Source organism: Cavia porcellus, unplaced genomic scaffold (assembly GCF_034190915.1).
Source record: "Cavia porcellus strain 051 isolate PalLab524CR breed Dunkin Hartley unplaced genomic scaffold, mCavPor4.1 scaffold_9, whole genome shotgun sequence".
NCBI classification, from domain to species: domain Eukaryota; kingdom Metazoa; phylum Chordata; class Mammalia; order Rodentia; family Caviidae; genus Cavia; species Cavia porcellus.
The window spans coordinates 78,942,518-79,086,123 of record NW_026947492.1 but is presented as its reverse complement, the minus strand read 5'-3'; the positions used below and the strand labels follow the sequence as shown (position 1 = coordinate 79,086,123).

Genomic DNA, 143,606 nt, shown 5'->3' with positions numbered 1-143,606 from the left:
CCCTCTCTGTCTTGTGTCTCTGTCAGCAGGTTGACAGATTACATGTGAGCATGCATACACACACATAGGAAACACACAGGAAATACACAGAAAAAACACACAAAACACAGATGCAAGAAACACACAGGAAACACACGAAACAGACACAGGAAACATACACATGAAACACGCATACATGCATGAAATACACACAAAACACATATACACACAAGAAACACACATGAAACACACAAAATACACATGCATGAAACATACACAGGAAGCACACACACACATGAAACATACACACAGAAAATACACACAAGGAAACACACAAAACACACACAACTTGCTTATTTAACCTTTGGGAACACGGTATAGGATATCATTAAATAATCTGTATGATTTTTTTTATTGGCCTGTCGCACCCCAAAGTATGGCTATGCCATAAATTATTAACCAGTCTCCTAGTTTGGGGCACTAACTTCCTACACATTGGATATTAAAGGTAATTCTGCAGTGTGAATCTTTTTTCCTTAAACACACACACACACACACACACACACACACACACACACACATAAGTGAAGAGTTATTGCATCTGCTCTAGCAGAGTGGAGTAATATTCTCCAGCCCAGCAGCAGGCCAGGGTGAAGCACTGGTGTGGATCTAGGAAAAAAAAAACACAACAAGCCACAGAATTCAAGGATTCAGGATACTTGTCCTGCCAAGAGCACTTAACATCATAAGATTCAAAGGTTCCTCCCACCTCCTGTTAGCGTCTCTAAAAGAGACTTTAAACTAACTGTAGATTTCCAAAACAGAGGCAAAGATTCCTTCCATCACTTATCCTGAATCCCTGTAAGATGTTGTGTAACATCTTACATGACCATAATATAAAGATCTAGACCAGGATGCTAATGTTGGTACAGTGCAGGGAAACCAAATTTACACCTGCTGTGAAGTCACCAGTTTTCCATTAGTAGTCCTTCTCTACCAGCAGGCCATCTGCACTCCCACACTGCATTTAACGGTTATTTCCCCTTATCCCTTTCCAGTCTGAACAGTTCCTCAGTCTTTCCTTATCTTTTGTGATATTCATGCCAGTTACTTTCACTTGGATTTGTTTTGTTTTGTTTCATCTTTTTGAGACAGGGTTTCACTGTGCAGCTCAGGCTGGCCTTGAGCTCACTTTGTAGCCCAGGCTAGCCTTAAACTCACAGGTATTCCCCTGCCTCAGCCTCCCTGAGGCTGGGATTATAGGCCTGTGCCACCACACCCAGCTTTTTGTTTGGTTTTCTTGGGATTAGACAGAAGCACTGTGCTTTGGATGAGCATATTATAAAAGTCCTCTTGTAAACTTCTCAGTGTATCAGATGGGGCTCATGGTGTCAGCGAGTGGTGGTGACCACCTTGGTCAGTCGGTGTCTGACCAGTTCCTCACTACGAGGTTGTTTCTCTCCCCTGTGTCATTGATAAGTGTCTTGAGGGAGATGTCTCCAGACTATGGAAAACTGACACCTTTATAATGTTGACTTACCTGAAGCAAGGATGAGAGAGGGCTTTTCATGTAATCAGGCCTTTTTAAAAAAAAGTTTTTCAAGAGATTTACAATTTCTCATGGAATATTTTGAATGACTTAGGAAAAACTGCCCTAGACCATAAAGGAGAGATGATAAAGAAAAGACTAGAGAGTATAACAAGGACCCATAATATCTACCAACACTGTGTCACTGGTCCTCCTGTTGACACTGTGATGTGGGTTTGCTATCACAGGTTGTTATAGACAGCAGCAGGTAAGGAGGCCAGAAGGTGATGGTCAGCGGGGGAGGACGAACGCCTGTCTGGAACCTCTGTGTCCTTGTTTGCAAGCTTGCACTGGGCAGTGGAGCCGCTAGGTGATGGTGTGCAATACCCAGAAGGCAGCCAAGGGCCTGGCAGTCTCCCCCAGCACTGAGACCAGGGCTGGCGCCTGGTCACTAGCCCTGTGCACTTTGCTTTTAGAGGAATGTCCCTGGGCTGGGACGGCAAAACCCTTTCCGCCTCACGCTGACACCAGCCGGCCATCACAGCTGTCTGTGTTGAGGTGGCCTCGAAGGCTTTGTCCGGGGACAGAAACAAAGCGTATAAAGTCTACCAGCAGCGTCTGCCGTGAGCGTGGAGACGGAGGTGGTCATGCGGACTTCTGGGCCACGAGCTTGGGCTTTCCAGCGTGTCCAGGAGGCAGGCAGGTGTGTTCACCGGGTGCGGTGCTTGAAATACAGGGCTGGGAAGGGTCGTTAGCTGTTTCTAAACACTGGGGGCTGTGTGTGTGTGTGTGTGTGTTCAACAATGTTTTGTGTGAGATTCCAACAGGCAGAGTGACGATTTTACCTATAGAGTCAACTCAAGTTCTGTGAAGGGAGAACTTTTAAATAATCGTCACTGTCTCACTGTGGAAAGTGTGTCCAGCCGTAACCATGCGGCAGTGGACTGTCCAGTGTGCCTGGATGCAGAGAGCTGGCATTTGGGAGTTAGATGCAGGCTACTTGTGTTTAATACATCAGACAAGGCAGACCTTCCCATTATAAGCAGGGCACTGGGGATAGACTTCCTGCCCGGTGATTTTATGTTTATCTGTGTGATTCTTGGTGCGAAATATGTCTTCCAACCACATGTGCAGGGTTGAGTGGCAGTGGCTATTTTGCTTACAAAACCCGGGACAGGAGAAACCCACCCTAAATATTTGCTAAGTGAACGAATGGGTGAATGAATGAATGATTTCAGGCTTGTCACTGTCACTGTCCCCTCTGGGAGACACTACCAGTCTTGTGCCCAGGTCACCCGTCCTTCTTGCTGTGAGGCGCTGACTTGCATTAACCAGTAGAAAGGCCTGAGAGCCCCAGAAGTCACACACTGCAGCACTCAAAGATTGAGTCACTAGTGCCAGTTCCTTTCCTGGAGTCAGGGAGCAGCGCAGGAGGAGGCGTGGCCTCCATTCATGGAGATATTGCACTTCCTTAGTCACCTCCGCCCCTCATTATCTTGTTCCCTACCAGTTTTCTGGTTGTACAGTGTGCCCCAAGAGGATAGGAAATGCCTGTTCCTTATGTACCTGGAACAGTGCCTGCTATACGGTAGGTACTCAGTAAGTATTTGGTACTCAGTAAGTATTTGTCAAATGAAAAAGTGGTTGACACGCTGTTAATCATTACGTGTCAGTCTGAGTGGATAATGAACCGCTGAGCAGATTAGCAAAGATCCATTCCCAGTGTGTCTGTGTATGATGGACAGGTAGACCAGCCAATTGAGAGAGGAAGACCCGCCCCAGCTGTGGGTGGAACCAATCAATAGGCTTGTAGCATGGACAGGATAAAAAACAGAAGAAAAAGGAAGCTTGCTTTTTTTTTTTTTTGGACTGGGGATCACACTCGTGAGCTCATGCTTGCCAGGCAGACACTTATACCACTGAGCTAAATCCCTGGCCCCGTTTGGAGGAGCTTCAGTCTGCACTATCACCTATGGACATCCGTCTGCAGTTTCTTCGCTCTCGCCACCAATGATGGGCTGGCAGGTGACCCGTGCTTCCCTAACCAGCAAACACTGCCCTGACCCTTTTGGTGATGTATAAAATGCACAAGTCCCAGCTCTGCTTCTGTCATTTCCTAGTGGCAAGAGGACATAGAAGCGAGATGCAGAAACCCTGGATGCGGTCTCGGGTGCGAATGAGGCTGGGTGCTGGGCAGAAGTTCATGAGGGCCTTTCTAGAAGTCATCTTGCTCTTACACAATCTAAATTGCAAAGTGAACATGAAAGGGGGTGGCTGTACCGCCACCTTCAACCCAAACCTGCTTTGAAAACATCGAGTCATTATAAAGGCCAGGAAAATGGACCTTATTTCATCCCAAGCTGGATGACCCCTGACCTCGGAATATGTCAGATGAGTGTGACAATTTTTTTCATGCGATACAAAACATGACTCTGAGTAGCCAGCGCACAGTATCTTGGCTAAGGACACATTCCATGTCAGCTGAGCTTGAATGCTCAGGAATTCAGAATTGATTACAGTGGTGCACAAAGAGGACTTGTGGACCACCCCAGGCTGCCTGCACTCACAGACTGTTGTATTTGGAACCAGGAGAAGTACATGTGAGCAGCTGGGGCGCTGTCACACCCAGGAGTGAGTAATAGGTCAGTGCAGCCGAATGGAGCAGACAGTGCTGCACCTTTGATTAAGCTGGAAGGATGGACAGGGGACCCGGTACCAGCAGTGCAGTGAGGTTGTCAGAGTGTATCGTGCATTAGTAGACACTGGCCAGATCCATTGAGAGGCTGCCACCAAGACTTGTCGTATGTCCTTTTGTGACATTACTGTCCCCGCCCTGCCTGCCCTTTTCTCTTGGGCAGCCCAGTCCCCCATGGCTCAGCTATTGCAGTAGCCAAGCTACTGGAAACCCTGGCTTCCCCGGTCAGGGTGACAGCACCCAAAGGCATCTCTCTGGTGTCTTGATTCTCTGTTGCTCTTCTCTCTGTGCCCACAGCCGTGTCCTGGAGCCACACATTTGCACTGTGTGTGACACTGCAGAGAGAGCCTTGTGCCTGTTCCTCCTCAGCCACTGGCTTTTGGAATCCAGCATGATGCCGAGGCCTGGTCAGTGTCCAGTGAATATTTGTTGATTGAATGAACACAGTGAGGCAGCCATGGCTGCTGGGAAATGGAATTTGAGGATGAAAGACTGGGTTCTGGGCCCCCAAGTCTCTTATAAATCACTAGCTCCTTCCATATCTGCTTATTATGTTGACATTTCCTAGAAGGTTTGGTTTGCAGGAGTCCTATTACTTTTAAATGTTCAAAACCCAGTGAACTAGATGAAGGTGGTTAGTCTCTAACAGCAGATTGCTGGAGCGTGGCTCAAGGGTAAAGCACACATACACAAGCCCTGGGTTTAGTCTCCAGCACTGCAAAAAATAAGACAAATCTATAAATAAGGCTGCACATTAATCTTCAAAAGGCAGAGCTGCTTCCCTACATGCATGCAGAGGGTATCACTTTGTTTTGCTTATCAGTGCCACGGGCTGCCACTTTGGTCTCCTGGGATTCCTCTCCTGAGAGCCCACCGAGCCCAGAATGGCTCGGTCCAGGTGTTCGCACTTTACCCCAGCCCTGCTCTCTGGAGTCTCTCATTCTTGGGAGCCAAACACTTTTTATCTGGAACCAAGCAATAACCACGGGCCATTTCTGTGGCTGAAGGAACCCAGGCTCTTCACACACAGGTTCCACAGTCCTTAGAGAAAGGCAATCAGAGTGGCGGAGGTGGGCAGAGATGGGAGAGGGCAGTAGCCGAGTTTCTTCTTCCCCCTTGTTTCTTGGGCAATCAAAGGTCCAGGTCTGTGGAAGCAGACCCTAAGATGGAGTTTGGGGTGCAGAACACTGGTGGGGGGGTGGATTCCACTGTCTTTTAGAAATGTTTTCCATTCTGGTGGCTGTTGGCAGTGTGTAGTGATTTCACACATCGTGTGCAGTTGGTTCGTGTGCACGATGCCCCTCAGTCCTTTCTTGTTCCTTCTCCTGCTCTCCTTCCCGCTCCCCCACCTCAAGATCCCCTTCCCATTTGCCAGTGTTCCACCCCTCTGTTTCCCAGCATCTCTCTCTTCTTTCGCTCTTTAAAAGTTTCATACTTTGGGTTTCTCATATAAGAGAAGTTACGCGATAGCTAAGCTTGTGGGTCTCGTTTATGTTACTCACCATTCTGGGCTCAAGGGGCATGCACCCCTCTTTACGGCAGAGCAGTGCCCCGTCCATGCAGATACCTCATCCATTGTCTGTTGGCGGCGGTGACATACACAGAGGAGGAGAAAGTAGGGCTCTGTGAGAGGAACCCTGTGCGGACAGCACCTTGGTCAGCCCCACGAGAGCTCTGGGTGTACGTGACAGATGTGTAAAATTCCGTGTCATGATCTGTTACCTCCTGGTCACTGTGACAGAGGGCCTCTTTTCATCTGTTTCACTGGGCTTAGCTCAGAATGCGCGCTGACCGCCTTGGGGCTGGCACACATGTTCTGGCTTCCTCCGACACGCCCTGTCCCTGCGTAAACACCATGTGTGACTTCTCACGCGTGTGTCTGCAGTCGTCCTGTGCTTGTCTGAGCTCTGTGGCTTATATTTCAAATGAAAATTAGCGTTTTACTTATGCACATATCAAAATACTATTGTTTTAGCACTTAGCTTGTAAATTAGTGTATAAAGAGAACTAATGAGATGCTTTATACTTTATGAAACTTTTGAAGTCTGGTGTCTTTGTTACTGTGGTAAAGTACACATAACACAAACCTGACCATTTTAACCTCATGTGTGTGTGTGTGCGCGCGTGTGTACGTGCATTTGTGTGTGTGGTACTTGGAACTGTGGGCCTCATGCGTGCTGCAGTCCCAGCTCTTTAGAAAGCTCTTTTTGGGGACAGAGTCTCAAGGTATTGGCCAGGCTGGCCTTGGATTTGCCGCCCTCCTGCCTCAGCCTCCTGCAGAGCGGGGGTGCAGGGCTGTGCTGCAGAACCTGACCACCGCTGGAGAGTACACTAAGTGGCACTGACTGGGCTCCCCTTGCTGTGTCACGCTCCCCACTACCCATATGGAGGTTCTCAACTTGCCCAGCTCAAGCTTTGCACCCACTAAATAATAACTCTGCCCTCCTTGCCAGGCCACGGCGACCACTCTTCTACTTTCTATCTCTACAAATCTAACTGCGACTGGCACCCGACAGCTATGTAATCAGCACATTCGCCCTTTGTGACTGGCTGATTTCACCCTGCACAGTGTGCTCAGGTTTCCTCCAGGGAGCAGCATGTGGCAGAATTCTCTTCCTATTCAGGGCTGAGTACTATTCCTTTGTATGTGTGCCCCACCTTATCCTTCCTTTCGCTCTGCAAATGGCCCTTAATTATACCTGAGCACGGCACAGCAGAAAAGCTCGATTCACATTTTTCATCTTGGGTAAGACCAGGGCTCCTCGAGGGCAGTGTGCAGAACATGCCTGCCCAAAGGAAGGGCGCAGGTAACACTGGCATTGAGGAAGATCCAAGGAGTGGCCCGGGGTGATGGGTGACCTGGCAGTGCCAGCTGTGCGGTCCATGTGTCCTGGGGCCCTGCACCACGCTGCACCCCTTTCTGGTGGCCCTAGGAGCAGCCCTTTGTACCCTGAAGCATGTTCCATCTTAGTGCATGTAGGCTTGGGTTGAGACTGAGGCCTCACTATCTCTCCTGTTCCCATCGCTGCCCCTGCCATGCTTGGGGTGCACAAAGTTTCCCCGTGCTCAGACTCACTGGAAATGCCTTTGAGCCTTTAAGAACAGAGGTGCAATCCGGTGCTTTTAGGAAAATCCTTTAAGTGCTCTGAAAAGAGACGCCTTGAAAAGAAAGAAAAATCAGATGCATTTGCAGCAGGAAGCAAGGTTACAGGGCTCAATGGCTCCCTCTTGGGTCTAATCAGGGGTGCTGGGGACGTTCCCTGTCCAGCAAGCCCAGGGTTGCCCTGGTGCAGTCACAGGCTCTTGGGAAAGAGGATCAGGACAGATGGACAATGACAGAGACCGAGGACTCGGAAGTGGGGTCTGAGTGTGGGTCCCACACTGTGAGGGAGCCTGCCTTTCCCTTATCTCAGCAGCCCACTGGTCCTAGACAGCCTTGCTTTGAGGAGGGCAGGGTTTTATTGAGACCAAGACTTCATTATGTATAATGATCACCTTTGGCTTATGAGTTTTTTCTTTTGTTGCTACTAGCAATTGAACGGAGTTCAATTGAGTTACATCCCTGACCCTTTTAATTTTTTATATTGAGACAGAATTTCCTGACAGAGTCTAAGTTGCCCAGGCTGGGCTTGAACTGCCAGGGGTTACAGGTGTGCCTGTCTTGCCCACTCAAGCATTGGTTCATGACTTGCTGGACCCTCCTGTGCCTAACTCACATTTTCAGCCAGCACCTGTGAGCCAGGACTGGTACTGAGAGGCCTGAAAACAAGATCGAATGATTTTCATCTGTGTATGGAGGTGCATGAGAGAAGCAAGTAATACACGTGTGGCTTCACTAAGGAATTATCAGGCGGGTTTACAGAGGCAGAAGTGGGAGGTTCTACTGGCCTCTGCACAGTGTGCTCTGTGCTGGACCGCAGAGGAGCCAACCAAGGTTGAAGGCCTGGAACTCACTGTAGAGTCCCATGTGAGCTGTGTCAGAGAGCCGAAGAGTCTGGGCTGGAAGCCTGGAGGAAGTGGAGAGCACATCCAGAGGCCGTGGAGAAGGCCAGAGCTCCTCTGAAGAAGCCAAGGGCACGCTTCCTTCTTTCTCTTTTTATTCCATGCAGGCCATAATCCTATTGGTAGTTGCCACCCACATTGGGGTGGACTTTCTCTCATTTGGTGGCCTTCCTGTCAATCATCCACAGACACACCCAGAGTTTAGAAATGTGCTTGGGAAGTGCTTGCTCAGGTCAAGCTGATACCTCACAGTTAACTACTCTGGCAGGGTGGTTCCAGGAGACCAGTCCAGGTGAAGGTGCCAGTAGAGGTGGGGAGGGAGAGTGAAGGAAGGCAGAGGGACTCAGTTGACCAGAAGGCAGCTGACCAGTACCAAGAGGGCTGAGGAAAGGCAGGCCACTAAAGAGTTGTGGGGCCACTACTGTGTAGCTTCCAACCCTATCCCCTGTGGTGGGTCCTGTCCTAACTTGAGTATTGGAATTCACTAAGCTCTGTGCCTACAGTGAAGCAGTCTTAAATCTCATCCTGGTCTATGTCTGCCTGGTTCTGTCTTCTGTAGAATGTTATTCAAGCTCTTTTTACTCAGTTTCCTCATCTATAAAGTTGAGTTAAGGAGTCGTGTCCCATACCACAGGGCTGTGTTGAAGATCAAGAGAGCTAATGTATTAGGGACCCCTGCAATGGAACCCAGTCTCCTGCTTGGTGTTACAACCAGCAGCATATGGTGGAAAGAAAGAGCACAAGACAAAATGGCGGTGCAGCAGGGACCTGGGGTGACCAGTTGTCTATGGGGAACAAATGCTACAAGGGAGCTAGAACCTCCACATTTATTGATTGAGAAAAATGGTAAGGGGATTATCTGATGACTCAGAAGACGATGGGAGTCATACTCTAGTCAGATCTTTGGGTTGATGAGGACTTGGGGAGAGATGGTAGGTGACCAGGGTCCTTCCCCCAAGGTGAAACCTTTTTCTTATTAGATATATTTTTAAAGTTTATTTTCAAGAGAATACAACACAAAACAATAAAATAGAACAAAAAACAGTGAGAGCAGTACTGGATTTCAAAAACAAGACAGAAGGAAATTCCCCAGAGTTGCTATATTACATATTGTTATCCTCTAAATAGATGCTCAGACTACTGGCTTTAGGCCTGCAAAGTCAGTCAAACAATATAAGCATTGAATTTTTTTTTTACTTCAGTTGCTATCATCCCAGCCTGTGTTCCTCCAAATCAGCCAGTTGCTTAGCCGGGGGCAGGGCAGTGACCACACTTTTTTCCTCCCAGCCCAGCCCATGTACTGACTGGCTCACAGAAAGGGCATGGGTTGGCTTCTTGGTTTTCCTTCCAGCCTACATGGCTGCCTCTGGCTCACAAGAGGGTGTGGGTTGGCTTCTTGGGTCTCCTCCCAGCCCATGACTCCTTTTTTTTTATTACTACTGGATCCTCAAGGAATCAGGGTGTGTTCAGCTGATATAATCTTTCCCTGGGGTGTCACAGCATCAAAGGACCATTGAGGACTCAACGATGATTAGAGGCACGTGGAGTGGTTATGTTCCCACATATCACAGCTGGCTCCCATGGCAAGATACCAGGCCTCAGACGAGCCCTCATCACCAAAGTCATATCGAATGGTCCTCTGGTAAGACAGGAGAGGTGCTCTGGAAGTAAGCGCTCTCTCACTTCCATTTTCCTTTCCTGCTGATTTTCTTTGCATTCTGTGGAAACTTTTTTGTAAACTTCTGCATAATGTTAAATCATTTGCATTTTTTAAGGTGCCTCCTGTTGTTCGTGAAATATGGTGTGGCCTAAATGTTAATATTCACAAAACCAACATCTAATAGATTGTCGTGATTACTATAGTCTAGGGGGAATATATTAGGGGAATGATATACAGAATATATTCCAGGGAAAGTATACAAGAAAATATGTAGAAATAAATCTCTTATTTTATGTAGAAAATAAATCTCAGGCTGTGTATGAGCTAGTACTTTAACAGTGCTTTCTCCACTAAGCAGGAAGGTGTTCCATCTTGGGATACATCTTGAGGAAAGTGCTCATGACTGCTGGAAATGTCAGTATTTGTAGGACGCACAGTCATCCTCCTGGGGCACCCCCAGGGGTTTGATTGGTGCTGCAGTGAGGGATGTGGATGAGGGGGGATGTGTGGCTTCCCTTCATTCTCCTGCCTTCCAGTTGTCAGGTGAGAGCCCCCTGCAATTCATGGCTGTGTCCCCTCTTGTGACAAGGTCAGTGTAAGGCAGGGCTGCCTGCTCCTGCTCTGGGATAGTTCAGTGCCACATGGGGGACAGGGCAGGTGGTTGCTGAGACACTATACATTCAGCAAATGTGGCTCCACCAAGTGGCAGGGTCCACACTGTCTGGTTGGCCTTGAGTCACCAATCCAGTCTGTCTGCCACTCTGTTTCCCCATCTATGAAGTGTGGGCAGCACTGGCAGCTACAGAGCTGAGTGTGACGGTGAACTGCTTATAGCTTTCAGTGACACAGACGGCTGGCGGTGGCAGGGTGTTGCAGGTTTGCTGCCAGCGGCTGTGATAACAGTGCATGAATTAAGTCACTCAGCTCGAAGCGTCAAGCTCAACTCCCTCAATTGCTGTCCATAAACTCATCTCCACATCAGAGTAGAGCTGTGGCCCAAGCTTTGCTCAAGAGAAAGTATTTAGTTCCATGGGAAAAGAGGGAATCAAAAAATACCCTTCCCCTGGAACACCTGGAGTCTGTCTTCTTAATCTAGATAGCAAATAATTTCATGGACTTAGCAAGTAAGCAAACACACAACTAAGTCATACCAAGCTGGACACCTTCTGGCATCCAGCCTTACAAAGCTGTTGGGCCGGACTACTTAGTGCTCATTCTAATCAAACTTGGATCAGCTTGCAAGTGCCTGGGCCCAGCTGTGAGCAAGCTGGGGTTCAGTATTATTAATCTACCTCGTGTTAAGGAGATTCTCCCTGTTGCAGGGACCACAAAGGGATAGATGCACACTTGTGCCTGGTTTGGGTCCTTGTTGTGCCCTTCATGACATTTATGCTGTCCCCCAATCCTGCTGGGTGGAAGTAGCTGTCACAGTTTCCATCCAGATGACCTTAAGAGCCTCATGTACTTGCACACAGGTTTTCGAAGGCTGATTGGATTATGGGGGCATCAGGCTGATTTGCTGTTAGAGGGCGGTCTCTGGCTGGAAGAAGGAGTCACTGGGGGTTTGGCTCCCTTCCTGGATCCTCGCTTCACTCTCTCTCTGCTCTGGGGTGAGCACTCTTCCTCCATCAGCCCCCTCTGCTGGGCCATCCTGCCTTGGAGGAGTCAAAAAACCATGGACCGGACCCTATAAACCCTAAGCCGAAATAAACCTCTCCTCCTTTAAGTTGCAAGTGTTGGGTATCTTGTCCCAGCAGTGAGGGAGTTGACTTCTTCGATAGACAAAGATTCACTTTACAGGAGACACAGGAGAGAAGGCAGACTGTACCAGAAGGGGTGCTATCGAATATATCCCCCCAGAGGTGTCACACATGCCTATGGCACAGTTCTGGAAGCTACATCAGGGTTTCTGAGCTTTGGATCCAGCAGTACTGGGTCTCCAAAGACAGAGAAATGCAAACTTCATGCACTGTGCCTAATGTGTCCTTGTGCTTATTTGTACATGTCTGGCCTGCCCTGTACCAGGGTCCTCCACGACCCCTCCCACCTCTCCTGCCTGTCTGCCCTGGCCGTCACCTCCCTGTTCATGGAACAAGCCCAGCTGGTCTGTCTCGGGATCTTTGCCCTCTGAGTGTTCTTCCTTCCATTACACAGGCCTCAGCCAAAATGCTGCTAGAGAGGCATTTCCTGTCATCCCCTGGAATAGCATCCTGGTGTACTCAAGTGACAGTGACCAGATGGACAAGTTGATGCCACCAAAACAAGTATTTATAAACCCATGTTCCCAAGGGATGGAGACATACCACACCACACCACACCACACACCATACCACATCACACCACGCCACGCAGGGCCACACAGGAAGCTCTAGGTTTTTATAGGAGACAAGCAGGGATGCAAGGATGTCTAGACCAAAGTATTGTTGGTGATTTCTTGGGAGAGGTAGGGTGGGGCGGGATGCACACCTCAAGAGTGGGTAGTTCCAGGGGCTTCTGCAGGTTTTGTGCGCTTGATGATGGTCTCACGTTATCTGGTACTTGGGTGACTGAAAGCAGGAGAAACATAGATTTGGCCATGAGAATTAGATAAAAAGGATGCTTGGTTGGGTGGCATGTGACAGGTGCACTCCTGAGCTCTTCACTGTCATAAGACTTGGGTGGCCTTGGGGCGGTGGTTTCCTTCCAGCCAAAGAGACTATTAAGGTGTCAAAGCAACACCAGGTACCGAAAATCAAAAGCGTGATGAATATGCACTATCTGTAATACACTCATTTATGTATTTTTGTGTGTTTACTCCAGCAGAAAGTAAGGCCCATGCAGATAGAGACCTGGTATTTACCATTCCTCATTACCTGCTCAGCACTTAACATAAGCATAGCCTTAGTGGGTTTTCATTGATATCTGTTACATAAATGAAGAAACAGGAACTCCATGACCTTCACATTTGTGTATCTATATCTCACCCCATCCTTATACTTCAGCCAGTATGGTGCAGAGTACACAGTAGCTGTCATTTTTGAAAGGATTGTCAATTCCATTTGAACTTGAGTGATTGTATACTATCTGATTTTGTGGACTTTATAGTAGTTTTAGTAAATTTATGCACTGGTTACTGGTAAGGTGGGTGGTACAAATGTCATGAATTTTTGTGGGAAGAAATAAGATGAAATGATTTCAAAACTTACCCTCGCCTTCCTCAGAGATCAACAATGGCACCTCTAGTAGGAAGGATACTACATCATGGGTCCCAAGGACCTGAGTACTGCTCTTAGGAGAGGTTGAAAAGAACGCTTTCCAACAGGAATCTAATCCATCAACACGTTGCATGCATTCATCTCTAGATAGCAAGCCAGAAGCATCTTTGTATTTTCCACATTTTCTATATTTTCTACATTGTGCATGCATTAAAGAAAAGAATCATTCACAAAGAAATTAGCATTGAGGTTGTATTTTACTTGGGATCCTGCATTAGAATATGCCGTTAGATTAATAGAACTAACAAACCAGCTAAATTTTGCAGAATTATTTCTAGTGCCTTCTTTATTCATGGCTTAGAAGACATGCAGATTCCTAAATTATCCGTTCTAAAGTCCTTTGAGAATTTTGGTTAACTGTCACTGGCGATGTAGCTCAGTACCTGTCACGCAAGAAGAAGAAATAACCTGACCTATCCCCGGACCCCTCCAGCGGTGTCAGCCCTGCCAACGCTCTCTCCTGACGTCCCCAGTGCTGACGCAACCTTTTCACTGATGTCACCGAATCAGGAAGCCGAAAAGCTGTGGCAAAATGACTGTTGCTATCGCAAAGGTTTAAAACTTTAGAGATTGAAAGGTTAAAGTTAAAAATATGTATTTTAATTTGAACAACAGATGGCCTTGGAGTGACTACACGGCTGAATTAACTCTCAAGGCTCTCTGGCTGTTTGTGGAAGGAAAAAAAAAAATTGAAACGACAACCGAAACCCTTTAAAAAGCCCACACTGCAACACACAGCCCAAGCGCCAGTGACATCAGCAGAATCTCTCTGTGGAATTAGAATCCCAGATTTGGCTTCAGCGAATCTGTTGGCCTCAGAGGGAAGAATCTTCTACGAAATTATATTGCACAGCCTTATAATAAATATCCCAGTGATCAGGGCCTTGGCTTTAGACCTGTCCTTTCTACTGGAGCCTCCACAGCTCCTGGGGTCCCCTGAGATTCCCAGAGGGCTCCTGCTTCTTAAAGCCCATGGCGGATCTGGCCTTGGACAAGCGGTCCCGTCTGTGGCTGGGTTCGTGCCATGGAAAGGGCTGTAACAGAGAGGTGTTTGCAGGAGGTCTGTGAGGAGGTGCTCATGGGAAGTCCATGCTTAGTCAGTGACCCACAGTAGTTACACCGTGACCTACCGTAGAGCTCCAGCTCAGGCTCCAGCCCTTCTTGGGGACCACCGTCACTGAGAACATTCTTCTGAGCCCGCCCGCACCTCTGAATCCTAACCTTGGCTGCCTTTGCACACTGGCTGCTCCTTGGGAGGACGGGCTGCTGAGGGGCCAGCCAGGTCCCTGCCAGCTGGGGCCTGAGCTTGTGGATCCTGGTAAGAGGATAGACAAGGTATTCTGGTCCCTGGAATGAACTCCTTGCGGCCCTTTCTCAGCCTCTTTCTCAGCTGTGTCAGTCAGGCTTTACTAGAGAAACAGAAGTAGCACAAGGTATACAAATGGATAAGAGATTACGAGATTGCCTTACAGTGGTCAGCCCCAGTCAGATGAGGGAGGGTCCAGAGGGAGTCTGCACGCTGGAGGCTGAAGGGCCCAGCCCAAGGGCTGGAGCTGGCTGCAGTGTTCCCTGCTAATCCCTATCAGGAGGCTAATGGGTCTGTGACAAAGCCTTGAAGAACCTACTATGGAAGGCTGAAGCATCCCAGGCTGAAGCCGACACAGGAGCTGAGGTCCAAGCTGAAGGCTCAGACTGGAGATCCTCCAGGGAACCAGTGACGGGTCCCCCTCCTTTGCCTCTTATTGTATGCAGGCTGCTCCCCTAGGGTGGGTACGGCACTCACACCCTCTGCCTGCCCTCCTCTTGCACAGGCTGAGGAAGTTACAGACTAGGGACCCTGGCTCCCGCTGAGTCACCCAGTTACACTTCTGACCTTCTCAAATTGACACAGTGAACAATATCCCTAAGGACTTGTCCTCTAAACCCAGGGTGTAGGCTGCTGAGACACTCAGTTAGGCTTCAAGACTTCTCAAGTTGACACAAGGTATAAATCCTAACACCAACCTTGGCCAGACTTTTGCCCAGCATGGTGGCTTCTTCCAGGTAAACCTAAGCGGCCTGGATCCTCAGGAGCTCATCCAGTTACAGATGCTTTGAGCGCTACCACTGACTTGCTGAGGCTAAGTCCCCTGTTGCAGCAAATAAAGTGGTAGGGAAGGTAACCAGAAAGTCAGAGCGAGAGGGAGAACAAGAGAGGGAAAATGGGTTCAGAGAACCTGGAAATGGCAGGTAGCACAGGACAGGAAAGAGCAAGAAGGAGCAGAGGAGGCTTTGACTCCAACAACGCTCGCTGGGGCCCTGGCTCCGGTCACCCTGCTGTGCTCCTGTTGCTGAAGCGCAGCACCCTTGGCCTCTTCTTCCATTCAGACCCCCACAGACAGTGTGCAGTTAAATCTTATTAGCTCTGCCACACACAACCTATGACCCCTTCTTATCATGTCCTCTGTCCACGCGCTGGCCCAAGGCGCCGTGGTTCTTGTCTGGATTGCTAAAAGAGATGGCTTGTTGGTGTCTGCCCTTGCCCTGTGCCAGTTAGTCTGTTCTCTATAACCACCAGAGTGATTGCAGCATATATCAGGTGAACACAGAGAGAAGCTGAGTCCTCACTTTAATCTATAAAACCTGCCTACTGGTCCCTCCCTTTCTCCCCTGGCCTATATCCTGCCTTTTCTCTCTGCTCCAGAGAGAGGCTGCTGATCCTCTGAACAATACCCAGCACCACAACTATAAGGAGGACAGGTTATCTTGGTTCACAGTTCGTAGAGGTTTCAGTCCTTAGTTGGCTGGCTCCACGGCAGCACATCATGGCAGAGGAGAAACAGTCCCTAGCAAGGCAGCAGAAAGCAGATAGAGATCAAGAGACAAAACGGGGAGACAACACACGCCCCCAGTGACCCACTTCCTCCTACCAGGCTTCACCTCCCAAATCACATTTAGCTGTGAACTTGTGAGTGGACTCATCTACCAATGAGAATAGCACCCCACGACCCAATCACCTCCCCCAAGTCTCACATAGGAACACATGAGGCTTTGGAGACAGAACTGTAATAAGACTATAGCCCAAAAGCCACCTTCCTGCTGAGGTAGGCGCACTGTCTAAGGCGCACTGTTCATCCCTGGCCTCTGTGCTTCGTGGTCACTCTCCTTGTTTGAGCTTTCTCCCCAGCATTCTGTATTATGCTTACCCTAGGGTACACTTAATTTATCCAGTGCCCACCCCTCTATGCCCTCCATGAGAGTGAGTTTCATAAAAAACAGGACTTTTGGCCTTGGCACCCAGACCAGTGTCTGGCAGACAGTAGATGCCAAGACATTATTAGATGAATGAGTAGGGAGGCTTTGCCAGTGGGGGTCTGGATGGTTTACTTGCAGAGAGGAAGGCTTCCTTACTAAGCAGGAAATCTCTTCGTTCTAAAAATTGAGTGTGTTCCGAGGACAGATTTCTGAAATGGATTATACCATTATCTGAATTTTTAAATAAATACAATTAGTTCTGTGTACTAAAATAGGGAGGCTTTCAGAAGCTCTGAGGTGGCTCCCCAGGGCTACATAGCCTCTGCATTTCTGTCTTCTTCCTGTGTTTTATAGTTTCTTCTTGTCTGTTCACTTCCTAACGGTCTTCCAGCTCTCAGGGAGCCTGGCTTTCTCAATGAAGCCGGTTCAATATGAGCTGAAGACGTGGGCCTCACATATCACAGCGACAAAAGGCAAACAGTTCTCTGGTCAGCTAGCAAGAGGAGAGGACCAGAAGTCAGAAGGCATGAATTGTAGCACAGCCAATAATTAGCTGAGTATTTTGTTTTTGGGGGAAGGGGAAGCTGCATAAACCATGGAGCTGTTATTTGATTTGATTTGCAAAATTACCGGATGTGTCTGTATCAATTTCATTTCACAGATAAGCAAACCAGTCCATGTGAAATCAATCTGCCCGAGTTCAGGAGGTCTTGCCCATAATAGACCTAAGATCAATCTATACTATACTCTCTCCACCACACTGAGGGAGAATTCTAATCCTACTTTTTTCACAAGAAATGGCAAATCCACTCACAGCATGATTACGACCAGAATGAGAGACCTATATATATCACAGGTTGATTTGTCTTCAAGGGTCATAGTTCAGACTTGGTACGTGCCAAATAAACTCAGGCTGAGTTTTTGGATCGTATAAATCACCTAAACTTTCTGCACCTTAATTTCTGTAAATGGGGGCAGTAGTAACAGTGTCCAGTCAAAGGGCTGTTGTGAGCCCTTCTGAGAAACAAATATAAAAAATAAGCACTTAGTAAATGACAGCTTTATTATTATTATTGTGGTTTTTGTTGTTGTTTGCTGTGAACTAAATGTTTGTGTCCACCCTGAAATTCCTATGATGAAATCACACCCCTGTGAGGGGTGCTATTCAGAAATGGGGTCTTAAGAGGCTGATTCAGAAACTGGATTAGCTCTGCCATCAGGGATTAAAATAACTCAGGTCTCGTCTTTCTCTGGATGAAGACATGCAGGTAATTACCACCTATGAGCTGGAAAGCAGACCCCAAACCTCCCTGATCTTGGACTTTGTCACCACTGACTCCCAGGTAAATTTCTGTGTTTGTGAATTATTCAGTCTATGATGGTCTGTTATAGCTGCCTGAGTGGACTAAGCCATTAGGGCTATGTTATTCCCAGGGTTAAAGGGTCCTTTCCCTTGGCACCAGGAAGGAAGCTCTGGGGGCACACAGGTGGCTACCAAGGCTCCCAGGCTGTGAATCTGAGATCGTCCCACATTGAAATCAACGGAGGTGGGGGTTGAGGATGTGAACACACATGCACAGAGGATCCAAATGTGGGGAGAAGCAGCCATCCGCCCAGCAAGGACAGATCTCCCAAGTGACTGGGCATCCTGCTGCTTCCACCGGAAAGCCATCAGCCAGGGCTGCTGCCAGATGGGGACTCGGGGCCCTTTGAGGCAGAGCATTGTCTGGTTTGGATTACTTGGTTGTAAACTGATCAGCACATTTCATGTGCTGTCAAGCATCTGAGTTCAAACAATTGCACTCTTTTAATGAGATTAGCAACTGAGCCCCATCCTATAATTTTCTCTTTGCAGGATTCCACCCAGAATCCCTTGGAGAAAAGTGGCTTTAGGAAGTAGCAGTATTTCAAGATGTCTTGCATTGTCTTTCCTGAGGCAGACACAACCAAAAAAAATCTGCCTGTTTGACAGTCAGACACCCAACAATGTGCCCAAGCACATGATCTTGGCCAAAAGAGTAGTGGTGTGGACTGGAGGCTTGCCATGGGCTGTCCATCCTCGAATGGTGACCCTTATCCTCAGCCACTGCTGGTGGGTGTGTTCTGCCTATTGAGGTGCCAGTGTAACAAGTGGCCCTGTGTCCAGTTTCATGGGACAGAGTCTCAAAATTACAGTGGCAAAGGGACTGGAATCACAGTTGCAGAACTGCATCAGAGCTGCCTTCCAAATCCCAGATCTCCTATTGTAATCCCAATATTGAATATTGTAATTCCTTACAATATTATAACCCCATATGTCTCCTCCTCATGGTCCAGAAAGTTTATATTTGTAATCCCAGTGAATGTTATTGGAATCCTGGCAAGTTAATGCCAACATATCACCTTTACTACAACCCACGGAGAGAATAAAGATACTAAGATATATTTAGAGTTATGGGCAGCTAAGAGGTCCTGAGTCCAGTCCAGGTGAGGCTACATGAAACAAAGGCCTTGATCCAAGGCCTCTCCCAGAATTTATCATCTTATGAAGGAGTGGCTCTTGGATGAGTGACAGTCAGGATGGGGGAACTACATGAGCAAGGTGAGCTGAGCTGGCCAAGTAGAGAGCATGTATCTCCGCAACATGCAGGAGAAAGATATGCAGAAATACCAGTCTACATAACCTAATTAGGGCAGCATTTGAATAGCTTTAGGAGGCTGTTGCTTCAGATTCTGATATGTAAATTTTGTACCCTGGGAAATCATAGCCCTTAATGTTGTGGCTCAACCCAGTTGACATTCCTGGAGTTATGTGGCTCTGCCATCCCACCGTGCTCAACTGTTTATAGGGAACATGGCTTGAGGAAACAGGAAGCTGTCAGCTGGCCTCAAGGATTATATATCAGTATCTTAGCAAGCCTCATTTTCATTGCTTAAATCAACTGAAGGGAGAAGGAAATGGCACAGCCAGCTGTGTACAGATCAGTACATGGAGACAGGGTTTGGTTTAACTAATGCTGAAGTAATTGTTCTTATTCAAGGGGAACTGCCCAGGTCATCTCTTACTTAGTAACTTTGAGAACTTGATAAAGTGCCTTAATACTTCTAAACCTTATTAATTTTTCTCTCTTTTATCATATAGTTTTTCTTCATAATCAAAATCTTAACTCTATAATTCAGCTGAGCAAAATATGGGCCCCAAAGAAATACAGTGAGTGTATCAGGACTACCGGGTACTGTGGACAGATGGGGAGGAAGGTGCTCACTCGAGTTCCAGAAAGAGCCGTCTGGTGGTTCAGATGCTCTCAGGTCAAGTGCATTCAAATCCTCTGCAGTAGCATTTGTGATCTTCTGGCTACTCTTGTCATTCGAGGACTCTATGGCCTCCACGATGTTCATGGCCTCTTCCACCTTCCTTAGATGACATTTCTCTCACTAATCATTCAGTCTTGACAGTGCAGATGAAAAATTAGGAAGCCTTTGTGTTTGGTCCAGCATTTGCTATGGACAAGACTCCAGGACCTGCATGTTTCAGGATGAAGTTCTCGTCATCAGATTTCTCCCCATACAAAGCCGTTTAGCCTATTGAGTCTTTCTACAAAAATGTAAGGATCAAAATGTTAATTTTTATAAAAAATGATGCTGGCATTTTGATAAGGGATTATGTTTTCTGATCTTTATTATTATCTTTTATCTGTTTTTGGTTTCATTCTTTTATTTCTAATTTCTTAAGGAAAGATACGAGGGTATATCATAACTTTCTTTTTTTTCTAATAAATGCACTTGGTGTTAAAAAATTAAAAAAAAAAATTCTCTCCATGGATGGATTTGCCACCAGTGCGATTACGACGTGTGAAGTCACATGAATACTGAAGGCAGAGATGCTCTTAACCAAATTCTTTCCCTCCTGTGCTCAGACTATGAAAGTTTTGTGCTGCCTCTGGAACTCGGGCTGCAAACAGTCTGAAGGAGACACAGTTTAAGGGCACATTACTGGTGGTGATGACCAAGAAAATGGTGGGGTTGTCCATGGTGGCGCTGACGGTTGGGAGGGGCATGTCAGTTTCCTCCTTTTAAACTGGAATAGTAATGCCCACATGTGAGTTCGCCTCCCGTGAGTGTAAGCCAATTTGCTTATCCACAGATATTAGGTTCTCTAATATCTAGAGAAAGATTCTAGGATACTTACTCCCAAATCTCTCCATTGGCTGCTACTTTGCAATGAAAGCTACTCTAAGGTCAAACTCTAAATTCTGCCTCAGAGATGGGGACCCACAAAGCCACTGAGCCCACTGTGTCAGTGTGACAAAGTCCCAGCTCTGTCACTCATGAATGAATGAAGGCACATTTGAAGAATAAAGGAGGAAAAGTTCCCCAAACGTTCCTATCCTAGGAAATCAGACAATTCTTCATGGAAGCCTATCATTTATATTTACAGTGGCACCAAGGGCAGTCTTTTAGGTAAGATGGTGTGAATGTATTGGCTTAGGGCCACATGACTGTTCCCACTGAAGGAAGACAGGCGGAGACCCGCCGTGGCCCGAGGAGAGGGCTTCTGGTCACCATCAGAAGGCTCACTTTTAAGCTCATCATAATTTCTGCTTAGAAATTGTTGATTTCCTTTATATATATATATTTTTTGATGAATAGTTCTTAATTTTAATTATCAAATTTATCATTGTCTTCCTTTTCAATTTGAACATTTTATATTTGTTTAAGAAATTCTTCTCTAAATCAAAGTCAAATATATAGGAGATGTGGTCAAACAATATCATATCATGAATGTTGAAATTAAAAAAATTATTACGACAAAACAGACATTTGCTATAATTCTCCTCAAAATACTCCCCCCTTACCTTCAAACACACTTTGCGCCTTTCCTGCCCTTCTGAAGCAGGTCTGGACGCCCTCCTCCCCGAATGTCTTTTCAGGGCTGCCTCAGTGTCCTGAACCAACTAAGGAGCGTGCACCTTTCGGGGCCCTGGGGAGGAGCCAGAAGTCCCGAGCTGCCAGATCCAGTGAGTGAGGCGGGTGGAGACACCCTGGCATGTTTTCCTTGACAGAAATTGCCGTGAGTGCTTTGAAATGATTTGGCACATTGAGATGGCCATGAAGAGACACTCATGAGAGGGTGTTTCCAGAACTGCTTCAGAAAGTGGCTTTGAAGCGGGGTGGGGGATTCTTAAGGGAGACTGATGGCAACATGTCTTTTACTGTTCTAATGTTTATTTTTATTTAAGTCAGTTTTACTTCTTTGATCCAGATTTTTGGCCAGAGGTAGTTTGGGGTGGGCGTGCACAAGCAGTGTTCATTTTATCCCCCAAATGAGTGGGAGTGGGAGTCCATGGCTGAGCAATCGGAGGGGAGAAACCATTCGTTCCACTTTTCTGCCTCCTCAGTTCTATCCAGGAAAAAGCCTGAGACAGACACAAGGTTTCTTCTTATTTTAAGTTCCTTTGTCATTTGATGAGAATGCTAATCTTAAGGGTGCAGGGTCCCCATTTTATTCTAGAGTCTATCTTTTCATTCTGCTTTGATTCCTACAAAGCCGTCCTTGTGTGTAGCTTGATAAAGCTAAGTCTTGCGATATCTGGAATAAGGTGTTTCAGTTGTCAGCTGGTTTGTCCTTATTGTTGATTCTGGCTGAAAAGATTTTGCAAGTTCCCTTTCCTAGGAAGGTTAAATTCGATTCATGCATTAAAAGTACATTTTAAAGGTTTAACTCAAACGTTTCAGTGTTTTGTACCATGCAGAAATCTCCAAAAACCTTAGTCTCTCATATTATTGAAATATCTGCCTATAATTTTGTTGTTTATGTTTAAATCTTTAATCTATGTAGAATTAATTTTGATATATTAAAGGGTGTAGTGGAAATCCTGCTTCATTTTGTCTAATATTTTCTTGGTTACTTTTCTCTTGTTGCTGGGATAAAATATCTGATACCCAAAATGAAGGAAGGAAAGGTTTATTTAGCTCACAGTGTGTGGTGGTTTCGACCACAATCAGCTGGCTCCAAGGCACAGGGGTGTGGCACAGGGCAACCCTTCAAGGCAGCAGCTTGAGCAAAAGGTGAAGGAGAACAAGCCCCCCCCCCCCAACACACACTCCAGGGCGCTTGCAGCACTCACAAAATCTCCTTGCCCTCCTCTTGCACAAGATGAGGATGTTTATAAAATAAGAAGCATGGTTCCCTGGGGAGTCTCTCAGTTAAACTAATCTTCAAGTTGACACAAAGTATCAAACTTAACAAATTCAGTTAGCAAAGTGCTATTTGTGGACTAATTCATAGTGCGTTTTAGAATACAAATATGCAATGTATGTGACATTAATTCAAACATGTATTAGTTGTAATATCTGCCTTGAAAGAATTTACAGTCCCGTGGACAAAGGAGTATTATTACTGTTTTGCCCATGTGATCACCTTCTTGTACTGATAGGGGTATTCATACTGGAAGATATCTCTACCTCTTTCTAGTTCAAAGTATTTACAGAAATATATATAATATATATAATATATATGTATGCACACATACACACACACATATATATATAAGTACTATAGACAGTATATCACTTTAAAAATATTTATTGTTGTGAACATAGATGAATTTTAGAAAATTTGTATTAAATGTAAAAATGTAAATCAGGTGTTTAGTTCCCTTGGCAAGTTTCCTAATTAAAAGGATTTTACTTTGAATTGTTTTTAGCAGTGATTCTGATAAGTAAATAATGACTCCCTAGTTTTCCTGTGAATCCAACTAGGTTTCTTTCTTTTTTTTTTTTTTTTTTTTTTGGTACCGGGGATTGAACCCATGACCTTGTGCTCACCAGGCAGGCTCTTGTGCTGCTGAGCTAAACCCTGGCCCAAACTAGATTCCTTAACGCAGGATTCCTTAATTCAGGCTCCTTGGTAATAGAAGAAAAGCTATGGAGAGGCTTGCCTTTTCGACGCAAGTCAGTGTGTTCTTTCTAAAATGCAGTTGTGGGATACTGACGTAAAGACATTTCTTAAGGATCATTTACATGAATCTGATTTGCGTGGCTGTACAGGAGAGGCAACATTCTGAGTGTTTTTTTTTTTCCCCAGAAGCTAATTTTTAAGCTTTGTGGAGTAGGTGCCAAATGGTATTTTAAAAACACACATTTAAAAAAAGCAGAACGTGCAGCTCTGCCTGAGCACAGATGGAGCCGGTATCAATCGCAGGCACTTTGCCTGAGGACACAGAGAAAATCACTCTCCCGGCAAGGCAGAAATGGCACTCTCTCCTGCCCCTCTTAGTTTTCGGAAGGCGTTCAAGCACCGGCTGCTGAGCAATCTCCTTGCTCAAGGTTTATACCGATCATGCTACAAAATGATCACATTATTAGTATAATTTGTATTTGAAGGAATATGATCATTTCTGGTTACCTGTTATTATTTTTATTGATAGAGAGACCAATTGTGTTCTAGCATATCTACCTCTAAGACGTATTTCCTATGTTGCTCACTGTGGCTCCAGCAGCATCAGCATCTGAATCATATTAAAAGATGATGATACTAACTCTCCTTACCTGTGCTGGCTTTGTAGAGCGTCCATTGTGAAATGGAAAGGAGGGGACAGAGAACACCAGACTGGCCACAGGTCAAGCCAAGATCCGAGTGTGCGTTTTGGGTTTGACCCCATTACCTTTGCCACCTAGAGACGTGCTTTATAAACACATGTGTGTGCAACTGCTAGTAAGAAGATGTCCACTACCAACCCGGGAATAGGTCTAGTCGGTGTGGCGTGTGAAACGCAGGTTCTCACATGGTCTATGCACCAGGCTTCCACTGGGAGAGGTGATATATGGGCGTGCCGAGCTGCCTGGAAAGACTGACTCTCAGTCTGAACGGGAGGGCTGATGGCTTTTAAATAGATTCTTTTAATTTTCGAATTATATTTTGTGGGGAGCAAGTTTTAGTCTTGGTTCTTTACTGAGAGCAGCAACTCTGGTAACAAAAATAAACTTCGGCCATGGCTGGAAGCGGGGTGGTGAGGTTTTACACCCTGACCTGCTGCAGCCCTATAGATGCTAAAACTTCCTGTCCTCCTCATTTTCCCCCTGATGCTCCAGGTTATCAAGCCACTCTTGAGCTTGTCAAATAGTTGAGACAAAATGAGTCCTGCCTGGCAAGGATTTCGCATTGGTTTCTTGTTTTCTAGGATTAGCTTGTTCTGGTCTGTCCTTGCTGTGTCACTGAGGGGGATCATGGTGGCACTGAGCTGGAGACACCCCTCAGCTTAGCCTCCACAAACACGGGCAACTTTAGAGGTTACGTGACCAGAGAGCACAAAGCCACGTGGGACGGAGGTGACCTGCATCCTGGCCCTGCTGCGATGGTCCCTTCCACTCCTGGCTGCTCCTCCTCACCTGGAACCGTGGGGCTCCTTCAGCAGGCAGCTCACTTGGGGGAGAAGACACCCTGCCAGTTGCTCTAGGGAGGCGGGCTGCTTCCTGGAGCAGATACTGTTTCTGATTGGCCCAGCAGAACAACCCAAATATCCCCAAAACAAATTTTTTTAAAAAAATTTTTTTTCCGGTACCAGGGATTGAACTCACGACTGCCTGCTTGCAAGGCAGGTGCTTATGCTGCTGAGCTAAATCCCCAGCCCCGTCCCTAAACAATTATTAAATGCTTAATCAGTCACTAGACGGCAAGTTAATTAGTAAGGGCCATGCAGCTGAGGCCGTGCTGCTGGGGCACAGGATGGCAGGAGTCTGGGTCCCACTGAGAGTCTCTCTTTGGCCCCCCATGGCCACACCCCCAAAGTCACCCTTCCTCCCCAGCCTTCCTCCCTTCATGGTGGCCAGAGCTTTATTCCTCCTCCTTCCTGGGTCATTACTGTTTTTATGCCCGTCTTCAGGGTCCAGCTCAATGTGCTTTGTTCACAACGGCGAATCCAAGCTACTGGGTTGATTTCATTTTCTTTCCCCGAGCATCACCACCACCTGGGCAGTCATCCTTGTAGAGTCTGTGTTTCCTGGTGAAAGGTCAGTTTACCTGCTGTCCCAGGGGGACGTTCACTCACCTGATTCTGCAGAATTTCAACCATCTGGTCTCAGAAGCAGTTCAACTCCCACCCTGTCCTTCCTCTATTTCTAGAAAATGCTGTATTTTTCTCATCTCCACAACTCTGAGATGCTACCTCTTTCCATCTGGAGAGCTTTCTTTGCCTGGATCTGGATAACAAACGAACACTCTAGACCGTGACATCTGCTGCCATGTTCCTCTGGGAGTTATTACTATCCATTAAGACACAAGCTAGCGGTGTTTATACCCGGGCAGACCTCGTGCGTTTGCTTCTCCTCCAGCACCCTCTGCCCACACTGCATCTCCTGTCCTTCCCGGGAATCAACTGCACGTAATTCAGAGGCCTCTGTGCATCTGAAGAACATGCAGTCCTGAAGGTCATTGCTTCAGGAAACCTTCTCTGGCTCTTAAAAGATTGGGTTCTTTTCTTTTATGCTCTTACAGGACCCTTTGCTTTTTGTACTATAACACTTCATTTATTACTAATTATCCACTTGGTTATCTCTTAATGTCTTTTTCTCTCAACAAATTTTAACCTAACAACCTGGTACAGATGGGGGCACCTTTTGATTCTGAATAAACAATGGTGGACATTTTCCCTGAATTTGTGCTGTATTTTGATGAAGCCCTCCTGATTCACAGGCATATGTAGTGAAACACTGTTTTTCTCTGTGGATAAAGCAATGCACCTAAGTCATCTCACCAGGCTTCAAAATTTTCCTGGAAATAAATTGCCATCTCTGGAGCGGGGACAGTAACTTTACCTCTGCCCTTTCGTCATCTTCTCCAGTGCTTGACCTTCAGTCCCATCCAACAAGTAGCTTCCTCCTGGCAGGTGACATTTAAAAGGAATTGCACTTGGCCCTTTCTGTCTTGTGCTGTGGTCAGATGTCTTTTCCTCACGGATGACACACAGGATGAAAAGTCACGAGCGTGTCTTCACCCCATCTGGGGGTTCTCACTCAGCACGCAGAGAATCCACTTGTGTACCATGATGTCACCTCAGCCTGCAGTGGTTTCTTAAGATCGTACATATCCTGGGTGACATTCTAGCCACCTTCGTTTGTGTGCATGCTGTGGGGCTCGTAGCGTGATACAATCACCTACCGAAGTATTTCTCAGGATGCATGCAGTGTGCCAGAAAACCATGGTGAATATTTAAAAGCTTTTTATGGCAACCAAAGCCATGTTGCCATGAATTCCCTCCACAACTCTCCCTTCGAGTACACTTTCCCAGCATTCTTTCCTCTTTCAGAAGCTGTGGAGTCCACTTTCCAGAGCGTCTTTAGCTGTGCTGTCGTGGTGGCCAGATGTCCCAAACAGATTCGAGACACTCATCTTCCACAATCATTTGCAGTTTCAGGAAGAGACAGAAATCGAGTGGTGTAGGATCCAGCAAGTCAGGAGGCCAGGATGCCCCGTGACGTGCTTGTGAGTCCACCTTTCTGTCGGGTGGCACTTGTCACCGGCACTCCCCGCATCTCTGATCACATCTCCTAAAGACCCTCATAAAAAAGTTCTCCCAAAAGTGCTCCAGAAAGTGGGGAGAATAATGAATATGTGCTGGAGGGGAGGAGGCGGGGGTGAGGCAGTGTATGTTTCACTGTGATAAATTTCCAGAACCATAAACATTCATTAAATATTTGGATCACACCAGCATCATTAAGCCACCTAATATAAATTTCTAAACTGCCATTGGCCTAGTTTCAAATGAGATCCAATCCAGCACTAGTCTGTAACAAACATCAAAAATCCAATTTGCTATTAAGTGGGCTCCAAAATTCTTGGCCATTCTTGCTGAATATTTCAAGATCTCTTTACTCGGAATCTGACACCATTTAAACTGAGATGACAGTTTCAGAATGAGTTTTAGAGAAATTAAATTCAGGTATATTCTCATGGGTCCTATAAAACCTTTCTGTCAGGCTAAAAAGACAAGTATTGTTCTACTTTTACAAAAACGGGAAAGTGAATCACACCAGTGACACACTCTTAGGAGAGAAGAAAATATTCTCGACCTCAGTTGTGTGATACAGTGGTGCTAAGCACGGGACCACAGAGCACTTGGAATATGATTGGTGTTACCAAAAACTCAATTTTTAAATCTAATTTAAATTAAATTTACACAGTCTCATTGAGGCAATCAACAACTGTGTTTCACAGTTCAGCTTTAGGTGCTCAAAGCGCTAGTCCACTGAAAAGCAGATCCTCGACTCTCCCTGAAGGCCACCTGCGTGGGACATTCCACAGGCTTGGAACCACTGCTCCCTCATCCTAATCACTTAAAGACAAACTGGCACAAAGCTAAGTGGTCACTCATGTCATGGAGATGCTGTCCCTCCACCCAGCCCCTCACAGCGCTGTTGGCTGGTAGGAATGCGGTGACCGACTGTCATTTCATCCATGGGGATGTGGTTCCGTGTGTGGGTTCCGTGCTGGGTGTTCAGCCCTCAGCTTCTCGGTCTGAGATGCAGCTTTCTGGTTAGAAGCAGGCTGGGCTCTGCTCACGAGCTTTCCTCCTTATCTGCCTTTGGAGAGGTATCAGTAATTTCATGTTTGTTCTATAAATCGATTCCAGGAGAATATGTGTTGATATTATTTTTTTTTCTATTCCCTCGAAGTTCGAGAAGCAAAACTAGGCCGGCACTGTTTGAGGCCAGCTCTGTGGTGTCTGCAAGGTCCAGATCCTTTCGAGTTCCCAGAGTGGCAGAGGCGGGTGGTTGGCCCTGACCTCCTGAGAGCCTCCTCTCCTTCAGGTTCCCCAGCAGGCTGTGTGTACCCCAGGCCAAGCCAGCCAGCTGGGCTGCACGGAGAGCCCCACTGCGAAGGCCCTCCTCACTCACCTTTAAGACCTTCTCTATGTGAATATTGATCAGAATTCACACCAAAGACAGTCTTGAAGGCAGAGAGCGCTTGAATGCCGGGGAAGAAAGGTTTCCTGCCTGGGGCTTTGCTCTGGGATTGTGAGGAGCAGCAAGAACATGCAGGCTCCCCCAGTCCACACGCCAAAGCTGGAAATTCACCCCCCACTCCCCAAGCATCCCTGTGAATAAGGAGCTGGCCTGTGAAATGGTAGGATCTGTTTTCAGTCTGCTTGGTTTTGAAAGCAATTTTGAAAATGAGTTTTGCAGAAAAAAATGTTCAATCGCACAAGAAAGCGGAAAGTCCAATAACCCTCTCTTTGTCACCCGGCTGGAAGCCAGCAGATATCTGCCACACTCACTTTCCTTATCCATTTCCGTGGCGGTTATTGTCACTAAGAGTTTTTAAGCAAATCCCAGACTTCAAGTCAGCTCCTCACACCTCTGCACAGCCTGCTCCTTCTGCCACAGTGGTGGCATTGTCACACCCTAGAAAGTGGTGTCCTCCGATCCCCAGTCCATATTAAAATTTCTCTACTTATGAACACATATCCCTTTAAAATCACTTTGCTCACACGGGCGTGGTGGTGCACGCCTATAATCCCAGCACTCAGGAGGCTGAGGCAGGAAGATCCTTGCAAATTTGAGATCAACCTGAGCTACAAAGTGAGCCCACAGACAGCCTGAACTGCATAGTGAGAACCCTAAACATGTCTCAAAAAGACAAAATGTTTTGCTCAAACAAGGAACCAAACAAAGCCCAGAACTGCATCTGATCCAAAGTCATTTCCCATTATATTTAAATATTAAAATTTATACAAATGTAGGTGACCTATTGAGGAAATCAGGTCTTTTGTCTGTAGTCGCCTACATGGTAAGATTCTAAGTTTTCTTTTACGTCTTACTGTTCTCATTTATCTTGGTCTTATATACTCCATTTATCATACTCGAGGTATAGAGATTTAACCAGATTTACAGTCCACTACTTTTGGGGGACAAGGGTACATTATAAATGATGTCCTGTGCTGTATGCCACAGCCTGTCTGGAGGGACATGGTGTCGGCCTACCAATCTCTAAGCATCCTTCCTTCCTCCCTCCAAAAACTAAGGGTGACTTTGGGGGAAGCCACTGAACCCAGCGGAGCCTCAGCTGTCTCTCCTCCACCATGGGGACTGTCACACGCTCTTCCAAAGCTGCTTCTAAATATCACACGGTGTCTCCGGAAGGACTGCGGGCTGGCATCTGTGGTCCGGAAACACTGATCATACGTAAGGCCCACAGAAGGCTCCGGACGGTGTGTTGGCCTAGGAATCTCTTGGTCGAGTTGGCTGTTACTGTTTCCCTCACCCTCTGTTTTGCCTGAGTAGCACCTACATTTCACTAAGTGATGTACTCTGAAGGATGACATCCAGAGGCATGGACCCCAGCACAGTCAGGCTCTGAATCTCTCTAGCCCATCTCTTTTTAGGGCTAGGTTTTTTTTTAAAATATTTGTTTTTATTAGTCTACGTTCGCAGTCCTGGTCCATTTACACAGCATGTCTTCACCCCTGTCATCTCTCCCCTCTCCCCTCCTGCTGTCTTCCCATTTGCAGGAGATCTATCTCCCTGCTTCCTGTCTTCTGTCTTGTGTTTGCTCTTTAATGTATTTATTGGGTTTCTCACATCAGCAGCATCACGAGCTGTCTAAGTTCGTGTGCAGGACTAGATCACCAACTTGGCAAAGGGGGGAGTTTGTTAATTCTTCCATTTGTGTGCAGCCTAGGGTGTGGCCTCAGTAACAGAAAGCTGCATTGGCCAGCTTTTTACCTGCTGGGACCACATATGCAACTTAAAAGGAGGAGGATTTCTTTTTTTTTGTTCGTTCGTTTGGCTTTTTTTCTTAATTTTAATGAGAAGATAACAATAAGACAGTTTAAAAACAGATTGGTAGGACAGTTGTACTAATCAATACACTGTGTATTGTTGTCTTCATAGTAGTTATTCCGAGGACAGATATAGGCATGACATCTTATCCAACAGTATTAGCACAAACCTGTCTTTCCAATGAACCAAGAGGAAGGAACTCTGTAACTATCTTAATTTCAACTACTTTTTAAGTAGACCTTTTCTTTTTCTCTTTCTTCCTTTCCCCTTTCCCCCACTGCAGTTTATTTCTGCTGTGAGTCTCAGAGTTCCATTTGAGGTGGCACTGTCCTGGCAGGAGGGCGGGAGGGCATGGTGGGACAGAGCTGATCCTGTGGTGGTGCCACGGAAGCAGAGAGAGACCACACAAGAGGGGAAGGGACCTGGACCTAAGACCGCCCCAAAGCCACACCCCATGCCCCAGCAGACACACCCAAAAGTGTGATTTCCTCACCCTGGGTGGCTCCCAGTCCAATCCTGCTGGCAAATTTAACCCGTACGAGCCTGCTCAAAAATCGGTTTCAGCCTCTGACTGTAGTCCTCACGTCCACCTCTGTGACAGACATAAAATAATACCCCACTGCCAGGTCCAGACATTTCTGCCTCATCCCCCCTGCTCAGATGACTTAGGCGCTTTGCTTTTACCCCTGTGAGCTGGGTCAGTGCTTCCAGTCCCCCCTCCTTTTCAGGGACCATCCCACCCCACGCCACTGTTCACCTTGCCTGGGTCTTCTGCTCATTCACACAACGTGGTGCTCATACTTCACAAGGGTGTAGGCTGTCTTGATTTCTGATCACTTCTCACACTTTTATTTCTCCCAGTTAAGTTGTGAATTCTTTGATGGCTGACACGGTACCATCTTCCTTTCCGATGTTTCCTTTCTCCTCTTTCCCAATACCCACCCTCCACCCAGGCACCCAGGATGGAAGCAGACACACATTAGAACTTCTTAGAAATACCATCTACTGATCTAAATGTCTTCATTATGCTTTTTCAATGTCCTTGGAAACCCAAGGATGTAGCCCTCAGTGCACCTCCAGGGTGAGCTCAGTTGTGATCTACCCAAAAGGATATGGAAGACTTTGGGTGTTTACCCCTGTTAATCCTAGAGTGACTCTAGGGTTTGACCCATAACAGATACTAATCAATGACCAACTGAAGAAATGTCAGATCTACTAATTTGATGAAATATACTTTTGTTCAAAATAGATTTTGGCTAATTCAACATATTAAGATGTTTGAACCATTTACATTGGTATGATCCACCATATTCTGAGGAAACGTTCAGCAGATGCAATTCAGCCTAAAATGGAAAAAATTAAAGCGAGCCATTGACTACTACCGTCTTTTTTGTTGTACTCAGGAGCATTAGAGTGTTTTTAAGGTTTCAAACCTTAAAAAACCCCAACAGTAGAATTCGAGTCAGGAGAGAGAGCTATTTGGAGATTTCTTGGTATTGACTAATTCACACTCAGGAGCAGCCCTGTCTCCCTGCTGGAGGCACTGCTCTTCCTGCTACTTCCTCTCTGCCCAGCAACCAACACAAGGCAGCTGTATGCTCTACAAGGAAAGAAGAGTCCGTGAGATGTGAGGCCCTGCTAGAGATGGGTGTCTCCCCCTGAGGATGGGCGAGGGGGACCTCAGCCTGGTCTAGGCCATTGTCTGCAGCCCTCTGTAGAGTCTGGAGCTCAGGTATGATTGGATACCTCCAGATGGCTTCAAGAGAAGAGTCTCCATTTCAGGGTTCTCTCGTTGACACCTTCCAGTTCAATGGCCCTGCCAAAGTCAGGAAAGTGTTGTTTGATTATCTTTAACCTTTGAGCCAAAATGCTTGTGTTTCTTTGCATTTTATTCTACCTGACTGTGGCCCCACTTACTAAAAAAAAAAAAATCATTTCTTTAAAAATCACCTCTTTAAGTGCTGGGAAAGTTGGCATTGGTGAATTGACATGATTTAGTTAAGGTTCATTCTCCCTTCCCGTGAGGCTCACATGATTTATCCAAGAATTCTCACCACTCACTGCTCATGGAGGTCTGTGTTTCTGAATTTCTACCAATGGAGCGCGATGTGTTATGAGGAAAAATATTATGATTTTAATTGCAGTTTGGCACCTTGGACCGTTTCGCACATCTGCAGGCGACAGGTGTGTAAGTGCAGCTCCCTCCTTGACTGAAACTTGGCAGAGCCGTCCTTGCTGGAACAATTTAAAATGCTAAGTAGACTTCTAGGAATGGCTGCCGGCAGCTGAGTACCGCTGGTGTGTGCTTCATCTTTACTGTGAAAGTGTCACACGGCAGATCCCTCTGGGGGCGTCCGGGCTCAGGAAAGGGTGGGAGCTTCCCAGAGACTGCTCAGTCCCCCACACCAGAAGGCCTCGAGCCTGGCTGTGTGTGGTCACTCTCGCTTCTGGCGGGGACCCGCTGTGCACCAGAGCCAGGTGAAGCCGAGCTCCAGGCCGGCGGCTGTCTTTTCTGCTCCCCTTTCAGCACCCTGAGTTCCTTTGTCTCAGACCTCTGGGAGCCTCTGTGAAGACAGATTTGAAAATTAATACCTCAGGTTGACTTCAGATTCATTCATCAACCTCCGGTGAGCTGAGGCAAAGATCCACTGGCTTCACCCTGTGTCTGTCTGTCCCTCTTAGGGGCAAGTAGGGCAGTCCCAGCTCTGGCCCCCTTGGTTCTGATGATGTCCTGTGACAAGTGCCAGCTCAGGGCTTAGTACCACATGGCTTCCCATCACCACCTCAGACCAGTGGGAGCCCCATCTCCACCAGGGGGCTGGAGCAGGAGAAGTGGGAATCTCATGTTTCCAGCCCTGGAGAGCTGAATGCTGACCATCACGGGATCTGTAAAGTATTTGAGATTCTGCTTCTTAGATGAAGGCTTTTGGCAGGCAGCTCTCTGCCTAGGTTCATTATGTCCCCTGCCCTCCAGTAGCTCAAATCCCAGTGAGAAGAGAGGATGCAAGCACGGAGAATGGCGGAGTAATGTGACCAGTGGGATTGCGGATTTAATGCCTCTGCTTGGCTGAGGTGTGAAGCCCCACCTCCTCTGTAGACTTCAAATAAAGCTGATTACTCTCTATATCATGTGGGCTGTGTGCAGTCATAGCTAACAGCCTTAAAGAAACAAACAAACAAAAATGGAGGTTTCCAACATGAGGAGGAATTCAGACTCAAACCCGCATAATAGAAATCCTGCCTGATTTCCATCCTGGCCTGGTCTGAGGCTTTTAAATTCAAGACTGACCACAGCACGACCTCTTATCTGAGTCCAGACTTACTGACTCTGACAGTTACTTGGGAAATCTTTGAATTCTCTCTCCCTCCCATGCCTCTCTCTGTCACACACATGCCCACTATATGAGTTTGCTTTGCCTCTCGGACACAGTCCCAGCTTAAAACAGGAAAAGCGTATTTGGTTCACAGTTCCCAAGGGTTCAGTCCATGGTTGGCCTGCTCCAAGCAAGGCAGAAATGTCATGGTGGAAAGCCATGAGAGAGGACTGCTGCTGACCTTAGGGCAACCAGGGAGTGAACAGCAGGGGAAGAAGCCAAAAGGAAGGGACCAGGGCCCTGGTAGAGGTCCCACAACTGCACTACCAGGACTCACTTCCTTTCACTAGGCCCTCCTTCCTAAGTCTTCATTACCTCCCAGGAATCCATCAATGAATCATTCATTGATAACGACAGTCCTGCGCTGAACCAATTACCTCCCTAAGCCCCATCTCTGGACACAGGAGCCTTGGGAGGATTTCTTAAAGTCTTGGATTGCAGCCGTAATACTGTCTGTCTCTGTCTCTGTCTCCTGGAGAATCCTGACACATACGAGGAGGTGTGAGTAACATCTGCCTCACAGCAGGAGACTGTGAGCAGCAGAAATAAGTCAGGTTTCATGGAGAAGAAAGGTTACACTTTGTGGAGAGATAAGTAGGGTGAGAGGCTGAGGTGAGCTGTTCCACGACTCATTCAGAAGGAAAATCAAAGCTCTAGAGACCAGGTTTGGGTGTCTGAGAGTGCAGGGAGTCCGGGCCTGGAGGCTGGGAGGCTGTGTGTCAGGCACCGTGGTCACTAAGATTGGATAACCCGCAGGGCCCCAGGCTCTGTTTCTTTATCCTCCATGCAGGAAGCTTGGACACCCCAGCTGTGTCTTGCCCAGGGGAGCACTCCCTCCTGCAGCGCACTGAAACAGGGTTCACTTAGGTTGTTTGCTAACGGCTCTGGCTGTGACCACTCTGTCCTTCCTGCTGTTCCTGCAGGCACTGGTCCTCCCTAGCAAGGCTGCTGGGCCAGGAAACTCAGTCAGCATCTCAGAGAGACAGAGGGTGGCCACATGCTGTCAGTGCTGAGGGGAGGAGAGGTTCCTTCCTAGAGAGTGGAGAATTTCAGTGGCTGGGGGACGTGGAATCTGGGAGGTGGAGGACTTCCTGTTCTATGACACCACAGACCCCAGAGTGTAGGATCTCTCTGGGGATGCCTAGATGGGCGAGCCATACCCGGTCTAGGGCTCAGATTTGCTGGGGGAGGGAAGGGGGAGGATAAATGCAAGAACATTGAAGCCCATAGTTCGAAAAACAGCAGGAGGTGGGGGAAAGAAAAATCAGAGCGATCTATAACTCTAGCCCCTAAAGCCACACAGAGGAACAAGTGCCCTTCTCCCCCCTGGATCTCCAGACCCTTGACTCACAAGGACCATGCATCTCAGTCCATGAACACAGGTCAGCACAAAATAGCATTTTATTCTCTAAGTAAAGTCAGACCCAGGCCCAAGCCTTCAGTCTGTCTCTTCCTCCTGTGCGGGGGTGACTCGGATCTCAGTCTCCGCTGTTCTCGTCACCCTCAGGGATGAGCGAAGTCCTGCTTGCTGTAGGACAGTGTCCCTCACTGCCCAGCTGCCCGACGCCCACCTGCCTCGGGACTCTCCCCACTCTGGCTCCTTACTGCTTTCAAAGCCTAGAGAATCTCAGGCCAGGCTTAGACCCAGCGGGGTCTCCTCTTCCTGAGAGCACCCCTCCCTCACTGCTGCTTCACCCCACTTCACTTCTCTCTCCAGCCCCTGCAGCGCCCGCACCCTCACACAGTGGGATTGGGTTTTGCAACACTCAGAACCAGCTTGGGAGTATCCTGCGGCCCGTTTGCATTCTGGCCCTAGGATAAGCATCTCCCTGTGGCCGGTGGCCATGAAACAGCCTGGGCCTCTGCACCCCACAGGCGGGCAGGAGTGCAGGAGGACCAGTGAGAGTTAGTACCCCTCAAACTGCACTGCTACACAGTGCTGGCCATTTGGGGCGTGTCTTTCCAGAACTGTCTTGTGCTCCCCGAGCACAATGTCTGTCCACGTGCAGGCTTTTCTTTTAAACACAAAAGGGATCGAGAGATGCCTGTGTTTACAGTGCACCCTTCTAGTCCTGTAGCACGGATACCTTGTCAGATGATCCCCATTTTATTCCATGCCATCAGGTGTTGGTCTTCTGGCAGATGTGCCAGGGATTCATATCGCTTTGCTCTTACTGATAGTGCTGTCCTGTACAACAGGTACGTGTGTGCCTTTGTGTCCTGTAGCTGTCACTGCCTCCTGGGAGTAAGGTGACTAAGATAATCACATGGCCAAGAAATCTGGAGCATGAAAGGTTATTTGAAAGGCACAACGTAATTTTCCACGTCAAGAGCACTGTGGGTCTGGGCTGCCTCCCTAGGGTGGTTGCCATGAGGCAGATTTCCAGAAAGACGGATCCGGAGCCTGAGAACCTCAAGGTCCTAATCTTCATGAGCTCCATGGAGGTGGGGAGTTGTGCCCAGGGATTGCCCTCAACATCTCCTTATGTGCCTTGCTAGGCGGGACTCTCTGTACGGGGGTTTAGGAATGGAGAAACCGAGTTTCTGGGAAATGCAAACCAAAACAGCACTGGAATTCTATCTCATTCCAGCCAGGATAGGTGTCATCAAAACACAAAAAATGAAAGCTGGACATGGTGATCCACACACCTCTAATCCCAACACTTGGAGGCTGAGGCAGGAGGATTGCAGGTTCAAGGCCAGCCTGGACTACATAGTGAGGTGTTCTCTCAAAAAACCAAACATGTCAGCAACGACGAGAAAAAGAATATAGAAACACAAATGCTGGCCAGAACGCAGGGACGGGGGAGGCGGGTAATGAGCAATTCTACGCTGCTTGTCCGAATGTAAGTTAGTGCAGTCACTTGAAATCAATGTGACGGTTCCTCAAAAACCTGAAAAGAGAGAAGTACCGTAGGATTCAGCTGTGCCTCACCCTGGTATGTTTCCTAAATGGTTAAAGTCAGAATGCTACGGGGACCATGTACCAAGTATGTGTTTGCTCAGCACAACTCACAGTAGCTAAGTGATGCAAACTGTCTAGGGGCCCATTGTGTTGGTTACTTTTTTCCCACTGCTGGGACAAAACACCCAATACCCACAAGGAAGAAAAGAAAGATTTATTTAGCTGAGCGTTTGTGGAGGTTTCAGTCCATAATCAATGTATCTACCCAATACCCCTCACCACATGAAGGGATAAAGAAAATATGGAGAATACACAGAGTGGAATATTACTCAGCTGTGAGGAAAGAAGAATTATGTCATTTGCAAGAAAATGGATGGCACTGGAGACCATCACAGTAAGGAGAATAAGACAGACTCAGAAAGACAAGGAGTCCACACTTCTCTCTTAGGAGGCATCTAATGAGAGAGAGAAAGGAGACAGAGGATGTGGAAGTAGAGGGGCAGCTACTAGAAAAGAAGGGGGATGAAGGGGAGGAGAGGACTGAAAACGGCAGTGGCCTGGGAAATGATCCAAGTATGTTAGACGCATGCGCAAATGTCCTGAAAGGAGACCCGCTGTGCGGTGGAATCCGGAGACCCTGGCCAGGGCTCCTCCTGCACCGGTCTTAGGTGGGTCATCGGTGAGATGGGCCAGATGGAGGAACAGACGGTCTCCTGGGCTTTCCACAGGGACACACACACACACACACACAGAGGTGCCAGCCGTTTTCTGAGCCCACGCACCCCTCCTCTCTCTGGAGCTGCACCTCTGTGTGGGTCCATGGGAGGCCATGGTGATGGACCTCACCAGGCCTCTTCAGCGTCCTCTCAAACATCCTAGCCACGCCGCACCTGTCTGCGTTGTGTCCTCCAGAAAGACCGGGGGATGAGGCTTCACGTTTCAGGGGTTTGTGATTGGGCAGCGTGGGATAGAGCAGCAGGGAGTGGGGAGCGGTGTGTGAAGGGTGTGTCCTCAAGCAGCTGTCAGCCTAATCCCTAAGGGCAACGTGCCCCGACCTGAATAGCAAGAGAGCCGGGATGCATCACCCAGCTCCCATCAGCACACCTGGGGTTTTAGAGTGCAAACTGCCACACCCAGCCTGCCCCGCACAGGCAGAGCTGCCTTCCTTGGCCTGGAGAAGGGTGTGTGGGTCAAGAGTGCAGGGAGAGTCCCGGGGCCGGGCACGGTACCAGGGTAGTCTGTCACGAGACCGGCTTCACACCGGTGTTGCTGTACTCCTGTTCTCTTTGTCCTTTCTCTTGGCTGTCTGATAAATTTACAGTCTTTGGTGCTGTGGTCTAGATTTAGAATGTCCTCCAGTTGTGTCTTGCATTCACAGGTGGGGCTTTGTGGATGTCAGTGGGCTCAAGAGGGCCCTGGGTTAATCCACTGATGGGTTCGTGGCTAACTGTGCACAGAGGTGACAGGGCTTGGTTGGAAAAGGTGGTCACTGGGGGCTGCCTTGGGGTGGTGCATCTCCCTTCCTGAGTTCCGCTCTTCTTGCTCTAAACCACACCCTCTTATGCCACACCCTCCCACCACTCTACTTCTGCCCTGGAGCTAGCAGACCATGGACTGAATCCTCTGAACCACGAACCAAGTCAAACCTCCTTCTTGCTAAATTGTGGGTGTCAGGGTTTTGGGTCCCAGTGACAAGAGCCAGTACACATGGACATCCTAGAGTAGTGTCCTTTCTCTGCTACTTGCTGACTGACATTGCACATAAGTGCTCCATGCCTCAGTTTCATCATTTGTAACAAAGACAGTGATAATTTCTATCTCCTAAAACAGCTATCAGGATTAAATGGCAGTGATGGAAAATACTAACAGCAATGTCCACCACTTACCAAGTCTTCAACAAACGTCAATTATTCTATTGATTATCCTTTCATAGCCATGTCTAGTGGTGATGTTTTCAGGAACCCACCCCTGAGAGCTGGGACTCTTCTTAACTCTTCACAGAGATGCACCCAGTAGACAAGTGTGTCTTGTCTGTGGAACCTCAGATCCCCATGGAGACATCACTGAACATGGAGTGCTTACCACCATTCTGGTAGCAATAATAAACAGAGACTTTGATTCCACTCATTGGCAGATGAACGCTTTGCTTTAAAACTCATGCTGAGGCAGGAGATGTAGCTCAGCAGCATAAACACCTGCCTGACCAGTGCGAGGTTGTGAGTTCAATCCCGGTACCAAAAAATAAATCAGTAAAACTCGCACTGAGTAAAATGTGAATTTCACCAAACTAGAACAATACATAGCCTTTATCCCAACACACATGCAGCCTTTGTGAGCTGTGTAGACACATGCACACACACACACACACACACACACACACAGCCCACTTTATAAGGTTTCTGAAATCAGGCTGAGTAGGCTTAAACACTGAGGTTTTGTTTCATATCGTCTGCTTCATTTCCCCCGTAAGCAGTGGACTAACCTACCACAGTCTCCAGTGCTGGTTCAGAGTACAGGACACCCTGGAAAGGGTTCTCGACTGGTCTTGTAGGAGAAGGCAGATTGGCTCCACCACCCACCAGATGCACCTGGGAGCATACTCTATAATTCCCTGGTGGACCCCAAGTCGGTCAGGTTGACACAAATTGAGCTCACCTGCCGCAGTAAGTGCTGTGGATCTTATTTTACAGATAGAAATGGAGGCTCAGTGTGATCTGTTAACTTGTGCCATGTCCCACAGCTACAGAATAACACATAAAAGGTGGAGCCTGGTCCGGTGGGTGTCCAGGCATGGGCCTCTCTGCTTTCACACCAACTGCAGTGTTAGCCATGACCATTTTCAGATTGTCTGGTGATTGAAGCTGAAACTCTCGGGAGAGTGTTACTTGCCCACCGGCTGGGGTTCCTCCACCTATCATCACGTTCTGTGAATTCCGTAGCTTCTTCATCCACTGTGGCTGTGACATCATTGTCATTACTTCTCTGGCCACCAGTGTTTCTCAAGGGGCTTTTCCGTCTGTGTTTCTGTGACACTTCCTCCTATCCCCGATTCCCGAGAAAAGTCGTTTGTCATTGGATCTTGAGTTGTCTGAGAGATAATGTCCGACTCAATTGATCCCCCAACAAGCTTTGTAAATGCCATCCCTGGGCGGGGCATCAAGGGTGTCTCGACAGTCTTATTTGCTCAGAAATGCAGGGACCACTAGAAGACGGAAGACGTGATACGGAGATGTCATTCCCCAGGACTTCTGGGAACGGCAGGTGAGACATGTGAGCCCTGACACAGAGAGCCTCCGAGTCGTGTCTTCCTGTCTCCCTCTTCACAGTCATCTGTGCAGAGGTTTGAACAAGTTTTGAAGACAGTCTGGTGGTAGAGCCTCCGGATTACCTCCTTCCCAACTCTGGCTGCTTCCCATTCTGGTTTGCCTTACAATGTGTTCTTAAAACATTTGAATTAGGTGCAGTATTTAATATGAGATTTCCCACAAAACTCTGGATTTCTGATTTCTCCGGTTGAGTCACATCTGATAACCCTGGGCTGGCATTTCTAGAGGCGACAGCAGCCTGGAGCCAAGGACGCCCCATCAGCTGGGACAGGTGAGCTCCTGTGTGGCCCCGTCCAATCCCAGCTAGGACCCACACGCACTTTGTCTGCCTGTGCCCCCCGCCCAGGGGGCTGGGCTTTGAAATAAGGAAGAGAATAGCCATGGGTTTTAAGGGCTTTAAAATCTAATAGCAGGAGAAGCTGATGGTACCTCATGGAACAGTTTCCTTTTTATATCATTTTAGTTCTGGAGAAACCAGCCAATGGAAGTTGGTTAACCCCAAACACGGACACACGACTGGTGTATGGTCAGCTGTGCAGACTGCTTTTCTCTTTCTCTCTCTCTCCCTCTCTCTCTGGATGGAACCCAGGGTGCCAACATGGTAGGCAGGCACAGTCCCGCTGAGCTTTGTCCCAGGTTATTATTATTATGTTTACGAAACAGGGTCTTTCTAAGCTCCCCAGGCTGACCTTGCACTACGGATCCTCCTGCCTGGATTTCCCAGGGAGCGGATTACAGGTGGCCGCTCCCTAGCCCTGCCTGAGGTTGGGTGTCTGCCTAGGAGTTCTGGAGCAGAATCTCCCACTCCCGCCTCCTGCACGACGGCCCTGCCCGGCTCGGCTTCTTCCCAGCTGAGACCCAGCTCCTTTCCGCCTCCGTTCCCAGGACTCCGCAGGGTCTCTGAGTGCACACGGTGCTGGCTTCCATGCGCCAGAGGACGGAAGGTCAGGCATGGCACCGCTCGCTCCTCCCCTGCTCTCCAAGTCCATGCGAACTCCTACGCGATGAGGCTCATGTCAGAGAGAAGTGGCTTCCTGTGTCCCCAAGGTCACCAGCTGCATTAAAAGGATGGAGGCCTCTCAGCCTGGCGGCTCAGCAGCCACCTGCAGTCCACAGCCCTGGCCTGACTTTCCAGCTTCACTGAATTCTTTTGGGCTGCGTGGCGCCCATCTCCCTGCCTGCCTATTTTGTTTTGTTTTTTTCTGGAGTCGGGAATTGAACCAGGACCTCAGGCTTGTCAGGCCATCGCTGTCCACTAAGCTAAACCCCCCGCCCCTTCTTGCTTTTCTGTCCCAGGGTCCCTGCCAACCCCAACCAGAGCTGTGGTCTCTCTTCATGCCCCTCCTCGCCCTGCATCACAGAGTTTGCTGTGGGTCCCGCTCGGGTCCACCTCTGCTGCAGTGGCTCCATGGTGACCCTACTCTTGTGGGCCACTGTCTCCTGCCCACAACCCCCCACCCCCAATCCCTCAGGAGTGCAAGCACTCGGGCTTCCAGTAGGCCAGGCCAGGCTGGGGTGGGGTGGGGGTTCTTTGCATGCTCTGTGTTTCATGTGGCTCCTGAGTGCTGCAGCTCAAGTGCTGGGCGTGTTTGTTACCTCCCACTCCTCAGTCCACACCTCATGCTGCTGTACAGAGCCCCAGACATGCTGCAGACACCAGCAGGGAGCATCGGCCATGCAGGGCCTGCTCCTCTCCTTCCTTGGGGAGTCCTCTATTACAGCACCGAAGAGGCACCCTTGGCATCCCTTTCTGCAGACCGAGCTCCCCAGGGGCCCTTTCCCCCTCATCCCTGCGCTGAGCAAGCCCGTGGCCATGTGTCACATGGTGCTCAGTGTCAGGCCGCCCTCTTGGTTGCAGGGAGCAGCACCTTACATAACCAGGTGTCCTCAAGGCCCGGACCAATCGTCTGAATTAGGTTGTTCACACAGCCTTACACAGAGGCAAATGGCTTCAGTGCTCCTTTGGGTGCTTGCTAGGCAGCTTTGGTGTCCTCCTTGCCAGACCAGCAGGCTGTGACTCAGCACAGGCTGGGCAGGGACACCTGCTCGTCAGCATGCGGGGGCTGAGCCACCCAGAGCCACAGGCCACAGTCACGGCTGCCACTGGGTGTGACTCTTGAGTGCAGGGGCAGGGTCGCAGTGGGGGCTGCAGCAGGGCTGGGCCAGGCAGCATGGCCTAACTTCTGCTTTCTCTGCAGGCCGCTGGCACCCTCCTGCCCCCCCCCCCCGTAGGTGGCAGGTGTCACGTCTCTCCCAGCCTCCCCTCCCCAGCCCCAGCAGGGAGGTCCTGTGCAGGCTCCATGACAACCACAGAGAAGGCTGGTGCAGGCGGAAGGCAGGGATGAACCCCTCCTACCCTACAGGACCTTGTGACTTCACCTAATTGTCATGATTGCTTGCACTTTCCAGGGAGACCTGGAGGAGCGGAGGAGCTGTGCAGGCAGGTCTGTGAGCTCAGGAGCTCAGCTTTTCCTTTACCGGGTGCTGGTGCACGCCACATGGGGAGGGGCTCAATTCTTCCCACGGTGAGGGCCTAGCAGAGCCCCGTTTCCCAGGGAGACCCCAGGCCAGGCCAGGACCTGAGTGGAGAACAGGCTAGAACCCAAAAGCTTGCTTTGGGCACAGTGTGTACGGTCAGGCACACTCGACTCCGAGTCCTAAGCTTGCCCCAACTCTCAGCCTCCGATTCTCCATGTGTAGGAGATAAAAAGGTTCCCGATTAACCAGATTCGGGTTCAGCAGTGTAGGGTGACATTGCTTCCTCGAGGCACCCAGGCTTCCTGACCGGGTCCGAGAGCGCCTTTCCTTCCCCCTCTCCCTGCTTTAGCCAACATCGCCACAGCCCCGTCTCACCCCTTGGACTCCACAAAATGACAACTGCCGAAGAAAGAAGAAGCAGGTTTGTAGCCAGAGACCCAGGTTTGAGTCTCTCACTGCTTTGTACTGATTATCTGACCCGAGACAGGCATCTTCACAGTTCTGAACCATAAGTTCGCTGTCTGTCAAAGGTAGAGGTGGTGGTAGCAGCGGTGGTGTTGGTGGTGTGTGTATATTTGTGTGTGCATTCTAGGAAATGCCTGTGGAATGTTCTAGAAACTCAAAGTCACCACAGCTTGGAAGAAATTCTTATTTCTGAGGCAGAGAGGCCTAGAATGACCTTTCGGCTTGCAGCCTGGTTCCGGGTGTTTTAGAAGGCCACGGCTCGCACTCTCTTTTCATACTTTTGTTTGTAGGTGCAAATATTTACAGGCCTTTTCAGGCAGCAGAATTTCTGAGCTCAGGCAAGTTTCTTTACAGAAATAAAAAGTGATGGGTGCCTTCTAAATGCCAAATGTACAGATAAAATCCAGCCTTCTCTGCATCTGTCTTTCATGGTTTTGTAGCATTGCTTTGCAACACACCTGTTAACAATGCCTTTTAGACATCTTGGAAAAGCCCTGCTTAAATGCAAAAGTATTCAGGTTTTCAGAGGTCCTATGATGCTAGCACCTTGCAAATTTACCAGTGTAGTGGAAAGAGAATTCTATGAGCAAACATGCTTTTATTTTTGTATTGTTCTTTACATTTGGCGAATATGCCCCATACTGATCAAATTTCTACATCTCTGCATCTGGTGTGCCTTATGGTGTATATTTCAAGAGAAATACATATATTTATTTATATGTATTTATATATAATGCGTATCTTGGAATATCAAAATATCTTGAAATATCAAAATTTAAGGCATATCTTAAAATATTCAAAGATATATATTTATATATAAATATCAAAAGATATACAAATACATATTTATATGTAGAAATATATAATATGTACGTATATATCAATGCTGAATCCTGTAAAGATAGAGTTTAAAGACCATTACATTCAGCCTGCAGTTTGCAATGAGGAAATCTCTCAAAGCCAGAAAAGACTTGTTTAAGGAGACGCAGTGGAACAAAACCTTTTCTGTTGTGATTTTCCCTCTGAACTATTTTGATGTCTTCAGTCTTACAGACATTTCATTGTAAAATGAATAATTATTTGGTTGGATCACCGGGGACTGAACCCAGGGTCTTCGCAGTGAGCCTCAGCCCCAGCCCTTTTTGTACTTTTTATTTTGAGCCAAAGTCTGGCTGCATTGCCAAATTGCCTGAGCTGAACTCGAACCTTCCATCCTCCTGCTTCAGCCTCCTGGAGTACTGGAATTATGCCACCCCAACCTGGTGGCAAAAGAAAAGTTTTAAAAATAAATTCTTTAGTTCCAAGGGCCTGAGGCTGGGGAGGGTTCCATGAAGAGCCGTGAGGGAACAGAAAAGCCTTTACCCTGGAGGCCATTTGCTGGCTGCCTGCAAACCTACCCTTCTCAGAGCAGCCAAGCTGAGTCTCACTGGGGAAATGTCTTCAAATTTTAAGCATCAGCTCACTTTGTTCAATGAACCATTGATTTTAGTTTTTTCTTTGAGCTACTGAAGCTTGCTTTTTCTTTGAGCTACTGAAGGTTGACCCCAGGCCTTCCCACTGGACCACTCCCACACCTTTTTATTTCTTAATTTAGAGACAGGGTTTCTCCAAGTCCCTAAACTGCTTAGACTGGGCTCCCATTTGCAGTCCTCCTGCCTCAGCCTCCCCAAGTGCTGAAATGACAGGGGTGTAGCCCTACACCAGCACCTGCTGCCTGTGACAGCTGGTGCAAGGACTGCTGGAGTGCTCTGCAGGTGGACGAGCCATGAGCTGGGGCCGGGTTGGGTCTTCCTCACCATTTAGGACTCTGTTTCACCAAGAAGTGGACACCTGCCCCTGCCTTGGTGTGAAAGGATGCTGGACTTGGCTGCTTTCCGCTGCACCCTGACTACAGGCCACTGTGGCTTGGCCATGTGAAGAAAGTGGGGGACCAGTCTCCTCTTGGACGGGGAGTGTCCTTGAGACACCACGAGGCAGAATTCCTTTCACAGTAGATGGCTGTGAAGAGATGAGTTCTGGGAAGGGAGGCTCTGGAAAGAAGGGTCAGCCTGGGGCAGATTAGGGGGAGCGCAGGCCTGGACACCAGCAGATTGGAGTCCCTGACTTGGCCCTGCCCGCTCCACCGTTCAGGTGGGCCAAGTGCTCTGGCCTCCTCCAGCCTCGGTATCCTCAGCCTGCTTGTGCTGTGGGAATAAATGACCCGAGATGGGATGCACTTGGTTCAGGAAGGTCTTTCACCAGCCCAGGCCCAACCCCAGGCCAGTAAGGCCAAAGGCACCTGGGGCTCAGCCCGGTGCTCTCTGCTCTGATGTCCCATCCTCCAGAGTGTGGGACATTGTGCCCTCAGCCAGCAGAAGGGAGAGAAGGTGAGAAGGGCCAAGCTCTCCTTGTCTACCCCCTGTGATAGTGCCATCTGTGTATGAGCAGAGTGCTCCTGACCCAGCACCTCTGGAAGGTCCCTTCCCAGCCCAGCTGCTGGAGGGCTGTTTCCTAACATCTGGACCTACCCCGATACGGGAGGATGTGACCAGGCCACAGGACAGTGCCAACTCCCACAATCTGGGCGACTGCAGGTGACCCTGCCTCAAAATGAAAAATAAACAGGGCTGAGGCTGTAGCTCAGTGTGAAGACCCTGGGTTCAACTCCAGTAAACCCCTGCCCCCAGCAGGAAAAAATGACTAAAGGCGTAAGGGGCAGACCTCAGAAAGGGGTTCAAGGTGTGTGGAAGCACTGTGGAAACCACAAAGTTATCTGGGTATTAAAGAAGGAAAATAATCTAAAGCCACATTCTAGAAAGCTTTGCAATCAGGGATTGTAAGGAAAACAATTCAATAAGGACACATCATTTATAGGATTAGTTCATAATGCTCACCCGGAGAGTTGGACACAGAGAGTACAGGAAGGTCTGTCCACCACTAAAGACCCCAGTGAATCCACTGGAGGGCCTGGATCCCATGGCAATGTCCTTCGTGAGTCCAGTTGAAGGCCTAGAGCCCCCGACAGTGACCCATGCAAGTCTCTTTCACAGATCTGCACTGGGAAGGCCCAAGGCCAATGGTGGAAGCTAGAAAGTCTGTGAGGGACCTGCACTGGAGCCAGGAAGCAACACTTGAAGTAAGGGCTGGGCCTCCCCAAAAGGGTCCTCCCACAGCCCCCTCAACAACTGATTTTTCTTAGGAAAATGCTAAATGCCCCATGGAGTTGAACCTCCAAGACTCTGTGCCATGCAGGAACATTCTCGTATTCTTTAAAGATTCCTTCACAAAGAGAGACACACTTTGTCGCCAAGTGGCTTTACTGTCCGTAGAGTGTGTTTAGGACCCATGAACTGGCGTCTGCGGAGGTCAGAGCTGAAAACTGAACTATAGAAGGAAATGACCCCAAGAACACTTCATGACTTTGACCAAGCAGGCTCATGAGGTCAGCATGAACGTTTGAAAAGCCCCAAGTGTTGGGTGTTGTAGAATGTAAATCCCATTTCCCACATTAACTAAGAAATCTGTAAAATAGCTCTTATTCGGCACTTGGAGGAGGGGATTCTTTATGGAATGTGCAAAGATGAGGTGAAGCCACACTGGGATGACAGAGTAGAGGTTGCTTGAGGGACACACACAGCATGGGCAGGGCCACCAGACATTGGAACTTCGACTGGAGGGCACTCAGTGGAATGTGGATCTAAATAAATACAGGTAAGTTTTGTTCTGTTTTGTTTTTAGTATAACTATGTCCTGTCTTAGTCAGTTTTTCATGACTGTGACAAAAATACCTGGCAGAGGCCAACTTCACAAAGTAAAGAGGCTTTGTTAGCACAGTTATGGAGGCGGAAGGTGCTGTGAGGGTCCATGCGGTCAGCATGGGAGGAGGAAGCACTGCAACTTGAACCAGGGAGGCCAGGGAGGAATCAGGCAGGCCGGGCTCAGGTTGGGACTACAGTCCTCTCTGGGAATGAACCAGGATCCCAGGAGCAATACCTTAATGCCTTTCAGTGATTCCCTTCTCTGGAATGTTCTCCCACCTTTCACACCTCCCCAGAGGACAACACCTCCCAACACACGAACTGTGGAGGGCCCCCCCAAACGCTATGCAAATCGTCACATGCTCCATGTACTAGCAAACACAGACATTCCACGAAGACATGCTTAGCTTAAACAACTTCCTTAAGGAAGCACGCATATTCCCACTGTGTCTGACTCTCCGGGTGACCATTATAAACTAATCCTATAAATGATGTGAACAGCAACTGTTCCTGTTCACCCTTTATCTGAAATCCTGGTTTTAGTTATTTTTCCTGGCAGTCCTACTAAGGGCTATGGCTGTATAGGGCTTTTTGATCAGGGAGGGAGACCAGAAATGAGCAAAGACTCAGAGTGGGGAGAGTCCAGTATACTTAGGGAGTAGGGAGAAGTAGGGTAGGAATTCTGTGTAAGAGGCTTTGGGAGTTATCTGGGTATTAAGGAAGGAAAATAAAGCCACATTCTAGAAAACTTTGAATGCTAGTCTGACTGATTTATGCTGTCAGTAATAAAGAGTCCTCCCACATGTTAAAGACAGGGGAATGGTACAGTGCACCCATCTGCCTTTCTCCCCATCATTCACCTATCCACCCACCCACCCATCTATCATCTACCACCCATTCCTGCACAATCCAGCATCCATGTACCCATCCTCCATTTACCCACCATCCATTGTCCATCATCCATCCATCCACTCATCCATTATCCATCCATCTATGTATCTATCCATCCATCCATACCTCATCCTTCCATCATCTGTCATCATCCATCCATCCATCCATCCATCCATCCATCCATCTATCCATCCATCCATCCCTCACTCATCCATCCACAGTTATGTGTCTGAATCAACGTGGCACATTGGAAAGCACATGTCATCTGAATTTCTATTCTGGCTATGTTAGTGCTCCGGGAGTGATTTCTACAGTACATTGGCTCTCTTTCTTGATTCTCTGAGAAATGGGTCTAATCAGAGCTGCATCCTGTACTTCTGACACACAATCACCAGGAGAAAAGACCACGTGGAATGCTTTTAGGAGGACGCATTAGAAGGATGCATTACTGCATGCACCAGCTCACATCCTTATCTGCCGAGATGATCTCAGTCTGTCTCACCCATTGCATGCACTGGCTTCAGTCCCAGGGCAGCCAGCAGAGGGAAAGTCTTTCCTCCCTGTTTCTGCTACCGAATCAGAGTGACTGTGTAAGTGAGTGCTGTGACTTGGGTGCCGTGTGACAGAGGGTGTCCACACACCTGTCATTTCTGATCTTCAAAGAGCTCACTTAGCTGTCATAGCAAGCTGGGGTGGGCCAGGCCAAGAATGCTAGGAAAAGTGAAGAGGTCCTTGGAGGGCTGCTGTGTCATTCCAGGTTGGACGCCCGAGCCAGGAGGTAAAGATGAAAAGTAACAACACAGAAATAAAAACAAAGGGACACTGTGACACCTGCATTCGGGTCTCCTTGACATTGCATGCATTTCCTCCGGGGACTTGGCCCGGATAAGGGTGAAACCGGATGCTCCCGAGCAGGTTCAGCTGACACCACCCTGACTTTCCACTGGTTAAGGGGATGCCCAAAATAGCCTCCAGCCCCACCGGCCAGTGAGTGTTGGGACCCGGCTCCTGTTCTGAAAGCACAGGGAAAGAGCCAGGCCCTGTCCACTGACCCTCGCACCAGCTGACCGGGGCACTAGCACCGAGGCCCTGCTGACGCTGAGCATCTGCCAGATGCAATTAGCCCGGTCTGGCCAGGCGGGCATGTCCTGCGGGGCTGCTGAGAGGAGCCTCCAGGAAGGTTTGTTCCCCCGTTGAGCGTCAATCACCACTGACCCCAAGCAGGGGAGATTACGGTGGGGTACAGACACAAAAGCTGGAAGGAGCAGCCAGCCAACTATTCCATGGTTAACCCTAAAAACTGAAAATACTCCCAATAAAGGCTGCGAGGCTTTTCTTTCCTTTATTCGAATCTTTTTAAGTCCTTTGGGGTCCAATGGAAGAAGCCTCGCCAGAGTGAAAGGACACACGGGCACAGGCGCTGGCTCAGGACAGGCCATTCAGAAGTGGGACAGCAGGTGACCTGCAGGGAGAGGCTCGTGGGGCTCCACCCTCCGCACCTCCATCAGCTGACCCTCTGCAAGCCGAGCCTGCCTGTCGCCGGCAGTGCTGGAGTGTTTCTGGCAGGATGCAGAGGTTCTTGCTCTGGTCAGTGGTCAGCTGACCTTTCTGGCCGCCTGTTCTGTCCCTGAGGATTGATGTTAGCATCTAAATCTTTTTCTAAAGTTCCTGTGGCTGTGCATTTCATTTCTTCCAGGATGAGACTTGGTCTCATTCAAATCCTGTGCCTAAGTCCCAGCCACCAGGCTGGAGCCCTGCTTTCTGAGGCTGACCTTCTCAACGCCTCTAACTTCTGTGCACCCCAGGAGGAAGACACGAAGGGGAAAGCTCATCCCTGACTGACTTACAGAACCCCTGGGATGACCTCTTAGAAGCCAGACGGCTGGGTTCCATTCCCAGAGGCTCTGGTTTCACTCCTCTGGCATGGGGCCTGGGCGTAGGCATTTTCTGAATTCTCTGTGTGAGGCAAATGTCCAGGTCAGTGTTGAGAGTTTCTGACCTCAACTAGCTAAGATTAGGGCCTCTGGTTCAAATCTGACCACAACATGCATGAACTGTGTGGCCTGAGGTGGATGTCTGGGCTCCTGGGTTGGCAGTTTCCTCGTCTCTAAGTTGATACCCATCTCATGGCTGATGAGCTTCCTCCATAGCATGCAAAGCATTCAGCTGGGCCTCTGGGACACACTAGGGCTGGAACATCACTGCCAGCTGCCACGCCCTTGTCCCTGTGCACAGCCACTGCCTAGGGTGCTGACCCTGGCTGGGCTTCTTGTGGTCAGCAGCCAGTTACTTCCTGGGCACAAGCACGAGAAGGACTAGGGCCCGCAGCTCAGCTCAGTGAGGACTTCCTGTTGATTTCTGCTGTGCCATGCAGGGAAGGGTGCAAGAGACGGCCTGCACTGATGTGCGAGACCATTGCAGTTCTTGCAGAGCCTGGTCATGGTCCTTCTTTGGCACCAGCCCTGCATACACAATAACTTTGTCAAGCACTCCCCTGGGGGTTCAGGCATGCCTGAGTTTCCTGAGTAGCCCCAGGGCATTCCGCCTGTCTCTGGATGACAGCTCTTCTAGATCAGCTGTGCGGCTGAAGAGGTGACAGCTGCCCCAACTCAGGTGTTGGAAATGCCTGAGCCCCCCTTTGCCCGCCCCACCATGGTTGAAGGTCATTCAGCTTGGAGCAGTGCAGTGTCCCTCGGGGAGGGGCCTTGGTGCTATCAAGCACACAGGGTAACCTCACTGTCCTTGGGATGGAGGGGTCAGCTCCTCCTCCACAGTGGCCAGCTCTTCTGTTCCTCCTGCTCCCATGTCCCCCTGATGCCCCACACCTTTTGGGTTGGGAGTGGTTGGAGAACCTGTATCCCTTTCCCCCAGGGGACTTCATCATTCCCCCCGAGCCTCAGTCACTGGCATTGGGCCGGGCTGGACCCTCGGGGATGCTGGACCTTATTTGCATTTCTCTGCCTACAAAAGTACTTTGTGTCATGATGGAGCAAGTCTCCTGCATTTGCTGATGTGTGTGCCTAACTGCCACACAGGACCACTCACGGGGAAACAGGAAGCTTTCAGAAAAGACCACGTGGGCTTGGACACCAGCAGGCACCATGGGACCCCTCCTTGACCTGGGGAGTATCCGAGAAGGCTGTCTGAAGTCTGAGCTCATTCACCAGTTGGCAGCGTGTGACCAAGTCCATAAGTACTTCCCGAGGCTTCCACGGACTGCTCCCTTCTCCATGTGCTATGTATGCATCACCTCATTCGATGTTCACAAACCCCCAGGTTGTAAATTTACTTGCACTTTAAAAGTGGGAAAACTGAATCACAGAGAAGAAAGGTGACATTCTCACAGACCCACAGCCCTCGGAGCACAGCTGGACGGGTCCCAGAGTCAGGCTCCAAAATCTGTGCCCTGAACTGCTGCCCTGCATGCCCTCTGAGGGGAAGAAGCTGGATCCCAGAGTTAACAGCGCCCAGGACATCAGGAGGCAGATGGGGCTTGAACTGTGAGGGGACGTGTGTTGACCTAGAAGGAAAACGGATTTCTCTGTCCTAGCCCAGAGGACTCTAAGGCTGGGAGGGAGATGAGGTCGGGTGGCTGGAAGGTGGAATGCCAGAGCTTCCGCAGGACGGCCTTCCATGTGGTGTGTGGGGACATCGAGTTTCATGGCCATCCTCCCCAAAAGGAGCCAAGTGATCGGTGGGACCATGTGGCAAGTGGGGCCCTGCATATCCTTGGTGAAGGTGCAGAGCCCCAGGGACTGAGTCACAAACAGTGGCTTCAGGGGCTGCAAACCCAGCTGCTCCATCAAGGGTTTCCAGAATCTGTGACTCAGCCAAGCACACTGGTCTCTCTTCGCTGGGCAGCACGCCCTATGGCATGCAGGAGAGGAATGCAACACAGGTGAGAGGCACTGAGACATGTTCACACTTTGAAGAACTGTTGGGCACTTTCTCTAAGCCACTTCTGGCCAGACTGTCACCGGACTGGTGACATTTTTAGAATTGCATGTGACACACAGATCTCCTTTGCCAACCCTCATCCGGACTCAAGGGACCAGGATTTTGATCTAATGCTGATGCCAAGGCCTAAGGGCACAAGGGCACCTGACGCAGGCGGGAGAAGACAGACGGTGCCCCTGCCCTTGAGCGCTTCAGAAATCTCTGTTGTCTGTTTTGCCTACAGGAAGAATGGTTCGTAGCATCTCAAAGCTTGAATTTACTTCCAAAACTGTCTAGTTCTTCCCCTGGGATAGATAAGAGCAGAGCAGCTCTGAGACCTGAAATGGGCTGGCCAGGTTTCCATGTCACCCAACAGGTGGGACATGAGTCTGGACCCTCCCTCCACCGCAGGAACGGAAAATCTCCACACAGCCCGGGATCTAAGTGGTGCCAGAATGCGCGTACACGCAGACACACACGCCCATAGAGATGGGAGGCGACAGGGGTAGGACCCAACACCTAAACTCGGGCAGAGGTCTGCCTTTGCCTTCTCAGTCTGCTCCTTGGGAACAGTGGGGACAGGGCATCCCCAGCGGGATGCTGGCAGCTGGCTCATGCAGGGTGCTACTGGCTTTATGGCTGGTGCAACCTCATCTGCAGGGGCCAGCGGGCCAGGGCAGTGTGCAGAGCTCAGCTCCCGGGACAGAGTGACCTTCCCTTATTATCTGCCTCTGCCGCTTCTCACCTCTCTGGGTCATACAGACAACTACGTCCTGGAGGTCTGAAGCCTCCACTGCTGCTGCTTTGTGGGGAAAGGGGGAAGTGCTGGCTGTCAACAGCAGTGAGCTCACTTGACAACCATGCCCATGCTGGCTTTGAGGTGCTCGGAGCACTGTCCTGACACACAGCCTCGTTCTCCCACTGGGCACCCTGGGTCCCCATCTGGGCTCTTGTGTTTCAGGAAGTGGATATCAAGATGGTTTTTTGTCAGGGCCATTGTAAAGCAGAGGCAGGGCTGGGGACAGGGCTGGGGTCAGGGCTGGGATCAGGGCTGGGTCATTGCCACGGATCCCATGAACAGCGGATGGCTGATTGCCTGACCTCCTTTGTCGAGACTCTCAAGGTTGCAAGGGTGCAGGATAGGTGCGGGGCTGGCCTAGGCAGCTGCTGGGCCCTGGAAAGAAGGTGCACTGTGACAGGTTCCCAGCACTGCCCTTGGAGGAGGGAGCTGCAGACCCCAAGAGTCTCCTTGCCCCCGCCAGGAGACAAGCGAGGGTGCTTGGAGCCCCAGCCAAAGCCTGCTTGGTGTTTTTGGGGACAGGTCTCTGCTGAGTAAGGGTTTCTATTTTATGGCCCTTTCCTCCTTTCCAAATCCCAGTTTAGAAACTATTTATTTTTAATATTGGGGCTCAACAAAGGATCCAGGTTAAGTAAATAAATTTGAATGTGTACTGCAGTACTTGAAATGGATTTTTCCAAAATGTGAGCACTTAAAAGAGACAAAATACTTCCTCTGGGGTCAGCTGTTGCACACAGACCAGCTCCCGGTTTCCAAGGAATCCAGCCCCAAAGCGCCCGTGCTGCCCTGGCTTTTTATGTCCCAAATGTAGAACTCCTGCTTCAAACTCAGAACTTCAATCCACCAACACTCCTGGGTCATTTGTATGCTTAAGACAGGTCAGATTTTTGTGGGGGGCAGGGCTCATTTTCCCAACACACTTCGAATGTCTCAGGTTAAAGAGAAGCAGCCTACACGTAAGCAGACTCTGAGCACGAAGTCTTGCTGTAGCATGCGCACAGTGGGATTCAGTTACTGGGGGACTGGCTTGTAGAATTCCAAACTGCTGCCACTGCCCAGTGTGGGCAGCTCCTGATCAGGTGGCTTGTGCTTACCAAGTTAGTAAAGGGGTTCGGTGAGTGCCTAGGATGGGGAGTGTAAATGTTAAGGAAGAATGTAATGTGTAAAAGATGATGTTTTTCCCTTAATGTGTAAACATGTTCTTCAGGCCACTGTCTGCAGCCAGTCACATATCAACAAGCAAGGAGATTGTGTTCTTTTGTAGATAATAATGGCTGGAATTGGGAATAAAGACCAGAGACAAAGGTTGGGCAGGGTGTTCGCCAGCCGGAGTGTCCATGTGTGTCGGGAGGTTGAGCGCCGACACCTGGTCTCATGCCGACTCTGCGCGTTCACCAACCATCAGTCCTATGAAACAAGGGCCAGCGTCCAGTCATTCCCCTACCCATGGAGCCAACTCTGAAATCAATAGTTAGCCCACAGCTAAAAGAATGGCCCCGTTCCATCACACCCTGATTTTGCGGGTTAATAGTCTAAGGTTGGATCAAACACAGAAGATTCTTTCTAGGCTGGCAACTCCATCAACCTAGTTTTAGGTACACTTTATTTGTCATCTTAACCAACATTTGTACTTAGCCGAGGCTTACCAAAGGGCAGCCACTGCATGTCAGTGGACGTGTGAAACTCCTTTTTAGGACTTGGTGACTCCTCTGTCTTCTCTATTAGGCTCAAACGCCAGTGCTGCCGACCATACTGGCTGGATCCAAGGCAAGGCTTGAAGCCTCCTTGGGTTCAAAAGATGTTGCACATTTCATGAAGCATCCATTCACATTTAAATGAGCGTGGGATGATCTAATGGATTTGTTCTAAGGTTTAGCTCTAATTCTCATTCAGAATTGGTGTGCTTGTCACAAAATTAATATCACCACTTAGAAGAGTTTATAGGTAGTTCCTTGGCCCTTGGATTTGATTCTCGCTTTGGGGGCAAGAAGACTTTATACACATGACCAATGACCACAGAAGCTGACCGATAGGTGAAAAATGACAGATCAAAGCAGTGACCTGAGTTATTTCCAAGCTTCTGAATCAGTCACGGGGTTACCCACTTCACCCAGGATGATGTCCAACCTGGCTGCTCACGCTAGCTCCACGCTGGTTAACTCAGTCCTGGCTGCCTCTGGCTGCTGGTGTTTCTCTGATCTTGTCTTTGCGTGAAAACTTGGCCTTATTCACCAAACTCCTTCAACTTCAAGGAATTTGGAGGTCACACTTAGTCCTCATTTCTTACTACTCAGCCTTTGCCAGGGATTTTTCTTCCTCATTAACTATGACAACTAGCTGAGAGAGAAGTGACCAAAGTTTTAATCCTATGCCCACAGCTTAGGGACTATCCTGGAGTTAGAGTCCCCTGCAGGTTCTCTGGGCAGACTGGAAGAAAGGAGCTCGTCTCACTCGATCTGTTCCCCCGTTCATGTGACATAAGTTGATGTTTATTATGACTTTTCTGATCCTTGTCTATAAGACAATACAAGAGGAAACCGTGTGTGTGTGTGTGTGTGTGTGTGTGTTTGTGTGGGTGTGTGCATGCATGTGTGAGGTAGAAAGGATACACTGCACAGATATAGTTCACCACATTCTGGGGTACGTTGTCAGTGTTCAAATTGGGAACCTGATGAGTAGGAACAGATGCTTTTCCTCCTTAATGGCCCTTTCTCTTATTTAGAATCCACCCATTTATTTCCCTGAGATTTAGTGATAACTTTAAACACTTTAACTAAATTACCCAGAGGCTTGGCAGCCATCACGGAGGCAAATCTTTTTAGAAATTCTAGCAATTTGTTAGATCATGGGTACTATGATATAAAATCTGCATGCTCCACACACAAAAATTAAATCAGTGCAATGGATACAAACACATATTGCAAATGGCATCATTTCTAAACCAAGGGTATGTAACCTGTCTCCAAATATTGAATTTCTGTGGGTTTTTTTTTTTCAGTTGTTGACTTTCTAAATTTGGACCCATTTAATCTCGTTATTCCTAAGTAAACCTACTTTGATATTTTTAACAGTTATTTTATATCAAATAGGACCAGCCAGCCCCAATTCATAGATCCTGATGTTGCTAGGATACATAGTGTGGTATCTGATGAAAGCGTAACACTTCAACAGGGAAAACTTTCAAGTGTCCTAGAAAAAGACATTCATGTCTCTTACTGCAGGAAACAAACCCAATCCTTGGGCTTTCTCAGAAGCTCACGGACTGCAGGACTGGCCTCAGCAGGCTTTGAAATCAGCGTCTTCCCAGGGGCCTGTTGAGCTGCCACCAATAGTCAGCTTAGTCTAAAAGCAAGGAGCACACATATCTATAATAAAACACGTTTTCATGTTTGTTTTACCGTGAAGAGAAAAAAACCCAAGAACCCCCAGACTTTATGTACTTTGAAAATATATTTAAAAACATTAAAAATTCTATATTTAAAACATATATTATATGTTGATTGGTACACTTAAATAGAACTTGTATTTACAATAGGCTTCTGATGCGGTTAATTTTTAATGCCAATTTTTTCAATAACATAATTATATAAATATACTAAAATACAATAAATATTTTTTCTTGTTTTACATGGTGAATAATATCTTTACCATAGAGAGAACAAGGCCACAGACATTTACTTACATTTTCAATGGGAATCACCATAAAAAAAGCAACGGGCCTGTTGCCATGCATAAAAACACCACCACAAAGAGACCACAGTGAAAACAGAACAGAACAGAACGAGAACAAACAGTGACAGAGAGAGGTTTTCACAAAATAAATCGCAGGTCGACATAAATCACCAAGCATGTGACAGATGCGTCTTATTAGTAAGAAAGCCACGGACCACATCACTGCTGGACGTCTACCACAAAACACGTCACAGATCTGGTCCTTAGAATGCTTTTAAGACTGCGATGGTGACTTTGTTTGGTTTGTAAATGTTGCTCCTCAAAGGGAAGCTGCAGAGAGTGAACAGAGAGCAGATAGTCCAAGCATTTCTACAGTAGCTTAAAAATAATTACCAATATTGTCAAACGGCACAAAACAAACCTATTCTACATAAAGGCTTCCCAAGACAGGTATTCAGGTGGAACTGTAAAGGAGAGGCTAGTTCTACATGAAAGACGGAACACACAGAAGTCATTGCTAATGGACTCTTTCCCCCTGGGTCCCGTGGGGACACCGGCTTTCCCTTGTCCCTAACCCTCCTAAGTCTTTTGGATTTAGAAGTGGGACAGATGGATGAAGTGGCTCAGCGCTGGGTCTCACTGGGGTCCCTTCTTCCCAGGAGCACTGCCTCGCTCCCAGCTTGACTTCTCCTAATGCACATGGCCAAGGGGAAGTAGAGGCCAGGAAGGGACAGACAGGTAGGGGCTGCCATGGCCATCCCCGGGGACCCAGGTGCTGTCAGTTCCGCCCCAGCCTCTTCTGCTGAGCAAGGCATCTTCCCGAGTCTTGTCTCTGGATCAGATTCCTATCCTTTCAAGCCTTGGTCTTTTGAAAGCCTGGGATCTTTCCCTGTTCCTTTCCTTTAACTGGACGTTCTCAACGGGAAAACCCTGGTTTCCTCGCGGGCTAGAGGCAAAGCAAGGAAGTGTTCTTGCAGTGAACGTCTTTGATCTCAGTGGATGGAGCTCCCGATCACAAAGCGCCACCTGGGCTCTGAACCTGCTCCAGGCGAAACCTCCAACTTTACGCACAATTATCCAGGATGGGGTGGAGAACAGAAGTCAGCTTGGGCGTGATCCTCCGGCTGAGAACTACTTGAGCACAGTTAGATAATGTAGGCACTTAAAGCACGAGGTCCAAGCAATTGACAGGGGTCACTCCGGGGCCACCTCTGGAGGGTGCTCCTGTAGGAGCATCTCGAGTACCCTCGCCCCCTTCAGCCTGGACCTTGGAGTGGCCACTGGGAAACTCCTCCGCACTGCCAGGAACCAGCCTGTCAGCTCTGCCGGCCTCCACAGGCCGGTCTGTCTTATGCCACTGGCAGCACGGGGTCCTGTTGTGACCTAAGTGTCCCTGGGGTCATACGGAGCGCTCCTCTCCCAGGTAGGACACTGCTAAACTTAATTGTGATTTTTAAAGCATGACTGTGATTTACCCACATGACCCTTCATAAAAAAATACTTCTTTGGGGGTTTTCTTAATTGTTCTTTTTCTCTTCTAAAAAAAATAAGCAATCACCGTTTTCCACGCGTGCCGGGATGTGACATATCTCGTTCACAAAAGCGGTGGGAGACTTTGTAGCGCGCAACTGAACTTTCTTCCTTATGTTAACGTTACATCAAGACAGGGCGGGGGTGGAGGAGGAGGGAGGGAAAGATTTGCCTGAGCAAAGAGAGTCTTTGGGATCAAGCAGTGTCCCTGGGTCCGGGTGGGACCGGGAGGTGTCATTCGGGCAGTGCAGTGTGGGTGTTGGGTCTGTTGCCTTTGTGTTTTTTTTTGTATCCACTTTCCAGTCATCTGATTGGTATCGCCAACAGCTTTACAACATACAAAAGTATTTTGGGTCAACCAGAATGGGTGGAAGAAGTCTTTCCCCATCCCTACTCCCTGCGGGAACTCAAAAAAAAATCATAAAGTAAAATAAAACAAACAAACAAACAGAAAAAAACACAAAACAAACAAAAGATTCCCCTCCCGTCCCGTCCCCTAAGCCAGTAAATCCATGACAACAGCACCTTGACATAGTTTTAATTCCAACGCTATCAGAAGTGAAAAGCAGTTTAACAGACGAGAGTACTAATAAGAGAACGAAGATACTTACTGTCTAAAATGTAAACGGAATGTTTTGGTTCAAATTTTTGTGTTTGTCTTTTTTTTTTTTGTCTGTTTTCTGAAAGAGGACAGTTTATTATCAATTCACAATTAAAGCAGCATGCAATTTATTAGTAATTTTTTAAAACTTTTTATGTTTTCGATTCTTGGCAACGGCAACAAACCACAACATGATCGAGGAATGTAATGCAGACTTTTTGTTTAAGGTTGTGCGCAAATGACTGTTTTTCTTTCTGGTCATGGATATGTCCAATAAATAGGTTGTAGAACCACTGTACTGTATAAACTCCATTTATACATGCAGTTCATAAAATTATTTTTTTCTTAACTGAATAATTTACCCTGTTATGTATATATACAAATAGATAATTTTTGTCTCCATAGAATCTATACAACATAAAGCCACTATCTGCCCCTCTTAATGGTCAGTGTACATACACAGGAAGTGTCTATCCTTATGAACCGCCAGCCGATTCTCTTTTTGCTATCCATGGTCAGGGCCCGCACATACGACTGGGTAGTTCGGCACTGGGAGTTCCAGTGCCTCTTGTCTATGCCTCTGCAGCCCTCCTTGGTGTAGCCCATGGGATTGCACTTGGTCTCGTAGAAGTATTGCTTCAGCTGGCCTTTGGACACGGGGACCTTCTCCAGGACTGTGACTGTCCCGCCGGACATGTCCACGGCCGTCTTTTTATCCGCGGCGGTGACCCACTCGCTGACGCTGTCACACACGCTCAGCTCCCCGCGGCGTGCGGGGTCGGAGTGGCGCCGGACCCGCATGGACATGTTGGCGGCGTCCAGGTAATTTTTGTACTCCTCAAGCAGGAAGAGCAGGGGGGGCTCCAAAGGCACTTGGCTGCTCAGCATCACCCGGGACGTGTACAAGTCCGCGTCCTTTGCGCTCTCCTCGTGGGGCCTGGCTTTCTGGTCCTCCACCAGCAGCTCCTCAATCACGTGCTCGAAGGTGTCAGCCAGTGATGACGACGAAGAGGACGAGGATGAGGTCAGGCCCCGAGCGCCCACCTTGGGCCCAGTCGCGCTCTCCAGAGCCCCGTGGGTCCGCACTCCGGGGTAGGCCAAGCTGCCTGGGCCTCGGACGCTGGCTTCTTTCATGGGGGCAGCCTTCATGCAACCGAAGTACGAAATAACCATAGTAAGGAAAAGGATGGTCATCACTCTTCTCACCTGGTGGAACTGCAGGGCGACAGAAAGACAGAGGAGAGTGGTCAGGGCTTTCGTTCCAGGGACACCTCACCACCCTGAGTCCCCAGCTCCAGGCCCATCTGGGGGCCCAGGGTTTTTCCTCCGGCTCCACCCACACCACCTCCAAATCAGTGTCCTGGGGCACGCTATGTGGCATGATGGGAACCAGGTCATGCGGTGCTTTCCCTGAGATTTAGCATATAAATTTGAGATGAAAGGGCTTCTCTGCAAGTGAGAAAAAACTGGCATCCTCTCTTCTCTCCCTCCCACTCTAGCAGCTTTGTAAGTTTAATTTTTAATGATCTCTGCCCCAGCTGTCATAAGGAACACAGAATCAGAAATGTTACTAAGCAACAATTCCAAGTGTAATAGTAAATTTTTTTTTTCCTGATGAGCAACATGGTGCTTTGCAGAAATGTATGGCAGAAACAGCACAGGCCTTGGGGCTCTGGTGGGTCTGTGTGGCTGGTGAGGTGCAGGCACAAACAGCGCCCTCCGATGGCAGCCTGAGAGCAGCAAGGGGCCTTAGCACTGCCTCATTCTCCCAGGAGACAAGTGACTCCAGCAGGGCAGAGGGATCATTTCAGGAGGCCATCGTGTCTCACTGACAAGGAAACCAAAATCCTTGTGTCACGGAGGGCTTACGATACGAAAACTCTGGACTCTCAAAAGCGCTGTTCTTTCTCCTAGAACTGGGTGGTCAGAAATCGAAACACTTATTCCCAAACAGCAATCATTCCCTGTACGTTCCTTTTAATGATGTATCTATGCCTGGGGCATGAAAGCGATGTGCGTGCTTTGGAGAGCTGGAAAAGCCAGCACTGAAAAGGCAAGGAAGCCAGCTTCCACCAACTCTCAGAAGCTCCCCACCTCGGCTTTTCAGGTTACTACTCTGATCTGGTAGGAAAGCCCTACTTCCCTCTCGCTAGAACTGTGATTGTGTGTGTGTGTGTGTGTGTGTGTGTGTGTGTGTGTGTGAACTCTGTGTCCATCATATCTTTAAAAGGCTGAGTGGTATTTTATACACTTTGGAACAGGGAGGGAGGAAGTGCTTCTTCCTGTGCTTTTGAAGTTTCCTGGGAAGCCCCGTAACAGTCCACCACAAAATTAGTCTCTCCGTTTGCCTGAGGGTGGGTCATGCTAACCTTGGCCCTGCATCTACGTGCATGCTTGAAGAGCCAATCAGCATGATGAACAAGCAAAATAAAATGTACCTGCGGCCCAGCCCAAGGTTACTGCCAGGTGGTCAAGGCCTTGAGACGCACTTACCTGGGTGAAGCTTGTGCCTCTCGAGTTCAGTGGCACCCCCAGCCCTGATACCAATTTCCTACTTCTTAACACTGGAGCTTGGACTTGCAAACACACACACACACACACACACACACACACACACACACACACACACGTACACACACACACACAGAGGTATGCACATAGAATAGCCAATATGCTGTACAAGAAACCCACAAGAAAAGAGACTGTGTTCTGGCCCATGATGTGTTCCCAACCAGCAAGGCCACCTACCTTCAGTCTAGAGATCAGAGTGCAGAAATGGCTGAAAATTTGGGATTCAAAACCCAAAGTTTCTGATCTCCACTTTGGAAAGACGTAATGCTTTCTACCACCAAGAGACTTTATATCACTGAAAACAGGAACGCATTTCCTTCTAAGGTCATTCTCACCTTGCGGGAAGAGCCAGCCTTCTCAGAACTGCCTGGATTGTGTGGGGGTCTGCGATCAGGGAGGGCAAACTGGTTGGGATAAAATGCATGTATTCACTCTGCTAATATCTGAAGTTTTGTGAAGGTTTGGAATTTTGTATCATCAAAGAAAACGGATCCTCCAAGGAGGCTTCTATTCCGGGCAGGCGGTACTTACACCGTAGAATGAAAAGCTCTCTCCTAACATTCCCAGTCCCAATTAAAATAACCCAAGGGGCTATTGCAATTGAGGTCGAGGAAAGAATGCAAATTTGGACGACTTTACTCTTGCGATCTAGATCACATGGGCGGAGACCTGCTGCTATCAGCGTCTTTTAATGCCGTATTGCGTCAAATCCAAGATGCCATCATTTTAAAACACACCCACTCAGGAAGCACCAGAAAGGAGAAAAGGCAGCCAAACCCCTGCTTTGTTACAAACCCTCTCCTCCCACCACCCCCACCTTGGCCCAGCCCCCACCAGCTCCTCCTGCAATGGGCACTGTTCATCTTCCGTTCAACCCTGACAACCACTTCAGACTGACCACGTCCACCCCCTGCTTGTGCCACTCCCTAGCAATGGCTCTTTTGTTCTGGTGGAGGCACTCCAGCCTCCTCTCGTTGGTGACCCATGCCTCCAAAAGCTGCCTCACCCTACTTAGGTGATTTTCTTGTATAATCAGTGCTTGGTCACTTCTGTTCTGATTAGAACAGAGGCCAGATCAGTACTGCCGGAACTGACTTGGTCTGCAGTGTGGGTAAACTAGAACTTCAGTCAAGTAATCAATCAATCAAGACCTCTCCCCCCATATCTTTAAATCTCACTTACCCGTCATGGCTACATTCGAGAGCCAAATCACAATCACCACCTTCTCTAATCCTCCAGTGGGTTCCATCTGTGGTCTCCTCTCGCTTCCCCATTACCACCTTACTGAGCACTCGCCCCCTCCTCACATGTCAGCGGTAGATACCGTGAATCACAGCCACAACTCACTCAGGAGGTTAGCTCTCCCAGGGGATGGATCTTGTCTGATCTCCCACAATGCTACTACACATGGGGAACATTAACCATCAGTGGTGGTACACAGTCACAGCTTACCAACAGACACATCTTGATCACTTTCTCATCACGGGGACACAATACTTAACACCCTCCCCTTTCCAGAGGAGAGTTTATTTGGGCTCATGGCTTTGAAAATCCATGGTTAACCAGCTCCAAGGAAGGAAGAATGTGGTGGAGACCTGGGGGCAGGAGAGCTGCTCACAGCCTGGTGGCCAGGAAGCAGAGAGAAGGGAAGAGCGGGAAGGAGAGCAACCTTTCCAGGCCATGCCCCAGTGATACCCCTGTCTTCCAACCTGACTGGATCCCACCTCCTAAGAGCAAGCCAGCTCTGTCTACAATCCTCATGATCCCAGTGCTGTCCAGAGCCCTGCCTATGCGCGCACGAGGCCTCTGGGGGGATACTCTCCATCTAAACCATAAAAGGTGCATTAAACTGAGAGAGAGGACAGTTTGAACACAGTTCTCCTAAGGAGCTGTTTCATTTGGAAGGCATCAGAGATCACCCTGAGATTCTTAGCTAAATGGCAGGCCATGCTAAACATCAAATTATAACTGCCGAGGAATTTGACAGATGATAATGATTACCCACAAACAATTTATTGAGTTCTAATGGGGCAAAGCTTTGTTAGAGTGATTAAAAAACAAGTAACACACAACATACTAAGTGCTTGCCTACTACAGTGTGGCTCAGTTCCCAGCGGATCAATGGAAGACAAGAAAGTAGGATTGGTAGTGATAATGAGGAAGAAAAACTGTGCATTTACAGTCTTTTAATTCCATTTTTTCTTATTCTTCCAGCTGTTCAATACTGCATTAGAAAATGGTAAGAGCCTGAGCTTCCACGACAATGCTGACATTCTTCTCCTTCAGCTGCCTCTACAGAGCCTTAGTTTGCTTGCCTGTTTCTACTGAGCATATTGACTGATGCTATCTAGTTTGGTTCCATTACTCACAGTAATCCTTCTACCACATCCACAAAATGCCAAGAAGACTTTCCTACCCCATTCTCAGAAAATAAAAGCATACTTCATAGCAATGAGAAAATAAGCCAGGTAGAAAATAAGTGTTTAGTGTGACTTGTAACTCAGAGACTCAATGATTTACCCAGAAGAATGTTCTCAACAGCATTATACCCTTGCTACAGCCCAGTAGTAACTCACATCCCTGTAAACCAGGGGCCCCTCTCCCCAGGCTGTGGAGCAGCGTGTGACTGTATGGTCCATGGCCTGTAAAGAACTAGGCTGCATAGGAGCCCCAAGGGAATTGTGGGTGAATGGCCCAAGCCTTAGCTGGATTTGCAGCCACACCCACTGCTCACATCGCTGCCCCAGCTCCATTTCCTATATGGGCATGAGATTCTCATAGAAGCACAAACCCTACTGGGAATCTCAGGTACACCCTCCTTATGAGAATCCAATCGTACAACCATTCATAGATCCCCTGCTCCCCAGCAGGAAGAAAGTTTTCCACAAAACCAGTGCCTAGTGCCAAAAAGATGGAAAATCCCAAAATATCATCTGATTTGATTATTACTAGGAGATAGGAAAGGTACATTATTCCCATTACACAGATGTGGCAATTCCAATTCAGAGAAGTTACATGATCTGTCAAATGTCACAAAGCTAACAGATCACCCATCTCTGAGCCAAGCTCTTACACAGCAACATTCTGCCAGCTGCAGAATATTAATACTAGTGGAGAAAAAGGCTGAGACAGAGAAGGGGCTTGGGGAACACAGGCACAGCTCTCTGTAGCTGTATGTATCTTGGGGGGTCAGCTTTCTACAGGCAGCACCATGACTGCACTGGCTTTCAGGGATGGACGAATCATGGCTTTGGAGATCCAGCAGCTTTTTAAGCTTCGACCACCCCAGTGGGTAGAATTTTAGACAATGCAGTCTTCTTCCAAAGGAAAGCCTTGCAAACACTGAAGTGTGTTAGAACCAAGTTTTCAGGGCTGAAACTAAGATGAGAACCAAACATTACAGATTGTGCAGGAATATACACATTAAAAAAAAGCAAAGATTTGTTCCCAGTCGGTGAGCGCATAATCAAGGAAAGCACAGTTTATTGATATACAGTGGCTCGTTCTAGACAGCTGAAGAGAATGCTGAAGAGATGACTGATGAATATTTAACCCCTAACGTACAGGACGCCAATCTATTAAGATGCTGCCTCAATGGTAACATGCAAGTCAGTGCTGAAAGTATTTCATCTGTGTCCGCGCTCCCCCAGCCTTGTTTCCTTTCAGACCTGACATCTGCCCCCACTCTTACAGTCCAGGAAAAAATGAGGCCACTGCAAAGGTGAAATGTGAAAATGGGTGTCCTGGAGGCGGCATGAGTGAAACTCTAGGAGAGAGAAGTTGCTTCCAGGGAAGGAGTACACAGTGCTTTTGTGCAGCAGACTGCAGGTGACCTGGCACATCCAGGGGAGACCCCGGTGGATGGAGGCAGCCTGGTGGTGGGATGTGTGCCCCAGGCACCTGCAGAGAGCAGGCTGGGCCGGGAAGGGGCAAAATTAGATGGTGCCTTCTCAAGAAACGAAAAACAGAAATTCCATTTGTATTGGCTGTGTCCTAAGTATCTTCCCTAAAGAGTTAATGACATATTACAAATCGTAATTGCTAAATCTTGGAAGTGGCCCATATGCCCATGAGCAGAGGAACAGATAAAGAAACATGTGATGTTTACACATACCATGGAATACTACTCGGCCATAAAGAAGGATAAAGCATTTGTAGGAAAATAGGTGCACACTGAGGCCATAATATTAAACAAAATAAATCAGGCATATAAGCTTAAAAGTCACATGGTTTCCTTTACAGGAGACACCCGAAGTGTAAATAAAGAACATAAAAAACATAGATAACGGAAAACAGGGAGATAGCTTTTTGTTTGTTTTGTTTTGAGACAGGGTCTCACCATACAATTTAGGCTGGCCTTCAACTCACTCTGTGGCCCAGGCTGACCTCAAACTCACAGCAATCCCCCTGCCTCAGCCTCCTGAGTGCTGGGATTACAGGTGTGTACCAACAACACCTGGTTGGGAATAGCTCTTTTGCAAAGGGGAGTGGGACCAAGAGATGGAGAGAAGAGCGAAGGAGATAAAAACTAATTAAGCCCTGTTACGTAGGACCAACTTCCCATGAGGAAGGTAACCATTTACCACAAACATGGCCTCATAAAAATGGGCATTTTTCTAAAAGCATGAATGAACCGAGGTTGCACCATCTGAGAAGGGTGAGGCAGAGCCCAGGAGGGTGTCCAAGCATGGTGCTTTGGGAGAGCAGCTCCCTGGACAGCCGGAGCCCTGACGGGGTGGAGCCTGGATGAAGCCAGCTCGCCACACTGCAGTCCTGCCTCTACCCAGCTGCAGAAACAGACGCAGGCAGCTCCCGGAATGTGGGCCTGGGTCTGAGGTCTGCTTCCCCAGCAGCGGGGCAGTAGCCAGGCCATGAGAGGACAGGGCAGAGGCGGATGGGGGGAGGCCAGCATCAAATCTGCATTCCAGTTATGATCACACTGAACTTGGGTTCCACGGCTCAGCACTTTTAATTCAAAGATCTCCAAACACTTTGCAAATATTAAGTAATTAAGACTCACAGGCCCCTAGGGGTGCAGGTAACTATAATTATCCCCATTTCGTGCAGGAGAAAAGAGAAGCAGAACTTAATCAACTCATCTGCCCACTGTGGTTCCCCTGATGGAACAAGGTCAGAATCCAGATTCCAAGGGAAATGAGGCCTGACAGCTACAAGGAGTGGTTTCTTTCGTCGCTCTGTATTACTCTGCACTTTTTCACTTTTCCAGCTTCAACCAACGCTGAACAAACACCACAATGATAAAAGCTTCCATGCATTCCTCCAGGATAGCCATGGAAAGCTGAAATCCACAAATAAAAGGGAGGAATCTAAGGACCCTTAGCCACCTACTTACTGGGACGGCTCATTCGAGCCAAAATGGTAACTGATTTAAGAAACGATGTTATGAACGTAGAGGTTCCAGGGATCCTTGAAAAACGTGGCCATCTGTGATGGCCCCATGGACATCTGAGGTCTCCAAACACACTCCCGCGATCTTAGCGTCAGGACCCAACCCAACGGGATCCGATGGGATAAATCATTGCTTGAGGGTGTGGGGTAGGTATTTCTGGGGGACAGTGCTGTGTGATGGGGAGTGGGGAAACCCACCCCCAGTGTGGGCAGCACCACCCAATCGGCCAGGGGCCGCAGGAGCAAATCACAGCAGTGGTGACTTGATGTCTCCTCCCAGAGAAGGCACTCACTGTTCTCTGGCTCTTGTCTGCCAGAACTCTGGGCTTTCTGAACCTTCCCTGGTGCCCCTAGTCCTCAGGCCTTCCGAACTGGACTGGGCCACCACCAACACCGCAGGGACACCAGTCTGTAGGTATCCTGTCATGGGACTCTTGGTCCTCCACAATCCCGTGAGGCCACCTAATGACTCCCCTCCCATATCCGGATCCATACCCATATGCCACAATGCCATAAAAAATATGGCAAATGCCTAAGTTCAAAATAATTTAATTCAGTCAAAGACACACTGCCATTAATCCTGCTTAGCATACTCCTCTGGCTTCAAACCCACTTATCCTATCCTCCTCGCCACTTCCTGATGTGGTTCTGGAATCCCCTTCACAAGCATCTTAGCTGTGCTATCATAGCTGTTATAATGTCCTGGATCAATTCAAAGTGCTCCCCTTTCATGGTCATTTCCACTTCATGGAAGAACAAGAAGTCACACGGCATCAATCCAGAGAATAAGGGGGATGAACACACATGGTCCTGTTTTTACCACACTCTCTCCATCCAATGACAGGGGGCAGGGGCACTCACCATATTTTTGATCACACCTTGTAATGACACTCAAGAAAGAGGACTCCAGAACAGCTTCAGAAAGTGGCAAGAACGGTGGGATTAAATGTGTTCAAAGGGGGATTAAAGGCAATGCTGTCAGCATAATGTTTTTAAATTTTTTTTTAAACATTAACCAAATTGTTTGATCATTCCTATCTCCATATTTTATTGATTCTTTTTCTCTGGAAAACCTGGACTAGGCATAACTTCCTACAAAACCTGGTCTGTTGTATCAGAGCCTGTCTGCCCCATGGTTTGCTTGCAGTGAAGGAGAAGCACTTGCAAACCTTCCTTGGCCTTGCTAAGAATTCAGGGGGAGCCGCTCACTCTGTCTCAGTCCCCAGAGTAAGAAGGTAATGCACAGAGGAAAGACAATGGGGAGTCATTAATCTGATGGATAAATTTACATGTGTCTTTGATAGAAAGGTCCTCTGCTGCCTCCTCCTCCTCCCCAACCCACCCTGAAAAACAGGGACCCAGCCCTCTGCCCCAGTGGAGATGCCTTCCCTGAATGGGTAACTCACACCCCAGCCAGGTCCCTGCATGGAAGGACTCTGCTGTCTTTGTGCTGTGGTTATCTGATGGCACTTACACAGTTATAATAAGAGGAGTGAGCTTCCCTGTGAGCTGAGTAGACTTTGGAATAGGCAATGAAAAGCACCTGGCACAAGGAGCAGATGTGGGCAGAGGGCACCTGCCTGGCATCTACTGTCACTATAGCAAAGCTTGTGTCTGCCCAGGAGACCCATTGTGGCTGTCACCAGGCAGGTACGGAAAGGCAGGGCCACCAGAGCTGGCAGTGCCCCTTGCCCTGCCTCCCCGACCCCAAAGACCTGACAGCGCCCCCTCCCCCAGGCAGGCCACACAGGTACCTGGGAAGCAGCTGTCAGAAAATGCTTCACTAAAAATCTTTCAGGACTACATTTGCATTTATGGAACCCAAACAGCAGTTAACACTCAATTAAAAAGTGTACCGCCTGTAATTAGAATTCTGTTTCCTTTGCAATTCCAGGTGGGATTTGGTGCAATTCTCAAGAGTAAAGTTAGATTTAACAGTGTATTATTTACCACATTCCCATGCACGGGGACATGGACATTAATTAAAAAGATCATTTCAATTAGTTTTCCATGAAGCTTTAGTGACTCGTTGCGTAATGAACAACCTAGAAAATTATCAGGTGAACATCAAGTTTAGCTATAGAGTCTTTAACTGCTATGGAGTCATAGGGGGGATTTTTCTGTCAGCAGACAGTGGTTCTCGACACAGTGAATGGGGAGATAAAAATGTCACTGTCACACAGATGTGTGGCATGTGTGTGTACTTCTGAATTTACAGACATACATATTTCAAGTACTGAGTTACTTTTATGGAGCTCTTAAAGTCTCAAATTTCCAAACATTTTTATTTGAGTGTCATAGTTATAAATTTAGTACAATAGTATAGTACAAACTTGTTACTAAAATGCTCCAACAGCATGAGATTTATAGGGCCTGAAATTAGTTTTAAACATCATAGGTGTGGGGTAAAGTTCCTGGTGTCCTGCCCCGTCCATCCCATTCATTCACTTAGAACTTGGATTTCCAGCCAACTCACACACTTCAAGGTATTTCACATACCCATCAAATTTGAGGAGCTCTGGAAGAAATAATAAAGGCAGCCGCTTAAAGACACAAAAGGGTACAGTGAACACAAAGCATTATGATATTTTCTTTCTTCTTTGGTTCAACTTGTTTTATTGGGACACTCATTATGTGGGAAATTACCTCTGCTTTTGTAATGGGATTAAGTCAAATCTGGGTAACCTTGATGGCAACTGGCTTTTCCACTCTGTAAGGGGAAGGTTACCCATAAACGTGACTGGTTTGTGCGCTTGTAGGTGGAACCACTGATCTAAATCTGGGCTTTGGCTCCATCACTAACTTTTACCCAAGTGCCGCAAGGCGAGGGGAAGCCTGTCTGACTCCCCTAATCACATAATGCTGGAGACTACGAGCACAGAGTCACAGCCACGCTGGGAAGACGGAGAGAGCTCCCGCGGGCGGAGGGTGTCAGCTGCCTCACTGCAGCCAGATGCCTCCTGGTCCTCGAGAGCTCTCTCTGCTCTGTGACAGTGACAGTGACAGTGACACAGGCAGGGAGAACTCACTCACTACTAGTAGATTTCTTATTTCTAGACTAATCCTGAAGCCAGAAGATCCAGCTGGCTCTGCCAATACCATGAAATTTAAAAACAAAAACTTAAAAAAACAGTACCGAGAGCAAAACCCTAAAATATATCCGCACAATGGATCAAGTGTCAAAACCTCCTCCTGTTCAGATCTGTTCCAGTGGGTCACCTGATTTCTCAGCTGTTGGATAATATTTGGGATCATATGTTTGGAGACTGAGCACCCCAGGTGATAGGAAATTAGAAAACTGATGGAAAAGTCAAACACATTTGGAATTGAGCACTGTGAACAGAGATGGAGTCTGGCGTGTTTTGCCTCTTTTCACAAATCCTGTAAAGACTGTCAGATTGGAAGACTGAGGTCACCACTCTGCTCGCTGGGGAACCCCAGCAGTGGTGGACCACCTGCACATGGATGAGGCCGAGCTGACACAATGCTTTGCACTCCCAGTGGTATCTCAAGTCCTATCAGGCTGCACCTTCAAGCCCACCTTGAACAGTGCGGATGTCAACACAGCTCAGGGACCAGCTGCTCTCAGTTACACCTGGTGCACCTATTAACCACCAGGGATGGGGTAAAGGCAAAGCCTGGCACTGTCTTCCTGCCTCTGAGGAGAAAGCAGGCTCTGCACCACAAAACAAAACAAAACAAAACAAACGAAGATGCTTTCTGTCTCTAGCAGGGAACATCTGCTAATCTTGTGCTGGTTATTTTTCTCTCATTGTTGAGACAAAATATTTGACACCCAAAGTGAAGCAGGGAAAAACTGCTTTAGCTTACAGTTTTTGGAGGTTTCAGTCCACACTTGTCTGGCTCTAAGGCAGGGTGGCATAGTCGAGGGACAATCACTCATGGCAGCCTCAAGCGACAAGAGCAAAAAGGGTAAAGAGAGAAACCTCCCCTCCTTCCCTCCCTTATGTTGTATGCTGTACAAATGAAAACAAAATTAAACACTTCCAACATACAGTGGAATAAGATAAACATTATCATTCCAAAGGGGACAAACACAGGAATCCAGAGGAATAGGACCAAAGGAAGCCCAAAATCCAGCAGGGCAAACGTGAAGTCCTGAAGTTCCATGCTCAGCATCTGAAGCAATCTGGTTGTGAACTCCCAAAGGCTTGAGTGACTTCACTTTCACAGCACTGGGGTTTAGCTCCCATGGCTTCTCTCTTAGGTCCACTCTGCTCAATTCTCGCAGGTTCCCTTAAACAATTCACACTTTCCAAACTTCTGGGTTCTCCATTGCACCTTTGGCTTCACACTCACAGCTTCAAACACTGCCCTCTCAGAGGCACACTGCCTGGCCTTCCAGGCCTTCTAAACTGGGGTGGAAGCTGCCTTAACCTCAGAACTCATGCATTCTCCATGCACTAAAAACCAGTGTCATGTGGATGCTGCCAAGGTCCGCTGCCAGCTGTAGCAGTAGCCAGGCTTTCCTCTCTCTTGGCTGTAGGGGCTGAGTGACTGAGCACTCTGAACCTGATTGTGAGGAAGAGACTGCCTATGTCATCTCCATTCTGAAACCTGGTGGGGCTGCCACCACCATTCTGGAGCATGATGCTCTGTAGCTTTCTCCTCCAAGAAAAGTCTTTGAGGCTGCAAAGGGTGGAGACCCACCATCACTTCTTGTGATGTCTCTAGGCCATCATTTTTATTGTCCTGTTCCTTCTTAGTAATGGAGGTCTCAGCTCTGTCTTTACAGTCCACAGCTTTACTGAAGTTTCTTTTCTGGCCAAACTCAAAATGTTTTAAATCATCCTGCTGGACTCTTTGCTCTTGATTCTCAACATAAATCTAATTAAAAAGCCCCCAACAATAGCCATGACACTGCCTCAACATTGGACTGCCTTGAAATTTCTTATGCCATATTAATTACTCCACTGCCCTTAATTTCAGTCGCAGGCAAAATCTCTGGAAATGAGCAAAATGCAGACAAACTTTCTGCCAAGCAATGATGTGTTAACACATATGTGGACTCCAACAACTAATGCAGTCCTTCCCAGCAGAAACCTGTTGGACTTGGTCTTTACTGGCAGGATTTCTAACAGCCTTCTGATCTTCTGAGCTCTGACCAGATTCTCCCATACAGAACACCCTAAGCTGTTCCAGTACCACTGTTTCAAGTGATATTTCCAAATTTTTCCAAACTCTTCCCACAAGCCATTTCCAAACGCTCTTGAACCACATAGTCAGGTACAGTCATGGCAACAACCCATTCCACTGGTACAAATTCTGTCTTGGTTACTTTTCTATCATTGTTGAGACAAAATACCTAATGCCCAAAATGAAGCAAGGAAGGGATTGCTTAGTTTACTGTTTTTTGGAGGTTTGGTCCATAGTCAGCTGGCTCCAAGGTAGGGGTGCGTGGTTGAGGGGCAGCTGTTCACAGCAGCTGCAAGCAACAAGAGCAAAAGGGCAACAAGGGAGAAGCACACCTCCTTTCCTCCCTCACATTGTATGCCAGCTCCACCCCTGGGCATGTGCAGCACTCACACTGCCAATCCCAGCTAGACAATGAACCAATCACAAACACTAGATTCAGCCACTTCCATGACTGCATGAAGCTTGGGGGCCAAACCAAAATGCCCTCAGCTCTTAAGATAAAGGGGACTCCACTTGGGGAAGTTCACTGTCATGCACTGATGGGAAATTCCTGAGAGCAAACAAATTTAAAACAGACAGACAAAGCAAGCTAAGGCCAGTCTGTCTTCTCTCAATCTCCTTCAGCTCTTGGGACTAATCAGCAAGCTGCTTATGGTGCACTGCTGACCACCTGAACTCCCACCCCAGACACTATGGGAACTCTGACAATCAAGAACCAGCACCCCAACAGTCCCCATTGCCCACACCCACACTCCTGGTGCATCAGGGACCTGGGGCAAAGGTCAGTCCTTCCCAGGTTCTCCAGGTGGTGCTCCTGAAACCGTCAAAAGCCCATGTATCCCTGTGGTTAACTAGTGATCAGAAAAATTTCTATGAGAGAAAGAGAAAATGTGCATAATCTGATGCATCTATGTACCAAAGCAGCAGACATCAGAAAGGCTAAAGGGGGCTGGGTAGAGACTTGACTGCTCAAGTCAGACTCTATCTTCTTAAGGATTCAAAGCAGTACACTTTATAAAATCAAGAGGGGGAAGAGCAGGTGGAGGAAGAAACTGGAAAGATTTGTCTATGCAGAGAAAAGAATACCATTCCTTTCCCAACCGCTGTCACAGAATCCTAGAGGGAAGATAAAAATTAGCAAGGAGGCTCTCAACTCCCCACTGCTCACCTTTATGAGGCTATTTTTAGGACTGAGTTTGTGTCCTTCCCCCAGAGCCTGGAGGTACACACTACTGCCTGCCTGTCCTCTGGGAGGGGCAGGCAGGCCCTGCAGAAGCTCATGGGCAGACCCTGGGTGTGTGTGGACAAGGAAACTGTCGGCAGCAGCCACTGTGCTGAGCTTCTGCAAAGATGAACATGCACACATAGAGAAAACTGGAGGTTCGTGCATCCAGCTGTCCTGCAGGTTATTTCTAAATCCGACTCCACAGTTTCTGTCAATGATGCATTGTGGAGTAAGGGAAAGTGCTCGGTAGCTTAATGCAGGATGAAGAACAACTGGATTCGTTCCTCTGTCCACTACCCTAGCCCAGCATTCCATCGTCTAAGGAGTCGCTGTTCATGCAAAGGCAATTTCTGAGCTCTGTGGAACAGAAACCAGCTGTGCTCCATGATACTCTAAAATACCAGGCAAATATCATCAGCTAGATGGCAAAAGATCTATTTGGAGGATCTACTCACAGCTCTGAAACCACATGCATCTATATGGGGACATTCATTGCTGAAGCTACCGGAGAATCAGGATGGCAAGAACTCTGTCTCTACTGCTTCTCACCAAGCAGACACCATGCAAACCCAACCACCAATGTGGATGAGCTAAGCCTTGGGACCGGGAACGCATTTTCATTTTGTGACTGTAAATGGAAACAGTACTGCTCGTGTGTATATGGAAGGGGCTAGTAATTGGAAGGCATTGCGGGAAGCTGCATAAATGTAACACCAGTTCTCTTTGTATTAGAAATGACCCCCAAGAGCTGACATTCATTAACTATGAAGCAGGCAACCTAACTGTCCACCATTGACAGCTAAGGAAACAGAGGCTCAAAGAGGTTCAGCAAATTTCCCCAGACCACCCAGCCCATGAGGTAGAGGTAGGATATGCACCCAGGCTGCATTTCCATACAGGGTCAGATGCAGACATGGTCTCTTCTTTTAAGAGAGGTTTACAGAGCCAAAATACCCTGCAGTACCTAGGTACCAGCTCATCTATTTAAGCAAAGCCCCCTGTGATAAGCAGCTTATTTACCAACAAATTCCACAGAGGTCGGCTATTTCCCTGATGTTTTTTACTTCCTCTTTCTGACATGGATTTATTCCCTCAAGGTACGGACTGTACACGCATACTTAATAGGGCCAAGGAGTGTCAAGCCAGCGCGTGGAAGTAATTTGTCAGAGATGTCAGAACATTTCCCCTGAGATCCCTTTGGGTGCAGGAACAGAACCACATGCATTTCATACCAACAACCATAGCTACCGAATATCCAGCATCAACTCCCCTCGAGTAAGGGTGACTTCAATGGAGACCCAAATGCCAAGTGCCAAGACCCAAATCGCTGCACCTGGGACATAAAATCTTTCTTTTGAACACTGAATTGAATCCCCTCTCTGTCCAGAGGTCTGGTAGGCTATGCCACCTACATGAGACCTCTGTCACAGTCTCCACGAATGAGCAAACGGGCTGCCATGTGAGTAAAAAGAAAGCTCTAGCGAGGTAATCGCAAACATATCTTTGAGGAGTTGTTTAATCAGTAAAGACCAAAGCCAGCAGGAGAAACGTCGTGGGCAGGGGAGAGGAGCAGACGCTCAGGAACTGGGCCACAGCAGCTGTCACATGCAAACAGCCTGAAGAACTGGGGTCCTGGGATGCAGTACCTCCCATTGACAGGTTCCCAGGTTACGCACTTGGCATAAATGACAGAAATAAGAAACCCGCAGTCAGACTGAAGGGATGCAAACACACACGTGGGCTGACATGGCCAGTGTGCATCGGTGGGTTAGATCACAACCGTGATGGGCGGCACACAGGACCGAACGTCCTACTTCTGGCCGCCGTCAGTCCCTGTAGGAGAGTAGGCTGTGGAGAAGCAGCTTGGAAGGAGCCTGGGGACACAGCTGGAGACAACTGTTGGGGAAGCCTGCACCAGTGTCATCTGCAAAGCCGCCTCTGTCCACGGCACACAGCAAGCCTGTGGGAGGCCAGGACTGTCCTGCAGGGTGGTGGCAGGCCACCCTCTGCCTAGGCATGATCCGTGAGGTGACCCAACACAGTCACCACTGTGACTCTCCAAGTACTTCTAGAGAGAGGTAGGAAAGTGGCCTTATCAAAACTTCTATTTTTAAAGTCCGTGTGGACATTAAAGAACTGCCGTGCCAGGCTCCACTTGTCCTTCTCATGCAGTGGAACTGAAGGGAGGCATTTTCCCCGCTACATGGAGCACTGTGCCTTCAGGAAACACAGATCTTCCCAGCGAGAATGGTAAAGAACGACTCGAGGATGATCTGGAACACATGTTCTTCAAAACATGGAGACGCTGCCTAGGTCCTGACCCACAATGCTTCACATTTCCCGATCTGCAAAGTGCAGACAGCTGCCCAACAGCTTAGAGGAAAAGTTTAGCGATTCTGCACCACAGTCTCATGTTGATGCCGTCACCTGACAGTTCTAATTTATCTTATAAAATACCAATTATTTAATCGCAAATCTTGGGAGATATGCAGTATGATTTCTCCAAAGAGCATCTATTGGATATGAAAGCTCTGAGCTTGGCAAGATTCCTCCGCAACTGGATATGCACATCTTGAACTCAGTCCGTGGAAACAAAGCAAACAGCCGAGAAGAGGGCACCAAGGGCCTGGTGTGCCATGCACTGCAGAGGAGCAATTTCACCCTCTGTTCCAGTCACCACCACTGTGCTCTTTGGAGCCCATGTTGCTATTTATGTGAACAGTGACTGTATGCTCGACTTTCCGCTACAGGAAATTCTGCAGACCCTGTGCTCATGAGGGCTGGCATAAGCCCATGTCTGGGGTGAGGTGTTACCTGCACTGGAACACAAGCTAGGAACAAGGTGAACGCTGGGTCTGTACTTGAAGTTTAACCCTTGTAGACCAGAAATGCTGGTCTACAAATCCATGGAGGAACACGCAGTGTGGGTGGGTTACTAACACCCGAGGTCCTCTACAGGATGATGGGCAACTCTCCCTGCTGACCCAGCCACTCCATTTATGAGAATAAGCCCAAAGATCTACATGTACACGTGCAACATTACATATACATACACAAGATGATTAATTACAAAAAGGTGTACATTAGCAAGAATACTAGAAAGAGCCCAGATCCAGCTACAGAAAAGGAGAAAATCATAGTACACACTTTGAATAGAATTCACACAACTGTCAAGGAGAATGTTCCTTGAATGGAACATACTAGAACATACTAGAATGGAATACATCAGTAAGTGACATGGAAAAGGTGTTGAGTGGTGTGTACAAAGTATACTGCCTTTTGTTTAAACAGTGGAGGAAAACAATATTTATACCAGCATTTCTGATAAACATAATGTAAAAGTCTCATCAGGAACAAGTACAACATGACTCTCAGTTACAGCTGGTGAGCACTGGGTAGGGGGACCCAAGCAGAACAAGACTTCTAGATGAAGTTCTGTGTAATTATACTTTGATTTTTATTCATGTAAATAAACCACCACTGAAAAATTTAAAGTAACCGATTTCTAAAACATGTTTAACTCAGTGGCTTCATTTTTGATAGCAATGTCCCGCACTTCAGTGACCTTGGTCTCTGGAACACTCCTATGCAAGAATCCAGGACAAGACGGGACATCTGTGTGGTGGTAACAGTCCTAGGGGCTGCAGACAGACATCCACTGGGACTCAGGCAGACAGCTGCAGGGGAACCGGCTGCACCTCGCCCTGAGATTGTGTTGAGCGAGATGAATATGGTTGTTGGAGCCCTGTGCCTGCCACACACACAAGTAAAGAGCAGACGGAAACTTCAAACACTTCTGGGAATGTTCCCCAGAAGACCTTTCTCCCCAAATTTAGGGGCTGAATGAAAAAGCATTCTTTGAAATGGCAGCCCCCCCCCCCAAAAAGCCCTTCCTGTGCCCACATGTGCAGTCATCTGGAAAGCAGATCTCTGGCTGCATGGCCGGCAATGCTACACTAATCACAGAGAGCCCAGGGGGCTTTCCTCACCTCCCTGAAGCAAAGCATTTGTGAGGCATGGAATAAGCACAAGGGAAGTGCAATGTCACAGCGCCCAGAGAGGACCAGAGCCCACACCCAGGGAGCCAGCTCGGAACCCAGAGACCATGAGTGATGCCTCAAGTCTGTCTCCACCAAGAAGGCAGCAGCGGCTGAGTGGAACAGTGCTCTCCAGGACCTCGTGTCCATGAATTGAGCGGCCTGGACTTCAGGCTGGGGCGGTCTGTCTGTGGCCACGTTGGGCCACTCTGTCCCTATACTGCAGCTTTCTCAGAGCCTTTGCATCTTTACCCATGCTTCTCCTTAGGAAATGTTTCTTTGAAGTCAGACCATCCTGGGTAAAACATTCTAGAACACTTCTCTAGACTAGGACATTGTATCTGAAGCTCCTAGCACAAAAACTGTCAGAGACAAGCAACAATGGCTTAGCAATGAGACAGCTGCTCATACGATTTACTGTATGGTGTGAGACACAGAGTCACAGAAACCCCCGCGTCCAGCAGGTTCACCATGGGAAAGAGTCTTTCTAGAGGAAGAGGAATTCCAGCTGGGTATTCAAATATGAGTAGGATTTGGACAGTTAGAAGGAAGGAAATGTCATTAATAAACAAACTAGGCTTGGCAAGTTACGGCAAAACAGTCATGGACTTATCAACTTTGCTATAAAGTGAAGCAAATTTAGTGGTGGAACATACTATGGAAGCTCTTTATGGTCTTGATTATAAGTCATTAAAAGTGTTCTTTGGGGATCAGAAAGTGCTATTAATAAAGAGTGGCTCTGCCAAGTGCTGTTCTGGAACATTTGCACAATTAACACATGGGCCCCCTTGCCCTGCCCTATTGGGAGGCAGAGGCCCAGGGCGTCAAAGTAACTTGCCCAAGGTCACGGGCCTAGGAGATGCCAGTCTGGACTCAGCGTACCCTGGGCTCAGGAGTGTCAGCCCCCGGGCCTCTGCTCCCACATGGAAGCTTCTGAGTAGGCAGTTTCTGTACAGTTACAGGAATCTCCGACAGGCTTCCCTTCTCAGCACCCCTGACTGATTATTTACAAGCCTACAAATCCTTCGTAAGCATGCTCTAATCCAAGTATTTGAACAATGAAGTAAATGATGGGATTCTCTAGATCACACGATACTCAGTTTATTTGGCTTCTACTTCAGCAATTCTCAGACTTTCCCAAACATCTGAGCCACTTGTGGAAGTGCTGAAATCCTGCATATTCCCGTGCCCATCCAAAACTAAGATCCAATCTCAAGGACTAGGACTTTGTATCCTTTGCATATATATATATATATATATATATATATATATATATATATATATATATAATTTTCAGTGTAACTCTGATGACTATCACGCTCAGAACCAGGACACTGTGAGCTCTACTTTATTGGCACCTCCAACGGTTCCTTTACCTAACCTTCTACCCTCAGGATAACCATAGCTAAGAAGCTCAACAAATAAAAGAAAATCCTCTTTTCAAGGGGTGGTAAAAAAAGCAACCAAGCTAAACTTTAAAATTCATTAGCATAAACATCTTTTCTGTCCTATAGCTGTTCTTGTCAATACCCCAAAAGGGCCCATCTCTGTACTGTACTGTACAGTACAAAGTGACACCAGGCCAGGGAACCTTACCCGCCTGCAGCTATCACGTACCCTCCCATGAACACACTACGGGGAAGGTACGGTGTCACACCTGAGTATCACAGGGGCCGGTGTACACAGCCGAGTGGGGTTAGAGAAGTGTCGGAAGTATGGTCTTTGCTCTGGTTCTACCCTTCCACATTCTGGGTCACTATTTAGCTCCAAACCTCTGTTCCTTTCTCTGTTATAAATCCTGGCTGCCCAATCTTTTCAATTGGTTTGTAGCATCACAGGAAATGAGATAAGCGAACACATTTTTTAGGATGGGGAATACTACACTTTGGACAAGATTACTATTGAAGAGTGCGATCTCTCTACACACGACTCCAACAGTAAAGCCATGTAAGAAGCTTAGTACAACAAGCAAACTGAGTTTGGGCCTAGGACCAATCCCTGCTTTCGAAAGTCTCCTTGACCTCTCTAGGGCTCGAGGAGGTGCTGGATGGCATCACCTCAGTTTTATACAAGAGACTGCCTGACGGATGATCAAGAGACCCTGCAGCAGCTCATGCTACACTGTTTGCCAAAAGATACTTTCAGTGCTGTGGACACCAGAAAAATCTGTTATTCTAACACAGCATTTTAAAAATTCTGATAAGGCCAGCCTGTACTGTTTCTCAATCACCATACATGATTATTTCTAAAAAGTACATGGTGGGGAAAAAGATCTCAAGTATTTTTAAAGAAAACTCTGTCTTACGAGGCAACCATCCTGTGGACACTGTAAAACCAATGCTCCAGAGACTCTCATGGGAGAGGGAAAGAGGACAGACCGAAGGTTTTCTTGGCTTTGGGCTCCCTCCTGTGCCTCTTGATCTAGGACAATGAATTTCCCAATAAGGTTTTACAGAGCGGAGGATCCAGGGGTCTCTTCAAGGCCAAAATTGAGGTTCCCGGAACAAAGCCACAATGTTCTCACCTGGAGTTCAACCACACCAGTACAGCTTGGCTTTGCTTTAAGTGCTGGCATCCCGTATAAGATGCGGTTTGGGGAAAAAGTGCCCAGTAGTGCTTGCTTCTATTTTTACACTTACAACACTAATTTAGAGGCAAGTTGCTATGTTTCTGTCCCTCTGAGTTCATTTCAAAAAGCAAAAAGAAAGCTTCTGTCCCTTGATTCACTGCCTCTCCTGATGGCCTGGCCCAGCAGTGGGGGAGAACACATAGAATGCAGCTATAGGTTTGGAATTAGAAGCAAGGGGACCCATCAGCACTTCCTGCCCCTGTGGTCTGCTTTGGTTTTGTTGAGATTCACATTTGTGTGGTTTACCTCCTTGTTCAGAGAGAGGTTACATATTTCTGAGTCAATGCTGCCAAACTGTGGTGCAGCGTTCTTGTCATATTTACTGGATACACAAACAAGATTCTTGTATCACGTACTTCAGCAAAATCACCTCCCAGCTTCATAGTGAATCGGAGGAGAATCTCCAGCTTTTCCACCAGCCTCAACTCCAGGAGCTGGGTTAGGGGCCCTGGACACCCCGCTGCCTACAGGGGACCCGCGGTTATTGGAGACATCCAGGTTTTCTTTCTATCTGTCCATAGGCCCAGGTCAATTCCCATTCTTCTCTGCACAGCCATGTCCCACAAAGCCACATCCACGTTGCTAAGAGACAGCACCTCGGAGCCTGGTCCAGCCAGGGCAGGGAGGCCAAGTGTCTCTCTCCAGTCCAGTGACTGCAAATGCCTCAACCTTGAGATCTATGCCATGTAAAAGAAACTCATCCATGTTTGAAAACACATGTAGGTAGTAAGTGAGCTGTGAAAAGATGGGGAACATGGTTTTTTGGGGGGATGCATTTTAAGCTGGGCACAGTTTCAGTTTGTAAAGGCAGAAGGTGGCCAGGGAAAATACAATGGCTTTCGGTAGCAGCTCCCAAACTAAACCCCATGCAGCCCAAACCTGACTGAATGAGCCCTGTCCCTCCTCCCACCCCTGCACTTTTTTTGCAGAGAAGTTTCCTGTGCCTGACTGCTATGGATGACATCAAGCACAACAGGGAACAACTTCCTTGATTGTAAAGCTATTTTTCTCTGCTTGCCAGAAACTGACACGAACACGATACACTACATTTCAGTCCACGAAACACCGGAACTGGCATCTCCTCTGGCATCCAAAAAAACCTGAAGACATTTCAAAGAAAATCCACCCGCAAATGTGTCTAAATCAACTCTACCATTTCAGAAGTCCCAAACAGGATTTCAGGAGGGAATCAAATTATGCATAAAAGCTTTCAGAACCCAGGCTCACTACATGACTAGAGTAGTGATGCGGGCGGGAATTAAACCTAGTCCCTTCCATTTCTGCCTTAATACCAGCGAAACAATTAAATATGTTTCCACAAAGCTTCTTCACTGTGAATATCGCAAGCCAGAATCTTATGGGCACGAGGTGCCAATGTGTGTCCCTTGCCACCATCCTTCTCTGGATGCCACTGCGGGCACACATGAAAGCAAACTAAATACAAATTTTGCCATCCAAGCACTTGAAGCCAATTTGTAATTATCAGTTCCTGGTTCCATCACTGTTTTCTTGATGCTGGCTCCAATGCACGATTTCAGCCAGTCCCACTCCTTAGGGTTCCTTTCCCCGTCAGTGAAGTTCGCTTTTTTTTTACAATTTTGGGGGTGCTTAAAATCTTGCTCCATATTTGACCCTGCATTAGATTCTGAGGTCTTCTTAAATCATTAAAGTTAAAATTAGACCAGTGATCAAAGGCATTCTTAAAGGCCCTTCTACTCCATTTATTTGGTGTTATTGTATCTGAGAAAGTGCAATGAATTGCCCGTGGCAAATGAATAAAATCAGAACCTTTGTACTCCGTGCAGGGAGTACATACCCTTGAAAATAATGAATGTTAAAAAGGAGGCTGAGGTCTGGGCTCCTGGCAGCCATTCCCCATTTGGCTACTACGTTACCAAGGGTAACACCCAAAGGGCACAGCACAGATTCCAAGTGGTGCATCCACTTGTTTTAAAGTTTCATGCACAATTGTAGATGCCCCCTTCTCCCATCCCACCCCACCCACTAACACCAAGGCGGCACAAGTGGCAAGAAATCCCAGTAACCCCAATCCTGCAGAAAGGTTCCTGGGGAAACAGCCACCAGGCCTGTCAGGCAAGAGATCCTGTTCCCTAGGTGGCGCTATTACTTCAATTTCTAATGAGTTCTTTGACTTCGTTGAAAACTTTATTTTCTTCAAATTTCTATTATATAAATCATAATTCCATACATTACCAAGTGACAAGGTGTATTCCAGGTTTCAGTTTAATAAACCAGTGTGAAATTCGGGGCCTTTTTTTTTTTTTTGGTCATGCAACTGTATGTTTCCTCACTGTCTTAGAATTAAGAACCCTCTTGTCCTCCTCCTCCAACAGTCCAGAGGCAGGTCAGAAACACAGAAGGGACTCATACAGTGGCGGTCAGGCGAAAGTGACCCAGGAGAAAGCCCATGTCAAAGATACTAGGGGGACAAAAAAAGATATTAGGTTCCGTGAACTTTCAAAATCAGGGTGTTACTACCATGACAACCATTGCAAAGTTCTTCCCAGTGAACGTTTTGGGAAACTGTATAATGGTCATTACTCTTTGGGATAAATTTCTGCTTTATGACGGTTATCAGTGAAGCTGGTAAATCTATGCTGTTGCCCCCCAATCACTGGGTTACCCCCTACCTTCTTGAAGTTGAGGCGAGAACTCAGGACAATGAGGCCCTGGCCAGCCTGGTCCCTCAGCGAGAGCACCAGTGTCCCAGTATCTACCCTGGCGCGTGGGAACTTCCATGGCGACCACAGCTTTTCTATCTGCCACCTCTTGGACCACTTCCTCCTCCCCAGCAGTTTTCTAATGCCAAGTATCAGTTAACTTCATCCTTTCGCAGCTGTCGATCATGATCTATATATTCAATAACCTGGTCCATGACTTTTCCAAGTATTGTGGCAATCCAGTGATACACCTCTGCAAAGCATGATTCAGGATTAAGTAATTCTAAGTGGTCTTCTAAAAGGGTTCTTTCAGGACTTGTAAAAATACCAGCTCCTTCATAATGCTTCCTAGGGTTAAAACCCACATGCAAATGCCACACGGATCTCATTTTCCAACAGTGATTACTGTTCCTCGGTGTTCCTCCCTATGAAGCCCAGGAAACAGAGGCAGGGTGTAACCTGAAAGCTCGCTCACTCGCTCACTTTGGAAACCATCTGTGCACCTTATTCATCAGAATCAGGATAATTTACCACAGTGTAAATTAACGTGCGTCTTCTTCAAATGATTTCTTCCTCCACTGAACATCAGCCAGCATTTTAAACCTAGAATTCTGCAGAATTCCCTCCTGGAGTCCTCTGTAACACGCGATTCTCAGCTTGAGGGCGCGGAGCCCGTAGGGAGCTGAATGGCTGCAGAGGAGGCTGAGAGCCCTTCAATTAGGGAGCAGCTCTGCAATCAGTGCACTCGGAGTGCCTCAGAGCAACTGTTTGAAAACAAGCTGAGACAAGTGAACAATTACCCTATTAAAGAGCCACTTGCACTGGCTAGCGGGGCCCCTCGCACAAACAGAAACCCTCCACGGGGGAAGTGGGGTTTTGGCCAGTCAAATAAATCAGCAGGACGGGGCTCTCTGCCAGGGAGTGTCTTCCTGCAAGACACCCAGGGCCGAGTCTCCAGGCTTTCTGGTTTCATTCCGGAAGGCTGAAATGGTGCCTCCACTCCGGGTCTAACTTCCAAACTCTTAAAATGTTAATGAGTTCCCTGGACATGAGTTTTCCACAGTGTACATTTTCAATTTTCTGAATGTTTAGTTGCAGATTAAGTCTATACGGAAGCTCAAATCTGTGTTCCACTTCCCTAGTTCACTGCCTCAATGAGAAAGGGAGAGACAGAGAGACACAGAGATGGAGAGACACAGAGACAGACAGGAGGAGGGACTCTGGCTTACAGATTTTAAAAGACAAATATAAGAAATGTAAACAGCTCCAAGCTATACTCTCAGCGGGGTATGTTCCTATGCTCTCTGCACTAAGCTACAAGCAAGAGCTATTTATATTTGAAAGAAATGAGATTATCAATCATTCACATTTTGACTATTAAAAAGCTGGGACTCTTCAAAGATTCCAGGAAGAGGGAAATAGCTTACATTCTAACGGTGCCACCTTTTAAACAGGAAACCAAGGACTTAGAGTGAAGATTTCAGAAGTCTACATTTACATGTTCATGCTTTGCCTCCTGGAGAGTCAGAATGAAGCAGCAATATCCCACCACCTTCTGCTCCCCTGGGTCCACTTCAAGACTGAACCATTGAGTCCATGTTCCGGGGTGATGCCGGCGTGGGGGCCACTAATCACTGTCCTCCAACCCCTTCCTTGCAAGTAAAAGTTACTTGCACATCCTGAGGCAGAATTCCTAACAGCTTTATTATCTGCATATACAAACACGGACGCACTGCCCCCTTAAGTGCCCTGAAATATCACCTTAGAACAAACTAGATTTCTAGTTACTCATTCAGCTCTGAATGGACTATGAAACAACCCAAAGGTATGTGAAAAATTAATTCTTGTTGTTTTGCTTTTAAAAAAATGTGATGTCGAAGTGTGTCTGCAATGTTCTAATGCTTCAAAACATGTACCAAAGCCTTGTTTATCTGGAAACCATTTCTGCTTCTATCATTTATAAATAGAAAACATTCTGTAATAACTTAAAATAGTTCTATATACATAATGGTTTCCATGTCCTAACACTTACTACTGGTCTATATTTACCAACTTTTATCACATTTTACAAAACAAAGTAGAAAAAAAGACAAGAAAAAAAAAAAAAAAAGACAAGGACTTTATGGTCCTGGGATTCCAGTAATGATAACCAATGTGTCTCAAATTCCAGGAAGGACGCGGGTGCCATTTCAGCATCTATCTTCTTCCTGTCTCTTACCTCTGCGGCTAGTTCAAGGTAAACTTATAAAAAGAAAAATGAAGTCTGAGCAAAGACCACCTGCGAAATTAGGGGACAGAAAGTAGTGATGATGCTTAGCTAAACTTTGTGAGATTGATCTCAGAGTGCAAGGCGGTCTATTATTTGCCACAGGGGAAGTGTTCCTGTCATGTTCCCAGCAGCCTGCAACCAATAAAATCCATATTGCACGAGGCAAACATTGGAGGCTCCCCTGTTCATCTGAATTAAACCCATCCTTATACCTCAATAAAATAAAATGTTAAAAAATGCATACCAAGTTGTAAAGCCAAAATGGCTTCTGACCATATGAAAACTGGCATATAAAAATCGATTTTGTATAAAAATAAAGCGAGATGGAATATTTTCCAAGAAATTGAGCCAGGTTTTTTCGGGGGGGGGGCATCTCATTTAATAGCACAGCACTTTTAATATGCAGTTAAAAAAACAACATTCCCAATTATGTAGGTTTTGCTTGAACAGATAACTGTACTAGAAAGATTAATAAGCACACAGAAATATGTTTTTCTGTGCTTCTGGCCAAGAACATTCCTGCATTCTTGTCAGAATATGTTCACTGCTTGCAGTCGACCTTGAGGCATCCGCTTTTCAAGATAACCAGGGGACCCTAAAATAGGCTCAGGGAGCCCTAGCTGTCACCTAGGCAATGCCTCCCAAGCGCGTGGAAAACTTTCCGCATCCGAGCCCCAGAAGCACGACCAGTCAGAGTCCACGGCGTCTAGCCGCACGCGCCACCCTGCCGGTCAGCGGCACGCACCACGCACCACGCAACAAGTCCCTCCCTCCGTCTCCCCGGGACCGCAGGCCCGGCCCCGCCCCCAGCTCCCCAGCGGCTGCTCTGGTCGGCAGGGCCGGCAGAGGGCACCCTGTGCCTTCGCAGCAGCCGCGTCCCCAGCTCTCTTCAGCTCCGCTCCCGGCTGCACCCCAGCGCGCCTCCCACCGCGCCTCCAGGTCGCCCCACAGCCTGTGTCCCCCCAAGTATGCCCCGGTCTATAGTTACTCCTCTCCCCACACCCTGGGCACAAAACCCCGACCACGGGCGGTTCTTTCCAGGCGCAGCTCCGCGCCCCACTCTTCTTTCCGGCACTGTACCCCGAGAAACTAAGCCTACTCAGGCCACCCCACCCGTTCCCCAAAACTTTTTCCTCCTCCTCGGAGTTGGGAGGGGTGACGCCTGTCCCGGGGTTTATACAGCCTGTCGGGTCTAGGAAGCAGGGTTGCACCCCAAGTTCTCCAGGCTGGCTCTGATCTGAGTCCGCTTTCGTCCCCACTCCAGGGGACACAGGTGAGCTAGGGGCATGGCCCAGGCTGGAGAGGGGAAGTGGGCAGAGGCTCGGACAACACTCCCCAGCCCGCTCCGCACCCCGCGATCGGGCGCATAGTTGGGGGCTCCCTGGCCACCCCGGCAGCTAGTGCCGAGTCCCCCCCAGGGGCCTCCTCGGACAACGCGGGAGCGTTTCGGGGATCCCCAGAACGACTGGGGGTTTCTCGTCTCTTTTGGCTCCGGTGTCGGGGTCCCCCTTCTGGGCGAGCTGCACGGTGAAAGCAGGAACGACTCTGTACCCCTGTCCCCAGGCCAGGAGAAAGGCAGAGCTCTGCCCCCCCCCACACACAACTCAGCGCTTCCCAACTTGGCTGCGCAGCGCCCCTACCTCGGGGTCCACGCCGCGCTCTCGGGTCCCTGACCGTGGGGTCACATCGTCGTCCCGATCCCGGCCCCGCGGTGCGCGACTTCCCCGTCGGCCCCACAGCCCAGGCGGCCGCTGGGGCGCGAGGATCTCATCCGCGGGTCCCCGGGTGCAGGCGGTGGCGGCTCTGTTCCTCCGCGCCGCCCGCGAGTCCGAGGCGCCCCTGGGTGCGCGGGACGGCCGAGGCGGGCGGGTGCGCCCCGGCGCGGCGGCGGCAGCGTCAGTGGCAGAGGCTGAGGCAGCGACAGCGAGGACCCGGAGCTCCAGCTTGCGCGCGGCGCCCGGCGCGGACATCCTTTAGCTCTTCGCGTGCGCCCCCATTGGTCCGCGGCGCCGCCCCCCGCCCCTCCCCGCTCGCCCGCGCCCCCGAGACCCGTGCGGGGCGCAGCTTAAAGGGAACGCCGCGCTTTTCCACGCCTGAGCTCAGTCAGAGTGTGTGGAGGGAGAGCGGAGGGGGGTAGGGTGTCCCAGGGGAGTCCCTGCGAGCGCGCGCGCGCGTACTGTCCGTCCCCACTCGCGTCCTCGGAGCTCGTCCCGTGATCCCTGCGATCCCAGGGGCGGGACGCGCTGGGGGCTTGGAGAGGTGGTCGTGCGCGGATCCCGGTAATCCTGCTTCCCCCAGCGCCCCCCAGCAGTGCGCAGGAAGCTAGCGCGAATCCGCTGCGCCCTGCCTCGCTCCCCTCGCGCAGTACAACTCTTCGCGTCCCCACCCTGCACCCAAATTCCGGGAGGGCGCGATTCCCGGAGCGCGGACACACCTTCCCGCACCCAGCAGCGCCCGCGCGCAGACGCGCAGCCACGCACCACTGGCGCGGCCCCGGCCCGGCCCGCCCGAGCCCCGCGTGGATTATTGATGAGCGGCCCCGGCTCGCGTTACCCCGCGTCCTCTCCTGCAGGAACCGCGCGTGCCAGACCTCGCGGAGCCAGAGCCCAGGAGCGCGCAGGGAGGAACCCGGGAACCCACCTTTCAGCCTCGACTTGTCAAAGTAAACATCAAGGCAGCGGCGCCGGGAAGACTTGGACCCCAAACTCCCAGACTCTTGAGTATTTTTCACCTTCCTTTTAGTTAACAAAAAAAAAAAAAAAAAAAAAAAAAAAAAAAAAAAAAAAAGCAAGCAAGAATGAAAAGAAAAAAGAAAAAAAAGCAGAATGGGGGCGGGTCTCCGGAGCGGAGCCCGGTCTGTACTCCTTCTGGGCTGCAGCGGCGAAGTTAAATTATTGATAGTGGAAATTGCGTGGCAGAGGTGATACGCGCACCCCTCCAGTGCAGAGCTCCATGTGAGCTCTGCCGAGGCAGGGAGGTCTCAGGCAACCCGGGGCGGGGGGGGGGGGAGCGGCGCTCGCGGCGGTGAATGGGAAAGTGGGTGGGAGTCCGCGAGAGGGCCCCACGGTGCCCTGACGCTCGCTGTCATCTGATACCTCCGCTGCCTCGAAATAGACACTCGGTGCACGAATTACCAGAATCAGAATCCAGCGCATTGAAAATGATCCATCTTTTATTAGAAGAGTTCCGTTCCCGGGCAGTGCATGCTTTTGCAGATGTTTTTATTTCAAACCCTAGCAAACGTACACACAGAAGCCAAGCCTTTTAATAATGAGGCTGGACAAAAATAAATAAATAAATAAATGCATGTTTAAAAATCAGCTTTTAAGCAGAATGGGACGGGCCTGGGGAATGGGGAAGGAGCACATTAAGCCTTTCTGTCCCCACCCCCACCGAGCAGGAGGGGTCTTTAGACTCCAGGAGAGAACTTAGAGTGCTAGGGGCCAAAGGTCTATTTTCAATTAGCCTCTGGACAATTCTGTCAACTGTCAACCTGGGTATCTGCTTTAGAGCCCGATGCTCTCAGTTGGTTCCAGCAGTTTATGAGCTCTGGGAAAGACCTTGAATTTAACCATAAAGAACAAAAAAGCAGCGCTTCACAGAGAATCCCCGGACCTTCTGGAAGCATAAAATCATCACCATGAGTGTTAAAATGAATGTTCCTCCTGGTGAAATTGTGTAGCAGTGAGACTGGGGCAGCTCCAGAAATTAGCATTTTAATAAGGGCCCCCAGCCCCCACCTCAGTTTGGAAACAGGCAACCTGAATCCACACTTTGTGAAACAGGGTCTCAGAGGACACAGATGGGGACAGGGACCCCACCCCCCAAGCACCCTAAGCAGTATTATGCATACATACTAATGCTAAGACTGGTCATTGCCCTCAGACTTTCCCTAAACACTCCAGCATTGATTTTGCTAAAGGGAAGGATTTATAAACAGTTTGCTTTCCTGGACATTCTTGTGGTTACCGGGAATGTGCCATTGAACAGAATAGATGACACTGTTACATACTGGGTTCCACCTACCTAAGGGCAGAAGTGAAATGATTTCACTAACACTTTAGATGTTAAAGCATCTAAATACTAGAGACAGAACTGAGACTCCAGTCACGAGGTAACTTACCCAAGCTCACACAGTTAAGTGCCAAAGACTGGACTTCAGTAAACTTGGAAATCTCACCAGATACCCCTGCCTGGGCTCTCTCCCCTTCTATAAACAGAGCCATGTGTTATTTGGAAGTGTTAACAGGATGTGTGATCATTCTGAGCCTTTGCAAATTGCTGGGCTAAACAGTCAAGTTATTCAAATCTATGCGTATTCTTAGAGTGCCACACAGTTAGTTTTGCGCCTCTGTCAGCCTGAAGGGACACAGGATCAGTACAGGCTACCCACCATGCAAACGGCACGGCAGGCTGTGGGATATCTGGGGCGTGTGAAATAAGCAGAGAGCAGTGAAGGACAACAACCAGCCTGGCACCGAGTTGGACTCGGCCTCCCCCACCGCCCTGTGTCATGCTTCCCAGGCTGCAGGCTGAATGCACCCACACTTTCTCTTAATATTGCCATGCGATTTAAAAAGCAAGTATGGTAAATTTTGCAAATGGCTGGATTGCTTTATAAAGGACTAGAGAAATCCTCCCTCAAACTTCTAACAAAACATCTCAGTTCCTGGCAGCCATGCTCTCCAACTTTCAAGCTCCTTTGCAGTTTGCTTCTTTCCTGAGAAAACCCTTGGCAGGAAAAGATGCAGGATCTTTGTTAGCTTGCTCAGTGCAGCTCAGCCTAGAAGTTACTGGTAGTGTTTCACCTGCTCAATTCCCAGGCCAGACCAGCATTTCTGCAGAAGGGAGACCCATTCTTATTTGCAGACTCTGATTGGGCAGGCCTGTGGCCAATCTGATTGCCGATCTCCCCTGACATTATATAAACAAATTTGTGTCTTCCCTTTCCAGTGAGTGGTGCAGTTTTGCTGAGGAAGAGACAGACAGGAAAGGCAGGGATATGAACAAATAAGCAAAGATCAAAGGCCAACTGAGAAGGACCTGATGATCGGACCTCTTAAGGCTCCTCGGCACTCCACAGCTTTCCGATTTGTGATTATAGGTTCCCAAAGCAGGAGGAGATAAGACAGTGCCCTCTCTTGTGCCTTAGAAACACAACTTTCATTCAAAACTGTGAAGCCAGGGTGAACTAAATGCAGTTCCTTGCATAGTATTCTGAAGTTTTCATTCGTTTGGTTTAGGTGATCTGGAGGGTTTGGGTGGTCCAAGATCATACTTTTTGAAAAATTATCTTCTTCTTGTGATCAGAGGTGATGCTGAGAACATACAACATTCCTTTCTGATTCGTCTTCAAGACTGATCTGTGACATAACAGGTTAGCAGCAAAACTTAGGATATGGGTATTTTTCTATCACTAAAGGAAAAGCTTCATAGCTTGAAAAGAAAGTGCTGCTTATTTTACTTTGTGAGGCTTAACATCAACTCTGGATCAGTCTTTGTCTTTTAGTTCTGATCTAATACTATCCTGACCAGATATTCCTGGAGGACAGAACTGGGGAGAAATGTGACTTACCATCCACTCTCATCAGGAAATATAAACTAGTGCTCATTACCCAAGTGGTAACGAAGGCAGTGGGCTCAGATTTGACAGTGACATCTTTTTCTATTAATAATTTTAATTGGCGGAGGTCAGTTCTCCTCTGAGTATAAGCATTGTATGTTTAATTATGTTTGCCTAAGTTTCCTAGTTACTCCTGCCTTCACTTTCTTTTCCAAAAAAAACCTCCCAAACCTCATCTAGTTGCAAATAAACTGCCCTCAAACGCTGCAGAAGCCTGGAGTAAGCCATGATCCTAGAAAAGTAACAACTTTTCTAGGCAAACTCCTGGGCCAACTAGAATGACAAGATGTTTTCAGATTCCAGCAGGATAACTTCAAAGGCCCAATCCGGGCTCAAACCCTGCCATCCCGAATCCTTGTAACCACTGAATATGGCCTGCCTGACGAAGACTTTGAGAGGATACGTTCCCTATTCCTGGGGAAGTACTTCTCTGGGAGCTGCTTAGGACCTCAAGAGCAGCCCTGGGCCAGACTCACATGGGACCAGATTGGTCACCACTGTTAGGGAAGCAGGACCTGGAGAGGGCATTGGTGGCAGAGAGAGCGAGTGACCACAGTTTTCAAGAGCCCAGATGTGGAATATTGGAACAAGAGAACTCAAGACTGACCCCAACTCTGTTTGGGAATAATGCTCAGCTCATTCCAGGAAAACAGCAGAATTTGTTAGGAAGTTTTGAAGCCGAACCTAGGCCCCCAAACATCTGAGAGCCACAGTCAACTCGGTTGCACCCCAAGTTACCAGATTTTCCCGGGGAACATTTAACTATTAACCGCAAGGAGTCAGCTGACTACTCCTGAAAGGTTTCCATCAGCATGGGAAAGGGGTGCGGGATTGCAGGGGCCCAGGAGTGGTGAGAGCTGGCCTTGGTAGCTGCTTGTAGATTGGAAGATCAGTGAAAGGAATTAGCCAGTTTGCTGGAGGGTTCCGGGCTTTGTATAGGAACCTTGTTTTTGAGACTCAACCATGTTAGATTGTGAGATGATACCGGAGAGGGAGATGCTTGCTAAATTTTACACACAATGAAAAAGTAATTTAGGAAAAATAATCGCACTTCTGAAGTCATGTTAACAGCATGACTCTAAGAATGTGGGCTGTTTTGTGTGGTTCTGATACACGAGTCTGCACAGTGCCTTTCCTGAATCCTTTTTGATGAAGAACTGGGGTATAAAGTGCAACTGGACCCAGACACAAGCACCAGGGCCAGGTGCAGGTCACAGGCAAGGGCTGTCACTGTGCCTGGAGCATAGGACCATTTGGAAATGTGACAGTCCACACTGTCTAACTTCAGGTTCCTTTCTGTTTCCTGCATCTTTTTTTTTTTTTTTTTTTTTTTGTCTTTTTGTGACAGGGTCTCGCTGTGCAGTTCAGGCCGGTCTTGAGCTCACTTTGTAACCTAGGCTGCTCTCGAAATCTCAACCATCCTCCTGCCTCAGCCTCCCGAGGGCTGAGATTATAAATGTGAGCCACCATGTCCAGCTCCCTGTATCTTATAGTTACCCTCATTGGACTGCCTGAAGCCCACTGAGACCCATCACCTCACTGGCACTACCTAGTGGGCTGTGATACAGGTAGATAAATATAAGTCATTCTTGTTCTCTGGGAGTTCATGTTCTAAGCCATCAACTGAGTTCTAATCCACTGGGCCACAAGTGAAATAGTTAAGGCTGGGAGATGTTTGTTGTCGATTTTGCTTTGGTGTCCTGCATCGAAAGATGACCGTGAGGATGAGCCTGGTGACCAGAGTTTCAGCAGTAGCGGAAAACCTTGCTCCTGAAAGGTAGGGGCATCCTGGGGGCGGCGGGGGCGTACAGTGGCATTCTCTGTGCACAGTGTTTTCAAAAGGCGGATGAAGGATAAAGAAAGGATAGAGGGCATGGGGAAGAGCAAATGGAACGTGTATGCTTTTGTTTGAGGCAAATGATTGCTCTGACTATGGTTAGGTGGACTTCAAAACACTGGGCCTGGAAGGGACGTTAAGGCACGAGCTCCTAGTCCTCACCGCCAGTAGGCCTGCCTTTGCAGACATCCTGCTTCTGGTGGCTGTCTAGAATCCAGCCATGCTAGTTCCTGGAAGTTTCTGCCTTTGTGTTCTTGTTGCTGCTCAGGTCTTGTCTGAGCTGATCTTCCTGAAGATGGAGCACAAATGCTTCCACACTGCCTCGGCTCACTGAGAAACTGCTCAGCCTTTCCTCATCGCCAGAGATCTGACCTCTCAGCTTCTTCCTGAACCCCAACTCCCAGGCTATTAATCGTTCCCTGGGTCTGCCTGGCCTCCTCCAAGGCCCCATACCCTTCTGAAGATGCGAAGCCCAAAGCAGACATGTGTGTGAAATGCTCCAGCGCGCAGGAAACACGGGTGTCATGAATTATCTGAACGCAGCTGTCAGCACAAACGACAGGGGAGACTGAGTCAGATTGATACCCCTACCACCACCCCACACAGTGCAGACAGGCGTGGTGTGCAAGCGAAAGTGAGCCTTCATATCAAAGCTCTGTCTCCTGTCCTGGTTTCTGTCTTTCATGCTTAGCCCTTTGCTCCCCCAAAGATGCAGATCTTGAGAAGGATATTTAGTTTTCCTCCTCCCCAAATTGCCTCTGGACGTGGCATGTTTCTGTTCTTTGCTTACTGTGCCAAGTTGTGGCTGTTTTATTAGTATTGCCACACTCCTAAGAGTTTTGGTATAATTCTCTTAGGTCACATCTGTGAAATGCTGTATCACTTTATACCTGTCTTCCCTTCCTCCTAAACTGAACCTTTTTATTTTGTCTGCAAACAAAACTCAGAATAAAGTGGATAAAACTAAGTGGAGTCCCACAAATGAGAATCACATCAATCCTGCATGATACATAGAATTAAGTTGCACTGAGCATTTCACACATTAGGTTTTTCTCCATTATGATTGTTTGGAGCGTTCTAAGTCTCTATAGCCCAGCTACAAAGCAAGAGACCATCAGAAACTCTATTCCTACTATTGGTTGCCTCTTTAGGGCATGTTCAGTGGCGACTATAAAATCCGTCTGATTGACCCAAGAAGAAATTAAGCCAGATGAGGAATGCAGTCAGCATTCCAGAAAGGACCTGGGTCGGAGAGGACATTTCCTTCCTGTTCATAATGTCCCTTTGAGAAATAGTCAAGGGACGCCGTGGTCCAAGTGGAACTCTGAGAGGGTTTACACAATCAGCACCCCAGAAACCTTAGCTGGCTCCTGAGGGACCCCAGGAAGCGGTAAGTCTAGCTCCATCAAAGAAAGTAATCCAGATGTGAGTAAATGCAAAGGGCAAATAAAATGTGTCCTTAAAGTTGGAGAGAGAGACAAAAGGAAAGGAGAATGAATGAGGATCAACAAAACCATCCATTTAAGTTCTGAGGTCCTTACTTGATTTTTTTGGTAAATGTTACAAACTAATTTTTCTGCCAGTTGGGCCATAGTCTCAGTGACCTGAAAGAGAAGGCACTATGTGTGTGCGCGCACCTGTGTGTGTGTGTGTGTGTGTGTGTGTGTGTGTGTGTGTGTGTGTGTCCAAGGACAGGACTAGTATCTGACTACTCAGTTTTTGAATTCAGATGTTGATGTTGTGATACAAATTATTTTCGGGACACAAACTCAGACTGCAGTCCTCTTTTCTCAAGAGAGCCTCCAGGCTGAAAGGGAAAACGAAGGCCCAAAACTTCCTTTCCCCGCAAATTTCGTATCTCCCCAGCGCAGGAGAGCGTTTGGCATCCAGAGTCCTGTGTTGCTGTCCTGGACGAGGTTGTCTGAGGCTTCCAAGGAATGAACCAAGCACCTGATCACATCCACTGATCGTTTTAATAAAAGCTTCCTGGAATAAAGGACCTAAGCTGGTTTTGCTTTGCTTGTTGCCTTCCCTCAGACTGCATCCTGGCTTAAACTATTGATCTTACGTGATAAACGTGTTCTTATAGCATTACAACCAGAGCATGGCTGTAGATCATGTTAGAGCTAATTTGCAAGCCAAATTTCCATTGCCTTCTATCTTGACTACACACAAAAATTAACTAAAGTGAGTAAAAGTAGGTCAAGTTGCACAAAAGACAATCATGTTAACCAATTTATCTAAATCATGCCAATTTATCTAAAAAATACAAAGTTTGACATATACTTGATTATTGCCTATTTTTTCTAAATTTTTAATTGTGTTTTTGGAAATTCATAGTTACTTATATGATTTTGGTCTCTATTTCTAAGAAGGATTTATAAAATATCTAATTCTCCTTACAGTTAATTGATGTTTATTAGAGCACAACTCTAGGATGATATTTAATAATAAAAGTCACCAAAACAATTATAGCCAAGTGCCATGGTGTGTAGCTGTAGTCTCAGCCACTCAGGTGGCTGAGGCAGGAGGATGCCCAGCCCTAGCCTGGGAAATTTAGTGAGACCATACGTATTTCAAAACAAAGATTCAAAGATCTGGGAGTGTGGCTCGGTGGTAGCTGCCCCTGAGATTGGTCCCCAGTGCCAGAGAGGGGGAGAAACAGAATTAAAGAACAAAAAATAGCCATGAGGGTCATTTTTGGGAAAAGGATGTAGATTCAAATTTTAAATGGGAAAAAGACTAGCCTTTCAAGGACTGAGGATCTCAACATAGTTTTAGAGTTATCCTCTTATATCTTGACCATTTTAGCAGACAGAAATTTTTGCTGGTGTTTGGAAGGGATCTCCAAGAATTTAAACACAGAAAATGACGTGAAGCTGAGGTTACATCTCTAGGAAGAGAAGCGAGTGAAGGGCTCTGACACACAGTAGTGTGATGGAGCCGGAAGCCCCAGCTTCCACTTACCTTGACTAAGCCCGTGTCTCACTGATCGCCAAGTGACTTCGAGAGTTGAAATTTCAAGACTGCGTGGTTTTGTCCCACCATTTGAAACTAATCGAAGTTAATTTTATTAGCATCCTGCTACTATGTGGCCATCAGGTTGACATTCTAATAATTAAGGTATTCTACACAAAACACTTTATTTTGTAAATCAACATAATCTTTCACAGGCAACTATTCCTGGTTTCCTTTTGTGTTAGTTATTAGGAAACCAAGAAAAGACCATCATTCTGTGATAACGTGTTTAAGGCCCAGAGTGCAGAACAAAGCACCCAGTCCTGATTTCCAATCTGCCGCTTTGTAGCCCTGGGACCTGGAAAAGCTGCTCCATAGCCCCAGCCGGTTCTGTAATACTGTGAGCATCATGTAAGTGATCCTGGACAAACTGACAGATTTTTACCACAGACCACTTCAGTTGGCCAATCAGTAAACTGAGGTTCGTGGGCAGTAAGCCACAGCCACCAAAGCTGGCCTGCATGTGGACCATGCTGGGACAGGCTAGGTGATTTCAGTACCATCGGAGAAACCCATGAACCAGGACTTCTGCATTACATCCGGCCGTTTTCACAGGAACTGTTCATCACTGGGTAACTGCACTGGGAATTCGTGTGATTACTCCCCTATATCCGTGCTTCAAGCTGCAGTAAGCATTCATCCTCTTCTGGTTATTACATTACTTAGTTATCTCTGACCAGGTTGTAGATGGAATTCTCCACACATCAAAATGTCCCTTGAGCTCCTGCACTTCTGTGGGCTGGTTTCCAAACACAGCATGAGTGCATGGTGTTTTTGCTGGTTAGTCAGGCCAGCGGAGGAGGTCTGTCCTAAACTCTGTATCTTGGATTCCTCACATGACTGTAGCACTTCTGTAAAGACCACCAGCTTGTGATAGCTAAGATTTGCTGGCATGCATGCACCCCTTCCTTTAAACCACCTCTTCCCAGCAGTGGCTTCCTAGCAGAAGGATGGATGAAACATAGCGGAAGGATCCCCAAGTGGACGCACGACTCCTTTACCTACACTGTCACCGAGCTACGCGTCTAGATTAGTGCCCTGAATTCTGAGTTGTGTAGGGGACACAGGACACACGTACCAATTCCCGGCATCCTCCCAGGTGAGCTGTGTGCCAGGGAAGCCCCAAGTTTGGAGTGCAGCCTGGGAGGCAGAACTTGGGATTGCACAAGGAAAGCCAATAAACATTTCAGTCCCCCGCAGGGTCTGTGAGCCTTGCAGTTACGTTTAAGACCTTGCCCGCCCATTCTCTTCTCCTGTGTCTCTGTAAACAACACGTTAGCTCTGGGGGTTTGTGGTCCACTGTGGGTCTCTGAAAGGGCTTTTCTCATAGCAGCATCTGCAGTGCCGCAGCCAGCAGGACTCAGGAAAGGCAAACTTATGAAATGACTTCTAAACACACCAAGTCCTAATCTAAACAATTTGTAACGCCTCTTACTCAATAAGTCTCAGAAGTCAACTAACTTGAAACTGCCCTAAACAAGTTAAGGAAGGAGTCAGCCATTCTCCACTGGGCAATAAACTAAAGTAGGTAAAGGGCATGGAGTGCAGGTGAGGAGTTCTGGATTCAATTTCCTTCTGAGTAAGTAGATTCTTGTTTCTGGAAAACTCTCTGTCTCACCAGGCTGAGGCAGGAGAGTACAGTAACAGCTACTAAGATAAAATAGGTATTTGCAGATTAGTTTAAGAATTAAAAGAGCTTTGGCATGAGACAGATAGATGTAGGTTTTAGTTCACTTATTAGCCTTGCTAATTGTAAAGTACTCACCGTAGTATTATAATTATTTTACTTGACCCTAACAACCTAAGTATCACTTCCATTTTCTGACTGTAAAGACTGAGCTTCAGAAGAAATAGATGACCATAAGCAACTTGAAAGTATTTTATCAGCAAAAATTCAAAACGATTCTACAGAAATGTGTGGCTGCTGACATTCATTCTGCCCACCACCTCAAAGGGTACAGTGAAGATCTCCTAAGAGAATCCGTGACTGGAGGGAGTAGGGTGTGCCTGTCATCCCCGCACTCAGGAGGCAGAGGCAGAACAGTTGCTATGAGTTTGAGGCCATCCTGGGCTATGTAGTGAGTTCAAGGGAAAAAACAAAAACAAAAAACAACTAAAACAAAATAAAATATTTGTGTAAACTGTCTGAAAATGGGGAGGCAAGTCACACCTGGGTGGGAGCTGATACCTACGGGTGCTGGGTTTTACTATGGACTTTGATAGCTTTCGGTTTGAAGTTCAGTTTCTCCACTAACACTCACTGTGTTTGGGTAGGTTACTGAAATTCCCTGAGCTCTTGGCTTCCTTGTTTATACTACTGGACTATAACCTCTCTCCAAGAACTAATGTATACCCAATGCAAAGCAAATAACTCAGCCGTGGATAAACACAAGGTAGATGCTCTCTGTCCTCATCACAGTTCACACAGAGGTTCCCACAGTGCAGGTAGCATGTGACTGGAGAGTCTGGACCGTCTGAGGGTAGCACAGGTATCTGAGCAGTGTGTCCCGGTTCATGTCAGAGTGTGAACTTCCTTTTTCAAAGGCGTGCTGGGTATTGGGGCAGTAGGCTGACCTGCCAACACGGAAGGGAGTAGGAGGCTCAGTCCTGGGAGGGTGCCCACCACCCCCTCGCCACCCCATCATTTGATCCTTGCTCCACTTTGCAGCTTGTCTAAGGGCAAAGTAAATTTTAGAAGTTGTTTTTTTTCCCCCTTCAATGCTATTTTCCTTTGCCAGGAAGGAAAACCAAATGAGAAATGTTGAGGTTGGCTAAATTAACATTTCTGAATCTACACTACGTCAGTAAGGCCCCCCGACAGGTCTTCTGTGGTCACACGTGTGTGGGAAATGTTATCCAGCAGAATCTGCAGGCTCCCTTATCAACAGAAGCCAGACACTTTCATGTCACATGCTAGTTTTATGAGTATCTCAAGACACATCAGTGCACAGGCTTGGGTGTGGTGGCCCACGTCTCTACTCCCAGCACTCAGAAGGCTGAGGCAGGAGGATCACCATGTTCGAGATCAGCCTGAGCTACATAATGAGTTCAAGGAACCATGTGAGACCCTGTCTCAAAATGAAATACATTGGTACTTATCATCCTTCAAATGTTAAGTACTTCTTTTGCCGCTATATCTTATTATATGCATAAAATACATATACAAGTATACTGTACAAAACACTATTTTAAAGATATTTTATAACTGTATGCCAATGTAATTGACTTCCTATGTAACTTTATATAGTGCTTTTAATTTTATTCATTAAGAAATATTCTAAAACCAGCTGTGATGGTGCACACCTATAATCCCTGCTACTTGGGAGGAAGAGGCAGGCAGAAAACAAGTTCAAGGCCAGCATGAGTACATTAGTGAGGCTCTGTCTCAAAACAGAATTTTTTAAAGGCTGAAGCGGGAAAGCATTTGCCTAGGGTGCATGTGGTCCTGGACTCGGTTCCTAGGAGGTGGGGGAATAAGTGTGGGGGGAAGGGAGAGGGACTATGTTGAGAAGAATTTGCAAGGGTTTCCAGGCTGCCCGAGGGATGTGTGCCACAAATTCTGTTGTTGAGTGGGTGTTGAAGGACAGTGACAGGGGCTAGTTCTCAGATGCTGACTACTGAAGTGGTTCAAAAGAAAGAGGCTCAGAATGAAGCCCGAAGGCCAAGACTGGGGAAATCACCTTCCTGCCAAGGGCAGGGGATTGGGAGGTAGCACTCAGGCTCCAGGGATGATGGGTCTTAAGAGATCTGGAGAGGACACAGGCGCCCTGGTGTGATCTTAGCTTTGATTCCCTTTCCATGTCTCTGTCACTTGCTCCACACATCTCCCTGTCTTCTCCATTCCCTGGTCCCCTTGCCCTGTCCTGCAGGCCTGGGTGTGTGAGGGACCTCGTGCAGTGCCCATTTAGATAAGAAGCCATGCTTGGACCACTGGAGATAAACCAGTGTGGGCTCCTTCTGGCGTGGTGGGCGAGTAGGGGCAACACCCTCAGGCTTTCCTCGTGACATAATCCTGCAGCTAGTACTTTCTTCTGCTGTGAAGAGCGGCTGTGGGACCTCCCTTTGTGGTGTATGAAGGTCTTGCAGCACCCTTAACATTCACTCAGGGATTCAAACTTTGGCAAAGGATTTTCAGCTTCCTGTAGTGGTCTAGAAAAGTGCCACCACCTGGGGAAAACGTCTCCCCTGAGTGACAGGTTTCTTAGCAGCTCCTACCAGTTACGTGCAGAGGTCGCATGTGGCTGAAGACCTGGTTTTTAGAAACTAGACTTTAAAGGGCTCTTTTCCTTTTGAAATTAATACACTGGAGTAGAGTTTGCCATTTGTCCAAAATAGAAATCAAGAATGATGTCTGTCATCCCCAGTGCATCAGAAGTTATTCTAAATATGGCATCCTTATAAAAGTCAATAGCTGTCTCATCAAAGGGCAGTCATGCCCAGCGTGGGTGGCTGTCCCAATTGTTTTTGAACTACAGCAGCAATCCAATCCCAAGGAATGGCTTGCCTTCTTCTACACCCACATTTTTTTCTTAATTATCTCCACCAGGCTGAGTTAGCTAAGGACAGATCTATAGCATTCTTGGATGTCAGAGTACCCATACATCTTCTGGAGCCCTGGGGTTACCTGCCTCCTCCCGTGTAGCTCCTGCATGGGCCATCAACAATGTGCTATGACTGTGTGCATAGAAGGCTTTATTCATGAGAACCACACAATTGCAGAATGAACATATCTGGCTTTAAAGAGAAATTTGAACTTGTGCCTGTCCTAGGAAAAGGGCATGGAATTTGGTAGAAGTCTTGCACCACACCACGCCCTATGAAAATAAGTCTGCAGAAGTGTGAGGCTGGTGGTCCTGTGTAAACTTTTGTCCTCATCATTGTGAAGAAGGCTGGAGATTCAGCTGGGCATGGTGATCACATCTGCAGCCCAAGCTACCTGGGAGGTGAGACTGGAGGATGGCAAGTTCGAGGCCAGCATAGGCAACTTTAGTCTGAGATGGGAGTCTCAAAATGAAAACTAAAAAGAGTTAGGGGTGTCACTCATGGAACAGTGCTTGCCTACCATGCGGGAGGCCCCAACTCAATCCCTAGTACCACAGAGCGAACTAACCAGCCACACAAATACACAATAAAAATTTTAAAAAAAGCCTGACAGCTTCAACACTTAGCTTTCTTCTATCAGGGTTCCAATCCATTCGTTTGACTTTTTTTCCCATGTTAAAAATTGGTAGCATCTAAAATTGTACATCACTGAGGGTTACAGTCCCTTAAGCTCTGCTTCTCACCAAGAGACACCCCAAGCCTCTGGCTTTCACATCTGGGGTCTGTAGTGCAAAAGGCGGTGAGAGTTCACTTCTGAGGGTGCCTTCTGGGTCACCCCCTGGGCGTGACTGACTTTTCCAGCTGCTGACAACTAGTTTGGAATGAAGCTTGAAGTCAGGTTTTTAATTAGCTCCCCGCATGTGTTCTGTTGAGAAGGTGGGAGTCCAGAAGCCCCTGTCTGTCTAGGAATGAGGGTAAATAAGGGCCCCAGTCCTTGTGTTTCCTCCAGAAGCCTTAGCCCGACATGTGCTTCTGGCCAGATGTCCAGACCCAAACGCAGGTCATTGCACTTAAAAGTCGGAGCTTAGAGTCTAACACTAAGTTACAGAGTCTCAAAGCAAGGCACACTGTGGGACCAGGCGGGAGCCACGGAAGATAGCCACGGAACATCTCCCTCCCAGCATCAGGGAGGATGCAGGCGTCCACCATGCCACTAGGGATGAAATTCCAGAGGGTTAAAAGGAAACCAACCAGCATGAATTCATGCATCACACCCAGGCCAGGCCAAGTGACCTCTGAGAAACTTCCCTGCCTGGCCCTCAGGTTCTGGGACTCACCAGTAAAAGTAATGTCCTCCTTGGTTTTGGCTTATTTTCCATGTTAGTTTTGGGGGAATTAGTCACTGTGACTGGACTGTGCCAGTTAGAAAGCTCCTGGCTTCTCTGAGGCCCTCACTACGGGAGAGGGGAAGGAAGGCCAAGAAAGGGAAGGTCGCAGGTGGATGGCAATTTCAGGAATTCTGGTAGACAACATTCTTTTCACTGACTGAACGGAAAGAGGAGGAAATCATGCCTGCAACTTCCTCTGATGCCCCAGTTAGGTTTCAGTGGGATAAAAGTCTAGATAGCAACTGGCATGGACCTGGAAATGGGGAGAGGCAGGTGCCGAGGTGCTGTGCCTCTTACTTGCTGGCCTTGTGGTCCTGGGGGTCTTGCACTGTGATATCAGCTGTCACAGGTGACTGATGACCCCTGCCCTGCCCAGCTAAGGAGGAGACCAAGTGAAGAAACCTGTAAAGAGTTCCAGAACATTCTACAGCTAGGAAGTACAGAACCTGTACTACAGTAAAGAGAAACCCTTAGGGGACCCTTCAAGGACCTTAGAGTGAAAGAGAGGGGAATAAAGTCTACACAAACATCTAAAAACTGAGAACGAAAAGCCCCAATGTCATCAATTGGAATGGAAATAGGGATAAAGGGTTCAATAGTTTGATTTTCACCCACAGTGTTTCGGGGGGCCCTAGCCTTTATGGAACATGTGTCTCTTTCTCTGAACACCGCGAGTTCTACCTTCCAAAGTTTTGAAGTTATGGTCACTCTGAAGTCAAGAGGAACAGATTTTTCTATTTAATAAAAATGTAATCTTTCCCCTTAAGACATACCCTCACTTCTGAGGTGCTCAGTCATGGTAAGATTTCATTAAATGCTAATGCTTATGTTTATTAGAATATACCACACATGTTCTTCACGTGGATTATCCATGTACACTAAGGAATTCACTGCCTGATATGTTCCCACTAGAAAACAAACACATACACACACCATAGAAGCAGATCAGCTGAGAAAGACGCCAGCACAAGAAAGATAATTTGAGATACTTCTGAGGTAGCAGTTGTAAAATTAAAATAGACAACTCATTAAATTACCCATAGAGTGAAAAGAAAGCTACGAAAATAGATATTTTTCTGGCAAGCCAATGTTGTTCAAGAACAAATTTAGTTTGAAGCAGAATTTTAAAATCTGATGATATCAGTTCATATTCATTAGAACCCTTTAAATGATTGTCCTAATTGGAAGCAAAACTCAATCTTTACTGGCCTTTGCTGGAAGAATATTTATTTAAAACTATATTTAGACATCATTTTAGTTGGCAGATTGTAAGCAAAATGATCAAGTGAATGTTATTGGAGCAAACTGGAGTCTGGTCCCAGGATCACAGAATTAAAAAATAACCCTCTGTGGGTCATACTTTAACAGAGTCTCCTCGTATTTGTGCCTCTTTGGTGTCTCTCTTTGGTGTCTGATTCTCTTGTTTTATGGTGATTCAGTCTCTGTCTCTGTCTGTCTCTGAGCCTTTCTCTCTCTCTCTCTCTCTCTCTCTTTCTCTCTCTCTCCTCTTTCCTTTCCCTCTCTTCTCTCCCTCTGCTTGATTTTGCTCTGTTGTTTCTTACCAAACCTTCCCCTAGAGGACAGGCCAGGAAAAGGAAAGAATCTTAATTCACCATCTTCTTTCCTTATTAAGAATTTAGATTAGAGATTTGATAGGGAAAGAGCCTGGCAAATAAATGAAAGGAAGCTTATGTCTGCTGATTTTAGAGCTTTTCAAATCTTCTTTTCCATTTACACTGAAACACGACTGAGAAATAATATCCTGTAAGCCTGTGATTCTCTTGGCTTTAAAAATCCTCTGCCCTGCCTTGGCCTTGGGAATAGGGTGATGCTTCCAGTTAACCAGAGCTCCGGCTGAGCCAAATAAAAGGGCTGAGCTGACGAGGGTGCAGTGTGACACCTCCGGCCTGTGGAGCCCTGCTTCCGGGTTTACGCAACCCGCAGACACCCTCTTGCATCCTCCAAAAACTGCTGTGTTGTAAGTCTTACTATCGAGGGTGCCGGGAAAGCTACAGGCAGGGTGCACATTTTCATCTGAATCAGTCCTGCGCTATCCCACTGGGGGAGCTACACCGAGCCCAAGTCTTGCCTAGAGAAGTATTAATATGCAAGACCCAGGGCGCAGGAGTAGGCTGGCTTTACTGCTGCATTTTTAATATTCATATTCGCACATTCATTCTCTCCCTCTCTCTCACCCCACCCCCATCACCTTCTGATTCCAAACAGGGCAACTGAAATTTCCTGCTGGAGAGCTCCGTGTAAATATAGATAAACAGTGGCTTCCAGGTGCTGTGTTCTTAAAGTGACATTCATACCCACCACGCTCCAGGGGAAACCATTTCAGCCTCTGAGTTGAGGAAATAGAGAGAGTGTGTGTGCCTCTGTGTGGGAGAGCATGACGTGACACTTTTGAGGTTTATTTAAATTGTTAAAGATCTCGAGGTTACGAGAATTGGACTGCGAAGCAGCTTCCCTCCTCGCCTCCCCCAGGCACGGAATCTACAATTTTCTCAGTGCCACTGTCAGATCAATTGGCAAGTAGACTAAAAGGATAATATTCCCTTAACGGTGCGTTCGCAGGAAGCCCTAGCAACTGCATTAGCAGCAGCGCGAGCCAGGCGAAGCGCGGGGAGAGTGACAGATGATTTCCCCCCATCCATCAAGCCGCCTCGAAATGTCACAATATTTACACCTCTTCCTCGGGGAATTAGAACCCAGAGAACAGCAGACGGAAAGAAAGTCAAATCCCGACCCTTTGCGTCTCGCCCGGGGAAAGCGGGCCTTGCACCTTTAAATTCTGCCCCTCCGCCCTCCCCGCCCCCTTCCTAGGATTTTGCAATGAATCTCCCCGTTCCGCGTTCAGCCCTGCGGATCCGTATTTAAAACAGCGCCATCTGGGAAGGTGGGTGGCGGCGGTGCTGCGGGCGCCTTGGAGTTCCTTTGCAGCACGCTCGGAATTGCATCAGACTCATCAGAAATCCCCCCGCCCGGCGCCCCGCCTCGCCGTGGTCGCGCGTGGATCCCACGGAGGCTGGGCCGGACCTGGGCCATCTGCGCCCCGGCGCCGCGGCTGCTCCGTCACCGGCCCTGTGCGCTCTTTGTGTGCCGAGCAGCCTATCACAGCCCGCCGATCCCAGACCTGGGCTTTTATTATTATTATTGTTGTTGTTATTTTCCCTTTCTACATCTCCAAGCTCTCCGGGCGTATCCGCGCGTATCTCATTTCCACCTGCGCACACTCGGGGGATCTTTCTCAGCCTGCGCTCGCACCCTCCTCTCCAGTCTGGAGTTTCGGAAATGGGTTTTCCCTTCCTTGCTCGCTCCCCAATCCCCACCCACCCCGAGCCCCGGCCTTTCCCTGGAGCCAGGCTGAGCCAGGAAGAAGTCCAGATCCACCCATCCCCCGGGCTCCGCAGCCGGAACAAAGGGCCCCAACAGGGTGGGGTGCGTCTGTGGGAGCGCGCGGCGGTGAGTGGCCCCCGCCCAGGGGCGCGCAGATCCCAAGGCGCGCGAGGCTGAGGCAGGAGGACGCGCCCAGCGCTCTCCGGCCGCTCGGGGTCTTCCGGGCGGGAGCGCGGGCGCGGGCGCGGATGGGGGCGGTGGAGGGCCGGCTGTGAGTACCTCGGTCTCCCCGCCGCGCCCCGCGTCTGCACCGCGGCCCCCGCGCCCTGCGCCCTGCGCGCCTGGCCGCGCAAGGCTCGGGGCTGCTCCTCCGCCCCCGGCCGCCCGTCCCCGCCCGCCCGGGCCCGCTGCCTGGCTCTCGGTCCGGAAAGGACCTTCCGCTCCCGAGCCGAGGCCCCCATTTCCCTGGTTACCCCGACTGACTCGGACCTGGGCTCAGGGCGGTGTCGGCGGCTCCCCTGTCCCTGGAGAAAGCCGGAGCCCTCCAAGCCAGCGCCCAAAACGCGGGAGGAGGGAGGGCAGGGAGGAAGCAAGAAAAGAAGGAAAGAGAACCCAGAAAGACATCCAGCGAGGGACGAGAAGACGCGAGAAGAGGACGCGGGAGGGAAGGAGGCAGGAGGAGGGGGCGGGGTGCAGAGGGGGCGGGAGCAGAGAATGAATCCTGCTCACTAGAGGAGCCCAAATTACCTTGATTCATTTTTTGTTGGAGACACAGCTTCACCTCCTTCCCTCTCCCCAACCTCCACCCCCCCCCTCCTCACTGCACACCGCCTCCGCCGCCTGACCCTAAATGGTACCAAGTCAGGTTTGAGGAAATGGAACATTGTGCAAAAGCTTCATAATTAACCATGAAGCTACTGTACGCGCACCCCCCCCCCCGACACACACCAGCAAAAAGAACGGGGAAGAGCGAGGGGAAGGGGAGAGAAAGAGAAACCGTCCACCCGAACCAGACATTTGCAGGTCCAAGTTCACTCAACTCGTGACATCCGCAGGAAGGCGGAGGGTCCTCCCTGCTTTGCCCGGGGTTCTCACCTACTAGGGCCATGGAAACTGGCCAGATACCAAGAAAGAACCCCCTCGCACCCTCTCCCTCGACTTCCTCCCCTCCACCTTACGTCTCTTCCCGAAAACCCAGTAACCAGAAAGCCCAGGAATTGGGAATGCAGGGGTCTCCGCCCCGGTGCTTACCTTCTGTGCGGCTTACACCACCCCGGTGGCTAGATCCTGGAGATAAACACTTGCATTGCCCAAAGTTAACCCAGTATACCAACCCGGAGCTTGCAAGAGTCTATTCCAGCCTACACCGCTAGGAAGCCAACTTCAGCGAGCTCAATGAGGGGCACCAAACTGGGGCTCCGCTCCAAAACCTGACTCCCAGCCCCGCGCTCAGTGTGAGCCAAACCTCGGAAAAGACGCTTTTTAAAGGGCGACACGGGGTTGGCTTGACAGCCGGCAGCTGACTACCTGGGTCCACTACCTCGGACAGATCCGGTGGCGCTGTCCAAGGTTCTGAATGGACCCCGCTAGCCCGGATCGTACGCCAGGCGCAGCAGGAGAAAAAGGGTACCCAATCTCTCATTAAGTGATACTTGAGATCGCTCTACACGGTTTCTTCCACTTCCTTACGTGTTGTCACGTGTGGGTGGCTTTGCCAAAGCCACCCTGTTTCTAGTGGATCACATGTTGACGAGACCCTTTTCCGAGGATTACCCGTATCATTACCAGGGCTGTGCACTTGTGACTTATTTCTCTCTCCACCCCACCCCCATCCTCACCGAGCTCCCAGCCCCTGCGCCACCCTTACCCCAGCCTCCTCCGGCAGCATGATTGTTGTAACATGGAAATTAACCCCCTCGCGGATGTCAATTACATGCCCACATAGAAATCACAGAACAGGCTCCGGCACCACACACGTAAAGGCAGCGGGTGAGCCAGTACACTGGCCCCGGCCTCCGGGCAGCACTCGAACGTCTCCACACACCCCCTCCAGTCCCAAGTTTGTTCCACGCATTTCCACCTCGCTGTGGTGAATCTCAAAGGATTCTGATTAAAGTTGCACTGTGTCAAAAACCCGGCCGCCTTGGCCTGGGTGGCCGCCTCTGCTCCTTGGCGTGAGAAGCGCTGGGCTGAGCCGCGATCTGCCCCGTTGTTAAGCAACATGTCAAGATTTCTCAATTAGGATGCAGGCTTTCCTGCTACTCACCATGGTGTCTTGGCTGTCCTGGAGACGCAAGTGTCTTAAGATCTCGTCTCCCCGACAGATGCTGGAAGGTAATGTGTGTCGCTTGAAGTCATCATGTGAGAACTTCGGCTTTGCTCAGTGATCGCCCACCACTTCTATGACTTATGAATCTAATAAACCGTGGCAATATCCGCAAGCTTAAACTCTCAACCACCTTGGCGACTACAGAAGACAAAGCATCGAGGTGGAAAAACCTATAGGTTTACGCAAACGTCCTCGCGGCGCGAGAGAGGCACGGTTTCCCGTGAGTTCTTACGTGATTCTAATGAATGAGCCGGTTTCCCAGGGCCTGCCCAGTGCCCGGCTACGGAGCGGGCTTCCCGATGCTGCGTGCTCGCCGCCCAGAAAGTTCCCAGACGAAGCGAGGATTTGCAGGGGACCCCCCTCCCCTTAAAAATAACCCAGGCTGCGCACCGCTCCCGGCCCCCTCGATCGGTTCACACCTGGGGCTCTGGCCAAGGTGGGCTCTGCCGCAGAGCTGCCCCCGTCGCCAGGTAAGATCCCTTCTCCTTGCCAGGCTAGGGCGGGAGGACCGCGGGGGAACTTGTTGCTCTCCAGCGCCAGCAGGCTACGGCTTTAATAAGAATTCCAGAAAAGCGCAGCGGGGAGGGGGCGCCGCCGGGGGTGGCCGCGCGGCGACCGTGCGCGCTGTTTGCGTGACCGGCGCTGTGACTCCCTGGGTAAAAAGGAAACTTCTTAGAAAAGTTCGCGCCCCTCCCCCTCCCCACTGTGACTAAGGGTCTCCAGCAGCTGAGGTCGTGATGATCCGGTGGGGGCAGGTGACGGGACTGGGTGACTTGTCCTTGGGCCCTGCGGGCTGCGCGTTTGCGCGCAGCAGCCACCGGGCAACTTTTCCTTTTCCTCCCGGGCCCGGATGACTGGGCGACAGGCTGTGGGGCGACCCACTAGTTGCCCGCAGGAGCTGTGCACGCTCCTGTTGAATGAAGTTGTGACTGCTTTGGCTCTAATGCGCTGTGGCTTCTCCCGGGCGCCTTGCAGAGGCGCGCGGGGTTCCGGCGCGCGGGAGGGAATTGCGGCTCCTGCGGGCTGAGTACTGCTTTCCCGCAGCCGCTGTCGTATCCTAAGGAGCTCCCCTGTCCCTGCTGTAGGGTGCGGGGTGCGCGCCCCCGCTAGCGCCCGCTGGCCGAGGCAGGAGGGCCTCACCCGCCCGCTCGCGCTTCCCACCGGCGGCTGCGCAAGCTGGGGAGTGGAGAGGGAGGTCACGTGTTGATGGAAACTAAGTTGGGAAGGAAAGGCTGAACTTCAGAAGAAGTTTAAAAAAGAAAGCACCACGAAATACCCCCTCATTGCCACCGGGGTGCAAAATACAGGGGCGAGCTAGAGGGTGGGGGAGGGGCACACCCTCCCGAGACCCGGGGAAGGGGCCTGGCTGGCGCGGGCGACCCCGCCGGGCGTGGCGAGGAGCCAGCCGGAGGTAGCTTTCCTCAGACGGACGCGCCCCTGCCGGCCGAACCTGCGGTTCTGGACCTCCCGCGGCTCCGAGGAGCGCTGGGCGGGAGTCCTCACTCTTCGGGTTTCGCCGCCTTGGCACCGCCACCGCCACCGCCACCGCTCTTGCTCTCCACCTGGAGCTGCACTGGAGCGAAAGGCCCCGGCGGCGTCGCAGGCCCTGGCCGCAGCAGGCGCTATTGACCGCGAGGCTAAGGCAGAGCGGTGCTGCAGAAGATGGTGGAGGGCGCAGAGCTTCCGCCCAGCCAGGTCTTTCCAGCTCCCGGTTTCTCTCTGTTCCCCTCACAGGTGCCCTGTGCGATTGCCATTCGTACCAAAGCCGGAAGTCAAAGATAGGATGCTTTAGAAGCAACACAGCACTAGCATTCAGTGGCTGCTTCAAGGTCCGGCTCTAACCCCTCCCCCTCCATAGGGCCTCTTTGGGGACTAGTCAGCTTTATTCCCTAAGTCTGCATATGGGCCTCGGTTCCATGGTGTCTCCACTGGAACTAGATTATTAACGTTAGGCGCAAGTCCAAGGTTAAGTTTATGGATAGCTTCATAGATTTGCTCCCAAAGCCAGTCTAGCTTTTCCTTGGCTCCAGCCAAGGCACATAAATACAAAGGCTTCCTGGACCTCACAGTTCTAGACTCGACAGGCTCTGGGAGAGCTGAGGTGGGTCATTGCAAAAGAATGACAGATACACAGGGTCACCAAGGCAACAGTTTCCTCCGATGAAAAGGGCTGTTCATATTGTCCACAAACAGCCACTTCTGTCCGTCCATGAGTTAGCCAGCAGATGTTGCCCTAAGACTGGGACTGCTGGCACAAGCCATCCTCAGATGTCTTGGGGTGTAGGTTCTGTGGGGAGAGCTGATTTCCTGAGAATGCAATGCATAACGCCATTAGTCAATTCCCTTGCCTGCTGACAAATTCTGTGAGTCTAGGGCAGGCTGAAGTCTTGAATTGGCTCAGGCAGGTGATCACTAGAGCAGCGTGCTTATTCCCTATCGTCACCCGTGTGATGTGTTTCTCCGACTTTGTCATCGGAGTGTCGTCTATAGAGGGGCAATCAGTCACTCCTCAGATCTTTGTTCTGGAATTAATATCATGTTTTATTTTTAGGAGGGTACTTCAGTATTCAGAACAGGAACGGCTCATAGATGGGTGTTATTTAAATAGCACAGGACCAGACTGAAAATATTCCCCCAGGAACACTTCCGACCATTGCCCTTGTTTCTAAGCGGCACTGCCCAAACTCTCAACTTATGGGCCAGGAGGAGGGGTAGAGGGTGTTCTACTGATAACATTTACAACAGCGAGTTGAGAGAAGGGAAAAGAAATGTCAACCAATGCACATGTGTGTCTCCTCCTGAATTCTGAGTTACTGGAAGGAAGGGAAAGTCTCTTAATATCATCAGCTTTTATTTCCATCCACTCACTCAACATATCTCCTTTTTTTCTTCCTGTTCACAAAAATCGGGTGCCTAAAATAAGCAAATGACTGCCATAGTCACAATATGGAGAGCCCTTGTTCTTGAGATCATCTTATTTTTTTCTGCACAGACCTGATCAACTACTGTGTGAATATCACACACCTCTAGGTTCATCTGACCCTGTTCATTTTTAGCAAAACCAAGAACATTCCCAATTGGATGGTAAATAATTCTTGTGCTGTGTAAATCACTGTCTAACAACGTAGCCAAACTTAAGGCACAATGTACCAGCACAACTTAGAGAGGAGGATGTTTGCTTCATGTGAAAGTCACCTATGGCTTTGTACCAAAGCCACAGCCACAGAACTTATCAGTTTTCTGCAGCTTTAAGAGGCTGGGTACCAGTAGGGAAAAGGACTTATCAGGACAGGAGCCAGGAGAAAATCGTCAGGTGCAAAGCCTCTCAGGATTAGTGGGAGAGGGGTAACAACACAGGAGTCTCAGCAATGGGAGAGGATTTCTTTCCTTAGGGAACCGAGAACTGCTTAGCGTTTCCCTTGAAACTAAGTCTACCCTCCTGGTTTCCAATCAGGAATTTTGCATGTCACTTTTTAAAGGGTGGCTTGGGAGCACCTTCCTCCGTGTCAAGGTAGCCATGGACCAGTGAACACTCCTCCCCAACCTGTTCTTACGGTAGTTAATGTCCATGTCTCCCTCCCACCTTGTGTTGGAGTAGTTATTGTCTTCTTTCTCCCCTCCTCCTTTTCCTTCTTCCTCTTCAGTACCTATTCTAGGGCAAGCGAATTGTTAAGGGCTAGTGACCACACATGAATGGTTCTTTGGAGCATCCCGGAATTGCAGAGATAAATGCTAGGATAATTATTGCCAAGGCAAAAATAGTGCCCTTCCCCCACCCTGGACCTCCCTTCCCCGCGGTCATTACCTCAAGATCACCTGTTACAATCAGCACAGAAGTGGCTTGGGATGGGGCCAAATTACTGTCATCAGGGACATCTGAAAAACAGGTAAGAGAAAAATTTCTGTCTGTGATACAAGAAGCGATTCTGACCAGGTAGGAAGAAAGATTGGCTCTCTTAGTCACTTCCTGATCTCTGATCCTTCTCCACAGGCGATGGGAGGAGAGGCAAAGAATCACGATGCACAATTTGGAAAGCTTTCTGAACATAAGAATAGGCAATGATTGCCAAGAACCTGGTGTTGAGCTCATATTTAAAAAGAACTCAAGGAATCTTCCATCTACCAAACCTAGTTTAGTTAAAAAGGAACTGATACAAGCATCGAAAAGAAGCAGGTGGGAGAAAGGCTTGGGACACACAATTTAGTTTGCGAGAACTTCTGTGCATTCCTGGGCTGAGGAACCGAGAAAAACATCTGACTGTGGCTTAACTCAGTTTCAGAAAACCAGATAGCCCACAATGAGGCTGAAGAAGACCACATGCGATACTGAGGAAGAATTTCTCCTACGCCACCTTCCAGCCAGAATGTGAATGAGAGGAAGAAAGGCAGGCAAGAAAGGGAGAAGTGACACTGTTAATATAAAAGTAAGTAGGAGACTGAGACAGGTTAAGAATCCATCAGGCCAAGGCTTGAAAAATGTGTTTCATGGAGGATCGAGTTAGGAACCGGACAAAAGCGGAGATCAGATCTTCAGGGAGTCTCCAACCTCAGACTCACAGAAAGGCAAGTGAAAACCAGTGAGAGGGCCAGAAATTCACTGGTGCACTGGAGTCCAGCAGGTTATGCTTGGGACCTGGCCTGTCTAGGACATCTGGTGGGAGACTCACAGTGCTCAACTGTCCTTGTCATTTAATGTGCACATGGATCTCTAGGTCACTTGGTAAAAAGCAGATGCAGAGTGCGGGGTAGGAAGCTAGGAAGCAAGATCTGGTATTTTCAACAGCTTCCCAGGTGGAGGGGATGTACTATATCCGCACAGCCAAGAGAAGCCCGCTATGCTTTCATCTGTTTGGTGGTTTTATGGACAAGTCTCTAATTTCTTTAGTAAACAAATGAATACAACAACAAGGAAAAGACTTGTTCACTTAGTCCTAATGTTATACAAACTCCTAACTCTAACCAGCTCCTGAACCTATTAATTCTAGAGCACAGTGAACATCAGCCTCTAATTATCAATAACTTGGCTATCATTTGATTCTTTGTCCCTTGGAATGTTTTGGAATGGGAGAAAAAAAGAATCAGCTTGGGATATGCCGAACATAAAGCCAGAGGAAGTAGAGAAAATTATTCTAGTCATGTAAGGAGGCTTGGTTAGGTCATATTATGAGTCCTGAGCTCATTCTGGGTTTCTTGCTATAAATAGGATATTTTGGAACCAGAGAAGGCACAGCAGAAGGCAACCAGAATGACAGAGGGATTTGGGGAATTTGCTTCTGCTGAAAGGTTAGAGAAACTAGGTCTGCTTTCTTTTGTAAGGAGAGAAGAGATGGTACCTCGCTGAGGTGATATCATCCCAAAACTAGTGGAAGTAATCGGATGCGACAAGGGAGCCTTCTGGAGACAAGAGTCCAAGGGTGCTGGCAGGGAACGAAGACCAGAGCAGGGGTGGCAGCTTTGCTAAAGGCCTTCGGTGAGTGGTGCTCCTCCTGGCAAAGTGCCACTGCTTGAGGAAGGAGCAGAAAGCAGAGGATTGAGACCAGGAAATCAGTGAGAGGTGGCAAAGGAGGAGGTGGCTCTTCCTTCATTGAGAACGCTTTCAGGAGGCCGTTAGTAACCCTCCAGGAGCCCTGAGTTCGCAGCATCTGGTGAGCCCTGCATATGCGCCAGGCCCGAGGGCCCTGCTCCTGTAACACAACACATCACATTTCTGCCACCACTTCCTGTCAAAAGGCATGGTTTTTCCAATGAAAAAATCAACTTAGCAAAGAAATGTAAATAGTTACAATATGCAAGCTCTTTCTCTAAGTTACTCTCCCCTTTGCAGCAGTCCTGGGAAACATCCTCTGTTTCAGCTGGCCGTTATTTTGCCCGTGTGGCCTGAGCATTTGCATTGGATTTGTGAAGTTCAGAGCAACAGGACTGGCAGAGCATCTGCATCATTTCACAGCAAGAGGATATGCAGCCTGGAGAGCTGCTTATCATTCCGTTTTGTCTACCTGGTATTGAGGTACCTGAGATTTTCAGTAACTTTGGAAATTCTCCAGTGATCGCTCGGGAAAGTGTCAGTTAAACCGTGTGTGAGTTCAGGACTCAAATCCTCTGTCAAGACTTGGTGTCAGCTCTGCATCTTTCCGGTAAGAGAACTTTGAGGATAGTACTCCCACTTAGCTGCTTCTGGTGGCCTCAGGCTCCCATGAGTGGCCCATAACTCAGGGAGCAGCTCCCTCCAGCACCCCCAGAGGGGTGTGTGAGAATCTCACAGGTGTGCTATTGCTCTAGTGCTCCCCTTCTGCACGGCAGGGATTACACCATCCTACTTGTAACTCTGCCTCCTCTGCTTCTGCCCACATGTTGACTTGAGAAATCAGGAGGAAGGACTATTCCAGGAGGAAAAGCTCACCTCTGGCAGTGCCCAAGGTAATGTCTTAGCTAGTTACTGCTGCGTAACAAATCGCTCCAAAACTCAGTAGCTTCAATAAAAGTAAACATTAAAGAATAAGCATTCATTAGGCCCAGGTTTTTGAGGCCTGCAAACTCTGAGTGAGTGTAGCTTAGCAGTTCTGGCTCAGAAGAGAAGGATTGTCCTTTTATGATGTGGAGGTTAGGGTTAAGCCAGCTCGAAGTCCTCTGCTGACTCAACCAGCTTTTGGCAAGCCTGGAAAAGAAGCATGTGGGTTTGGGGTGCAGGTAGGAATTTACTACAAGTGTCAGTGAGAGATGGAAGAGCCTCACAGTTAGAAAAATGAGTGGACATGAGATATATTTTGAAGATATATCAAAAGGCCTTGGTGATTGATTGGTTTGTGAAGGATGAGGAAGAGGGAGTGACCAAGTGCATGTCTGAGGAAGTTTCATGCATGATAAGATGGAAGAGAAATCAGATTTATGGTGTAGGTGAGGGACTTGAGGGATGAAGTCTAGTGTTCTTAAATCCCTCCGCTGTACCGGGACGCAGGTTTAAAGAATAGCTACCATCTACTGGGCAGTGCAGATACTATACCTAGGCACATTACTTATTTCTTCTATTCGGTCCTCTTACCGATGGGACTGTTATAAGTTAGGCATGGAGGGGCTGACTAACTTTCCCAGGGTGGCACAGCTTGTAAGTGGTACAGTAATAACCAAAACTCAAGATTTTCATATTCCAGAGTCTGTGCTTTTGAATACTAGAGGATGTTTACCTTTCTTGCTTACCCGCTTCCTTAACACATACTCTGTTGGTTTTCATTGCGTTAGAGTATTCAGACAAGCCAGTTTCACTTAATGACATGGCCTCCTCCTCTCCCCGCACTGTGAAGCTGAGTATCGTTTTATTAGGTGAACTGGAATGAAACTGCTTTCTTTATCTCTGGAAAGACTTATTTGTTGAACTCAGACAATATGGAGACCTAAACTGGGCAGCAAGCAGAGCCTGGAGAACAGTGAACACCCCTGTCCTGCATTCCCAGGAGGCCTAAACTGTTTCGGGAACCAGTCCTTCCCCCCTCCATCCAAGAGGAGGCCCAGACACAAAGGAAGCCTGTTCCTTTCAGAGGTGTGGGTTATTCTTGAAACCCAAGAGCAACAAATCAAAGATGGGGTACACCCCGCAAATTAGGGGGCACTAATGTGATGACTCAGAGTCCCAGAATGGGACTGAGTTTGCAAATTACTGTGGAGATGTTCCCAAAATCTTGACAGATCTATGTTAAGGCAGAAACAAGGACATCATATTCTTCAATATTACTGTGATTCAGAGTCTAAATATTGACCTAAACATTAGAAATGTGAGCTAAGAAACGGGAAAAGGAATGAGCAGGCCAGGGAACTGGGGTTGTCAAGAGGCCCCTGAACCTGGTGGCTTTAGTGAAGACAGTGGTGAAAGACAGAGATTTCAGAAGGAAAAGGAAATCTCTAGCTCGCCTCCTTCAAGGACCTGCATCTCATTACCAAGGCCTCCTGCACTGGAAGGAACCTTGGCTGGCACCGGAGAGAGAGTTCTCATTTCAATTCCTCAAGGGTTGGCTTGTCTGACCTTGGTGACCATGTTCTCTCTCTGGGCCTCAGTGTCTCTGCTTCCATACAGATGCTCAGTTGGACATTTATCATGCTCCGATGTCAATTTTTGTGAGATTTCCCTCTGCAGGGTCAGTACTAGAATGGGCTTGTGTCCACTCTAATGCTATTATCAAGAAGTGGGGTCCACATGCGTCTGCTCCAAATCCAAGTGTCTCTGTAAGTATGATCACCAACAGAATACATGCAAGTGTTACCATGGCTGTCTTTGGGCCTTAGGGAACTTCTGGGCTGTCTTTTGGGCCTTTGGGCCTTAGGGAACTTTTAGGGTCCTCTCCTTTCCTCATGGAGCACTTGCTTGTTCTTGGAGCACTGGTGCAGTCTGTAAGAAGTCCAGTTATCTCTCAGCCATGGGAAGCTACATACAGGGGAGGAGGAGGAATCAGTGGAGCTGGCCCTGTGGTTTGCCCTGCTGAGATCGCCACCTGGGAGTAAAGCTATCATGGACCCTGCAGACCAGACTAGCCACCAGTTAATGCTACTTTGAGCAAAAGAATCATCTACACAAGACTGCCTGAATCCCGATCCCACGAAAGCATCAGGTAGAATATGGTTGTAGATATCAGCCACTAACTTCTGGAGTACTTGCTACAGTGATGCAATGAACATTTGTAAATGGTTTCCTGGATGCTGGGGCTATACCAATTTGATATAGGTACGTTTTTGCCAGGTCTTGTTTGGTGCCCCATGAGGCTGTAAAGTGCAGTTCTGAAGGGATTGGGTTTGGGACTGAGATTTGGATTCTGGTGAGTTCTGTGATTAACTACTCACCTGTTTTATTTCAGACAATTTAGTTGATATTTGAGCCTCCTTGTCCTCATCAGTGAAGCTACACCTGCTGTGTGAGTTTTGTGAGCACTCAGTGTGGTCATCAGGAATCACAGTATAAGGCAGGCAGTGGACAGAAGTTACCAGTTCTGCAGCAGTGTTGCTACAGCTGCTGGCTGTGGAAAGGAGTCAAGGACCCCTCCTACGGCTGCCAAGGGGTTGGAAGAATTGTTCTTTCAAATAGCAGCTCTTGGACTGTAGCAGGGCCAACATCTCCATTGGCTTCTTTACACCGTGGCATTTTGGTCTGAGGATTTAGAATACTCACATTTCCAGTTACACTTGGCAAGATCAGTCCATGCAAAGACACTGCAAACTGGAAGCAGCATATAGAAGTGGAAAGAATGTAATGAATTTTAGAATTAGGTCTGGGTGTAAATGGCCCAAGGTAAAAAATAAAACACGGTATGGACCAGGGGTTAAAGTGCATTTTTGGCACATTGACAGAGACCCAAGAAGAAAAGGGCTTCATTTCCAAGGCCCTGGCAGTTTGGTGTGATTTCTCTTCCCAAATAAATATTGGCTTTTGGACTCAACGTTATATGGATAACTGTGTTTTAAAGATAGTCCCCTCAATTGTAAGTACCCTCACCATGCCTACTCTGCCCTTGCTCCAAAGCCAAAACTCAAGAGAACCCCAAAAATGAATTTGAAGGAAGATCAAAATGAAGGTTTGGGTCTGAGAAACGGCAGCACAGGGAGACCTAGATTAGGATGGGAAGCCCAAGGGGAAGTGATGGTGAGGGTTCAGAAGCCCAGGAAGCAGACTTCACCCCAAGGTCTCTTCCAGATTCCTTTAAGGAAGGGATTCCTCCCTTTTGGCAGATCCCCTGGCCCTGCCATGGTCTCTGCTACAGTGTGAATCTGGATTCTCTTCAAATCCAGGTGTCAAAGTCTTGGACCTCACCTTGGTGCTTTTGGGAGGCAATGGAACCTTTATTAGTGAGGTCCAGTGAGAGGACTTGGGGTCACTGGAAATGTAGTTGTCAGAGAATTGTTGGACCTTGGTCTCTTCCTCTTTCTCTTCTACTTCCCAGCCATGAATCAAGTAGATTTGCATTGCCACATATGCCTGCCATGATGTGTGGCCACAGGTGACAGAAATCCATGGACTGAACCCTTGGAAACCATGTACCACAACATACTCTTCTGCTTGTAAGTGATCTCAGGTATTTGTCGTAGTGAGAGAAGACTGGCTGACACACTGACCACCTTCAGATAGGATTCCTGTATCTACAGCAGTCCCTCTAGCTAGAGTAACAGCTCTTCAGAAGCAGAAACCAAGCCTCTATCTTGGTTGACTTCTGACCCACAACAGGAGCTAGTACTTGGTGTATTAAGTTGAATCAAGGAACTTGTGGGCCAAGAATACAAAAGGGAAAACAAAGAACAGAGTTTCCAGCTCATTTGTTTGTTGTGTGATATTTTCTAGGTCTCAGTTTCCTTCCTTGAAATGAAAGTTAGTTCTCTTCGTCTCTGGGAAGCAAACTCTGAACCTAAAAGAGGAGAGCTAATTAAAAAGGGGTCATTAACAAGGCTTGTGGCATTGTCGAACACCAGCCTGACCACGTTCCAGCAGGGATAACTGCATTCTGACAACTTCGAGTTCCCCGCACACCTCAACTGGATATGGTAAGCTTTGCTTCCTGTCCCAAATGATTCTGAAAGACTGTCCATGGCTGTTAAACAGAGGTGTCACCCCCTTTGTAAGCCATTGTGATTTTTCTTTTAATGGGCTATGTACTTTTGCTGAGGTTTAATCATAATTTTGACTCCTGAAGACAGCAGAAGATTTCAGGTGCTTCCCCTGGAAAGAAGGCTGCTCGGGCACAGCCCGTGGGAGCTCTTCTAGAACCTTATGGTTTGCCTTCCAGTCTAAAAGCAGCCACTCTGCATGAAAGAAACACTCTGTGGAAGAGAGTGATTGCTGCGTTTGAGGGAGGAGCAGGAAATGAGATCAGAATCGGAACTCCCCTCCTACAGAGGCACAGCCTTGGTTGTGGAGACGGCTGGGGGCCACATGTCAGAGCACAGATTCCAGAAGCTCATTCCTTTGAGACTCAAACATTCCCAAAGAGACCCAATGTGCCCTTCCATCTAATAAAGCAAGGGGATACTCGGGAATTACTGATGTGATCATGAGTACATTTCTTTATTCCTGCCTTTCTCATGGAATGCTGTAACTGAAGAGCTACTGTACTGTATCTTGGCCTCTTATTCAATTCCTGCAAGAACCTTCTGTAAAATCATTTGTTTAATATTAAGGAGGTAATTTAACCCATTTTATGAGACTTTATTTTATTAGAAGCAGCTATAATAGCTCTGCATCTCATCATCTTTCTCTGGTTACAATAATAATATCCTTATCCTCATAGCGATGAAATTTCCTCCACGCCTTTGATGTCTGTGTTAATTGCTATCTATTGTAATATTTAGAGTCAGAACTAGAATGAGTTCCTTCTTTCATCTGTAGCTCTTAAAAAAGTCAAGTTGTAAACACAATGATACCGAATCAAGCCCAAGTTTGAGGCCCGTGATAATCATAGTTAGCAGCTCAGCGACTCCACCATTATAAAGAGATGGCTTGTCCCTTCCATCACCCAGCATTTACTGAGCACTTCCCAAGGTTCAGGATGGGTGATAAAAACTTTGCTGCGTGAATGTGGCCCCCTTACCTTCGCCTCCTTTACACCGCAGGTGTATATCTTGGGAAAATCTACTAACGCCTTCATAAATTTCATCTGCAGTTAAGAAGAGCAGAGTTGGAGCACAGAGGAGGACCAGAGGGGTGTTGGCCACAAATGGTAAAGCAAGGGCCTTCTAGGGCGACTTCTGCATTATTTTTAAAAAATCTCTTCTCCGAAAATTCCCCAAATTTCACTTAGAATTTTAGAGGGTTTAGATTCACAGGAGTCTTTCCTTCCGTGCCACCTAGTACTGTAGCATGGTATTTGGGCAAAATTGAGCAGCTATTTAATTTGCTATGTGGAGCATGCAGTGTGCTGTTTCGTAGGCTGCTTGTGTGCCTATTGACCCAGCTTCAGAAACTTATGCATCTCTCAGCTGCATGGCCCAAGACACGGACTTCCTGTTAGAAGGCCAGGTATCTCTATAACCTATAACCTGACGTTCACCGATGCTTTCCTACATGCACGACTTTAACCAGGAGGGTGGAATGGAAATGCCCACAGGTGGCCATTACCTGAGGGCAGGAACAGCAAGTGCAGTCTTAAACACACAGGGGCCCTCAGGCGGGCCAGGGCAAACCTCAACTCTGTTGCCATGAGTTGATAAGGGAGGGATGGGTGTGCAGGCATGTGGGGACACTTGAGTCCCTCCAAGAACAAGGAAGGAATCTGACAACCCATGGACGGAGAGACTTCTTCCAGCTAGATGCTCAACAAAGGTGTTGGTTGAGTGATAGAAGTATCAGATATGTATAAAGAAGCCACTAGGTTTATTGCAAATAGTTGTGGGAGTCACCATCAGTCACTTTAATTAAACTCAGCGACATGCATGTGTCCCCACCTTGAGCCACACTCTCCTGCTAACTTGATGACACCCACTCTGTTGCTCTGAGGATGCCACAGGCAGCACAGCCGGAAAGGATGGGAGCAGATCACTCCCTCCTGCCCCCACGTCAGACATTGCCAATCCATCGTGATGCTTTCTGTATGAACCTAGACACAGTGTCAGTGTCTTTTAAAACTCATTGCTCTGGACAGCACTTCTCAATCAGTCCAAGTTGGGGCAAGCAATAAAATCCATTTGGTACCCTAACTCTAGGGGAGGGAGAGATATAGACACAAATACCTGTGCTATCAGGAAGACCATTATCATCAATAAAAGTCAACATTCCTTAAGCACTCCATAAATGCCGAATAAAGTTCCCAATATATATTGTAGTAGTAGTGGTCTATAGGTGAAAAACTATTTGAAGAAATCCCACTGAGACTTCCTTTTGAAAGAGAATGGTTCTGAAAGCAAATCATCATCCTCTGATTGATCTGTTTGATGAGATCAACCATGTATTGAATTTTCTTTGTGTAATGTACACCTAAGAAGGAAAAGTAAAGGTCACTATTAATTGTTGTCACTGAAGGATGAGATGAGACAGAACAAGAAGAAAGGAGTGGTTTTTCAAGGGAAACCAATTCAAGATAGAGAAACAAAATCAAAGCATCCAATGGGAGTGAGTGGAAAAAATATTGAAACTAAAATTCTACTGAGATCTTTTCTTCCCTCTGTGTGATATGGAAAAAAATCCATTCCCTTTTATTTCTCTAATGGAATGAAATACCTGATGGTTGTTAGATCAGCTTTCTGGAAAAAAATCCCCACCAAATCCTTAATGTGTTAATAAAGCATGGAAGAATATTTCTAAAATGAGGCATAAGCATATATTCCTTTAAAAGGCCCCCAAATAACTTTGAGCTTGACTTCATTCATTCTTGTGAGGCAGTTCTGGCCTTGAAACAATTTTGAACTCATGGTTGCTCCTCTGCCATGTGCCATGTAATAGTAATTACCATGACTTAGCTGCTTTCGGAGAGCCAGGGATGGTGGAGAGAGTTCAATACATCCTAACAGTTGATCATCATGTGAGAAATCTACTGGGTAGATACTGTTATTATTCTCATCCTACAGAGGCTGACACCGAGGCACACAAGCCAAGGAACCTGCTCCAACTCTTGTCTAGAGTCTAGAGTTGGGATGAGAATTTTTGTAGTCTGGTCCCAGTACAGGCTTGAGCTGGTTCTGCTCCACTCCTCAATGGGAAACTGAGGCCCAGAGTAGAAACTCTGAATTTGGCTCTACTTGAAGCATTACTTTGGGGTCCATGTGACTTTCTAATTGCATGAGTTCTTTTAAAATTATTTGTTAGTGAGCAACACAAGGGTGACCAAGATTTTTTTCCTCCAGAACTCCTAATCCCATTCATTCGTTTTCAATCAAAAACAATCCCTGAGATTCTTACTATTGGTTTTCTCTTTCTGGCTACCCCTCCACCTCTGTTGGTGGATTAATTTTCACTCCCCAGATCCTTTCCCAGTCTCAGTTCTTGGCATTTTTCTCTACTCAAAGATCATTTTCCAATTCAGCTATTAAGTCTGACAACTTAAATACTGTTTATATAATACTGGCAGCGAGCTTTACACTTCTGTCTCAGCACTTTCCCCTTAGCAGTGGGTGTATCTGGCAGCCTACCTGCTAGGCTTCGGTGTCTGGTCCCTGCTGCTCTCCGGTGTACAGAAGGCCATTTTTCCGTTCTTCCATTTCTGCTTCCCCAGGAAACCATTGTGAGCCTACTTAGTAAATCCTTTATCAATAGATTGTATTAAGTATGTTTATCTAGTGAGCCCTAACTGATAACTTTTGTTTTGGTTTGGTTAGAAAACGTACCTTAGGACTCTCATGTGTTTAGAAGGTAATTGGATCGTGGGGTCACAAAAATTAATACAAAAAGAGTTAGAATCCTAGCAGGCAGTAAGAAAAGTGGCCCTATGATAGAGTAAAATTCCCAGAATGGAGTCTGCAGAGTGTACACCCACAATGATCTTATAAACATACCTGCCAGGTGTCCTTTGGCTACCAAAGACCTCTGCAAAGCCTGGTCAGGCAGGCCATGGGCTCCAGGGCTCATGGACCCTGCATGGACACTATGTAAACACTGTGTGGACTCAGCCTTAAAAATACGTAGTTTCCTGCAGGGTGGAGATCATTTTGCTTATACAGTGGCCTAAACGCCTATCTAAGCCCTTTAAAAAGAACCCTAGACAAAGAGCCTTCTCAGGATCCCACTCAGGACATCCTCCTGGCTGGCAGGGCTCTGTTTCCTGGCCTTCCCACCCCTTGCTTTCTGACCTTTTAAATAAATTAAATAATCTTTTAAATAAATTTACTCACACTCCGCATCTTCTGCATGTGGCCTTGTTTTTCATCGCCATGGGTCACAGTCCTGGCCTTCTGGAATCCGTGTGGGCCCTGTACTCCTCTGAGGAGTCACACATGGGGGAGTTCATGTGTCGTGGGAGGTGGGGCCTGGTTGGCACTGAGCCACCAGGTGCGTGACCGGAAGGCCGGGTTCTCTCTTCAGTCCCGTGGCTCTCTGCTTCTTACCCGCTGTGGTGGAGCACTCTTTCCTCTGCCATCCGGTTTCCACCACTGTGGGGTGAAACCAGAAGTCAAAACAAGCCTCTGCTCCAAGTTACAGATGCCAGGCACTGTGTCTGAGGAAAATGGCTAGGATGCCTTTCATGGGCATTTTGACTTTAGGACAGAGCAAGCAGTCACATGGTGAATGAGGGAGATGAGGACACACAGCCATATTTTCCTAAGCTTGGCCTTGGTTTCGATGGCATTGCACATCATCGATCACCACAGTTTTGATCACACCTCATGAGGACATTCACCACAGTGGGCTTTCAGACCTGCTGCAGAGCATGGTGGGAATGGCAGGGGCGGTGTGTTTGGGGGGAGAGAGCACGGAGGGGGATTCATGTCAGTGTGTCTTTTACCTTGTAATAAATTATTTTCATCTAAACATTCACTGTAGATTTTGATGACCGTGTCACTCAAGGAGCAGAAGACAATGCATCTGCTTACATGGGGGGCACACGGAGGCACAAGGCAGGTCTCTGCAGTGGTGTCTTTGGGTAAAGGACTCACGGTTTGTTCAGTTAACTTCAGTCATCTCTCGCTCTTCCTCCTAACTCTGTCCTCCTAATCAGCCACTCTTCTTGGCCCTGAACTTTTAATACGGCATAGAAAAAGAAAATACAACTTGGTCACTTGTTTTTACGGATTTTTTCTGTGTTCCACGTAGATCACAGTTGTGGAGATCTGGAAGCCAGGTCCTTTTCTTCCCTCCCCCCTTCCACACTAACGATCTTCTTCAAGGCAAAGGGTGACTCCTCCCAGGTGGTGCGGCTAGGCCAAGGCTCCTGGAGTCTGTGGGTGGGGAGGTATCCAGGTGAGAGAGAGCTGGCATGGAAGGGTGGAAGACCCTTCGACCAGTTCATCCGCTGGTTGAGATGCCCTTGTCCAAACTTGCTGCCAGGCACTTTTTTAGTTATCTTATTCATTTTCATGACAGCAGCGTGGAAAAGATTTTTTTTCTGATTTAATAAATGAGGTAAAGGAGACCCAAGGAAGTCAAGAAACTATGGGATCATGACAGCCGAGTGGCAGGATTGCCATTCAAACCAATGCCCCCTGATTTCCAAGTCCGTTTGCTTGGAACACCCATCCCATGACCTCCCTTCCTGGCTCTGAGAGGCGTTAGGTCCCTGCCCTGCCAGTATTTCTCCATTTCTAAACTGGGTCAAGGGGCAGGTGCTTGTAAGACGCTTTCATTAGGCATAGGTTCCTCTGGGCTTAGGCCTGAGTTGTATCCTAAGGGTGCAAAGTAGCGAAAATGTTAAGAGGCCTGGTTTCTTTTTGCTCTCTGCGCCAGCACACAGGTAATAATTTTCTCCTTTTCTGCTGGAGGCGTCTCCTCTAGGAGCCCTAGGAATCTACAGGCACCCGGCCTGAATCCAGCGCTGCTCTTCCTCTTCCTCAGAAAGTTGTGCAGGCACAGATAATTGTCTCCCTTCAGTCTGCTCAGAACTCTCTCCGTTTTCACTAAGGCCTCCTCTAGTGAACCTGATGCTCCATCTTCCTGGGGTGGCTCCTCTGGCCCAGTGCCAGCCCCACAGGGAAACAAGAAGCCTTCCTTCCCAGGATAAGAGGGTTTTCATTCTCTGCTGTGCTCGCTTCAGAGATAAAGATTTTTGGCAGGTTTTCAAGGATGTTGCAGATGCACGATCTACTATGGCACTTTCCCCCATTTGCTTTTATGACATTTCTTCCATTCCCCATTGTTCCTGCTAACTTTTGTTGATGACAAAAGATACCCTCCATTTACATTTGAAAAAGGGTTGGGTCTGGTGTTACAAAGGCAGAACAATACCCACAGAAGCTCAGCTGGGGTCCCACTTTCCCAATTGAATAGTCGTTTCATATTTTAATAAAATGAAGACCTCTTTTAGTACCCGCTGCTGGATCTGTGAAGTCTATGATGCGCCTTCTAAATTCATTTCCACATTTAAATTCTAATATTTTCCCTTTCACCCAGGAGCAGCTTAATACACTGCAGGGAACACTTTCCCTTGATGATGAAAACAATATTTTTAAGGTAAGTGGGGCTTTTCATTTAAATATAACCAGGGGACTCATTAAGGAATATGTTCAATGTCCCCATATCTGAGTTCTTACTTCTAAATACTACTATGTATGCCTAAGTTTAAAACATTGCTCTTTGATAATTTCTGGAGTGCAAGGAAGGGAAGCAAACCCTTTGTGTAAGTTTAATGAAAACTCAGTTAGTGACATCTACATCTGACTCCTACATGATCACACATGGTGACATTACCTTGGTGAGTTTAGGTGGTCCGTGACCTGCCTTCCAGGGTGATAGTCTCTGAAACCGGATTTGTCATGACTCACAGAGAAGTCCTGTTCTCTTGGAGACAGATTTATACTAAGTAGTCATGTTGAGTCATGTTATAGGCCAGTGTCAGTTTATCAACTCACAACAAGAAATGCAATTACTATTTGTCCTGGAACACATAGCATTCTCTATGCAAAAACTTCATGTAAAACTAAATCACAACCAGAAGACTCTAAGGTAATTCCAGAAGCTGGAGTAAGGGGATTAAGGAGGCGCCCTCCCACAACGACAGCTGTCCATGCTGGTGATGTGTCTGTGATCCTTAGGGATTCAGTTCATGCTTGGCTACCTCCAGGGCAGCAGCAGCATGGTGAAAAGGCAGAGGGAAGCTGCTCACCCTATGGCAGCCAGGAAAGCAAGAGAGAAGGAAGGAGCAGTGGACAAGAATACTCCTGACTGATCATGCTCCCAGTGATATGCCCCTTCTGATCAAGCCCCACCTCCAAATGTATAAGACATTTGGGGGCCAATTTAGATCTAAACCATAACATTCTGCCTGCAAAAAGCACCTGTTTGTCTCATTATGCAAAATGCATTTAGACCAGCTCTAAGAGTGCTAAAGTCTTACCAGTTCCAGCACTGCTGAAAAATCCAAGTCCAAGGTGTCCTCTGAAGCTCAAGGCAAACTATTAGCTGTGAGTCCCTGTAAAAATCAAAAAGAAAGTGAAGCACGGTTGATGTACAATGGCACAAGGTAAACACTTCCATTCCAAAAGGGAAGAATATGTAAATAGAAATAAGACCAAAACAAGATTGAGCCCCAGTAGGGCAAACATTAATTAGGCTAGCTGGATATCTAGCACCAAAGACAGGTTATAGTAACTTGTGAGTTCCGAAGTTGTAGGCAGAATCACAACTACAGTATAGCCAGTTGCAGCCCATATGAGACGTCTCTTGGGTTGGCTGCATTTACTGTTCATGGCTTTTATCAGCAGATAATCCATGTTCCTGGCACCTACAACTTCCTGGGGCCTCCACTCTGTCTTTGGCTTCACTCTCACAGTGTCACACACTGCTCTCTGAAGGGTACATTGTCTGAACTTCCAGGTCTTCTTCTGAAATCTGGGTGTAAACTTCCTTGATCCCACAACTCTTGCATTTCACATGTCTGTAAAACCAGCATGTGTGGATAACATCAAAGTTTGCTAACACCTTGAGCAGTAGGCAGGCTGTCTAGGATCATAACTGTAAGTAGCCTCTGAGTACTTGGAAAGGAGTCCTGGGGACCCATTTCCCTAGGAAGTCCTTTTTAAGCAAAGCAATTTTAGACTCTCTTTTCAAGTAAAAGATTTACAGTTTTGCACCCTTAAACCTGAAAAGGGTGGGGTCTTGCTGATTATATAGATGTTCCCAAGTCATCTTTTTTATTCCTGTAAAAGTGCTTGATTTCTTTTCAATGCAAATGCCTTCAGCAAACATACTATCCTTGGCCTAATTTCTCAGGTGCTCCTTCCCTGATGAAGCTATGAACTTTGAAAATCACTCAGCTCTGCCATTTGTTTCTGATTCTCACTGTAGGTCTATCTAAGAGTATCTAGCAGTACCCATGCCACACCCACTGTCTTGAAATTTATTTGATCACATTATTAGTCTACTGCCTTTGATCTTGGTCTCCCACAGTCTCAGAGCATGGAAAAAATATAGACAAGTTTTCTGCTAAAGTGTAACATATGTGGCTTCTAGTCCAACCAATGGAGTTCTTGTTCCAAAATGAAACAACCAGAGCCTGGCCTTAACTATTCATGTTCATACCAGCATTCTGAGCTGCAGAGTTCTGAAAAGTATCACACATCAAGCACTGCTCATGACATTTGAGGGCCTCTCTGGTTGGCATTTCCAAACCTTTCCAAACTCTGTCTAACAGCAAATTTCAAAGCCCTTGAAACCACAAAGTGGTAAGGTATGGTCACAACAATACCCAACTCCTGGTACCATTATCTGTATTAGCACCCTCACTAGTACAAGATAACCAGTACTTACAACTTAAGAGACAAGAGGCCTGCTTTGTTACAGGATTCAGTTCATGGATGGCAGAAATGTGATGGTGGAAAGGCATAGCAGAGGAAAACTGTTCAATTCACAGCAGCCAGGAAGTGGAGAGAAGGAAGAAGCCACAAATGAGAACCTACCTTTCCAATTCATACCCTCCATGACCTGCCCCCTTTCATGAGCTTCACCCCCTCCAAACATAAGACGTTTGGAGAGCATTTTAAGCCTAAACCATAACATATACCCTCTGTCCAACAAATAGCACAGTCTTATTTACTTTTGTGAATTTAGGACTAAAAGTAGAGGTTGTTGTGAGGATTAAGTTAGTCGGTACCTGCAGACTTCCTCAAGGAGTACTTAGCACATAGGAAGTGCACATGAGCATTAGTGATGCTATTACTTTTATGATTATTATTAGCACAGGGCCTTATACCAAGCCAACCAGTATGGGTCAAAGGCATGAAAGCAGGAAGGAGAAAGGAAAGCACACTTTTCTTCTTCCTGTGGTATTGAACATCCTAGAAACAAGCATCCCTGAACTTGAACTCTGTTTCTCATCTCCCTTTGTTATGGTGACCACTTATTTTCTTATGGGGAGTCATCTCTGTGCATGGGCTTCAGAGGGCACTCAACTTATTCTCTCAGCTTCACAGTGTGTACACACTCCTAATTCGATCGTTCATATTTCCTACTTCTGGTCCATTGTGACATGGTGCTTGGAGGACTGGCCCATGACCCGTGCTGGTCCAAGAACAGTCAGATTTAGGAGTTTTCTTAGCACTCTTGGAAAATCATGTAGTATTTGCGTTACTGATTTCTTCAGATAAAAGACTGCAGCTGCTGGTGCCCATCTTTGCTGCTAATGAGGAAGAATCTGCAAAGCGGAGCTGAAGCTAGAAGCAGATACTGAACACCTCCTGATCCCTCCTTCAGCTGGGCTTGAATCCAGATCTGCTCCTGGACCCCTAAAAAATGTGGTCTGGGAAACCCTGGGGATCCCTCTACCTCTGAGGCAACTGGAAATTAAACTATTTTTATCAAAATAAGATTGTATTGTCTTTTGCAGTTATTCTCTCAGGAGGATGCAATGAAATTTCAGGGGCTAAATTGTGTCTGACAGTGCATGGATGGACTGTAGAAGAGATACGGAAATCTAACTATCTTCTATTAACTAGACATTAAAGAGGTTTATTAAAGTATAAAATAATAGTATTTTGACTTTCTTTGGACTATATATTTTTAAAGTAAAAATATGCTATTATATAAACATAGAATTGGCTTACAGTTATTATTTAAAAGTGAATACATAAATATTTTAGAATGACTCTCAGTATTAATTTCTAGTCCAATAAATATCAAGTGGTAGAATCCATGTAAATAAAGGCTCTTTGGGGGTGTCATCAATTCTTTAACATCTAAGGGGATTCTGGAGGCAAAATATTTGTGAATCTCTGAGTAAACGCTATAAACACTTCTTTTTTTAGTTAATATGTTTGGTCATTTTTAAATGAAAGAGGTTTGATGTTCTGTGCCATTTCATATGAGAAAAGTATGGTGTTAAGATGTTGGAGGAATCTTTTTAATGTGGGACAGGGAACTGAAAAAGTTTCCCTCTTTGGTATACTTCGAGCACTGAACGTTTCCAAATGTCTGAGTGCTAAAGCCTTAGTCACCAGAGCAGTCGTACAGTAGTTGATGGAATTGCAGGAGGCAGGGACAGCCAGTGGAAGGGTCCTTAGGTCCCTGGAGGTGGGTCCTCCACCATTCTGTGGCTCTCTCAGTCCCCCTGCTTCTTGTCACATCCTGGCTTAGTGAAGCTGTGACAACTCACTGAGACATGTACTTCTTCCATGCTGTCTACCAGGTTCACCAGAAACCAAAGCCAAGATTGACATCTTGGACTAAAGCTGTCAAAGCTGTGCACTAAATAAGCCTGTTTTGCTTAATAAGTAGCCCGTCTCAGGTATTTCCCTGTAGCATCATGAAGCTAATACATGTCTTTCACAACTTAAAAATGAGGGAACAAGGAGAATGTTTGAGGGTGTGGCAGTGTGACCCGTATGCAGGAAAGGGCCCCTCAGTCTCCTTCGGGGGTACTGGTGGCATGTCCCTTGGGGAAACCCTTGGGGTTACTGGCTATGATTTTTGGGTCAGCAAGACAAGTAACTTGTAGGTTAAAAACAAAAGCTCTTTGGTTTTTCTAATCAACCAAGGCAAAAATTTTGTAGCCTGAGTTCTTACAATAACTTTTTTTGGTTTATCCTTTTCATCAAAATTGTTCTTGGTTTCAGCCTTTACATGTCACGAAGCTGCTTTGAAAATGAACTGAGGCTTCCGCTGAGTGCAGACCTCGTACTTGGGTGGGACTAACCTGCCTGACGTGAGCTGGCTTTGGAAAAAGGCCTGGAGCAAACGCTGGGCCTAACTTACTTTTTTTCTCTCTTGAGTTGCCAACAGGGCAAGCTTGCAGCCTTCAAGGGGGAGTCCCTCCAGAAATCTTCAAGCAGAATGTTGGAATGACGTATTTTAATGGCTGACAGAGGGGACAGTCTCTTTGAAGAAGTGACAGTTGAGCTGAATGTTGTCACGGAAGGTGAAGTCAAAGAAAGTTACTGGTAGGTTGAAAAGTAAATGCAAGAGGCCCTAACCTGAAAACAGTTGACCAACTTGGAGCCCAGAGAGAAAGCCAGGGAGGGCAGGTATGGAGGCAGGGAGGGAGGTAAGATGGGGAGAAAGGGGAGAAGAAAGAGGGTCAGTAAGCCCTCGTGTGCTGGAAAGTTACTAAAGTCCCTCAAAGGAAGGGCGAGGGGTGTCAGATGCCCGGACAGGTAGAATGAAAGCACACCTTCTTGAAAAAAGTAGCCCATGGGTGACTTCCAGCTGTGCTAGGGCAACACCCACTCCTGCTGCTTCTAACATCCACAGCTCCTCTGTGTCCACATGGCTCAGCTCTACCCACCTCCAAGAAACCCTCTGATACACAGCTTCTTGGTGCGACCTCAGATTCAGGCTGTCTCGTGTCATGAAAAGCACCTGGGAATTGGAACTTAGGAAATCTGGTTCTGCATCTCGTTTCGGTCACTTTCATACTCATGGTGGGTCTTGCATGAGATTCTTAACCTTTCTGAGACCCTCGGTTCTGTAGAGGCGATGATGATATCTACCTTGAAGAGTCGCTGTGAAAAAATCAAACAGCATGACAGCTGTGAAGGGCATAGACGACATAGGTGCTGGGTCACTTCTGTCATAAAAGCAATAAGTTGCAGGTCTCTTCCATCATAAAAGAATATGGCGTGCTTATGAGCCTTGGTGGAGAGTTGCAGAGGGTCCAATTTATTTCTACTCTGCTCTAACCTTCCTAGGCAACCAGAGGCATTATTTCATCTCTTCCTGAGCTTCTCATTTGCACCTGCAGATACTAATAGTCCTAAGACCATGGGACTGCTGGGAGAATTAAATGAGGTGATTTACCAAAGGCGTTTGGCTTGGTGCCTGATAAATACCAAGCACTTCATATGCAGGGGCTGTTACACCCTGGAGCAGCACCTGGAGTGTGCCGTGAAGCAGGGATAGTGAGACTTCTTGATGAGTGAGAAGCTGCTTGGCTGGGATGCTCAGGCCTGAAACATAAGCAACTGGATAAGTCCATGGAGGAGAGGGGTGCAGGACAGATGGAGACACCCAGGAGGACCCTGGGCATCCAAGAGTGAATTTCAAAATCATGTGGAGGAAGTGGGCGGAGGAAGCTGATGGTGATAAAATTTGATTTTACCCCCCAGTTTTGGTGCACGCACCACACCAAGTCCATCCCCTAAGCTATAAACAATGACAGTAAACTTCTTAAAAATACAACTGAATTTCAATGAGTCATATTTCTCCCTCGATGATATTTGGAGAGATCTGGGGTCCAGACGTGATCGCTCCCACAGAGTGCACACGGCTCTAGCTCTGCTGGTACAGAGCTTGCCAGCCCCACTCATGGAGGGGGTGGGCATCAGGCTGGTTGTCCTCGATGAGGTTATAAATCACACGCACTGCCGTGCCACCCCCGGGATAGCGGGGTGCAAGCGGCCCACCATCCTGGAGTGAGGAACAGAAATGCCAAGGCAGAGGACTGTGCCCTCAACAGTGATCACTGGTGTCACGATGAGTCTCTCCCTTCATATCACTCCTCTGTCACCCACAAGGCCCTGGGTTGTAAGACATTCCTAAATGGATGACATGGTCTCAGCTACGGGCCCAGGGTCTTTCACGCTGGACACTCAGCTTTGTGGACTGGAGTTACATCTCATTGTAGAAAGTGGGAGGAAAAAACCCCTATGCATAGTATGGACAGGTTTCTCAATGCTAGGGAGCCTCTTTCTCCACCTTTATCTACAGCCCAACGTTTAGGGATGTAACAGTACCCCCAAGGGTTGTGCGGCAGATGAACTAAGTGATCATTTTTGGCAGCATTAGAATTTCTACACTGAAAATATCCTATTCCAAAATACATAGGTGAGTGAGGGAGCTCTTACTGTGTGGCAGACAATTGACTATGGGTGATCTTGGTTCACTAAATCAGTCTCTCCAGATCCCATAACTCGTCTTGATTTCTTCTCTCCTCACCTGACCTCTAACTCAATAGCATACTGGCAGATTTGCTTTTAAAGTAGGGTTGAACATCCCTGATCGAAGAATCCAACATGTCCAGTGGTTCAAAATCCAGAGTTTTTTGGATATTGACACAATGCCAAAAGAAAGAAATCCCACATCCCACCCTCTGTAAAAGCTGCAGTCAAAATGCAGGCACCCTAAAAATACTGTGTGAGATTTCTTGCAGCCTCCTCGTAGAAGGTGTGCATGATACGTGAGTGAATCTCACGTTTGGGCTCAGGGTCCTGCTCCACGGTATCTCATGACGCACATGCAAATGTTCTAAAATCTGAAAAGCATTGGAAGCCCTTGTGACCTCAGGTGTTCAGCGTGAGGCTCCTCGATGGCTCTGCTCCCCTTTGACCAAGCCACTAACCTCCCTCCAGTGCAGGAGCTCAACAGCTTCCTGGCTGCCTGGTGCTGGAAAACTGTGTTTGCTGTGTCACTGGCCTACCTGGAACCCTCCCAGGGCTTCTCTCCCTTTCAATAAGAGGCCAGCTGCTGCAAATAGACCAAGAGGCCACCTCCCTGCTGTTCCCTCTCTCTGTGCCCTATGCTCTGGCCATGTGAAGACCTCCAAGGCAGTGTCTGCCTAGGATCTCTGCATTCACTGTCCTTTCCTGCTGGAATGACCACGCCCAGCAGGAGGTCTCCCCCATCCTAATGTTTGGTGACCAAACACCACTTCCTCAGCAGTGTTTTCCCTGTACCCAAGTCACCTTTCTTAGTGACATCCCCTCTCTCACTGTGTCACTAAGTAGTTTCCCTGAAGTGGTTGCCATCTTCTGAAATGGTTTCCTTACTGTCTTCTGCCCACAAGGATACAGACTCCAGGAAGGCAAGGGCTTTCCCTGGTTCACCGCTTTGCCTTCTTTACTTAGGACAATTCTCAGTGCACAGTAGGCGCTTAATAAATGCTTACCGAGTGAATGCTTCATAGGTTCAATCCTGTGAACAGGGGATTTGGAAGTGTGGACTAGATCTATCAGCATTAAAAATGTCTGGAAATTGCTAGAAAAGCAAAGCTGTTTTCTCCTTAGCTCTACATGATCAAAAAACACTAAGGGGACCCGAGCAGTCAGTGTGTGAGGAAGTTTTTCCAGGGATTGAATTCAGGCTCAACTTTGAGAAGCACTGCTTTAGAATCAAAATATAAAATATCACCGGGCTGCTTGAACAGATAAAAAAGGTCCATTCTAGAAAGGTATTGTAGTTCAGACAACTTGCAAAGAGCTAATATTTATTTTGTAAGTAGTGTTACTTGTAAGCAGTATTAATAATATTCATAATTATATTGATTCCATTATATACCAGGTTCTGCATTTAATCTTCACACTAATTCTGCTCAGTGAACAGTAAGGCATCTATTGTCTCCATTAACTGATGGAGGCTCAGACAATTAAGTAATTCACTCCAAGATCATCCAGCAGGCAAGAAACCAAAAGACCTACTTGTCTACTTCTTTCTTCCCTTGTTTCGGGGAGATCTAACTAAGGACAGATCATGGATGTGGCAGCAGATATGCGAGGAAAATACACTTGGCATTTGATGAAACAAATGCCAAGTTCCCTCATTTGGAAATGAGGCATAGTGGTCTCGACATGAGGGAACCCTCAGAGATGGAAATAGAGCTCTCTCAGCTTGGCGGCTTCCTCTCAAAGATACTGGCTGACCTTGATAGGTCTATCAAGCTTGCCCTGACAGATCCCATCTTCTTCCACCTGGGAACAAGGGTTGTGTGGATGTTGGGAATGGGCTGGCAAAACCCTGGCCTGAGCACCAGGAAGCATGAATAATTCTGGGCTCAGAAAGTCACATGGGCCCCTTTGCCTTCGTGGAAGAGAACTGACATTTGACGGCGACGGAGATGATGATGGAAATATATAAATATATACATTTCTGAAGTCGAGTCACAGTTGTTCTCGGAACTGCACACCCTAGTGCACATAGAAAAAAACCCCAAACAGCAAACTCCTGAAATTATGCTGCAGCAATCTGGTCAATTTAACCATGAATGTTGACAGGGAGATTATATCAGCTGGCCTTTTGATTCCTCCTTATTCTTTGCTTGGTTTTGATTATTATTACATTGATCCATTCCCTTTTAGTCCTTTTGTAATATAGAAGCAAGCATTCGAGGAACAGATCTGCTTTCAAGTCTTGAATGTAGTCAAAACCAGTGTTGTGTTGGTTTCACTGGAAGACCATGCCTTCACGAATGTGCATTTATGCTTGGAGATTTCACCCACAGACTCCAGGTACTGCTTGAGGGTTTCTCCACAGAGGCTGTTGGCTTGGAATCTGAGGGTTAAATGTCATGGAATTAACAGATTTGTGCTCTAGGTCTCCGAGAAAAAGGGTACTGTCTGCTTCTCCTGCGCCCCAGCCCTGAGTCCTCCACACAGCGTCAAGCCCAGGAACTCCAGAGATCTGGGGATCCCCGACATTACAGTGACCTTGGGAGGAGAAGATGGACAGCAAAGGGGTGTTCTGCTGGCCTTTGATGGCTCAGCCTGGGCAGCGCGGTGACCACATCAGATATCAGACCACATCAGATAATAAGACCACATCAAATAATCAGATCGGGATTGTTGATTCTTGCTTTATGTAAGCAAGGAGATGGGAGACTCAGGGTCCCCACTCCAGCTCCTTCTGCATGGGGTCCAGCTTCTCTTCCAAATGCATCCTTGTCACCCCAAATCTACAACCCAGCCCCAGCCCCATGGGAGAAACAGGAGGGGCCTGCAAACCAGTTGTCATCCTCTGGTTGCAACAGAAGCTTTGTCTTTTCAATGATGTACTGCATGCTGCGTAGCAGGAGAAATCTGGGGATGATAGCAAGGGTTTCTTTTATTTATCACTTTTATCTAGTGGTCACCTGAGCTTCCTGCGCTCATAGGCAGGGCTTTAGAAGGTGATTGGGTTGTGGGAGTTGTAGCTGACTTGCTGCCTGGAAGGGGTGAGGTCAGAAGAGGCTGGTGGCAGGTGCGTGGCCCGGAAGTGACTGTCTCTCCCCACTTCCTGTCTGTTGTGCTGTGAGCAGCACTCCTCCACCAGGTGCCTCTGCCAGCCCACCCTGGCCCCCCTACGAACTGTGACCAAAACAGACCTCTCCCTCTTTAAATTGGGGGTGTCATGCATTGGTCTACTGTCCGTTATGTTTCTCTCCCCACAGTTCTGCTCTTCTGCACTCTCTAGGGCCTCTGCTTTGGGTAGAGCTGAATGGTAAGGCCTGAAAGTTCCCATGATGCTACAAGATTGCTTGGCAAGCTTCGTTCCCTTTCCTGCCTCTTAAGCAGATGAAAAGGACTGAAGAAACCTTTAAGTCTTCCAAAAAAATTTAAAAAGGCCAGACCTCATAACCCAGTGGTGAGGAGGTTAGAGCACACCCTCCACGAGGGCCTTTGATTTCCTTGTGTGGGAACACCCGTCTCCTCAGGCTGGCAGGAGCTCAAATGTGACAGTGTGTGCAAAGCCCCAGGCCTCAAGGAAGAGAGACAGAGCTGCCAGGCTCCTCTTTGGGTGCCCCTGAAGGACCCCGCAGACAGTCTGGGTATGGTCAGTTCAATTCTTACTCCCAACTTTCCTCCCCTCTGGCCTAATAAAAATGACCTTGCGGGCTGAGCTCGCCAAGTCCAGTCCTGGGTCGGCCCAGCGACTGTGCTGGGTGTGAGTGCCTGCTGTTGGGTGCCACATTGGCTCCACGAGGTGGAAGGGAAGGCGGCAAGACTCCCATCCTCCAGACAAGGACCTGAGTTCTCAGGCGGTCACGTGACTTGCCCAAGGTCACCGCTAGTGTCCTGGCTGGAATGCAGATCCTGTGGCTGCCCTAGCTACAACCTTGGTCCAGCCCCTCCCAGCATGGAGCGCTGTATTTTTACACAGGGCAATTTTAGTCACTGATCCACGGGTGATAAAAATACTAGTGAGGGAGGTCACTCCACCTGGACGGCTGCTTCCCAGGCCTGGAAACGCGTGGGAGGCAAGGGGAGAGTTAGAGTGACAGCAGCCCCCCTGCGTGGGGAGAGGCGAGGCGCTGGAGACATTGGGACAAGTGGAGCGTAAGGAGGAGCGAGACTTTCCAAGCACAGCCCTGACACAGGAAGGTCCTTGCAAGGACACTCTCGATGGTTGGACTGAGTCATCAAGGAAGCACCATCATTTTCTCTCCCCCAGCTGGGAGGCAATCGAGGTGCAACTCGAAACAGTGCAGCAGGGTCTCCCCTTTCTGTCCCCTAACTTAGCCACACCTGCTTCATTTTGGCCTGGGAAGCCCCAAAGTACTATTTTAACCTTACAGCCAGCCTCCCCCAGGGACATTCAGAAAGCCACAAGCCAAAGGCACCTGGTAGAGGTTTAAATGTACATTTCATTTGAAAAATGTCTTGAGCAAGGAGAGTAGTAGGGGCGGTTGGTTAACTCAGAGGCTTCTTGAACAACTTCCCTCCTTCTCTCCACATTATCTTTAGAGCATGAGTTTCCTCTTTGGGATCAGATAATTTTGGTCCCACGCGGGCCACCATAGGCAGCCTCTGGCACCCCATTGTTAAGCACGTAAGTCTCAAAGGGACATCTTTCTCTTCATGAACTATTTCTTTTTAAATCAGGGAATAAAGTCTTTCTACAAATCTAGCAGATGTCCCAGGTGAGGACTTCTTCATCAAACTTGTTTTGTCCTTGGCTCATACAGTCCGTACCAACAGGAATGGCATTGCTGTCGCCAACTTAGTGTACCGGAAGCCTGGAAGGGGATTTTCCTCCAGGTCAGCTCTGTCCAGGGGAGACACCCCCAAACCGAATCAGCACAGTGGCAAGGAAGGGGAAGGGGGAAAGGGTGTTGGGTAGGTGAGCAGGAATCTTCTACGATATCACACATCATCCAAGACTGCTGGGAAGACAAGACGACTCGTGAGTCCAGGCACCAAGCTGCCCTCACTGCTGCCTCTCTGTGCCCATTGTGACCCCTTCCTCCTCTCCGCTCAGAATGTCTTCTCCCTGGTGTAGCTCAACCAGCACCCAAGGGGGCATCTCAGCGCCAGGGTCACAGTGGAGCCCTGCGAGTTCTCAGCCTCCCGTGGATCTGTCTCTTACTGATGGTTTTCTCTCATGGGGTCTTTTAGTGTGCTTTCCTGAGATTTCTCTGACTGTGAGCTCCTTGCGGGTGGTGATCATAATCAGCCGGGCCCAGGATGAGAGGTTTCTGTGGAAGGATGTGAGACTGGTAAGCATGAAGATTCAACTCGCACGGTCTGGGCGCTCAGGGTCTCAGGCATCTCTGGAGTCCGCCAGGTGTGGCACCTAGCTGCAGAAGCGCGTGTCCCCCTGCCCTGGAACTGATATGACACAGTGCGTCCGGGGACCCTATTTACTATGATGGTAAAAAGACAGAACACTGCAGTAACCCTTTTAACCACTGTTAGGAGTGGATCTCAGTGGCAGGAGTACATTCCCATTGTTTGCTCATTTTACTGCATCTATTGCCAGAGTTTTAAAATTTCCCAAGTTGAAACTCTGCACTTATTAAACAATAACTTCTCATCCTCTCTTCCTCCAAACCCCTGGCAACCACCAATCTACTTTCTGTGCCTCTGAATTTGACTGCTCTTTATACCTCATAAAGGTATTTATGCAATTTATGACCTTTCGGAAAGTGGCATGGTGTCTGTTTCTGTCACTTGGTCTGGTGTCCAAAAGTTCCTCCACAGTGAGGCATGGGTCAGAATTCCATTTCTTTGTAAAGCTTACACTCCGCGGTATGTGTGTGCCACATTTTCATATTCGTTCCTCCACTGATGGACATGGGTGGATGACAGAATAATTTTGAAAATGTGGGCAGTTGTTTTGAAGGGAACAAGAGATATCATGGTAGCCACTGTTGATTTTTCTATTGTCTGGTTTTGAGGCCTGTAATGTTTTCATTCTTTTGTTTTGATCGGTTTTGTACTATTTTGTTTTGTTTGAATTCATCATGTGTGAAGGTGTGGACAACTATTTTGAAGAAAAAAAGAAACATTGTGGTAGCCACTGTTGGTTTCCTGTTGTTTTGTTTTGAAATCCTGTGTGGCTTGTGTTGTTTTGTTCTGATCTGCTTTGTTCTGTTTTATTCTCTTTAAAATAAAATTTAAAAAGAATAATGTTGCTGTAACCTTCCAGGTATAAATATCTGTCACGTGTTTGCTTTCCATTTTTCTTATTTATACCCAGACATGGAATTGCTGGATCATAAAATTCGGTTCATGATTTCAAGGACCCACCCTAACCATAACACTAACCCTGTGCCTGTGGTACATTTTCTTGACTTTTACTAATAGTAGCAAATATCACACCTTGGAGAATGAATGCAGTTTTTTTTTTCTTTTTTCTTTTTTTATTTATTTAAAGAGAAAAAAGAAAGGAAATAAATAAAAAAAAGCAGTAACAGGGTACAAATAATACAGAAGTTCAAGAAAAAAATACAGTAAGAAATCACTAGCTAATAGGTTACACATTGTCATCTTAGAAACAGTTGTCCAAATTATAAAATTAAAGCATATAAAGTGGACATCATACAGTGAGACCTCAGACAGTTCCGTTCAATGATCCAACAAAAGCTCAGTAATATGGTTTTCCAACCTACATACTCAAACATACATGCAGTTATATCCCTTAGACCACCTTCCTTTCCTCTCTTTTTTACAATAACAATTACACTTTTTGAGTTTTTTTACTCCCACACTTCTTATTACTGTTTTTGAAAAGAATAAAACCTAACGTGACTAAACAGAACTGAGTCGGTTAGAACAGAAGGATGGGCATAGTACATGATGTAAAAATAGAATATCAGGTGATCAAAAATGGTTACCATTGTGCCTCTTGCTATTTTTAAAGAGTTGCTTATATCATCAGGTATAATAAAATTGATCAAAACAGTACAGTACAAGACCAATAAAACCTACACTGGAGACCTCACAGGACTTCAAAAGAAAATAATAGTCAAACCATAATGGGCATCATAGTAAATCTTATTGCCTTCAAAGTGGTTGCCTATACCCTCAAACTTGATACTATCAAACAAAATAGAATATAGTAGAATCTGACAGAACAAGATGGGGAGAGCAATACTGGGGTTTAAATCAGGTTAATAGGAAAACAAAAAAGTTACTATAATATATCCCACTATTTTTTAATTTAGTCTTTCCTTAATTGAAAAAAATAAGAAAAAATAGATTAATTTTTTTAAAAAAGGGTGGAGATTAAGATAAAAGAGGACATTATAACAGAACAACACAGGTCAGAACCTAACAATTTAAGCATCATTGTGTTTCACCCCCAGATAATCTGACATAATAGCAGTCACCATAGTGCCTTTTTCCTTGAATTATTTGAGTATAATTTCATATACTGTAGATGAATGCAGTTTTTAATATCCACCAGATGTCTTGGTGGCCTAGGTCGTGATCATAATCAATCAAGCCAAGATGAGAGGTTTCAGTAAAAGGGGTAAGTCTGATCAGCATAGAGACTGAGAGCTCCTGGCCTAAGCCGGGCACACCTGCCTTCTGAACACTGTCACCATTATTTGTGGAGGGGCCGTCAGCAGGTTAGGTGAGTTTTGTCCTCCATAAACAGTGGTAATTAATAGATGGTACCGGTAAAGCTCGCCCTGACAGTGTAAACATCCAATAAACGCATAAATTCTAGGATGATGTTAACAGGCAAAGGGCTGGGCCCAGACTCTGATCTCAGAAGCTATTTTCAGAGGGAAGCTTCAAATGGCACCGTTGCCAGTCCTGTTGAACCCTTGCTGAGCCTCTGAAGTATGTACCGCTCTGCACAGACCTCACTGCCTGTCTGGGTTTCTCCCACGTGGGCTTAGCTAGGGTTTTTCATTTCTACTGAGAGGAACTGCCTCAAACTGGAGTCAGAAAAATGGGGGATGTATCTGAGAGATGCCAGAGGACCCTGAAGAAGCTAAGCGCAGAGACATGGAGGCTGTAGCGCCTGCAGTGCCTCACGGCTACCTGGAGCTGTCTGCTCTGCTCCTCTGTTGGTGGAGACACTCATTGTACCCTCAGATCCTGGGTATTGTGCTTGTTTGAGGAATCTGAATCCTAGTCCCAGTGTCTCAGGAAGATCGGAGCAGCTCTCACGGATCAGGAGCTCCTCCTGTGTGAAATGGGAGGGGAAGGCTCAGTGGAAGTCCCGCAGAACAAACCTGGCAATGTATGTGTGTGTGTGTGTGTGTGTGTGTGTGTGTGTGTATGCCTGTGTTTTCTCTAGATCATACTAAAAGACTTTAATTCTTTGATTTTCTTTTCTTGGCACCAGGAATTGAACTCGTGATCTGGTACTTGCTAGACAGGTGCTGGGCCCCTGGGCTATATTCCTGGCAAGATTTTAATTCTTAATGTGACTGCTTTTAGTAGTGTTTAAACCCATGCTCACTCCTTGGTTAACCAAGACGTGCTTTCTCTTTGGTTGTCAGAAGTCCTGCCAATAAGCTGGGTTAAGGAAAACCGCAGACCAAGTTCCCCCTTTGTATTTCTTCTCAATCAAAATATTTCCCGTGTTCCCAATGCCATCCTCATATGGGAAGAGTCCGGAGTGCAGCCTGGATGGACACGGGTTCTTGGTAGTTTTGCAGACCGATAACAGAAGACCTGTTACTACAGCTCGGTGGATGTGTTCCGCAAACACAGAGGAAGGGAAATCCATGAGGGGAGGAGGAGGAGGAGGAGAAGGAACCATCTTAGCAGTTTGGTCACTGACATCTTGTCATCTGTCAGGACTTGGAACTCTACCACGTACCTACTTGACCACTGCTGGACCAGAAATGATGAGCACAAGTCATTGTGGTCACTTTGGTTTTCCAAATATAGAAGAGAATCACTATAGAAGAAGAAGCACAGAAGCATGTCTGTGTGTCCAGATATCTCTGCTTAGCCAAGGAGGCAAAGCCCCGGAGCACAGTTGTTAGGGTCACCACAGGGCTGCCCTGAATCTCAAGGCTATCAGGAAGAGGGAGATAAATGCTCACAGCTTTATCATTTTCTACAACTCTACATGAACTAGATTCTCACCCCTAAAACCTGTAGAAATAAATGGCTTGTCCGTACTATAACCATTAGCAACCGTTCAGTTCCAAATTGTTTCTTCATGTATAGACACAGGGAAGTAAAAGCGTACTTTTCTACATAAAATTATCTTTGCTGAAGCAAACTAATCCAGCAGTGCAAGTCTGTACTCCTTTCATGGCAATAGATCTTAGACATTTTCTCCTGTCAGTGCCTAGAATTCATTTATCTATTTACTTATTTGTTGTAAAGATTTTCGCAGGGAGCAAACATCAGTTCTTGTGAGGCTCAGAACTCTTATTCTTCAAAGACTCAGTAATTTTGTATGAGTATTTTGTTTGTGTGGACTTTTTTTATGCAGGAACATCTATTTAGGAAGTTAGGAATGCCCTTAATTGCATACTTTCCTCATTTTCTCCTCTCATGCCCTACACTTGTGGTGTTTTAGTAAGGAGATGTGATTTTGAAGGCTTCGGTGGTCGGCAGGTGAAAAGCTTGTGCCTAGGGTGTACAAGGCCCCGGGTCCAACCCGCAGCACCACAGAAAGAAATTTTTAAAAACTTTTAAAGATGATTTTGGGTCAAAATTCATTAGTGGCTTTTGTCCTTTCTGGCAGCTGCATGTCTGTTTGAAAACGAGCAGCTCTCCGGTTCAGTGTGGTGCTAAATGCTGCAGAGTGCCAGAGGACTAGGAAGGCTGAGAAAGGTCCAGAGCTGTAGGTCTGAGGAGACTCTGGGACAGGGCCAGAGAGCTCTTCTATGCTTTGTGCACTGTCTTTTGAGTTTCCCCCTTGTTTGGTTTTGATGGGAATTGGTAGGGATGGTGTGAGTGTGTGTGTGCGTGTGTGTGTGTGTGTGTGTGTGTGCACGCACGCATGGATGTCTCATGCATGAGTGTGCATCTGAGGAAAACTGGCCAGACAAGCATGAGCTCCCCAGAGCAAATGCTGATGCGTGCAGAGCCCACGGAGGGAGCCAGGTAGAATTTCAGGGTCACCAGGCAGTAGGAGGTGTGACCCCAGGAAATTAGGATAAAGCTCAGGACAGAGATTGGAGGCTATTTCTGTGCTTTCATGAATCTGGAAAATTGATTTTTTTGCCAGTGCAATGATGCTTCGGGCATCTCTGACTAATTAAGTGCCCCTGGGCCCCTCAGCAACCCATGCTGTGACTTCTGCATGAAACCCCACCAAGAAAAGCAGGAGATTCTGGCGAAATATGATGCTATCTATTATTCATATGTGTAGGTCACAGACATTGGGAAAGAGCTTTCATTTCAGATGGATTCTGGTTGCCAGGAAGTGTGTGTGAGGTGGGGGTTAGGAAGTGGAATTAAAGAGAAGCAGATAAAGATTCAGGGCGAATTCCAGGCCTTTTGCTGCTGCTTTCAGAGCCCCATTGCTGTCTGCAGTGATAGGAGCGTCAGTCTGTGTTGCCGAGCACGGCAGCCCATCCTTGAAAAGCTGCTGTTCGCCAGCGCTAATTTAAGCACAGTGTGCTTTCCCGAGGATAAATGTGGCTGCAGTGTGTACACTACCCCACGCCACGGAAGACCCAGCATCTTCAGTGCCACGGTGCTCCCTATGCCACATTGCTCGTGTGCTGCTCCCTCTGGGCACGGACTGTGTTAGGGGCTGCAGAGACCCCCAAGAGCTTTGCATCAGCACAGTCCTGTATGCTAAGCACCCTCCTAACATGCAAAGCCCTTGCCACCCATGGTTCTCTTCTCTAGAAACCCCTGGGAGGAGGCATGGATTGTGCTCTCCCTTCTTCTCCTGCTTGGGAAAATGAGCTCAGAAATGGTAAAAGAAAAAAAAAAATTTAAAAAAAAGCAGCCAGGTCTATGAGGATTAGTGACAGAGACTCTGGAACTGGGTTCAGATCCAAGCTTCACCCCTTGTTGCCTATGTGACCCTGGACAGGTTACTGGATATTTCTGCCCTTTGGTTCTCTGTCCTGTAGAGTGAGGATGGCACTTCTATCTCTAGGGATTATTCACAGATGAATTCTAGTACAACATGCGGAGCATCCAGAGAGGGGCTTGGCACATACAGAGGTGCCAACTGAATCATGCAGTGTGCCACATTCTAACCAGGACCAAAGTTCCAGTCACACTGGGGCTGCCACTCCACGCTGCATGGCCTGAGGCTCGCTGTGGAAGAACATTTTTCTCCCCTGGAACAAGCGGGAGGCAGTGCATGGCTGAGATAGACTCATCCTGCCAGGTTAGGGAAGGAAGGGTGCGAAGGGGCTTCCAGCTTCTGAGCCCTTGATCTGTGCCAGGCAGGTTTTCAGTCTTATTTTATTTTATCATCACTCTTGCCCATTGTAAAGTCAAGGGCAGGAAGTTCAGAGGGAAAGGGATTTGCCCAGGGTCAAGCAGGCAGGAGGAATAGAAGACAAGACCCAGAGCTGCCCGACAGCAAAGCCACTCTTTTCCTGCTCCGGGGATGGACCCCCCAGCCCACCCTGAAAAGACCCAAGAGATGAGCTGGGTCAGAGAAGGTGTGAGCTGTTCTTGGTTTGCCTGCTTTGCTCACAACTCCTTCTGTCTGACTCCTTAAACTATTTCGGGGCTGCCATGTCACTCCAGTCCCCCTCAAAGAGCCCCAAGGAATGTGCAAAAGCCAAGAGAAACCCAAGGAAATAAATCTATTACTGGCACCAGTCCTTGATTTGCTATTATGACGTCCATTCTGTGAAGAAGTGTTTATAGCCTTATAAGGTTCCCAGCACCCGGAGCCGAGCTGTCTTCCAGTACATGATATGAAGTGCCATCGCACGGCATACGGCAGGGAGAGGTGGGAGAAATTCTTGGCCAGGGAAAGAGAGAAAAATTAAAAAGGGCCTACTACGCTGAGTCACCAGGCGAGTGGCGTACGGTGGACCACACGGAGGCCTGAGCCAAGATGCCGTCGCCGAGTCCGTCACCGGGAAGGGTTGCCTGGATAGATGTTCCTCCCTGGGAACGCGTCAAGCTGCAGCCAGAAAAGGGTGGGGGGAACGCCAACATCCTGAACATTTTAAGTTCATCAGTTATATTTTTATACAGTTAAATTGAGTACAAAAGCAGAAAGAAGAAAGTCATGTGTGTGCCAGCTTCCTCGGGCCTCCTGCAGCGCGGGCTCCCTGGTGACGTGCTGGCTGCCCTGTCCTCTGCATCCTCTTGCAAATCCAGCTGGAGTCACCAAGCCTCAGCCCCAGGACTCCAGGCATCCAGTGCCTCAGTGTGTCGAGGCCCTACAAGGACCCACGGGCCACGTGCACTGAGCACCCCGGGTTTGGAATGAGGGGGTGGAGGGGCTCACTGGTGTCATTTCAGAGCCAGGTAGCTCTGAGCCGGAATCAGAATCAGCTGCCCTCTGAGCCCAGAAACACTGCCTTTGGGGATGTGTGCCACCACAGCCCCCCTCCCCCCCACTGCTATAGCTAAAGGGGACACAGGTCATGTGGCCCAGGGCCGTAAAAACTGGGTGACTTGGGCAATAATTTGATAAGCTTGAGACAAAACAATGAACCTGTGTAGATTCACAACCTACTCTGGAAGAAACTTAGAAGGTTCATGTAAAATTGTGGACTTTTAAATTTATTGACATTTACCCCCTACCCCAACACATGCGTGCGCGTGCGCACGCACACACACACACACACACACACACACATACACACAAACTCAGGTGACTCTAATTAAACATAAATTGGAAACCACAGAGCTCATCTCTCCTATTTAGTCCAAAGCAGTGTCTTGGACTAATGGTGACTTGCTCAAATCAGTGGTCCACCAGAGAGTCATTCCCAGTGCTCTGTCTGGGTTCCCTTGTCCATTAATTGATCAACCAACCAGCAATGTGATCCTATAAGTCAGAGACCTGCTTTGGTCTGATGGAGGGAGGCACTGGGGCATCTCAGATGTTCACAAGACTTAGGATCATCAGAGAGTGTGCTTGGAAAAGACGGTGCGACCCCAGTTAACAGTGCTCAACATGCGTGCCAGACTCTTTGCTCTCAACAAGTAGGATTTAGACAGTTAGGGAATCACGAATCCAACCCAGGATATTTTTGGGAAGAGACAGAATGGATAAAAGTGCGTCTGTGAGATTGGATTTGCTGTGTCAGGACCTGAAAATATTCCAGTGCGAGGAGTCCCCCAGTTAGAGATGAAGGAGTACCAGATGAGCTTCAAGGAAAATGAGTCAGATTAAGGAGAATATAGAACTTAAACAGACCACCTGCAATGCGCACTTGGCATTTTGTGGGCTACCAGATTTGCAGCTTCTTTCCATATTTGAGGAATTTTGCCTTTCTCTACCCGTGGAGGTGGGAGGAGGTGGCCATTCCCCTCCGCACCTCTGGATGCTGGTGGCCCATTCCATTGCCCACTCAGCCTGTGCCTTGAACCATCACTATCTGGAATTCTGATGCTCAGTGGTGCAGGGGTCCTTGAGCAGGGGCTGTACTCAGCATGCATCCAGCCTCTTCCTGGGATGTGCCCTTAGCTGTGGTCATGGTAACACAGGTTCCCTGAGCTCCTACTCCTTGTCCACACCAGAGACACCCTTCCCATGGAGCCTGCGAGCAACTCAGGGCCTGACCAACAATTTCCTTCAGTGCCAGGATCAGTTTCTATTTTTTTGCAACTAAGAATCTTGACCCCGAAAACTACTATTTCCTC

General features: G+C 47.8%; 1 protein-coding gene, 2 long non-coding RNA genes and 1 pseudogene across 12 annotated transcripts; 2 read left to right on the top strand and 2 right to left on the bottom strand.

Annotated features, from left to right (window-relative positions):
• Positions 1 to 17,585: 17,585 nt before the first annotated feature.
• LOC134477513 (peptidyl-prolyl cis-trans isomerase A-like) lies at positions 17,586 to 20,362 on the bottom strand (annotated as a pseudogene).
• Positions 20,363 to 57,744: 37,382 nt separating this feature from the next.
• Bdnf (brain derived neurotrophic factor) lies at positions 57,745 to 106,432 on the bottom strand. Of its 9 annotated transcripts, none has more exons than XM_023562964.2 (2): positions 106,301 to 106,432; positions 57,745 to 59,039 (listed from the first exon to the last, which is right to left on the bottom strand). In XM_023562964.2, the coding sequence occupies exon 2, from the start codon at positions 59,016 to 59,018 to the stop codon at positions 58,251 to 58,253; it is 768 nt and encodes a 255-aa protein (XP_023418732.1). In that variant the 5' UTR covers positions 59,019 to 59,039; positions 106,301 to 106,432; the 3' UTR covers positions 57,745 to 58,250. The 9 variants fall into 9 exon arrangements, with proteins under 9 accessions (XP_023418732.1, XP_013002716.1, XP_063112828.1 ...); XM_013147262.3 differs by lacking the exon at positions 106,301 to 106,432 and adding an exon at positions 105,819 to 106,247; XM_063256758.1 differs by lacking the exon at positions 106,301 to 106,432 and adding an exon at positions 105,093 to 105,249.
• Positions 103,088 to 117,138, top strand: LOC134477727 (uncharacterized). 2 transcript variants are annotated; one of them, XR_010049896.1, is made up of 4 exons: positions 103,103 to 103,678; positions 105,877 to 106,351; positions 109,873 to 112,298; positions 113,118 to 117,138. It is a non-coding gene; the product is annotated as an uncharacterized LOC134477727 (long non-coding RNA). The 2 variants fall into 2 exon arrangements; XR_010049895.1 differs by having other exon boundaries at positions 103,088 to 103,678; positions 109,873 to 117,138.
• Positions 117,139 to 122,669: 5,531 nt separating this feature from the next.
• On the top strand, positions 122,670 to 126,293 carry LOC134477589 (uncharacterized). Its single transcript, XR_010049597.1, has 2 exons — positions 122,670 to 122,943; positions 126,071 to 126,293. It is a non-coding gene; the product is annotated as an uncharacterized LOC134477589 (long non-coding RNA).
• The last annotated feature ends 17,313 nt before the right edge of the window (positions 126,294 to 143,606 follow it).

Excerpts from the sequence above, each read along its gene's own strand:
- Bdnf (XM_003465009.5), bottom strand. The coding sequence starts at position 85,772 with ATGTCCGCGCCGGGCGCCGCGCGCAAGCTGGAGCTCCGGGTCCTCGCT. Across the intron at positions 59,040-85,442 it reads AGCGCGGCGTGGACCCCGAG|TTCCACCAGGTGAGAAGAGT; the intron begins GTAGGGGCGCTG and ends GTCGCCCTGCAG.